The sequence below is a fragment of the Gorilla gorilla genome, chromosome 1 (genome assembly GCF_029281585.2).
Source record: "Gorilla gorilla gorilla isolate KB3781 chromosome 1, NHGRI_mGorGor1-v2.1_pri, whole genome shotgun sequence".
NCBI classification, from domain to species: Eukaryota; Metazoa; Chordata; class Mammalia; order Primates; family Hominidae; genus Gorilla; species Gorilla gorilla.
In genome coordinates, this window is record NC_073224.2 from 208,574,326 (window position 1) to 208,707,591 (window position 133,266).

General features: G+C 43.2%; 3 protein-coding genes across 9 annotated transcripts; 2 read left to right on the top strand and 1 right to left on the bottom strand.

Moving 5' to 3' along the window:
* The first annotated feature begins 1,479 nt into the window (after positions 1–1,479).
* FABP3 (fatty acid binding protein 3) lies at positions 1,480–26,337 on the top strand. 3 transcript variants are annotated; one of them, XM_063700891.1, is made up of 4 exons: positions 1,480–2,411; positions 5,807–5,979; positions 7,870–7,971; positions 26,149–26,337. In XM_063700891.1, the coding sequence occupies exons 1-4, from the start codon at positions 2,339–2,341 to the stop codon at positions 26,320–26,322; spliced, it is 522 nt and encodes a 173-aa protein (XP_063556961.1). In that variant the 5' UTR covers positions 1,480–2,338; the 3' UTR covers positions 26,323–26,337. The 3 variants fall into 3 exon arrangements, with proteins under 3 accessions (XP_063556961.1, XP_055246256.1, XP_004025387.1); XM_055390281.2 differs by lacking the exon at positions 26,149–26,337 and adding an exon at positions 14,516–15,766; XM_004025338.5 differs by lacking the exon at positions 26,149–26,337 and adding an exon at positions 9,414–9,737.
* On the bottom strand, positions 10,422–78,435 carry ZCCHC17 (zinc finger CCHC-type containing 17). 5 transcript variants are annotated; one of them, XM_019014122.4, is made up of 8 exons: positions 78,286–78,435; positions 65,162–65,282; positions 56,160–56,217; positions 38,102–38,202; positions 36,326–36,417; positions 28,593–28,693; positions 26,367–26,512; positions 10,422–11,332 (listed from the first exon to the last, which is right to left on the bottom strand). In XM_019014122.4, the coding sequence occupies exons 2-8, from the start codon at positions 65,225–65,227 to the stop codon at positions 11,171–11,173; spliced, it is 726 nt and encodes a 241-aa protein (XP_018869667.3). In that variant the 5' UTR covers positions 65,228–65,282; positions 78,286–78,435; the 3' UTR covers positions 10,422–11,170. The 5 variants fall into 5 exon arrangements, with proteins under 5 accessions (XP_018869667.3, XP_018869685.3, XP_018869674.3 ...); XM_019014140.4 differs by having other exon boundaries at positions 78,265–78,374; XM_019014129.4 differs by having other exon boundaries at positions 78,148–78,338.
* Positions 78,436–78,544: 109 nt separating this feature from the next.
* On the top strand, positions 78,545–115,764 carry SNRNP40 (small nuclear ribonucleoprotein U5 subunit 40). The gene is made up of 10 exons (XM_019014111.4): positions 78,545–78,750; positions 82,024–82,153; positions 83,365–83,458; positions 85,958–86,123; positions 93,901–94,023; positions 103,927–104,047; positions 106,170–106,252; positions 107,479–107,540; positions 113,782–113,885; positions 115,304–115,764. The coding sequence occupies exons 1-10, from the start codon at positions 78,610–78,612 to the stop codon at positions 115,351–115,353; spliced, it is 1,074 nt and encodes a 357-aa protein (XP_018869656.1). The 5' UTR covers positions 78,545–78,609; the 3' UTR covers positions 115,354–115,764.
* Positions 115,765–133,266: the final 17,502 nt, after the last annotated feature.

The window sequence follows — 133,266 nt, forward strand, 5'->3', positions numbered from 1 at the left end:
AGGAGGTGGAGGTTGCAGTGAGCCAAGATCACACCACTGCACTTCAGCCTGGGCAACGAGACTCCTTCTCCAAAAAAAAAAAAAAAAAAAAAGGAGACTCAGAATGGCTTAAGTGAATTGCCCAAGGCCACACAGCTAGTACCCAACAAAATTCAGATCAGAATGCAGATCTGCCAGCAGCCATTAGCCCAGCCCCAGCTCTCCATCATTGCATTATAAGGGCCACATAAGGAGTCAGTTCTAGTTCCTGGCCACACAGTCCTTGAGAGGAGGCCCTATGTGTGAGGGCTGCGACCTTGAGTCAGAAATCATCTTTTCCCCCTCCTCCTCTCCTGGCACCTGTTCCAACAGTGAGATCACCAAGGCTCCATGCCCAGCCCTGAGGCCTGTCCCTATAACTTTGGCAGAAATGAGCCTCTGAGTCTTCTGGCAACTGGACCATCCAAAGGAATCAAGATCTTAGGGTGGGGAGAGGGCTCTTCCTCCCTGGCCTTGTTCTCAGAACAGTCCAGGGAAGGGAGGCAGGGTTTGCACATGGAGAAACAGAGTCCCAGGAAGGAGGGCCTGCCATACTCTACGCACGTGGCAGGCCTCAGGGCTCCTGTGTTGGCTCCTGCAGGCCCACCCTGGACAGGCTGCTGCTGGCTGAAATTCAGTTCGGCACTACTCCTTAGTGTGCAGGGCCTCCTGCCATCCCTCAGAAACTCATTTATACCTCACTTCCTTTGAGAAGTCTACATTGGGCCCTCAGGTCAGGACAGGACAGGACTCCCTTTAGAGTCACCACGCTAGTTTTGTGTCTGGCTGCCCAGAGGTGAATGTGTGTCTTGTTCCCTGTTGTCTCTCTCCAAAGCAGGGCCTGGCACAAAGTAGGTGCTTTATTAACTGCTGAATTAATGAGTGAGCTCCTCAGAGCTTCAACTTGTCCACCTTTTTAAAAAGAGAAAATAATACAGTAACACCTACTTCACGGATTTTGCTTTAAAAGTTCAATGAGGCCAGGTGTGGTGGCGTGTGCCTATAGTCCCAGCTGCTGGGGAGGCTAAGGTAGGAGGATCCCTTGAGCCCCGGAGTTTGAGGCTGTAGTGACCTATGATGGCGTCACAGTACTCCAGCCTGGGAGACACAGCGAGAGACTTTGTCTCTAAAAAATAATAATAAAATAAAAAGTTCAATGAAACAATACACCTAAAGCCCTCAGCGTGCAATAAATAGCAAGACAAGGCAGGTCTTATTTTTACTGAAAGTGCTTAGTAAACTATACAGTGACAAACCACCGCACAACAGGCTCTCGAAAGGAGGCAGCAAATTACCCAGAAGTGCAGGCGGCTTGCTAGTGTGCACAGGTCAAAGAAAGGGCGGCAGGTGGGGAAGGCAGCCATGGGCCTTGAAGAGCTGACCGAATTGGCAGAATTTCTGAAGGAGGGGAGCTGGGAACGACCTGAGCTAAAGCTCGGAGCTGTGCGAAGAAACCGGAAAAGCCCGGAGCACTTGCAGGGGCGGCTGGGGAGCTAGATGGTGGGGTGGGGTGGGGACGGAGGAGGGCCAGCAGGAGACATTCCGCAGGGAGGGGCAAGCACGTGTGAGGCGGGCGGGGCGCGAAGGGTCAGGCTTTTGCTCAAAACAGGCAGAGGACAAGGTCAGCTCAGCCGCAGACCGAGCCGCTGGTGACTGTCTCCGCCACCAGGCAGTGAGAGTGAAGGGAGAGCGCGAGCTCTGAAGCCCGCTAGACTAAGCTTGCAATCTGAGCTCCATTCACCCCCTCCTATCTCTTGAGACCTTGTCAGTTCCCCTCTGAGCCTCGGACTCCTCACTTGTAAAACGAGGACAGATGCCCGTGCCAGAAGTCAACCAGAGCTTTCCCCGGCGTGGGCACCAGCCCAAGGGCGTTTTGCTTTTCTAGTCTCATCTCTGCTCTGACGCTAAGCTCAAAGAGGGACTGGGGGACGGAAGATATCCACCATGGCATGCGCCCTAGCTCTCGGGCTGGTGTCGGCTGCTTCCTTCTCAGATTCCAGAGTGCCTAGAGGCCAGGAAAGGGAGAAGGTCCTGCCAGCCTGGGGTAGGGACTCGGGGGCCAAGCACTGGCGCTGACGCAGGCTAGCAGGGCGCCACTGGCTGGTCCCCACCCACCTCGGTGGGTTGGGGGATGGGCGGACCAGCCCCTCCTGAGTGAGCCCTAGCCTGGGGCTTCCTATTTCGGGAGCCGGGGGCGTGGGCCACGTCTCCTCATGTGATGCGAGGGCTATTTAAAGCGGCAGCCCGGGCAGGGAGCCGCCGTCGGAGCCCTTGCACGCCTGCTCTCTCGTAGCTTCTCTCAGCCTAGCCCAGCATCACTATGGTGGACGCTTTCCTGGGCACCTGGAAGCTAGTGGACAGCAAGAATTTCGATGACTACATGAAGTCACTCGGTGAGCAAGCCGCGGGGCTCAGGATGCTGGCTTGGGGACTGGCTGGTGGCGTGCCTAGCCCCACGCAGCACTCCTGCCGCATCCCTCCTGGTTAAGACTGGGGAATAGGGGAGCCCAGAGATGGCAGCCTGGCCTAGAGCAGGTGGGGCCTGTTCGGAGGGGGCTTTGGTGGTCCAAATCTGGTTAGAGACCACAGTAGGGAGGTGGTGGAAGGAGGCAGCTGCGTGGGAGGCTCTTTCCAGGAAGAGGGATATGTGATTTGGAGGTAGGAGGAGGGTTTGGATAAAGAACACTGATCACAGGAAGGGGAGTCTAGCCAGGGGAGAAAAAGAACAGGGGCATGGGTAGTTTAGAAATTGGAGGAGACTGAACCCAGAAAGGGAATGGGGCAGCCAGGGAGTGTACTATGACGTAAACAAGTAGGAAATACCTAGAAGGAAAAAGATTAGTGGGGAAAAAACTGTGGATCAGTGAATCAGATATGAGAAGGACGTAAGACAAGAACCTGCAGTAAGCAGCAATCCCCATCTCTCCATGTTGGTTAGGGAAGAGAATTCTTGCTGGAGAATGCCCTTTCTCACCAGCCAGTCTGACCTTGTCCTGCAGTCTATGTATCCAGGCTTTCATCACTGTCTGTGAGCCTCGTGGTAGGGTGGGGCAAGAGGCCCATGATCAGCTGGGCCTTTCCTGCAACCCAAGGCTCACCTATCTGTGCGAGGGGTAGGCAGAGAAAGCCATTGGACTTCTGATGTGCAGTAGAGGGTCCCAAGGCAAGGTCAAGACCTGGGAGGGAGGATCACTGGTTTAGGAGGATATGGAGAACTGCTGTGGTGTTGGGATGGAGAAGAATCAGGATTCAAATAATCTCACAGGTGAGGAACTTGGAGATTCCCATACCATCTAGTTCAACAGGGAAACTGAAACCAGGAGAGTAGAAATGTATTGTAACAATTCCACAGCAGAGCCAATATGAAAACCTAAGGTTTCTAGATCTGTAACCCAGAGCTCTTCCCACTACCCTACAGGCCCTGCGAGTGGGAAGAAAAGTAGAAACTGCTTGGCTAATGATTGACCTCAGCCCTTCTTCTACTGCTTTGGGCTTAGATGGAGAGGTCAAAGCTCTCAACGGCCTCTACCCTATCTTGGGCGCTATGCCCAGTAATTCCAGGTAGGCAGTCATTCTTAGAGGGGCACCCCCCAGCCCCCACGAACACAGTCCAGCAGCTACTGGGAAGTTGGAATGCCCAGATTTAGTTCCTTCTTCCAAAGCTGGGCCAGAGCTGAGTCTTGAACTGAGCTGCAACAACTTTACCATTCTTGTTCCCTTATTCTGCCCCGAGTTGGGTCAGCGGGCTGGTCTCCCTGAAGTCCTGTTATCTTTCAGCAGCTTATGTTAAGGCAGCCAGCATTCTCATCGTAGGAATGGAAAGCCTGGGAAAATACCCTCCTCAGCTCTCAGTAAGTAGTGCTGGCTTCATTTCTAAGTAGAACCCAGATCTCCCTGAGTCTCCTAAATTCTGTCAGCTCAATATTCTTAGTTTCTCTTGGTTCAGACCCTCACTCATCCCGCAGTGGTTTCCTTTTCAAACACTCCATACCTCTGGGTAGATCCTAAGTGAACAGAGCTCCCAGTGCCGTGACAAGGTCCTGCTCTGTGCAGGGGAGTGTGATTGGCCTGACTCATCCTGATACCAAGGGGCAATGCCAGGTTCCTCACTGGCCAAGCAAGGGTGGGCTCACAGCATAACGGCAGAGGCAGCCCCTGCCCCTCCTGCTGTAGACCTAGGGCTCTCAAGGGGCAAAGAGGTCCCGTCTAGTACCAGTGACCACAGGCACAACTGCTGGCCTGGATTGAGTATGTGCTGGACAGAATCGCCCAGTGAAAATAGTCAACAGTTTTGGAGCCAAGGTTCAAATCTATGTCAGTAGTTTATTCTCTTTGAATTTAGACAAGACACTTCGCACTCTTCATTGTAAACTGGGGATAATCTACGCTTCAAGGCTGTTACAAGCATTAAGTAAAACAACCCATGTAGGGCATGTGCAGAGTACCTAGCTTCCAGCAAGCACTATGTAGCCAGGTGCATTTGGAGACTTTACACACACCACCTCACTACACTGGGCTGCCTCCTGCCTCACCTTTGCCTTGGAGGACAGTTCAACGTTAAGCTGCTGGGGGGAGAGGGGGCAGTCATGATTAGTTCTTTGTTCTTTACTTGGTTGCAGGACACTTAGGACTTTGCCCAGTACCCAAGGAAGCCATGCTTGGGTCAGGAAGAGAGTCTCCGTAAAGCCTTAGACTGGGAGTCAGGAGACAGGTTTGAGTCTAACTCATTGTTGCTACCGCTTTAGGCTCCTCCTGAATCTGTACAATAGGACAAATACTTCCTTTGTACCTAACTCCTAGATCATAGATAACAGGCTTTGAAAATGATGGGTTGCCATGTATAAGGGACAAGAGCACTAACACTTCTTAGTTTCAGGGTAAAAACTTCCAAAGTTGGAAAACTCTTATGCCTAAGGCTTTGGAAGGGAAAGTCTACGTTTCTCTTCTTTCCTCAGCCTTATTCCTAAGGCTTTGAGAGCTTTTCAGGTGCCCTGGAAGGAAGCCTTATGCTCCAGCCTTGGGAGGTAGTATAGCTGAGCACTTAAGCAAGCTCTGGACTCAGACAATTCTGGGCTTCAATCTCAGATTTGTGACCCTGGGCTTTACCTCTGTTTTTGCATCTGTAACGTGGAAACTGTCTTCAGAAGAACAGGAAGAACTAAATGAGATAACATGTACAGTTCTTACTACACAAAAAGCTCATAGTACTTAATAGTAGCTTTTTTTTTTTTTTTTTTTTGAGATGGAATCTCACTCTGTTTGCCAGGCTGGAGTGCAGTGGCACAATCTCGACTCACTGCAACCTCCGCCTCCTAGGTTCAAGCAATTCTCAGCCTCAGCCTCCTGAGTAGCTGGGATTACAGGCACATACCACCACATCTGGCTAATTTTTTGTATTTTTAGTAGAGACGGGTTTCACCATATTGGCCAGGCTGGTCTTAAACTCCTGGCCTCATGTGATCCGCCTGCCTTGGCCTCCCAAAGTGTTGTGATTACAGGCGTGAGCCACCACACTCGGCCCAATAGTAGCTTATTCTAATCCCAGCTCTGCCACTGACTTGCTATGGCACTGCTGTTCCTTAAGTATCTCTCATCTAATGGGATCAGTAATCTGTGTTCACCAAACAGAACTAAGCGCAAGACTGAATTTTAAAATTCCCATGCAAAGGCTTTGGAAGATACAGTCCTCCACCTCCCCATACCCAGGCCTGAGAGTTATTCATTGAGTTTCTTGTACACTGCTTCTCTACCCCAGCTCGTATACTCATAACCTTCCCCCTACCCTCAGGTGTGGGTTTTGCTACCAGGCAGGTGGCCAGCATGACCAAGCCTACCACAATCATCGAAAAGAATGGGGACATTCTCACCCTAAAAACACACAGCACCTTCAAGAACACAGAGATCAGCTTTAAGTTGGGGGTGGAGTTCGATGAGACAACAGCAGATGACAGGAAGGTCAAGGTAAGTCAGGGAAACGGGTGGGGAATGGAGAGTGCTGAGACTCTTTTTAAAAGAGAATAGGCTGGTAGTCTTGGCTCCCTGGTATTGCACCCTGAGGGGCAGACTATCATGGGGAATTTAAATGAAACAAGATTCATAAAGCCTGTGTAGTGCTGGAATGCCACTGATGCTAAATACATGTCAGTTCTGTCCTCTTGTTTTCTTCCCTCCCTTCTTGGGATTCATCTATTGTCTGCCTCGGAATGGGCAGCACAGAGCCAGGATGTTCTTCTGACCTCAGTATCTACTCCAGCTCCAGCTGGGTGACCCTGTGCAAGGTATGCAGTAGCTCTAGGTTTCTTTCCCCTTCCATAGATGGCGGAGTTATGTCGCCATGGCTGTGACCTGAAGTGCTTTAGGAATGATGCCCAGAAGTCAGGGCCCTCCACTGAGTGAGGTCATTGTGACCTCCAGCAGCAAAAAAGGCAGCCAGGAACTAGAAGCACCTACTCAGATGCCGCTTCAACTTCTAACTCCCAGACATGGCCAATGACCCTGACAAACTATTTCCAATGTTGCCAGCTGACAGGCAGGAAGAGCTATGTTCCGTGATAGGGCATTCACCTTGTCATGAATGTGTTTGCAGTGTCTTCCCACCAAGCCTTAGCCCCTCCTCCCAAGGTTCTATCACCCTGCAGTGGCTGTCTTGGCAGCTTGCCTCAGCCTTCCAGGCCAGGCATGGGAGCTAGAGAACTTAGGGGCTTTGACCTCTATAGGGTGTCCCTATAGCAGTGTTCTATCATGACATTATCATTCAGCCCCATCAGCTGTTTCCTCTTTCTCATAGCTGTCCTCAGAAAAAACAGGATCACACAGGTGGCTGGCAGCAGAGCTGGGGATGGTGCCCAAAGATGGCAGGCTACCTTGGATAAAGGTGGCTGCCCCACCACCTGCTCATACCTCCTTGGACTTGCCTACTTTCTCAAGGGGCAAGAACCCCAATTAAACACAATAGCCCTGTGGAATGCCTAGGGCAAAAATATCTACTCTGAGTAGGCAAAAAAACTAGGGGAATGAGAACAAGGAGTAAGGTAAGGATAAAAAAGAGCACACTAGGAGACAGGCCTCATACTCCTTATCACCTAAACAATACACAGAACCTTCTCAGATTCTCCTCCTGAACCACCTTGCTCATCAGGATCCCTTAGCCTGGCCTTGTGGCCCCCAAACTCCTAGGAAAGAGACCTGGAAGAGCTGCCAAATGAGAACCAGCTGATGTATGTATGCTGGCAGCACCTATAGCTGAGGAACACTTCAAGGGCATCCAGTCACAGGACTTTGTGGTTGCTGCCCTCTTGTCGGCTAAAGAGGTCACATGATGTGGACCAAGAAAAGGTGTAGGAATACAGGGCAGGAAGTCTAATTATCCAATACTTCCTATCACTAAGCGTCTTTTAGACATTATGTGGACTAACCACAAGGCTGGATAAAGATTCTCAGGACTACTCCTCCTCCTCAGTCAGTCTTTCCCAGGGATAGACTAGTAAATCCCACCTGTATCTGAGGGGACCAGGCTATGGGAATCACCTAGAGTACAGATAAGTGTCTGTCTTGAAGGCTTGTGGTACTTCTCAGAGCCAGGCTCTCTGGCTCCACCATACTGCCTGCCTCTCCCTCCTTGCCTAATATCTGAAGGCCTCTTCCCCAGCAAGGCAGTAGTGGAGCAGAGGCTGGAGGTGAACTAGATGTCCTGCAGGGATAGCTGGGAGGCGGACTGCCTGAGCTCTTGTCCTCACACCACCACTAGTTTGGGTCAAAGGCTGTGTCCTCTGTGGCCCAGTGTCCAGACCCCACCCTGCCCCTCAATTCCTGACTAAGATCACAGCTCAGGCCTCTACCCTCTTTCCACAGTCCATTGTGACACTGGATGGAGGGAAACTTGTTCACCTGCAGAAATGGGACGGGCAAGAGACCACACTTGTGCGGGAGCTAATTGATGGAAAACTCATCCTGGTAAGATGGGCAACTTTGGAGCTATATCTGATTGGTTATTACTACTGCTCTTTCAGCCAAGCCTGTTCTAAAAAGCCAAGTCCTCCCCTGAGAGCCGTAGAAGCGGGGACAAGAGAGTGGTTGTGGGTCAGGGTGGTATCAGGTGGGAATTTTTTGTGTAGTGGCTTTGGACTCACACAGGCCGGAACTCAAATCTTACCTTATAGGCTACATGACTGTGGGCAAATCACCTTCCCCAAGTGCAACTGTAAAACGGGTATTAATAATACCAACCTTGTAGGGCTGCTGGGAAGCCTGTAAGAGACAGTGTATGCACAGCACAAAGCATCACTGATTGAGGAACACAGCAGGTGCTCCATGTCCTTTGTTTGCTCTTCCTGTGTTTCTACCTTGCCTCACCTCAGGAAGAAGTAGAAAACAGGGCCAAATCTGATCCCAGGCCCTCTAGGAGGGGCTCCCATTGCCTATCTCAGCATTCCCTTTCCTCTCCTCCCTAGGACTGCATTGTCACTTGCAGGGACAGGATCGTGACTGGTGGGGACACTGAATGACAGTACAGTCCTTTCTTCCCCATTCTAGTCCTACCCCATTTTCATGCTTTCTATGTCTGGCCTACTGAAACTACTTGACTACTGCTTGGGTAGGAAGTACCACAGCCAGGCTGGCAGATCTGTTCAAGCTTGGGGACTTCACTTGGAGAATCTAGCCTTGACTGAAATCCCCCCAGACCCAGGGAGAGCAGCCAACTGTGGATTCTGCCTAACCACAGGGCCTCAGGTTTTCACCTAGGCATCTTCACTGCACACCTTCTTGGGTCAGCATAACCTGTTAACTGCATTCTTGTACTCATGTGGGACAGGGGTCCCCTTGAAGTTTGGAATGAGGTGCCTAGCTTTGGTGGGGATGTGATATGCAGGACCAAATTCTCAGTGGCAGCTGAACTATGGTGAGGCCATGGGTCTGGCTCTATGATGCCAGACCGGATAGTGGGAGGTACAGGGCTCTGGCCCTGGCACTACCCTAAGTTAGGGAAGGATTGGAGTTAGTAGCCAAACACAGTCCTTTCCTGAGTCTCTGGATATTTTTCCTATTTGTCAACTATATGCCAGGCACCATCTTAGACACTAACGATGAAGGAAGCCAAATGGTATAAGGGAAGGAAAAACACTCAGGATCTTGACCAAATTACTTCCTCTCTAAAGGCTCGTTTTTTCCAAATCTCTAAAATAAGAATTACAATGCCTGTCTTAAGGATTTGCTGTACATATCAGAAAAAAAAAAATTATATATGTACACACACACACACACACACACACACATACATACATATAGCCGGCACATAGTAGGTACTCAAGTGACAATTATCAGGAGGAAGGGAGGGTAGAATGCTCGCAATGGCCTTCCTGGCTCCAACCCCCATCTCACTCTGTCTTTCCTTCCAGACACTCACCCACGGCACTGCAGTTTGCACTCGCACTTATGAGAAAGAGGCATGACCTGACTGCACTGTTGCTGACTACTACTCTGCCAATCGGCTACCCCTCGACTCAGCACCACATTGCCTCATTTCTTCCTCTGCATTTTGTACAAATCCACGAATTCTTCTGGGGTCAGGTGCCACTGACCGGGATCCAGTTCCAGTTCCCATGGTGTATGTGGTTTTTTTTGTTTTTTGTTTTTTTTTTTAACTGCACTCATAGGGTGCTCTGAGGTCAATAAAGCAGAGCCAAGGCCACCCAGTTGCCTTTTTGCCTTTGGTAACATAACTCTGGGAGTCTTGGTTTATCCTGTGTGTCAGAGAGTGGGCAGAAATAACGGCCTGAAGGTTACTGAGGAAGAAGCACTGGATGGGAGACTGAAATGGACAGTCTCGGAGCCTGTTAATCAGCTGATCACCTTACACATTTAATAATAAAACAGCTGTACCTACACGTTGCCTTTACACTGCCCCCCCTCCATGGTCAAATGACCTAGTTCAGTCAGTGATGGGGCTTCCCCAGGTTTGGCTATTGAACTGTCACTTCAGGCCCATCCTACACTGAAAGCTCTTGGGTCTGGCTGTTCTCTGTGAAATGCTGTAGTCTCTCCCTTTCCAGAATTCAGGTTCAGGGCACAGAACCCAGGCTTGTACCATGGTGGTGGGAGAAAATGACCACTGGCCAAGAGGACTGCTGACCTGTGCACCAGGCTAGTACTTATGACTACAAATTCTTACTGCTTCTCTAATCAACTCTGAGGGAAGAGGGCATCTGATCATTACAAAAGGGAGGGCTTATAAGTGATCTCCCAAGAAGGCAGTGATCTGCTAGTGCCTTTGGCTCTGTACCTCTGCTGGGCATCTCTCCAAGGTCTAAGGTAACATATTAAATGTTTTTGTCAGCTAATGCAGGCTCAGTGACTTTAAGTCTGTAAGTTACCCAGGAAGAAGGATTACAGGAAAAATAACTCAGTAAATTTAAAACCAAACACATTTCCATTTAGTGACAGGAATTTAAGCAAGGACCTGAAGTAGAATCAACTGATTCACACAGTAGTAAATACAAAGTAGAACAATGATCTTGGCTTCGCTGTCTGGTTCAGTGGTCTGCTGGAATGCAATACACAAGTTAAGTTACACTGCAGACTGTTTTCTAGCTGTGGCCGCTGGATGCCACTTCTAGCATAGTAGAACTATGTTAGGAGGAATGGGAAAAGTGAGCACCACTTCTCACCACGTTCCCCCCTCCTGCTGCCAGTCTCTCTGCTCCCATGTTGGATGCAGCAGAGATCACCCACCAGTTGGCCCAGGACAGACCAATAGGAAGGGTCCAATCACTCTAACTACAGCCGAACTCACCTCCACAACAGTCTCTGTGGCTCTAGCCTGGACTCCTTTACAGGAATCCAGCTCTGGCAGTGGCAGCTGGAGAGGGTAATAGGACCTCCTGCTGAATGAAGGAAGTTGGGTGAATGAATGGGTGAGCTGCAGGGTTCACTTGCAAAGGGACCAGGAGTGATAAGGAAACAACAACTCATTCAAGCAGCTGCTTTTGACCTCTAACTCCCAAACCTGCCTGTTGCATGAGGGGAAGCCATCTCCCATGGGAGCGAAGTTAATGGGGTGGGAGTCTATATTCTCACTATTGAGTCTTTCCAGGAGTCTCAAGGCACAAGGCTCCTGGTTTCTTACTCTCAACCACCCCCTACACTCTTTATACTCTCACTCCTTGTGCTTCTTCTTGTGCTTCTTCTTCTTTTTCTTCTTCTTTGCTGCCTTGCTGTCTTTTGATGTGTGCCTTGCCCTCTTGCCTGTATCACTCTCAGAGTCTGAGCTGTCAGAGTCAGATGACTTCCTATCTCTATGTTTCTTTTTCTTCTTCTCCTGAAAAGAAAATTTTAAAAATCAACATTGTATGTGTATATTTGCTTTTAACAATCATAGCACATAACTGGCCAGGTGCAGTGGCTCACACCTGTAATCCTAGTACTTTGGGAAGCCGAGGTGGGAGGAATGCTTGAGGCCAGGAGTTCAAGATCAACCTGGCTAACATAGCGAGATCTCATCTCTAAAAAGAGAAAAAAAGAAAAATTATAGCACACGATCAATAGGGGACCACTTAATTTTCTTTTAGACAGTCTCGCTCTGTTGCCCAGGCTAGAGTGCAGTGCAGTGGCACGATCACAGCTCACTGCAACCTCAACCTCTTGGGCTCAAGCAATCCTCCCACCTCAGCCTCCCAAGTAGCTGGGACCACAGGTATGCACCACCACACCCTGCTAATTTTTATGGAGTTGGGTTTCTCCATGTTGCCCAGGCTGGCCTCAAACTCCTAAGCTCAAGCAATCTGCCCACCTTGGCCTCCCGAAGTGCTGTGATTACAGGTGTGAGACACCATGTCCAGCCAACACTTAATAAAGTATAAGACATTGTGGCCAGGCGCAGTGGCTCACACCTGTAATCCCAGCACTTTGGGAGGCCGAGGCAGGTGGATCATGAGGTCAGGAGATCGAGACCATCCTGGCTAACATGGTGAAACCCCGTCTCTACTAAAAATACAAAATATTAGCCAGGCATGGTGGCAGGCGCTTGTAGTCCCAGCTACTCAGGAGGCTGAGACAGGAGAATGGTGTGAACCCAGGAGGCGGAGCTTGCAGTGAGCTAAGATTGTGCCACTGCACTCCAGCCTTGGCGACAGAGCGAGACTCCGTCTCAAAAAAAAAAAAAGGTATAAGACATTGAAAACAATAAAGTAAATCTTTAAGTACCAACAAGAAAAAAATAGCTAAAACATGTTAAGTAAAAGAACCAAGACATAATATGTATTGTAGGTTCCAGTGCGTATAACATATACATGTGTATTTATATATACATGCACATGATATAAAGTGTGTATGTTACACATACTTGTGTATATTTAGTATACACAGAGAACACCGAAAAGGATACATCAAACTGGTAATAAGTGTTACACATTGGGAATGAACTGAATGGGGGAAAGGATATGGGTCTTTCACTTTTTCCTTCAAATACTTATGTCCAATTTGATTTTTTTTAAACAAGTATCTTATTACTTTCATTTTTTAAAGTGCAGGATATTAAAGCTGAAAGGGGCCCCTAAAGACTAGCCAGTCTATCTAGAAACAGTGACTCACATATCCAAGGTCAAAGAATAGGAGTAAAAGATTTAGAACTCCTGACTGCTATTCTGGTTTCTATTAGATCCTGGTGCCAGGGGAAATAACTGCCATCAAATAATAAGCCTGTACTTGCTACCCTTGAATATTCATCATCTCTAACTTTACAGCCACCTCACAAGATTATATTCATAAAGAAAAGAGCTGAGAAAGAACATTCCCAAAACTATACCCACCACACCATGCTACCAAAGTAACAGTACAAACCCATACAAAAGACGAGAGGCAGATTCCCAGGTGTCTAATGGGGCAGTAGGAGCAGATTTTAAGCATGGCATAAATCTCTTCTTTGAATTTCAAATACCTATATTGCCTCTGTAAGGTTTCTAAGAAGAGGGAGAAAGTATGGGGGGAGAAAGAGAGCAGAAAAGGATGCCAGCTTCCAACCAGCACCCTCAGAGCTATAAATCTAGCTGAATGATACACCAGGTCTTAGAAGCTGGCTGTGAAAAATGGTGGAAAGAACACTGAAGCAGGTGTTAGATAGACCTGGACCTGAGTTCTGGCTCTGCCATTTACTATTCTGCATCCGTGGGCAAGTCATCTGAACTCACTGAGGCCTGTTCCCTTCAAATGTAAACTGGAGATAAGAATAACATCTACTGGCTGGGCGCGGTGGCTCATGCCTGTAATCCCAGCACTCTGGGAGGCCAAGGCAGGTGGATCATGAGGTCAGGAGATCGAGACCATCCTGGCCAACATGGCGAAACCCTGTCTCTACTAAAAATACAAAAATTGGCCGGGTGTGGTCACGCGGGCCTGTAGTCCCAGCTACTCAGGAAGCTGAGGTGGGAGGATCGCTTGAGCCCAAGAGCTGGAAGTTGCAGTGAGCCATAATCCTGCCACTGCACTCCAGGCTGGGCAACTGAGCAAGACCCTGTGTCAAAATAAATAAATAAATAAATAAATAAATAATCTCCCCCTCCCCCCCAAAAAACACCTATGGTGACAAGTTAATGAGATAGTATCTAAGGCTTGGACAAGTTGAAAGCCACTTGTCCCAGATCGCATAGGCGCAGTTGGAATCTTCATGTAGATCATATGAATGGAAATCTCCTGAGCTTTCCTATGTAGCACATGGCCCCTCTTTCTGTATAGTAACAGGAGGCCTCATGGTATGGTCATTAGAACAACAAATTTTGGAATAAGATAGAATTAAGTTCAAATTCTAGCTCTGCAACTTAACTCACTATGTGACTTAGAACAAGGGATTTAACTTTTTTGAACCTCAGTTTTCTTTTCAGTAAACTGGAAATAATAAGTACCTATTTCAAAGGATGCTATGAGGTTTAAACAAGATAAGCACTAACTATAGTGCCTGACACATTATAGGCACTTAGTGGGAGCTATATGTATTTTTCTCTCATTAACTCCCAGGATGTTCTGACAGCCTGGCCAAGCATCTACAGGAGACAAGTCAAAGTTTTAAGAGAAGATGAAATAACAATTCTTCCTTGGCATCTCCAATGGAGTACAGAGAAGGCAACAAAGCTTCTCAGACCCACATTACCAAGCTATAACAACCATGGCTGGGAGGAGCTGACAGTTGGCAAATCAATAGTTTAGCTATGTTGCTGAACCTTCCTGGATGGCAAGACCATGGAAGTCCATCACAAGATATTATGGGGTCAGGAGCCTCACTGGGTTCTGCCCCTTACGTAGGTGAATATCCTTTGAAAGTAAAAATGAAAATACAGAGTCTGGCACCAGTTCCCTGCAAACCTGGTCCAGCCTGGATAAAGAAGTGAGGAGAGTAATAATACTGCCTTACACCTAAACAGTGCTTTAGTTTATCAAGCTTTTTGCATCCTTATCTTACAATAATAGTCTGTAGAGTCAAAATTCATGAGTTATTATTTCCATTTTACAGATGGAAAAACTGCAACTCAGAAATGTAAAGTGAGTCGACCAAGGCTAAAGCGGCAAAACCACTATACTTTATAACACAGAGTTTGGCACTATTTCCATTTTGTTCTCTCTCAAAGATGAAGGCTCAGGAGGAGGGAAGATAAAAACAAATCACTAGAGTCCTGGCATGCTGGAACATGGACTCTAGCTAGCAAGAAGGGCTCAAGGAGGTGGCCTTCTCCTAGACCTCAACTTTGATGCAAAAGCTGTTTTGCAGCCTGAACAAAGACAATCCAATCCTCCAGCAAATGGCGTCATTTTCCCTATGTGTCTAGCCTTGAGCTACAGAACAAAAGAACAATCACATCCGAAGTTGTAGTTCGCCCGGTTGCGGTGGCTCATGCCTGTGATCCCAGCACTTTGGGAGGCCAAGGTGGGTGGATCACCTGAGGTCGGGAGGTCGAGACTAGCCTGACCAACATGAAGAAACCCCATCTCTACTAAAAATACAAAATTAGCTGGGCGTGGTGGCACATGCCTGTAATCCCAGCTACTCGGGAGGCTGAGGCAGGAGAATCGCTTGAGCGTGGGAGGCGGAGGTTTTGGTGAGCCAAGATCGCGCCACTGCACTCCAGCCTGGGCAACAAGAGCGAAACTCTGTCTCAAAAACAAAACAAAACAAAACACGCACACACAAAAACAAAATTAGCCGGGCGTGGTGGTGCATGCCTGTAATCCCAGCTACTCGGGAGGCTGAGGCAGGAGAATTGCTTGAACCCGGAGGCAGAGGTTGGGGTGAGCCAAGATTGTGCCATTGCACTCCAGCCTGGGCAACAAGATGAAAACTCCGTCTCAAAAAAAAAAAAAAAAAAAGGTTCTAGTTCAAAAGCAAAGTTGGGAGTTGGGGTGGGGGAAGACTGAGAGCCAGAAGATGAACCAAGCTTCTGCTCTCTCAACTTCATTCAAGTGAGAAGGGAAACAGAAGATAATGGGTTAAAAAAAAAATGACATGGATTCAAGTATCAGATGGAAATAGAAAATTAAAAATAAAAAAGTTTTTAAATGGCATAGGAGTGTGAGCCCATGGCGCAGGTCGAGGGGGCACTGGAAAGAAGCCACTGCTCAAACATCTCAAAGACTGCTCTCTAGGAAAAGCACATATCCCTTGCTAGAGCAGCTAGTCTACCCATTTTCACTATAGTTCTGAAACAGGATAGCAGCAGCCCAGTGTGACAGAAAAACAAAAATAAAAGCAAAAACTGAAAAAAGAGAATATAGCAGTGAACATTTATTGAGTACTTAATTTTCTATTTTATTTATTTACTTATTTTTAGGATGGAGTCTTGCTTTGTCACTCAGGCCGGAGTGCAGTGGTGTGATCTCGGCTCACTGGAGCATCTGGCTCCTGGGTTCAGGCAATTCTCCTTGAATCGCTTGTAGTCCCAAGTAGCTGGGACTACAGATGCATGCCACCACACCCGGCTAAGTTTTGTATTTTTTTTTAACTAGAGTCGGGGTTTCACCATATTAGCCAGGCTGGTCTCAAACTCCTGACCTCAAGTGATCCACCTGCCTCATCCTCCCAAAGTGCTGGGATTACAGGCATGAGCCACCACACTCAGCCAGTACTTAACTTTCTAAAGGCAGGTGGATCTCTTGAGCCTAGGAGTTCAAGACCAGCCTGGAAAACATAGTGAGACCCTGTCTCTACAAAAACAAACAAACAAAATTACCAGTAACCTCCATGTGGCCAAATCTAGTGGTCAATTATTGGGTCTTATTTACTTGGTCAGTCAAGATGGATACAGACCACCTTACCTAGAACACATTCCTCATGTTATTTCTACCATATTCTCTTACTTTTCTACAAACTTCCTTGGCTGTTCCTTTCCTGTCTTCTTTGTTAGTTCATCCTCATCTCCATAACCTCTAAGTGTTGAGCACTCTGGGGCTCAGTCTCTTCCTTATATTTACTCTGCAGGTGATCTCATGAACATAAATACCATCTATATGTAGATGACTTCCAAATTTATATATCTTACCTGGGCCTCTCCCTTGAACTCCAAACTATATATCCACTGTCTACTCTATGGTCTACTTGAATATCTGATAGGCAACTCAATTTCTATGCCCCGCCCCCTCCCAAACCTAGACTCTCCCAGCTATCTTTCCATCTGTGTAGACAGCAACTCAAACTAAACTCCTGACTGCTCCCTACTCCCACACTTACTTCTCCTGCATTTCTTCTCTTAACTCAAATCTTCCAGTTACACAGTCCAAAAATTTTGATGCCATCCTCACCTGCTCTTATATCTTCAAAATATACACACTTCAACTCCTTTCTCATCATTTTTGCCACTGTCATTCTAGTCCAAGCCACCATCATCTGGATTATCTATCAACTCACTGCTTCTACTCTTGCTTTCTGACCATCTAAGTTTCTACATAGCAGCCAGAATAATTCTCTTAAAAGGAAGTCAGATCATGTCATTCCTCTGCTCAAAACCTCTAATAACATCCATCTCACTCAAGTGAAAGATGAAATCCTCCCAATCACCTATAAGGCCCCAGTGATCTGGGTTCCTTCTGATCTAACTTCCTCTCCTACCACTCTCTTTTCATTCATTTCACTGTAGCCACACTGGCGTCCTTAATGTTCTTTAATCATGCCACACTCTTTCCCAACATCAGCTGTTACATTTGCTGAAATGCTCTCTCTCCACTTACCTGAATAGCTTGTGTCCTCACTTCCTTCTGATATCCACTCAAACAACACTTTATGAGAAAGGCCTGGCCTAGGCCAGGCGTGGTGGCTCACGCCTGTAATCCCAGCATTTTGGGAGGCCGAGGTGAGTGGATCACCCAAGGTCGGGAGTTCAAGACCAGCCTGAACAACATGGAGAAACCCGTCTCTACTAAAAATAGAAAATCAGCTGGGCGTGGTGGTGCATGCCTGTAATCCCAGCTACTCGGGAGGCTGAGGCAGAAGAATTGCTTGAACCCAGGAGGCAGAGGTTGCAGCGAGCTGAGATCGCACCATTGCACTCCAGCCTGGGCAACAAGAGTGAAACTCCGTCTCAAAAAAAAAAAAAAAAGGCCAGGCCTTACCATCCTATCTAAAATGAAAGTCACCTGCTCCCCACATCCTCATTCTAGGACTCCCTATCTCCCTTAATCAAATTAATTTTTCTCTATAGCACTTATCACTACTTGATACATTATTTTTACTATTTTGTATTTGTTTACCAGTTTATTATCTGTGTCAATCGACCCCATCCATTAGAATCTAAGTGCCATGAAGATAGGGATTTTACCTGTTTTGTTCACTACTTTACCTGCAATGGCCAGAACAGAGCTTAGCACATAGTAGAAGCTCTATTAATGAATGAAGCTGGAGTATAGTGTGTGGGAAGAGACTGGTGGGAAATGATGCTAGGAAGCTGGGCAGATTGTTAAGAGTCTTAAAGGAACTTAGACTTTATGTCATAGAAGAAAGCGAACCACTGAGGGCTTCTGAGTAGGCAACACTGGGCAACGCTCTCTGCTGTATCTGAATAGGCAGAGAATGTGTCCCTGAGTGGGCTCAGGACTGGCAACCTTTCTCTATATAGGCACCAGAAGAAGTTCTCTGGACAGGAGGACAGAGCCAACACTGCAGCCAAAGAATGACATTCCTATTTCTTGTTCTTCTATATATGGTACAGCAGAAAATCATATGGTAAAATCAAAAGAAAATTATAATCTGAATCAAATATATCTAAAGTTTACTATAATCAGTGGGCAGCTTGGTCCCCAAGGCACTTACTTCTTCATAACATAACACTGATTCAGAAAGACCTACGATGGCATATGATTAATGAAAGAGGCCAGTAAAGCACAGACCACAAGTTCATCAGAAGATTATCCAGGGATTCACTACAAAACCTCCATTCCTATTTTACCAACCACTTCATAGCCCATTTCCAATTGCAACACACAGTTTCCTTTTATTCTAATTATGCCCAACAAAAATTACTTATAACATTCAGTCACTGGGACAAAAATTGTTCATGGTGCCAGATGCACACAACTAAATCAATGCATCCTGGACTTGTGGGAAAAGGCATTCAATACATGTACGTTTTAATGAAAAGAGGTGGGAAGGCTCAAGGTTAGGAAGATCTGTTATTCTTACTCCTGCCCCTGCTCCTTTCATTATCGCCCACTGCCAGCAGCAGGAGTCAATACCTATTACTCTGCAATCTGAGGGCAGGTTTCACTGAGTGAAGACACCCAAGGAATGACAGAGAGCACAGATTATGAAGTCTATCTATTCACAGGTAGTTAGTGCATGTATTCCTATTAAGTACCAGGCATTATTTGTAAAAGGTGACATCCTTTCCTTATCCTGGGCTATTTCTGGTGGTTCCTCAACAGGTCTACCATTTTCTGTCTTAGAGGCTTTGCATTGTCTTCCACTAGACTATAAAAAGTGAGGTAATGAAACAGACTTGTGAAGAAACGGAGATGAGAACCTAATGAGACTTTCCAGTTCTAGTCCTAGGTGGCCTGACTACACTGCATTTCCTGTCCTTGGATGTCCATAAAATCAAATAACCTCCTTGGAATGTGTTTCTATCCTTTACCACCACACATAGCTTGGCTGCTTATCTTTCTCCTTATATGATTAGCCGCTTGAGTGTAGGTACCATATGATCTTTATTTCATGAGTTACTTTTTTAACTGTTAGAAATGCATTAACTGAACTTACATGAGTTACTATCATATATGCCCTTCCACACGCCAGGCATTCCTACTCTCCACTGTCCAACTCAGGGGCACGGACTGCTAAAGGCATGTTCCTTCAAAAATCTACTCAATTCCATATTTGGCTCCCAGAGCTGACTAGTCCTGAAACAAGTGTCCAAATCTGCCACTCACACACCAAAAAGCCATCTCAGACAGAAGATTTTACTGTTAAGGAAAACCAACCTCCTGCTGGAATCCAAGATTTAGAGGGTAAAAGGAGACAGAAGGGCTGGAATCTTGATTTACAGTTGTGAGCAGAAACAAATCAATAGATAACATCACATGATGGCTAACGGTAGCTGGGAACAAAACAAAAACCCACCAAAAACTGACTTGATGAGTCCTGATATGTCAAGTACCTAACACAATGCTAGATACCTATGAAGCAGATAATACATATTTGTTCAGTAAATGAATAATTGAAGAGTTAAATAAATGGTTGAAGTGTGATATACAGAAAAGAATATTGTTAGTAATCTGAAGACATGGGTTATTTTTTCAGCATTATCTCTTATATTTGTGTGACTTGCGGTGAGTTACGTCAATTTCTCTGAAGCTCCATTTTACTCATGTGTAAAATGGTGGGATAATAATTCCTGTTCTGGCTATCTCATAGAATTGTATAATGATAAAAAGAAACAAAAACAGGAATGTATTTTATAAACTGTAAGCACTAAACAAATATGAGGCATAAAAGATAATGACGGGATTAACAACGAGGTGAAAAGACAACGATGCTAAATGCTATCTTGGTAGAAATAGTGGGCATCGAGAGGAAAGTTTTACCCTTCTACACTCCCTAGAAAACTTTTTAATCAAAGAGGACTCATGAGTTAGAAGTTCATATACACAAAGACACTTTTTTTTTTTTTTTTTTAATTGAGATGGAGTCTCACTCTGTCGCCCAGGCTTGAGTGCAGTGGCGCAATCTCAGCTCACTGCACCCTTCGCCTCCTGGGTTCAAGCAATTCTCCTGCCTCAGCCTCCCAAGTAGCTAGGATTACAGGCCCTCTCCACCACGCCTGGCTAATTTCTGTATTTTTAGTAGAGACGGGGTTTTGCCACGTTGGCCAGGCTGGTCTCAAACTCCTGATCTCAAGTGATCCACCCGCCTTGGCCTCCCAAAGTGCTGGGATTACAGGCATGAGCCACTGTGCCCGGCCAAAGATACTTTTAAGAAATAATAATGTATAATGATTATTACTGCCATTGTTCATCAGACCATTCCTCTACTAAGTGAAAGGCAATGGAGGGCTGGGTAGTAGGTTGACTAAGCAGGTCATAAAGAGCTTCATACCTAGCAGATAGAGCCTCAGTAATTGGTTTTGTGAACTGAAATACATATCTCAAAGCAGCTTTAGAAACAAAGGAATAACAAATTATACTCAATATATTCAGCAAAAAGAACTCAACCAAAGACCCACAGAAGTGAGATATCCATATAACCACTTTAGGAATGTAACAAGTACCATTTGCCTCTAAAAGGTTAAAAGAGAAAGAATAATGCTTGGAACATACAAATAGAATCACAGTTAAAAATCTAGATCTGGCTTGAGCCCAGGACGTCAAGGCAGCAGTGAGCCATGATCATGTGACTGTACTCCAGCCTGGGTGATACAGCAAGACTCTGCCTCAAAAGAAAAAAAAAAACTAAATCTGCAAGAAAATTATTTCTGTTTACAGATGGCATGATCTTCTATGTAGAAAACCCTAAAGATTCCACAAAAAAATCCTGTTAGAACGAATAAGTGAATTTAGCAAAGTTGCAGAATACAAAACGAACATGCTAAAATCAGTTGTGTTTCTATACAGTAGCAAGGAGCAATCAGAAAAAAAATTAAGAAAACAATTCACACAGTAGCATCAAAAAGAATAAAATACTTAGGAAGAAACTTAACCAAGGAGATGAAAGACATGTATACAGAAAATTACAAAATGTTGCTGAAATTAAAGAAGATACAAATAGATATCCAATTTTCATGGATTGGAAGATTTAATACAGTTGAACTGTCCATACTATCCAAAGCAATCTACAGATTAAATGCAATCTCTATCAGAATTTGCAAAAATATAAAAATCTATCTTAAAATTCATATGAAATCTTTCAAAGGACCCCAAATAGCCCAAACAATCTTGAAAAAGAACAAAGCTGGAGGATCCACAATTCCCAACTTCAAAGCTTACTAAAAAGCTACAGTAGTCAAAACAGTGTGGTACTGACATAAAGACATATAGACCAGTGATAGAATAAATCCTCACTTATTTGGTCAAATGATTTTCAACAGGGTGCCAAGACCATTCAGTGGGGAAAAGGACAGTCTTTTCAACCTATGGTGTTTTAAAAACTAGAGATCTATATGCAAAGAAATTTTGGACCCTTTCTGTACACCATATACAAAAATAAACTCAAAATGGATCAAAGACCTAAACGTAAGAGCTAAAGCTACAAAACTCTTAGAAAAATATAAGGGAAAAGCTTCATGACATTGGATTTGGCAATGATTTCTTGAGTATGACATTAAAAGCATCGGCAATAAGGGAAAAAAAGGTAAGTTTAACTTAACCAAGATTAGAATTTTTTTGTGCAATGAATACTATCATGAACATACTCAACATTACTGAACTGTACACTTAAAAATAGTTAAGATGGTAAATGTTATATGTTCTTTATCACTATTTTAAAAAGTCTAAATCTGATAGGGAAAAAAGGGACACTATCAACAGAGTAAAAAGACAATCCACAGATTAGAAGAAAATATTTGCAAACCATGTATCTGATGGGATTGATATCCAGAACATATAAAAAATTCCTACGTATCAACAACAACAACAAAATAAACAAGCTTATGCAAAATAGGCAAAGAACTTAAATAGCCATTTCTCCAAAGAAAATATACATATGGCCAATAAGCACATGAAAAGATATTCAATATCACTAATCATTAGGGAAATGCAAATCAAAACCACAATGAGATGTCACTTTACACGCATTAGGATGGCTACTCTCCAAAAAACACAAAACCCAGAAAATAAGTGTTGGCAAGGATGTAGTGACACTGGAACCCTTGTGCATTATTGATGGGAATGTACAATGGGAAACAGAGTGCTTCCTCAAAATATTAAAAACAGAATATATGATCCAGCAATTCTACTACTAGGTATATACCAAAAAGAAAGAAGAGTGGGGTCTCAGAGATATTTATACATCCATGTTCACAGCAGCATTATTTACAATAGCCAGAATATGGAAGCAGCCCAAGTGTTCACCAAAAATAAATGGATAAGCAAAATGTGGTATATACATAAAATGGGGCTGGATGTGGTGGCTCATGCCTGTAATCCCAGCACTTTAGGAGGCCAAGGTGGGAAGACTGCTTGAGGCCAGGAGTTCAAGATCAGCCTGAGCAACATAGCAAGACTCCATCTCTACAAAAACTAAATTAGCTGGGTGTGGTGGCACACTCCTGGATCACTTGAGCCCAGGAGGTTGAGGATGCAGTGAGACATAATTGTGCCACTGCACTCCAGCCTGGGCAACAGCACAAGACCCTGCTTCAAAAAATAAATACATAGAACAGAATATTATTTGGGCTTAAAAAGGAAAAAAGTTCTAACATATGCTATGATGCAGATGAACTTTAAGGACATTATGCTAAGTGAAATAAGCCAGTCACAAAAACAAATACCATATGGTTTTAAGACAGAAAGCAGAACAGTGGTTGCAATTGCAGGGAGGAGGGGTGAATGGGGGGCGTTATTGTTTAATGAGTATAGAGAGTTCTCGAGATCAAAGACAGTGATGGTTGTACAACAATATGAATGTATTTAATGCCAATGAACAGTACACTTCTATAATGGTAAATTTTATGTTATGTGTATTTTACCATAAAAACAAACAAAAAACACTATACAAAAAGGCTGCAGATTTTGGCTTATCAAATGGGTCAATGAGTTCCAATAACTGAGACAGGGCCAAATGTGGAAAGAACAGCTTTGGCTAGGAAAATTAAGTTTTGGAGGTATGTTAAACTTGATGCTAACTAGACAACCAGATGTAGACGTCAAGTAGGCAGTCTGTTAACTAAATTTGGAGTTCCAGAGAAAAAGTCAAGAATAGCAATGCAGATTTGGATAAAATACAGATACAAGCACTTAATTTGGGGGTTATGAGTATAGGGATGATATTTAAAACCATAGGACAGGATGAGATTCCCTTGGAACACTCCAACATTCAGAGTTAAAGCATAGGGTGAGAAATCAACAATGAACAGAAGTGGGCAATGACATAAAGTACGTGGTTTTGTTGTTGTTGTTTTGAGGCAGGGTCTCGCTCTGTTGCCCCGACAGGAGCACAGTGGCATAATCACAGCTCACTGCTGCCTTGACCACTGGGCCCAAGCGATCCTCCCACCTCAGCCTCCTGAATAGCTGAGACCACAGTCCGTGCCCCACCATGCCCAGCTAATTTTCTCTATGTTTTATAGAGACAGCGTCTCCCTATGTTGCTTAGGTTGGTCTCAAACTCCTGGACTTGGGCTATCCTCCAGCCTCAGCTGGGATTACAGGTATGAGCCACCAAGCCCAGCCAAAAAAGGTGCTTTAAAAAAAAAAAAAAAATGCCCAGACCTAGGCCCTGTAAACATGGTACCTAAGAGGTAGAGGGCAAATATGTATTTTTTTAAAACTCCCTAGGCTACAGCGTTCAATAGTCTGACTGTAAGAGAAGTGAGGGGATAAACTGTACAGTAGCAGTGGGAATGGGAATGGGATAAAGAATTTTGAGATATGCACTTAAAAGGCACCACTGCCAGGACTTGGTGACTGACTAGATGTGGGATGGAAAAGGAGAGGAAAATAAATGACATTGGTTTCTTTCTTGGGAGACTGGGAGAGTACTGCTGCCATTAATAGGTAATATATGATAGAAAGGTAGAAACAAGGGTTTTGGTGGTACTGGTGATGGTGGTAGTGTGTGTGTGTATGTTTAGGAAGGAGGACTAAAAAAGATAATTAGGGCTGTCACAACAGCCAACGCTAATTAGGAACTTACTTGTCAGTGCTTTATATCTTATTTTTGGGAGTCAGGCATCCCTCTGCAAGAACATTGTCATCAAAGATCCCAACAATCCCACTTTGAAAATGAAAAAATGGAAGTTTGCCAGGCGCGGAGGCTCAAGCCTGTAATCCCAACACTTTGGGAGGCCAAGGCAGGCGGATCACTTGAGGTCAGGAGTTTGAGACCACCCTGGCCAACATGGTGAAACCCTGTCTCTACTAAAAAAATACAAAAATTAGCCGGGCACGGTGGCTTGCGCCTGTAGTCCCAGCTACTCAGGAGGCTGAGGCAGGAGAATTGCTGGAACCTGGGAGGCGGAAGCTGCAGTGAGCCGAGATCACACCACTGCATTCCAGCTTGGGAGACAGAATGACACTCCATCTCAAAAAACAAAAAGAAAATCAAAAATAAAGCCCCAAATTAACAGCTAGTAAATAGCACAGAAGAGCCTCAAGTCTGGATTTGACTGACTCCAGCCAAAGTTTGAGGTACCCATGGCATCCTAGTTAAGGATGTGGAAGTCAATAATGCAGCTAAAGTCTCAGGAGGGATAGGATCACCGAGAAAGAGAATATATAGATTGGGAAATTATTATTCATATACTTGGCTAATTTTTGTAATGGTATAGAGAAATTTTCCTCACCCAGAAAATTAAGATAATACTTAATCTATAGATAATAACCACTGAGGGCAAGGACCTCATCACAGTTTTTGTATTCCTACAGTTACAATGCCTGGTACAAAATGACCCCTCAAAAAAAGTTTGCCAAAGATTTAAAAATGAAACAAAAGTCAATATACTGGCCATAGTTAGAAAAATCCTACACAATAGAAGAAATATTTCCTGATCAACCTACAGAATAGTTTTTATTGTCTGTGTAGCATGCTACAAATGCACTGTTTCTTTCTGGACCACAATAACATCTGTTTTATGAATTGCTGTGCCATAAGTAGTAGATATAGGAGATGGAATTCAGTGAGACAGGTGCTCTGATACACTGCTAGGGACAGATAAGTATTTTCTGGAAGGCAATTTGATAAAATGTATCAAGAGCGTTAAAGCCCTAACTCAGTAATCTTACTTAGGAATTTATCCAAGAAAACAATAAGAGATGTGGCCAAAAATTTAGGTTGGAAGTAATAAAAAATATCCAGTAATACGAAAATAATTAAATATATCATCATACAGCCATAGGGTAGAATATTATGTTGCTCTTAAATCAAGCTTTTGAACACTTAAGGATACTAGGAAATGCTTTTGATAAGTGAAATGAAAAAAGGTATAAACTATACCTAGTATGACCACAATTTTGTATTTACATGTATGTGTAGCTATAGATATCTGTATTTATTATTACCTAGAAAAAAGTGGACGGGTGTCGTGGCTCATGCCTGTAATCCCAGCACTTTCAGAGGCTGAGGTGGGTAGATCACCTGAGGCCAGGAGTTTGAGATCAGCCTGGCCCACAAGGCAAAACCCCCATCTCTACTAAAAATACAAAAATTAGCCAGGCATGGTGGCGCATGCCTGTAGTTCCAGCTACTCAGGTGGCTGAGGCATGAGAATCGCTTGAACCTGGGAGGCAGAGGTTACAGTGAGCCAAGATCATACCACTACAAGAGACCCTGTCTCGAAAAAAGAAAAAAGATTAGAATATACCACAAAATGCTAATAAGAGTCTCTTTGGGTAGAAAGGTTACAGAAGATCTTGGTTTGCTTCATTATGTTTTTCAGTATTTCTAAAATTTCTGCAAAAAGCACATTTTCATTTTTCTTTTTTTTTTTAACCAAAAAAAATTTCTTTTTACAGATTGGGTCTCACTATGTTGTTCAGAGTGGAATGCAGTGGCTATTCACAGGCATAATCATAGCGCACCGCAGCCTTAAACTTCTGGCCTCGAGCAATCCTCCCACCTTACCCTCCCAAGTAGCTGGGACTACAGGTGTGTACTGCTGCATGAGGCTTTTCAGATTTTCATCTTAAAACTTGAAAAAGACATGATAAAATAAAAGCAAAGTAGCATTCACCTTCTTTCTTTTTCTAGAAGGATTCCTTGTAGGGTCAGGCTTCTCAAACTCTGCTGACTTTGCCTCTTCCTTTTCCTCTTCCTCATCAGGTATCAGAGAGTATTTGGTCCCACCTGGTTGCATGAAACAATCTTTTGCAAAGTGGCCTGCAGAAGAAAAGTAGAAAAGGTATAGAAAAAGGAAGTAGTCTCTCTTCTCAGCAAGTGAATCTTTCCCCAAGTCTCCTGAAATGGGTTAGCTGGCTCAGGAAATATTGTTGAGTTCATTCAAAGCAGCTGTTTGATTCAGGGTAGATTTTCTACCACCTCAACATGACACTGCTCACTCAACCACAGCCAGACTAGCAGCTGGTCTCAGGGCTGTGGGGAACACTGGTACTGTTCTCGAAATGGCAAAGGATATGAGGATGCAGGTTTTTACTGCCCTCCATTAGCAATGGGGCTTATTAATTTTTTAAGATCTATTTTGGAACATATTCCTGACAATCAAAGACTGCTCCAGAGAGCAGGATGTTTAGCAGAAGGAGCTGAGTGGCAGGCCAAGCCCTAAAGGAAGATAGCTTGTAGGTAGCTGGTAGCAAGTGGGCACTCACATCTAAGCTAACACACAGAGAAATAGGCACAGTCACCTAGGGGCACTGAACATTTACAGACTGTCAGGTCTGGCAAGCACCTTAGAGATCATTAAATCCATCCTACATTTGTAGAAAATGAAAGCCCAGATTTGAGAAGTAGCTCAAGGTCATATAGACAGAAGCAGAGTTCAAACTTATCCTGGGTCTCATGCCTCCCTGCCCTGTGCTTTCTGCTGCACCAAAACCAACTACCTTTGACCTGACCTTTACTAACTGGGACAAATTCCACCTCTCATTATTCTTCTCTTCTTTATGTAATGCCTGTTGGACACGGTTAAGGTTAAAAGACCCCCACCTTCACTGAGCCTATAGTGGTATTGAGGGGCCCTTTAACAGATGCTATGTTCTACACTGCTAGTTGTGTCTGAGTTTGTGGCAGATCCTGTCTTAGGGGCACAGAGGAATTGTATGAGATAATCAAAAAGCTATGTGTGGGCTGGGCACAGTGGCTTATGCCTGTAATCTCAGTACTTTGGGAGGCTGAGGCAGGAGGATCACTGGAGCCCAGGGAGACCAGCCTGGGCAACACAGGGAAACCCCGTCTCTACAAAAAAATTTTTAAAATTAGCTGGACATGGTGGTACACACCTGTGGTCCCAGCTACTCAGGAGGCTGAGGTAGGATTGCTTGAGCCCAGGAGGTCAAAGATGCAGTGAGCCATGATCATACCACTACACTCCAGCCTGGGTGACCCTATCTTAAAAACAACAAGAAAAGCTATCTGTAAAGTACTCTGTACCTCTGGGTCCAACAGCTGGGTGGCACCTGGCAGGGAAATATAGCAGAGTTTTCCAAATACCTGGAATGTTCCCACAGTTTTCCTGAGGAGGTATTCTTTCTCTCAATTTTATTTTTTCCTTCTCCCCTCTATGCTAATGATAAATAGGGGCTTAAAACCCCACAACTTCAACCAGGGCGCAAATCTGCTACCAGTTATTGTAGAAAAATCACACAGTAGGGTACATGGAAGACTAGGGAGAAGGGGTGACAATTGAGGTCACCCTGAAAATGAGAAGCTGGCAATCTCTCATTATAGCTCCAACTAGGGATCAGGCTGAAAGACCTTTAATATTTGAGTAAGAGTAGAGGAAACCTGAGGAAATAGAGCTAAAAAGAAGTGACTATCCTGTATTCTTTATTCAATATCCTGTAAAAGGATATTGTATTCAGAACTCTGACATTAAAGAGATAAAGATGAGAGTCTGACTTGGATCTTTAAGTTATATATGTCTAAGTTGCTTAATTTTTGCAGAATCATCATCCTTGGAGATAAAATTAGAGTGTTAATCATAATCCAACACTCTTACTCCTCCTGGCATAGTTCATGGGGGTCTTGCCCAGACAAGGCATATGCTGTGGGTGGGGTGGGAGGAGTGGTGGTAGTGGTATAGTATCTGGTAGGGCCAGCACTCAGAAAACAGAAAATGTATCACCCCATGAACTCTGATGTGAGTCTGGTGGAAAAAACAGCAAAGGCCAGCACTTGGCTAAAAAACAGGGTAAACTAAACTCACACTGGGCTGCCTCCTTCTTCCAGAAAAGGGTCCATCCACAAGGAGAGAAACGTGGAAAGGGCAGAGGCTTCACCCTACCTTTACAGCCACACTTCTTGCAGGTAGTGTTCAAGACAGCCTCAAGGGTGATCTTCTGCCCAGTGTAATCCTGGAAGGATCGCCTCCGCCTCTCTTCTTGCCTATAATGAAAAAGATACCGACTGCCGGCCCCCTTAAGAGATACGGCCAGAGATACTACAAGGTAAGGTTTTATGTTGGTTTTTTGTTTTTGGCAGGGAAAGGGGAGAAAGAAAGAAAGTTTTTGGCAGAATGAGACAGGCAGTAAATGCAATGATGTGAAATAGCCCTAAATTAACAATTACAAATGAGACTAACCTTCATCTCGCTAATGCACAGAGGATGAAAATATATAATTACTCAACATGCTAAACACCCTACAACCCTTACCAGGTCACTCAAAGGTTTAAAAGACCTTCAAAGGCTTTCTAGAAAATCAGCTCCAAATTCTTTACCTTGGCATTCAAGGTCTTTCACAGTCTGTCTCTAAACTACTTTTCCAGCCTCATCTTTACTCACACAATATGCTCTGGCCAAAGAAGTCTATTTTCTCTTATCCATGTGGCTCAGTGCTTTTGCTCAGGCAGTTCTCCCCCTCTCTGAAATGCTCTGTTTCCCCACTTGACTCTCACCTCACCACTTCACTATACCTAGACATTTCATGGCTCAGTTCAGTTACTAGCTCTCCTTCTATCAAGTCTTTTCCTCTGAGCCCCTCAGACAGAATTAATCTCTTTGTTGCATTTCTCATAGCCTTTTAAAAAATTTTTAAACTTCTTACCAAAATATAATATATATGTTGATATGATTTGGCTCTGTGTTCCCCCACACACAAAAATCTCATGTTACATTGTAATTCCCAGTGTTGGGGGAGGGACCTTGTGGGAGGTGATTGGATAATGGGGTCGGATTTCCCCCATGTGATAGTGAGGGAGTTCTCATGAGATCTGATGGTTTAAAAGTGTGTGGCACTTTCCCCTTTGCTCTCTCTCTCTTTCTCTCCTGCCGCCATATGAAGATATGCTTGCTTCCCCTTCACCCTTCAGCCATGACTGTAAGTTTCCTGAGGCCTCCCCAGCCATGCCTCCTATACAGGCAGTGGAACTATAAGTCAATTAAACCTCTTTTCTTTATAAATTACCCAGTCTCAGGTAGTTCTTTTAGCAGTGTGAGAACAAACTAATATAACAAACTAATATATATATATATATATATATATATATATATATATATATATATATATAAACATCTATCATAAGTATACAGCTCACTTGATTTTTCATAATTTGAACATACCAAAGTAACCAGTACTCAGATCAAAAAACAGAACATTAAGGCCGGGTGTGGTGGCTTATGCCTGTAATCCCAGCACTTTGGGAGGCCAAGGCGGGTGGATCATGAGGTCAGGAGATCGAGACCATCCTGGCTAACACGGTGAAACCCTGTCTCTACTAAAAATACAAAAAATTAGCCGGGTGTGGTGGCGGGCGCCTGTAGTCCCAGCTACTCGGGAGGCTGAGGCAGGAGAATGGCATGAACCTGGGAAGCAGAGCTTGCAGTGAGCCGAGACTGCGCCACTGCACTCCAGCCTGGGCGACAGAGCGAGACTCTGTCTCAAAACAAACAAACAAACAAACAAACAAACAAACAGAACATTGCCAGTATCTCAGAAGCCCATCTCATGCTCCCTTCTAGTCACCTGCCTCCCCCAAGGGTAATCACAATTCTAATTTCTAACAGTACAGATTCCTTTCACTTAAAAAAAAAAAAAAAAAAAAAAAAAGCCAGGCATGGTGGCTTGTGTTTGTAGTCCCAGCAACTCGAGAGGCTGAGGCAGGAGGATCACTTAAGCCTGCAAGATTGAGGTTGCAGTGAGCGGACTGCACCACTGTACTCCAGCCTGGGTGACAGAGCAAGACCCTGTCTCCAAAACAAACAAACAAACAAACAACAACAACAAAAACCCATAACAAAGGCAGAAACTTGAGGACATAACTCAAGGAACTCACAAACATGGTTTTTGCTTTCACCTATCTATTTGTAGAGATGAGTTTCAAGTGGCTGTGAGTTGCAGCTTAAGCAACCCCCATGACAATCAATTCCAATACTCTGTGGCTTCTAACAGACTACAAACCAAATCATACTTCCCACTTAACACTCAATTCAACAAATGTGTCAGTCACCCACGTCTCTCTTTTTGTCCTCATTGCCATCATTCTAGTTTAGGCTCCCATCATGTTTCATCTAGAGTAATAACTCCCTCACTGGTCTCCCTGCCTCCAGTTTTCTTCCTCCAATCCATCCCAGCACAGATTCTGAGATTAATCTCATTTTTTCAGTACAGCTAGTAAGTGGATAACGCCAGTGCTAATACTGGTGATGGTAATAATTATGTATACCAAAACGAACAAAACATGATTCTTTTCTGGAATGAACTAATAGTCTGGCAATAGAGGGAGACATACAAATGAAAAATTTTAACACAGTTAAGTCATATGTGCTTTTTCTAAAGACTACCCTATGGACCAGGAGTTGTGGCTCACACCTATAATCTCTCAGCACTTTGGAAGGCCAAGGTGGGAGTATCACTTGAGACCAGGAGTTCAAGATCAGCCTGGGCAACACAGCAAGACGTATCTCTACAAAAAATTTAAAAATTAGGCCAGGCATGGTGGCTCACGTCTGTAATCCTAGCACTTTGGGAGGCCGAGACAGGAAGATCACCCGAAGTTAGGAGTTCAAGACCAACCTGACCAACATGGAGAAACCCCGTTTCTACTAAAAAAACAAAAATTAGCCGAGCATAGTGGTACATGCCTGTAATCCCAGCTACTCGGGAGGCTGAGGCAGGAGAATTGCTTGAACCCAGGAGGTGGAGGCTGCAGTGAGCCGAGATCGTGCCACTGCCTCCAGCCTGGGCAACAAGAGTGAAACTCTTGTCTCAAAAAAAAAAAAAAAAAAATTAGTGGGGCATGCTGGCATGGACCTATAGTCTTGGCTACTTGGGAGGCTGAGGGAGGAGGATCACTTGAGCCCAGGAATTTGAGGTTGCAGTGAGCTATGATCACTACACTCCAGCCTGGGAGACAAAGACCCTGTCTCAAAAAAAAAAAAAAATTATATACTACACTCAATTCTGATCTTGATCATAATAAAAAAGAAAAAGACTGTACTTTGCGGGCTACGCCTAATTGGAAACTGCTTTTAGCCCCTTTCCATTTACAGAGTCACTTATTAGATTATCTCATTAACACTTTGGGACCTGAGGGGATGAAAATAAGAGTTAGATTTTTATGGAAAATGAAAGGTGGCTGACAAACTATGGATGGCTGAAGACAGGATGAGAATACTGAGCATAACAGGGCAAGGCCAGACAATGGGATTCCTGGGGAGGTTAATCTGACGAGAAGCCTCTCTGTCCAAAGGCTTTTTAAAAAAAATTCATGGGCTGGGTGCGATGGCTCACGCCTGTAATCCCAGCACTTTGGGAGGCCAAGGCAGGCGGATTACTTGAGGCCAGGAGTTCAAGACCAGCCTGGCCAACATGGTGAAACCCCGTCTCTACTAAAAATACAAAAATTAGCCGGGCGCAGTGGTGGGCACCTGTAATCCCAGCTACTCAGGAGGCTGAGGCAGGAGAATTGCTTGAACCTGGGAGGCAGAGATCATGCCACTGTACTCCAGCCTGGGTAACAGAGCAAGAGTCCATCTCAAAAAATAAATAAATAAAAATTCATATTCTTTAACTGATATTCATGGCTCTCCACAATCTGACCCTAAATTATCTTTCAAGCCTTCCATTCTAGTACTTGACCATATCCTCTTCTTTCCTTAAACAATGTTCCCAAATGTACTATGTGCTTTCCTGCCTCATTCCTTTCCTCAAACCATTTCTTTTGCCTGAAATACCATTCCTTCCCCTGCTGTCTGACAAGATCTTATCTGTTCTTCAAAACCTAACTCAAATACCACCTATTCTCTCACCATCAAGGCCTGAAGTAAACTATTCCTCCTCAAGTGAATTCCTAGAACCCTTTCTTTAAACAGGGAGTCCCTAACCCCCAGGCCACAGACTGCTACTGGTCCACGGCCTGTTAGGAACCAAGCTGCATAGCAGGAGGTGAGCAGCAGGTGAAGGAGCATTACCACCTGAGCTCTGCCTCCTATCAGATCAGCAGCAGCATTAGATTCTCATAGGAGTGCAAACCCTATTGTGACCTGCACATGTGAGGGATCTAGGTTGTGCACCCCCTATGAGAATTTAATGCCTGATGATCTAAGGTGGAACAGTTTCATCCCAAAACCATTCCAGCCCCCTATCCATGGAAAAATTGGTCTTCCACAAAAGTAGTCCTTGGTGACAAAAAGGTCGGGGACCACTGCTTTAAACTACTCTTTTAGTATTTATTACAAGTTGCCTTATATTTGTTGAACAAATGAGTAAATGAAAGTACTAACTAGGGCCGAGCGGTAGTGGCTTATGCCTGTAATCCCAGCACTTTGGGAGGCTGAGGCAGGGGGATCACTTGAGGTCAGGAGTTTGACACCTGCCTGGTCAACATGGTGAAACCCCATCTCTACTAAAAATACAAAAATTAGCCAGGCATGGTGGCCTATGCCTGTAATCCCAGCTACTTGGGAGGCTGAGGAATGAGAATTGCTTGAACCCAGGAGGCAGAGTTGCAGTGAGCCACGATTGTACCACTACACTCCAGCCTGGGTAACAGAGTGAGACTCCATCTCAAAAAAACTAAATGAATACTATGGATGCTATACATCAGGCACAATGGCAGACAAGTCATGGTCTCTGTTTTTGTGGGTCTTACACACACATTCTTTCAAAAGCAAAGGTGTGGTTCCGTACACCATAGTATGAGGAAAAAAGAAAAGGTGCTATAATCTCAGATATTAAGAGAAAAAAACAAAGCGGCATTTAAAACAATAACTACAAGTAGCTACATATATGTCTACCATAGACTAGACATGAAGCTGGCTCCTTACAAATAAGATTTTACTTAAATCACTCAAGCATTCCTTAGATATATGTTACTGTCTCCTTTTTATAGTAAAGAAGCTAAGATTCAGATAGACTAATTAATCTGCTCAAAGTCATATATTAGTTTGGAGCAGAACCAGTACTCTTTCTGATTCAAGTCTAGCTCTAAATCCTCTAATCATTCCATTATGCCATGCTTCCTTCCTGGATGCAGCTATAGACATAATTTACAACAAAAGTTACTGTTTCAGCCACTTGATTATTACTAAAAATAGTTCTACACAGAGACAGCCCAAACCAGGGAGCCCTTTCCCTTCCCTACCCATTTTCTGAGAAACAGGGTTAGCTCTTTTATCTTACATGTTTTATATTTTATCACTGTAAGGGTGGCTTTGGGAAATTTCACTACTTTTTAATTAGTCCATATAGCATCGGATTTTTTGGAGCAGAAGCAATTTATTACAATGCAATCATCAGAATTTTTTCTTTTTTCTTTTCCAAACACTAATTGAACCACAGCCAGATTTAAACACTTCTGCACTCTGAGTTATAAAAGATTCCTACTATTACTGACAGTATTTTGTCAATAATCAGCCTTACAAACATGTTAATATTTAGAGACTAAACTACAGAAATATGAAAAGTTCTGCAAGTCACATGCAAGAGTGAGAAGCATTATGTGGTGAAAAGGGCATTAGCTTTAAGGTCAGAGAGACGGAGTTTTGAGTCCCTGATAATTTGCTATGTAACCACAGGTAAGTTACTTATCACCAGGCACCAAGCTATAAAGTAGGAATATAAGGTAAAATGGAGATAACGTCCACTTTGCAGGTTGTTATGTACCCAAGAATGTACATAAAATGCCTGGCACTGCAGTATGTATTCAATATCATTTCCCTTACTTCCAGATAAAATTCCTTCAAATTCAAAGTGATTTTGCTCAGAACTATAAACATAAGGCTTTCCAAACTTTTCACCAATAAGATCCCACTCAAATAACATTCTATCATTTTTCTTGTCTTTTAAATTCATCGACATAATTGTCATTGAGTGTACCTAATTAACATAAGACAAACAATGTGATATTTTATCATCAAAAGCAACAAAATAACAGCATGGTTAACCTGAGGACACACATAGAATTTTGGATGGCTTTCTAAAACACTAAAAACAGTTAATAAACCCTCCAAGGGCCGGGCGCGGTGGCTCACGCCTATAATCCCAGCACTCTGGGAGGCCGAGACGGGCAGATCACCTGAGGTCGGGAGTTCAAGACCAGCCCGACCAACATAGAGAAACCCCATCTCTACTAAAAATACAAAATTAGCCGGGCATGGTGGCACATGCCTGTAATCCCAGCTACTGTGGAGGCTGAGGCAGGAGAATCACTTGAACCTGGGAGGCGGAGGTTGCGGTGAGCCGAGATTGTGCCATTGCACTCCGGCCTGGGCAATAAGAGCGAAACTTGTCTCAAAAAAAAAAAAAAAAAACCCTCCAAGATCCCCCTTTAAGAGACTTTAGGGATCCAAGAACCTCCGATGAGAAATTTAAGAAAGAAGCCTGGGCATGGTGGCTAACAATTGTAATCCCAGCACTTTGGAGACCAAGGTGGGAGGATCGCTTGAGCCTAGGTGTCCAAGAACAACCTGAGCAACATAGGGAGACCCTGTCTCTACAAAATAAAAATTAGATGTGGTGGCGCATGCCTGTAGTCCCAGCTACTCAGTAGGCTGAGATGGGAGGATAGCTTGGGCTTGGGAGGTCAAGACTGCAGTAAGCCGTGATTATGGCACTGCACTCCAACCTGGGCGACCCCATCTCAAAAAAAAAGAAAAAAAAAAAGAAATCCAAGAAAGACTTGAGACAGACAGAACATTCCTTGTATTGCCAGACATTGTCCTACATAGATAATTTCCCATTCCTAAATGAAAGGTCAGAAGAGCCAACGAAAGTAAGATGTTGTTTTCAGAGCACAGTGTATCCCAAGATGTGGGAGTCTAAACCCCGCTGGAGGTGTTCCTGGATTACTCTACCCTTCCACGTGGTCTCTGTGTGGAAGAGACCCAACCCACGTAACCCCACTGCAGAAATCACTGGGAGAGAGGTAAAGAATAGTTCTTCATGAATGCTTATTAGCTAACTCGTTAAAGGGCAGAAACAGAAAGAGATTAAAGGAAAGGAAACAAAACCATTGATGGAGCACTCCAATGCCAGGAGCTTGGTATGTTAACATTTCATCTTAGAACTCTATGCAGCAAGGTATTAACTATTTTTATTTTATTACTTTATTTTATTTTTTGAGACCGAGTCTCACTCTGTCATCCAGGCTGGAGTGCAGTGGCATGATCTCAGCTCACTGCAACCTCTGCCTCCTGGATTCAAGAGATTCTAGTGCATGACTCAGTCTCCCGAGTAGCTGGGACTAGAGGCACGCACTACCACATCCAGCAAATTTCTAGTTTTGTATTTTTAGTAGAGACGGTGTTTCACCATGTTGGCCAGGCTGTTCTCAAACTCCTGACCTCTTAGGTGATCCGCCCACCTCGGCTTCCCAAAGTGTTGGGATTACAGGCGTGAGCCACCATGCCTGGTCTAACTTCATTTTACATTTCTAAAAACCAAAGATTGCAAAGGTTACGTAACTCATCAATATCACAAAGTCCATAAATGGTAGAGTTACCAGTTCAGTCTGATTTACTAAACCATTTTATGCTTTGGGAGGCAGAAGAATTTTCACCTTTCCAAACCTTTTACTTACTCAATGATAACGTTGTTGGGATCAAGGTCTTTCCCAGTCCCTTGATTGACAACCTTCATGGAGAGGGATACTTTTATTCTATCATTTTTCATCTGAAAGAGACCAAAAAAGGTCACCAAAAACTTTAAATACATCATTTAGATGGCCAGTCTAAAATTAAGAGTCAACGTTTTCATCATAACATTGAGCTTCTTTAATGGACCAGGTACTGTGCTAGGAACATTGCGGATACAAATAAGCATAACAGGTAGACCCTGTGGCAGAAGAATTTTAGGAAACAGTCTTAATCTCATTCTTGTCCCTCTGAGGGAAAGACAAAAATGGTAGCTCAAAAAATCCACGGCTTGTGGAAGTAACCAGGCAGAAAATAAAAGTTTTTCTTCCAGGTAAGTTCAGCATAGTGATTTGTTCAGATATCCCTAAGTCCAGAATAGGTTTTTGAACACTTCAGGAGACTAGATCTCCTTCTGGACTTGGTCTAGAGCTTCTTTAAGCATGAAGACATTTGTCACATTGGTCTTCTTTTGCTTCCCGCAGCACATGAAGCATTTCTTCACTTCAGGGTCTTTGCATCAGTTATTCTCTCTGCCTGGAATGTTCCTATCCCAAGTCTTCCATGACTAGTTCCTTTTCTTTAAGGTCTCAGCTCATATACTATCTCCTCAAAGAGTCCTTTCCTGACAACTAGAAATCTTCTTCCAATAGTGTTTGAACCCAATATAGCACTTAATATAACCTGCAATTATTTTATGTATATTTGTCTTGGTCAGGCATGGAAATTCATGCCTGTAATTCCAGCACTTGGGGAGGCAAAGGCAGGAGGATCACTTGAGCCCAGGAGTTTGAACCAGCCTGGGTAGTAACACAGTGAGACCCCGTCTTGACAAAAAAATTAAAAAAAAAAAAAAAAAAAAGGCCAGGTTTAGTGGTGCGTGCCTGTAGTCCCAGATACTCAGGAGGCTGAGGTGGCAAGATCAGTTGAGCCCAGGAGGCTGAAGTTGCAGTGAGCCGTGATGGCACCACTGTACTCCAGCCTGGGTGACAAAGAGAGACCCTGTCTCAAAAAAGAAAGAAAAATTGTCTCTACTTATATTCTATATTAACTCCATAATAGCTGGGATCATTTTTGTCTGGTTTGCTCTTATATCTCCCAAACCTAGCACATATTAAGCACTTAAATATTGTTGAATAATAGTTCTTTCATGCCTATCTCCCATGCTGTCTCTGGTAGAAGAACAGGACTCAGTGTACGCTCTTATTTCTCCTGTGGTCGGCCCACACCCACAGCCCTCATACCCTCAAGTGAGTAACAGGGTCCTTCAGATTTTTTTCACTTTCTGCACATTGCATGGTGCCAGATATTAGGGAAAATGACTGTAAACTATCTGTGTTCTTTTTGTTTTGTCCCAAATTGAAGTGTATCTGGCAGGTATTCTTTGAAGTCTATGATAAACACTTGTCCCATAGGTCAACTTTCCTTCTCTCTTTTTGGTTCTTTTTTTTCTTCTCCGGCCCACCCTATGGGTAAACTTCAGGGAGGGAAGTTTTACAAATGTGCACTTATTACACCACACTTTTACAGCTCATATCATTCCTTCTGAGTTTGCAGGGCAGTCTACCAGAAGGTTTGAATTCAGAATAGATTCTAATGGCAGGATTTAAAAATAAGATTATCAGCACAATTAACAAAATTTACACACTCACTATCATAAAATATCAAAAATCCCAGCTCTTCCTAATCCTTTCTAACCACAAGGGAGCCGCACAGAACTTTACCTCTCGGCCAATAAGCTTCACCCATACTTTATCTCCGACATCTACTATCTCAGAGGGCTTATCCACCCGACAGGATGACATATGAGTTCGATGGACCAGACCTGGGCACAAGAAGAAGAAATAACGTAAAGCAGAGGGCATATCTGGTATTTATACTCTAAACTGGATAAGAAGGTAAGAGTTGGGGAATGCAAGGGAAAAATGAAAATTTTTACTGAAAAGCGTGAAACTTAAAACTGCAAATTGAGACTGCTTTTTATACCCAATCAACCAACAAACATTCTTAAAATAATGCTCAAAGTGGCCGGGCACAGTGGCTCATGCCTGTAATCCCAGAACTTTGGAAGGCTGAGGCGGGCAGATTGCCTGAGCTCAGGAGTTCAAGACCAGCCTGGGAAACATGCCAAAACCCAGTCTCTACAAAAAATACACAAAGAAAAACCTGGCCAGGCACGGTGGCACATGTCTGTAGCTCTAGCTACTTAGGAGGCTGAGATGGGAGGATCGCATGAGCCCAGGAGGCTGAAACTGCAGTGAGCTGCAACTGCACCACTGCACTCCAGCCCAGGTGACAGAGTGAGAACTTGGTTCAAAATAATAAGTAAATAAAATAGGCCAGGCACAGTGGCTCACGCCTGTAATCCCAACAGTTTGCAAGGCCAAGATGGGAGAATACCTTGAGGCAAGGAGTTTGAGACCAGCCTGGTCAACATAACGAGACCCCATCTCTATTTTTTAAATATTGTAAATATTATTTTAAAAGAAAAAAAATTTAAAAAATGTAATGCTCCATATTAGTAAAGATGTGATAAAATATCTGTAGTTACACAATACTGATAGAAATATAAGTTGGTAAAATTATTTGAAAGCAAAAAGATAAAGATGTTTATCTTTGATGCAAGAATATCATCAATAGAATTTTTTCAAAGGAAAAACTCAAAAGAGCCAAAAAACTTACAGAGCTGAAATAACTTGCAGTCTAGCCTGGGCAACATGATAAAACCCCATCTCTACCAAAAATACAAAAATTACCTGGGCATGGTGGTGCAAACCTGTGATCCCAGCTACTCAAGAGGCTGAGGTGGGAGCACTGCTTGAGCCCAGGAGGCAGAGGTTGGAGTGAGCTGAGATTACGCCACTGCACTCCAGCCTGGGTGACAGAGCAAGACCCCCGTCTCACAAATAAATAAATACATACATACATACATAAATACATAAATAACTTGCAGTATTATTACCTACAGAGGTTAAAAAATATATAAGAACCACAAAACAACCCTAATGAACAATAACTGGAAAACAGCATGGCAAACAGTAAATCTGTGGAATTAAAAAAGGAAACAGCCATTTAAATTAATTACAAAAAATATTTATGATAGACGTTAAGTTAAAAAAGGAAATATAAACAAGCTACTATTTTTTAATCCATTAAATTATAGCAAAGTATTTAGAAAATATTCAATGTGGTGAAAGGATAGTAAAATAAGAACTATTACTAAGGCTAGAATAAACTTTTGGAAGTCACTATCAATGGCTATCAAGAATGATAAAATACTAATAAACTATTACACATTTAATAAAAATAATTTAAAATGAAATAATTGCTGGGCATGGAAGCTCAGGCCTGTAATCCCAGCACTTTGGGAGGACTGCTTGAGCCCAGGTATTCAAGACTAGCCTGGGCAATACAGTGAGACCCCATCTCTAGAAAAATTACAGAAAAATTAATAGGATGTGGTGGTGCATGCTTGTAGTCCTAGATATTCAGGAGGCTGAGGTGGGAGGATGGCTTGAGCCCAGGAAGTCAAGGCTACAGTAAGCTGTGATGGCACCACCGCACTCCAGCCTAGGTGACAGAGCGAGACTTTGTCTCAAAAATAAATCAAATCAAATAATAATTTAATAACATTTAATAAAACACTTACAGCAGACATCCTTTTCCTGTCTGTGCAAAATCCTTTCCTTGGGAGAACCACCTTGCTTATTACATTTTACATATACAAATCAGGATTGTAAACTACAAAAAATTGCCAATGCCAATCTTTACCACCAGATGGCAAGAGTCTGCCAGAGAAAAGCAAAGAAGAGCACTGGTAAACAAGAAACAAAGCCCTGGGAGTATAAACTGAGCACCCAATATAGCAAAGGCTGAAGTCCCAGCAATAGAAGAAAGAGACAAGGGGCAGAAACGTAACTGAGAAACATAACTGAGAGTTATCCTGGAAGCCCCTGACAAGATTGGCCAAAATGTTTCCCAATTAAGTTTCTGCCCCTTGCAACCAAGAGTTCTAATACTTTATTTGACCCCTAATTGCTTCTGGGAACCTGTCCTAAGAAAATAACTTTATACATAGGAAAAACTATATGCTTCAGGAAAAGTGATCTACATCAAAATATTCAATGTATTTTTAAGACAGGAAAATTTAGAAACAACAAAGGGTAACAATTAGGTCAATTATGGTATAGTCGCTTGATGGTCCATTCAAAAGATTTTTAAACAAGTCAATAATTCCTTCTTTAGTAAATAGTTATTGAGTGCCTATTATGTATCAAGTACTGTAGGTATCTAGCATTTTCCCATACTAAATAACAAAAGCATAATGCAAAATTATACAGTATGATTACAAATGCTTTAAAAACATTTTAAAAATTAGAAAGAAATGACTTGAAATGCCAACAGTGGTTATAGTATTACAAGTTAACCTTTTCATTTATTTTCGATAATAAATAATAATAGAGGATTACTTCGATTCTGGAGAAAATGAACATAAATAATTACTCTTAATGAATAAAAATCAGTCATCCTGTCTAAAATAACTGCCCTCCCTAAAGTTGCTTGGGAAATTTATCCACCTCTATTCTCATTCTCCCACTCTCTCTTTCACACACCCACACACACCCACACACACACACACACACACAGAGAGAGAGAGAGAGATGCACATGGATGCCTGCACGTGCCTGAAACTCAAAGTACCTGCCCTTTCTGTTTAGAGCTCCTACTGGGAGCCACTACTTTCTCTATGCATCATCACTACATCCCTCATACCTACATAAGCTGATTCCGGAGGTTGATAGCCTACCTATCTAAACAACTCTGGGGCCTCTAAAATGTTTTATATACATTATGTTTTTAATTTTAGATCAACACATAATCTCCAAATTTGGTGAAATTCATGCAAATGGGGTTTTATTTTTTTCCCCTATGATGTAATGAGCCAACTAGCCTAATTTTAAAGTTTGAAGAGGAAATTCAGATCCCATAAAGGGGAAACCCTTCATCTTGACTTGTTTTTGGCTGCAACTGTCCTCTACTGGTTAAAATTCATCTCTTTCCTCTATTGCTAATGAAAGTTATGAAGGAAATTAATGTTGTTGAACCTAATATACTTGAGGGAACACTATTCTTCTTCCCTAAAACAGAAAGTCTATTTACTGGAGTACCACATAGAAATAATGGCATCAAAACTTGTCCTTCTCTCACCTGATTCCATATAACCAGTGAAAAAATGACAAAAGATTTCAAATGAACTTTTTTTGTCTTTAAGTAGCTTAAGCAAGTTAATTTGAAATATTTTGCCCTTTTATGCTATAAATGTATTTATTGTATGCTACAACTGAATTTCCATGGGTGTTCAGAGTATATGTAAGAGTTAGTGAGAGTAAACTATATATATACACACACATACACACACACCATATGTATTTTATTTTATTTTTTATTTTTTTGAGATGGAGTCTCACTCTGTCACCCAGGCTGGAGTGCAGTGGCACAATCTCTGCTCACTGCAACCTCCACCTCCTGGGTTCAAGTGATTCTCCTGCCTCAGCCTCCCGAGTAGCTGCGATTACAGGTGCCTGCCACCACGCCCGCCTAATTTTTTGTATTTTTAGTAGAGACAGGGTTTCACTATGTTGGCCAGGCTGATCTTGAACTCCTGATCTCGTGATCCACCCGCCCTGGCCTCCCAAAGTGCTGGGATTACAGGTGTGAGCCACTGCACCCGGCATTTTTTTTATTCTATTTTATTATTTTATTGTACTTATTTTATTTTTGGTACAGGTAGCTCTCTCCTGGATAAACATGACCAGTCTAGAAGTGTTAGCAGTGAAAAACTGGAAACAACTTAAAATGATTATGTGGTACATCTGAATGACAGAATAAAGCCATTAAATGTTTATAGAAAATATTTTTTAATGGGGAAATGTTTAAGGTCCATTATGTGCAAAAAACTACAAATTTTAAATATACAGTATAATCTTAATCTCAACATATTAAATTGTGTACACATATGTGAATATACAGAAATACACCAAAATGTTGGCCAAGCGCGGTGGCTCATGCTTGTGATCCCAGCACCTTCGGAGGCTGAGCCGGGCGGATCACTTGAGGTCAGGAGTTCAAGACCAGCCTGGCCAACATGGTGAAACTCCATCTCTACTAAAAATACAAAAATTAGCCAGGTGTGGTGGCAGGCACCTGTAGTCTCAGCTACTTGGGAGGCTAAGGCAGGAGAATCGCCTGAACCCAGGATCGTGCCACTACACTCCAGCCTGGTGACAAAGCAAGACTCCATCTCAAAAAAAAAAGAAATACACCAAAATGTTAACAGTGCCTATCTCTGTATGGTAGTAATAGCACATAATGATCATTTTCTGTTGTGTGTTTTTCCCTCTATTTTTCTATGATGAGCATGCATTATTTCCAATCATAAAAATTTATATATTCTTATAATTAAATAATATATACACTATGAAATAATGTGAAACTATGTCTCATATGGACATAGACCAAAAGGAAACATAAAAATAGTTATAACAGGGTACAGGATTATTAAAGTTGAGATATTAATGGCTTATTACCAAAAGGCCTTAGCTTATGCAGTGAATTAAACAAAAGACACGGTCTAGCCCTCGCCCTCGATCTTGAATGCAAATGTCAGGTAGGCAGTTGCATATCCAAGTCTGTAGCTCAGGGGAAGGGTATGAACTGTGGATATAAGTGCAGGAGTCTTTAGCATGCAGATGCTTATATACTAAAATACATTAACCAGATTGTCAGTTTAGTGACTGGTTCAGAGAGAGACACACACCAGTTTATTAATTTACAATACAAGATATACTTTCCTTATACCTGGAAAGTTCTCAGTCCTCATCTAGGTAAACTAGCTGCTGCCTTCAGATTAAATACCTGAACAATTACATTAGTGATCAGAAATTGCTTCCATATGGAATCAGAACAAAAGGGAGACAACTATTTTGAGATACTTTTTTTGTCCATGAAGGTTTAGTGTACTATCACTTCCTCATAAAAAAATCCATCTCGGCCGGGCGTGGTGGCTTACGCTTGTAATCCCAGCACTTTGGGAGGCTGAGGCAGGCGGATCAGGAGGTCAAGAGATCGAGAGCATCCTGCCCAACATGGTGAAACCCCATCTCTACTAAAAACACAAAAATTAGTTGGGCATGGTGGCGCACACCTGTAGTCCCAGCTATTCGGGAGGCTAAGGCAGGAGAATTGCCTGAACCCAGGAGGCAGAGGTTGCAGTGACCCGAGATCGAGCCATTGCATTCCAGCCTGGCAACAGAGCGAGACTCCGTCTCAAAGAAAAAAAAAAATCCATCTCTACAGTTCCTATCATTAGATTCATTTCTGCCCTAAATAAGGCAAGATAAACTCTGCCAACTTCAAGCACTCAGCCTGTCTTTTACTATGTTTACCATGTTTTAAGCTGACAACCCCCTGCTTGTTCCCATAATCTCTCCCTCAGTAGAATATTATGATACAGGACGGGCACGGTGGCTCACGCCTGTAATCCCAGCACTTTGGGAGGCTGAGGTGGGCGGATCACTTGAAGTCAGGAGTTCTAGACCAGCCTGACCAACATGGTGAAACCCCATCTCTACTAAAAAAAAAATACAAAAATTAGCCAGGCATGGTGGCACTTGCCTGTAGTCCCAACTACTAGGGAGGCTGAGGCACAAGAATCACTTGAACCGGAGACGGAGGTTGCAGCGAGCTGATAATCGTGCAATTGCACTCCAGCCAGGGCAACAGAGCAAGACTCCGTCTCAAGAGAAAAAAAAAAAAAGAATATTATGATACAATCAACTAGATTTCAGTCTCCTAAATTACAATTTCATTCCAATCCCTTTTCCCTGGAATTACACCCAGATTATCTTGTTTGCATCTTGAGTGCTCCCATCTCTTCAGTCTGTTTTATAGGCAATTACCTGGTTTATTTCTACCTATGGCTGAAACTATACTCTGTATGGGAGGGATTCATGACTAGATTCATTCTCAGAAAGCAGTCTGAATTCTTGGGAGAGACTTCATTGTTAACATGGACACACCACCAAAAGTCAGATGACGTGTATGCAGCAGAGGACACCACATAAAATATTTGAGGCCCCTTCCCTTTGTGCTGAGTACCTCACTATATATACTACATCCATCCATTCATTTAATCCTCTTTGACAAAGGTTCATAGGAAAAAATCATCTAGAAATCATATAAATTATCCAGGATCACAAGGCTGATAAATAACAGAAGTGCAATTCAAATATGAGTTTATCAGGTCTCCTGCATCATACCAATATTTTCCCCATTTTTATTATTAATCTATATTATCCTTACAATTAAAAAAAGGAGAAAGATGAACTTACCTACAAATAGAGGAAAGTACATCTAATTCTGTTCTAGCATATGCTCCAAAATCAAACAGAAACAAACAAAAATGCTTTGCTTGCCACGCCACACCAAAGGGAGCTCTTCAGAGCAATCTGTGCATGGATTTCTGACATCAAGCCATAAATAAATGCCCAAGAGGCATATCAAGTCCATCATCAAGTTCAATAAACCCAACATGACACTTAAACAGAATTAGTCCCATCTGAGTGTCTGCTGGTAAAAACAGGAAAAAAACCAAACCTGACAACTTGGAAAGGGCTAGCTCCTCAATCACCACATGAGAGTAACAGAGTGAGCCCATTATAGTCCCCTTAAAACCGTTACCCCAACTGCGTTAGGTTCAACATTAATTTCTTCCACAACTTCCACTGACAATAAAGGAAAGAAGTGAAAATCTCAAATCATTAGAGGACAGCTGCAGCCAAAAAAATGTCAAAACAAAAGGTCACTGTTACCTTTGGGTAATCTTAACTCCCTCTCCACACTTTAAGTCAATTCATCTCCCTATCAATGGTATATGACAATAATATAAGCACATTCGTGAAAGTGTTTTAACACCCTTTATTCTTGTTGGGATTAAGGATTCACTAAAACATTTACTAAACGCTTAAACTATATTATAGGCAAAAATATATCCAAGCGTTAATGAAACATGGTCCTCCCAGTCAAAAAACTCAAGACCCTAAAATATGCACATCATTCCCATTTCAGGGATAAGGAAATTAAGGCTCAAAGACTAGGCGACTTGCCAAGAAGCCAGTTAATGGTAGAACTGAGGCTATAATTCATTCATTCATTCAGTGAGATTTACTGAACACCCACCCACTATACCTCAGGTATTGTACTATGCCCTGACTCATCCAAACAGCCTAACCGTTCCACAATTCCATGGACTAAGTGCAACAACACTCATTTTTATTACACGCCACTCTAATTTGTTTACATCACTAGACTGTAAGCAATCTGAGGGCAGCAAGGGATTATGTTTCTCTTACCTCTGTGTTCCCCCCAAAAAAGCTAATCAGAAAATAGAACTCAATAATTATTTGCTAAACTGAATCCACTGCTAAATATATTTGAGCTTCTATCATAAGCAAGAAACTCTGAAAGTATAATGTTGAAAAATCTGTTCTCAAAATTTCATAGTTTAGTGCTGGACGGCAGAAGACAGTAGGAAAAAAAAAAGAACTTTATAATTGTACAGGGTTGCACTGCCTAATAAGATAGTCACTAGTCATGTAGCTGTTTTAAGTTTCAATTTCAATTAGTTGAAATAAATAAAATGAAAAAGTCATGTATCAGCATAGATGTAGTATAATACAAAAATACATTTGTCCATTTTCCTGTCAAAGAACTTCTAAAACTCCTGGGATTTACTAAGTGATAGGAGTGTATTCTGTTATTCATAGTAAGCCCCTTTTGATTATACCTGAGTTTATGTTAATGAGGTGACAGAGTGGGATCCCTAGATAGCCTCAGGATGGACTAGTCACCAGAAAGACCAAGCGATCAGAGGGCTGGAACTTTTTCTGTTTTGAGACTGGATCTTGCCATATTGCCCAGGCTGGACTCAAACTCCTGGAGGGCTCAACTGATCCCCCTGTCTCAGTCTCCCAAGTAGCTGGAACTACAGGTGCTCACCCCCATGCTGGCTTAGAGGACTGGAATTTTCAATCCCACCCACCAATCTCCTACTTCTAGGAAGAAAGAGGAGGGTTGGGAGCTAGAGACTGAGCTCTATAAAAACTCCCATACATGAGATTTGTAGAGTTTCTGGGTTGGCAAACACATCCTAGTGCTGGGAGGGTGGCATACCAGAGAGCATGAAAGCTCCCCACCACACCTTAGCCGATCCCACTCCACTCCAGCCATACCCTACCGTATGTATCTCTTCAATTATTTGGCTGTTCCTAAGTTGTATCCTTTATAATAAACTGGCAAAGAATAGTACCGAATCCTACACATACTATGTTTTTCCTATACATACACACCTAAGATAAAGTTTAATTTTTATTTATTTATTTATTTATTTATTTTTTTGAGACAGGGTCTTGTTCTGTCACCCAGGCTGGAGTGCAGTGGCATGATCTCGGCTCACTGCAACCTCTGCTTCCCAGGCTCAAACAACCCCCTCAGCCCCCTCAAGTAGCTTGGACTACAGGCACACACCACCATGACCAGTAAATTTTTGTATTTTTGTAGAGATGGGGTTTCACCATGTTACCCAGGCTGGTCTCGAACTCCTGAGCTCAAGCGATCCACCCACCTCGCCTCCCAAAGTGCTAAAATTACATGCGTGAGCCACCATGCCTGGCTATGAAGCTTAATTTATAAATTAAGCACAGAAATAGATTAACAATAATAATATAACAACATACTGTAAGAACAGTTATCACACACTGTTGCTGTAACTTTTGCAGTTAGAAATTCGACAGCAAAACTAGTATGAATTTTTCCTTCTTCACAATTTCATACACAGAAGATTCATTCTTAGGGTAGATCTTAGCAACCACAGGATAGGATTACGTTTTCTTTCCTTAATTTTTTTTTAATCTTTATTTTAGATTCCGGGGGTACATATGTTCAAGTTTGTTATCTGTGTACACTGCATGATGCTGAGGTTTGGGATATTAATCATCCCGTTACAGAAGTACTGAGCATAGTACTCAAAGTTAAATTTTTCAACCATTCTCCCCCTTCCTCAGTCCCCCCTCTAGGGGTCCCTGTTTTTCCCTTATTAAGTCGAGAACTTTTACCTTTTGACTTAAAGGAAGCACTTTATGGCTTCTCTCTGGCATATCAAAATTGCCAGCATCAGTATTACACTTTGGGGCCATTAAGTAAAATAAGGGTTACTTGGAACACAAGCACTGCAATAGCAGTCGATCTGATCACTGAGAAGGCTACTAAGGGACTAATGGGTGGGTAGCGTACACAGTGTGGATGGACCAAGGGATGATTCACGTCCCAGATGGAATGCGGCAAGACAGCACAAGATTTCATCGCACTGCAACTGCAACTTAAAGCTTATGAATTGTTTCTAGAATTTTCCCTTTAATATTTTCAAACCTCAGTTGACCTAGGGTAACTGAAACCGTGGAAAGTAAAGGCACAGATGAGTGGGGACTACTGTAAAGTGTTTTCCTGACTTCAGTAAGCCATTCTGGCAAAGTCTCAAACCTAAGTAGGTGGTCATGGAACCCCTGTTTACAGCTGATTGGTCAGAAGTACAAGTGGCCCAGGACTTGCAGCAGGCATCTGAAATGGGGGAAATTTTGTGGGACTGAGTCCCTTAAATTTGTGAGATCTAACACAAGCTCCAGATAAATAATGTCAGAATTGAACTGAGTCATTGGACACCCAGTTGGTGTCCAGAGAATTGGGGAGTTGGTTGGTGTCAGGAAACAAATCAGAGAACATAAGGAATATTTTCATCATCACAGAAAGTTATATTGGATAATACTATGAGAGGAGAAAGAAAATCTAGCTTAGGTTTGAATAGTAGGAAGGGGTCTTCAACTCAGTGGTGGCTGAAGTATTCTGAGAACATGACATCTGGGAAACCAGCTCAAATTAGAATCTACCTACCTGAGCCAAAGATGTTAAGACCTGATCAGACCAGAGTTATTTTCTAACTCAGTCCTTTCAGGCTGAGACTTAATAATCTTCCCTCTTTATGGGCAGAGAAACTAAGATACACTGTAAGGAAGTCAATTGCTCAAGTTATCCAATAAACCTATGGATCTCAGGATTAAAACTCAGAGTTTCCACCTAATTATTTGGCTCCCTGAGCTTTCCCTCTGAGGCTTGCCTCAGCCCAGCTGTCAGACTGACAGATTCACTTGTAAGCTGTCAGCCACAATCAGAGGCATCACCTGACAGGGTATGGATAAAATGAGTTGAAGATTGACTGCTGGAAGGTCACAGGCCTTTAATCCCACACAGTCCCCAAAGTGTCATATATGCCCAAATTAGAATGGGACTTTCAGGCACTGGCAGCTATGGCAAGTATACTAACAAGAAAACCTGTGCTCAGACAGAAAGAGATGAATGTCCTGTGGGGTGGGGAAGAGTTCGATGTCATTAAATCCCAGACAACATAAAATGAGAAACTTAATTACAGACTGCTGACTGCCAGCTTGAAAACTGCTGGTAAACCATTTCTAAAGCAAAGATGCAATTTGCAGAATAGTAGTCTACAAGGTTAGAGGCATGGATTTATTATCCAAAGATCACCTCTTGGATTTTTTTTTAACAGAAAAAACTTTAAAAAAATTTCCAGAAGTCAAAGTCCCTCTTCCATGTACATCCCTTCCTTAGCAAAACCAACTCCCCAGAAGTGACCATTGTTAATCTGTTGAATATTCCTCCAGCCTTTCTTCTAAACATAGGCAGTAATTTAAACTATATAAAGAAAAAAGATATATAAAGGCATATGCACACTTGCTTTAAAAGGGGAAGAGAGATGTTATACAAAGTCTTCTGCAACATGTTTTTAAATTTTATTATCTTAGACTTCTTTCCATGTCAGTTTTTTTCTTTTTTTTTTTTTTTTTAAGGGACAGGGTCTCACTCTTACCCAGGCTGGGGTGCGGTGGCACAATCATAGCTCACTGCAGCCTCTAACTTCTGGGCACAAGTGATCCTCCTGCCACCACACCCAGCTAACTTTGTTGTAAAGATGGTGTCACAAGATTCTTCAGGTGTCACTTTTCCAGCCAGAAGCTGCTGTGGCCAGCAGCACCTTTGCCCGAGTTTTGCTTGGACCTGCTTGGCTCGTTCTGCCCACTTGGCCTGGCAGGCTGCACTCAGCTTTGCTTGGGGCCACTAGGCCTGTTCCATCCACTTGGTCTAATGGGCTGCGCTTGGCTCATGCTGCCGTCCCAGATCCCACACCTGCCAAGGGCGAGCCAGGCTCGGAGTGGCGAGGGGTGCATGAGTGAGTGAGCATGGGGTCCAGCCACTGTGTGCACAGCCAGGCACACCGGCTGCTGTGGCTGGGCAGGCAGCTCCAGGTGCTGGCACAGGCACCAGCTCCATGTGAGGCTGTGGATGGACCAGGCATACCACAAGCGGCTTCCACTGTGGACTCTGGGGAACATGGTGGTGCCCAGAAGCTTGGAGATGCCAGGAACCGTAAAGCCCCAAAGAGGTGTCACAGCTCTGGTTCAGGGAGCCCTTGGATCTGTTACAGCTCTTTCAGTCCCGCCATTCAACGGGTCCCAAGTTCTTGTCTTGCATCCAGGAAGAATGAGGTACGCAGACAACTGGAGGGTAAGCAAGGCAAAGAGTTGCTTTATTGAGTGATGGTACAGCTCTCAGGAGACCCAAAGTAGGTAGCTCCTTTCCACAGGCAGGTCAACTTGTTGAGTGCAGCTCTTAGCAGAGAGGAGACCCAGAATGGGCAGCTCTTATCTGCAGGCAGGTCATCCCAACATCTGCAGCCCTCGACGGAGAGGAGACCCAGTGTGGGTAACCCATTTCCACAGGCAAGTCCTCCCAGTGTCTGCCCAAGTCTGGCTGAGTCCAGGGTTTTTACAGTCTTCAGAAGTGTGTGCTGACTGGTCCATGGGCAGGCCCAGGAAAAGCACCTTAAGTTCTCACTCTGGGCCACAGACTCCACCTGGAACTGACAGCCTGGCCCCTATGCTTCAGGCCATCCCTGGCTTGAAGGTGGGGCTTCACCGAGACCTGCCCCTTTCCACCCAGGAGTCTGTCTGCCTCTTGTCACCATCAATCATGTTGTCCATGACGCCCAGTTGTTCTGTGCCCAGGGGCACCTGCAGGGCCATGCTGAGCCACCCTCAGCACCCCTTTGGCCTCTCTCCTGTGCTCACTGGCACCCAAAGTCCAGAGGGGGCCAAGGTGGTAGGAAGCTGGCATGTCAGCACCACCCCAAGGCATGCAAACCCAGCCAGGTTGCAATAGTGCCCAGGCTCAGCTTCGACTTTGCTCCAAAATCAGAGCAGGAGCCGGGAGCTGGGAGAGTCCAGGCAGTGGGAGCAGGCACTTCTGAGACTGTGGGGGAAAGGGGTCTTCCCGGACCTCCAAGAGTGCAGGGATGCCTGGGTCTGCAGCCAGGGCTGGGTGGCGGCAGCTGCACCCGTGAGGGTGGGCTCCCACCCCACTAACTCATAAGGGGGCAGGGCTCCTGCCAGCTCCATGGAACATGCAGCCCTGGCCGCAGAGCCCCCACTATGGCTGGCATCTTTGCAGCAGCCACTCTAGACAGGCCTCCATTGCCATCAGTGGGGTCTTGCTATGTTGCCCAGCCTGACCTCGAACTCTTGGCCTCAAGTGATCTTACTACTTCAGCCTCCCAAGTAGCTGGAATTACAGGTGCATGCCACCACTCCTGGCTCATGTCAGTAAACTGACATTTATTGTGTTTCATTGATTCTAAGATGCACTTTCTTTTCCTCTCACTTTAATATCTCTGAAATTGGAGTGCTTCTCATAATCAATGATGTTTTACAACTGTTATCAGTCAGGTAGCAGTGTGATGGAATTGTATGAAAACCTTCCATGGCATCCTTCTGGTAAGATGAGGCATAATTATGTCTTAGAAATACAGTCATTCTTTTAATCATCTGCGTAGTCTACAAAACAGATGCACATAATTTATGTAATTCTCTACTTACACTAAATTCTCCAAAGAATTTCTGGATTAAAGGGTAATAAGCACATTAAAGATGTTAATAGGCATTGCCAAAGTCTGTGAAATTATGCTCCTGATAGAGAGTAAAAGTATCCATTTCTAACACTGGGTATTAACAGCAATCTTTTAAAATACTTGTTAATCTCAAAGATTTTAGGAGTGTTTTAAATCATTTTTTAAAAATATTTGATAACTTTGCTGCCCTATGTGAAAAAAAAATTTTTGAGATAATTGTACATTCATCTGCACTCAAAAGAAATAATACAGAGGTCTAGGCCGGGCTCGGTGGCTCACTCCTGGAATCCCAGCACTTTGGGAGGCCGAGGCAGGCAGATCTTGAGGTCAGGAGATCGAGACCATCCTGGCTAACAGGGTGAAACCCTGTCTCTACTAAAAATACAAAAAATCAGCCAGGCATGGTGGCGGGTGCCTGTAGTCCCAGCTACTTGGGAGGCTGAGACAGGAGAATGGCGTGAACCCAGGAGGCGGAGCTTGCAGTGAGCCGAGATTGTGCCACTGCACTCCAGCCTGGGCAACAGAGCGAGACTCCGTCTCAAAAAAAAAAAAAAAGAAAGAAAGAAAGAATACAGAGGTTTTATGTACACTTTATCCAGTTTTCTCCAATGGTGACATTTTGGAAAACTATAGTACACTAACACAACCAGGATGCTGGCATTGATACTGTGGTATAAGAAATACATATTCGATCTTTGTCCCTAGTTCCTGGCAGAGTTCCTAAAACCCTTGGACTATTCTGAGTGATAGAAGTGTCTTTTGTTATTCATTAAGTCCCTTAATGAGGTGACTACTGTGGGTCCCTAGATAGCTTCAGAAACAGAGAAATCAACGATGTGATTAGATAGGGTTAGAAATTTCAGCCTGGGCTGGGCATGGTGGCTCACGCCTGTAATCCCAGCATTTTGGGAGGCCAAGACGGGCAGGTCACAAGGAAAGGAGTTTGAGACCATCCTGGCCAACATAGTGAAACCCCGTCTCTACCAAAAATACAAAAATTAGCCAGGCATGGTGGTGCACACCTGTAGTCCCAGCTACTCGGGAGGCTGAGGCAGGAGAAACGCTTGAACCCGGAAGGCAGAGGTTGCGGTGAGCTGATATCGCACCACTGCACTCCAGCCTGGGCAACAGAGCTAGATTCCCTCTCAAAAAAAAAAAAGAAATTTCAGCCCTACCCTCTGACTTCCGGGAAGGGGAGAGGGGCTGGAGACTGAGCTCTATCACTGAAGGCCAATAATTTAATCAACCATGTCTATGTAACAGATCCTCCATATAAACCCCTAAGCAATGGAGTTTGGAGAGTTGGTGAACACATCCATGTGCCAAGAGGGTGACACACCCCAACTCCATGGGGACAGAGGCTTTGTACTCGGAACCCTCTGGGTCTCACCCTGTGTACTTCATCTGACTGCTCATTTTTATCATTTAAAATAAACTAATAGTAACTATAGCATTTTTCTGAGTTCTGTGAGTCACTCTAGCAAATTATCAACTTTGGGGGGAAGTGTTGGGAATCCCAAAAATTGTAGGCAAGTGAGACAAAAGTGTAGGTAATCTGAGGATTCAATATTAGGGCTGGCATCTGAAGTGAGGGTAGTCATGTGGGACTGAGCCCTTAAGTATGTGGAATCTGACACTAATTCCCAGGCAGTTAGTGTCAGAATTGAATTGAATTGTTGGGACATCCAGTTGATGTTAGAGAATCAGAGAACTGGAGAATTGGTTGGTGTAGGGAAAAACATCTCAGATAAAATCGACTGGCTCTTGTTCAGATTTCCCGTTTTACCTGTACTCATTTGTGTTTCTGTATGTGTATGTATTTAGTTCCATGTGATTTTACCACATGTGTAGATTCATGTATACACTGCCACAGTTAAGATACAGAACAGGTCCCTCACCACAAGGATCCTTCATATTGCTACTTCCTTCCCCTTCTTAATCCTTGTGAACCATTAAATAATTTGTTCTCCATTTAAATAACTTTGTCATTTCAAGCATGTTACATAAAAATCTTTGCAAATCATATATTTGATATGGGACTAGTATCCAGAATATATGAGAAACACCTAACTCAACAATAAAAACAAAAATAACCCTATTTTTTAAAGGGAAAAGGCAGGTGTGGTGGCTCACACCTTTAATCCCAGCACTCTGGGAGGCTGAGGAGGGCAGATTACTGGAGGACAGGAGTTCAAGACCAGTCTGGCCAACACGGCAAAACCCTGCCTCTACTAAAAATTAGCCGGGTGTGGTGGCACATGCCTGTAATCCCAGCTACTCAGCAAGCTGAGGCATGAAAATCACTTGAACTCAGGAGGCAGAGGTTGCAGTGAGCCAAGATTGCACCATTGCACTCTAGCCTGGGCAATAGAGCAAGATTCGGTCTCAAAAAAAAAAAAGGATTTTGTATTAGTCTGTTCTTACACTGCTAATAAAGACATACAAGACTGGGTAATTTACCAAGGAAAGAGATTTAACTGACTCACAGTTCAGCATGGCTGGGGAAGCCTCAAGAAACTTAACAACCATGGGGAAAAGGGAAGCAAACACATCCTTCTTCACAGGGCAGCAGGAAGGAGAATAAGTGCCCAGCGAATGATGGTTTTATAAGGGAAGGCTTGTGTTACTATGATGAGAACAGGATGGGGCAAACCACCCCCATGATTCAATTATCTCCACGTGGTCCCTACCACAACACATGGGGATTATGAGAACTACAATTCAAGATGAGATTTGGGTGAGGACACAGCCAAAATATATCAGATTTGAATAGACATTTCCCCAAAAAAGATATACAAATGGCCAATAATACCAAGAAAAGAGACTTAACATCATTAGCTATTAGGGAAATTCAAACCACAATGAGATGTCCGTGCACATCCATTAGGATGGCCATACCCAGAAAGATAATAACAAGTGTTAACAAAGATGTAAAGAAAATAGAACCCTCATACATTGCTGGTAGGAATGTAAAATGGCGTGGTCACTTTGGAAAAACAGTTTGGCAGTTTCTCAAAAAGTTGAACATAGAGTTACCATATGACCCAGTATTTCCACTCATAGGTATATACCCAATGAAAGCAAATATCCACACAAAAAGTTGTACACAAATATTTATAGCAACATTATTCATAATACTAAAGAAGTGGAAACAACCCAAATATCCATCAACTGATGGAATTGCAATAAATTTGTAATGGCAATAAAAAAGAATTAAGTACATATTATAAAACAGATGAACCTTGAAAACGTGCTAAGTGAAAGAAGTCAGTCACAAAAGACTATATACTGCATTATTCCATTTACAAGAAATGTACAAAATAAGCAAATATACAGAGACAAAGTAGAATAATGATTGCCTAAAGCTAGGGGCATAGAGAGAATCTGGAGTGATGGCTAATAGGTACAGGGTTTCTTTTTGGGGTGACAACAATGTTCTCAAAGTAGATCGTGGTGATGGTCACAAAACTCTGAATATACCAAAGAAACCACTGAATTGTACACTTTAAGCAGGTGAAATGTGTGGTATGTGAATCATATCTCAAGTAAAACATAAGAATGTTATATAAATGGAATCATAAAGTGTATAACCTTTTGAGATTAGCTTTTTTCACTCAGTATAATTTCTGGAGAGGGATGATCCAGGTTGTTGCATGTATGAATATTTTATTCTCATTCCTTTGTATTGTTGAGTAATATCCCATTATATGAATCTACCAGTCTAAGTTACTTTTTAGTCATATGGAGAATGAGTATCTTTTACTATAGTACCAAATAATATTTTTTTATCCTGTGAGTTGTTTTTTCATATCCTTGGCACCTTTTCATAATACCCCCTTTGTATTAGCTCTTTATCATATGTACTACAAATTCTTTTTCCCAACTTAACTCTGATTACAATGATTTTTGCAGTTAAGTTTTTAATTTTTATGTAGTGAAATATTCTTCTAGATTTTCTTCTAGTACTCTTATGGTTGCCTTTTTTTAAAATGTTAAAATCTTTAATTAAACCTTATTTTAGCATAAGAAGTTAGCAAGTTGAATCTTTGGATCCACCAGCAGTGTGATATAGTAGAAAGATCCAGGGGCTAGGAATCAGAAGGATTGGGTTCTAGTCTTGGCTATGCCACTACCTAGCCAAATCACTCTGGACAGACAACCAGTCTGTGGAACCTGCCTTTTCGGCTTAACATAGTTTTGGTAAATAAATAAGATTATAGACTTATAACAGGATTCTCAAAAAAATGTTCAACAGATGCCTCTTTATGAAAAAAACTTAAAACATTATATATATTATATATGTTTGTATCACTTGCAATACTATTCCCATTTCATGCGCTATCTACTAGAAAACTCACACTGTCAGCCTCAGACAGAGGTAGCTTGCCCTCCTGCAAATCCTGTGTCTAAAGAAGTCAAGTGATTTGCCTAGGGTCACAGGTGAAGTCTAAGGAGGAGCTGGTTTCAGAAGTAAACCCAATTAGCTATACCCCAGTCTTCCCCCTGAGTCAGAGACCACAATTCTCTGCCCGCTAAAAATGAACTGTCATCTTGTATTCATATCTATACATTAAAAAGAAAACAAACGAATGAAAAACTACTGTCTGAAAAATGTACTGCCTATAATTAGGAGGTGGTGGGGTGTTAGCAGAGAGTAGAATCAGAGGGCTGAATTTCAAGTTATAAACTCCTACCTTGCTTCCGACAGCCTGGGATTTTGATAAAGGCCCCATAGTCTGTCACCATAGCAACCTATAAAGATGGGGGAAAAAAAACAATGTCACATACATGAGAATCTTTCTTCTGTAGCATTTAACCTAGTCTCCCCAAATTTGTACTTCATATTGACTGCCTCTGTATGCTACAAAACTGCCTAAAAATGATGCTCTGTCAAACATTCTTTCTGGGTTTTTTTGAAATTTAGACTGACAGGTATGTGTGTACACATTAAAAACACTGGGAGATTAGAGTGTTATCACACGGTGTGATGATACTGAGGAATACCCAAATCCTATACCTAGTAAAATCACCAACAGAGTTTCATGAACAAAGGGAACATAATGATATTACCAGAGGAGTTTCATGAACAAAAGGAACAAAAAGCAAAAAACCAGGTAATAAAGTTACACTTTATATTAGCTAGGATTGAGGCCTCCAAACCCAATACAGAGAACTTTAATAAATTTGGGATGGATCATGCAGGGCATTCCTCCCCTCATACCTGAACTTCAAATCAAACCAGAGCATACAGCCTGTTACATTTAACTCCAAGTCTGAGTCTTGGGTTTCATCAAGACAACTAGATAAAAAGCCAATACATGCACATCTGACAGAACCTGAAAAGATCTAATCAGAGAGAAAGAGTTGTCCCCTCAGTCTTCTGCAGAGTTGTCTAAGATGAAGTTAGAGGCTTGATGGGTCTATGTAATAGGCAACCAATAAATGTTAGTGATGAAAGGCCCAGAACCCTTGCCAGATAAATCATTAACCTAGGCTCTAGCTCTCTCTTCCCCCTGTAGCCTACCCCATCCCCCAACCTGTGGATCGAGGGGAATGTTGTCACTATATACTGAATTTAACACTAAATGATTATTTGTAAAATATTCAATATAATCTTACATACATAAACTTTATTCTTTTCAGTGTCTTCAATTAGCTGCTTCATCTTGAGCACTGTTTCAGCTTCACCATAACTAAAACAAGGGGAGTAAATAAAACAATCCTGACTGCACTGCTATTTACTAATATATACTGAATACTCACTATATGCAAAATAATATTCAAAATGCTTTGCATAATCCTTATGTCACTGTATGGAGTTGGTACTATTATTCCCATCCAATAGATGACAAAAAGATGCATGAAGAGATTAAGTAACTTATCGGAGGTCCAAAGCTAAATAAGTAGCAGAGCTGAGATTTGAATCCGGAGTCTTAATTACACTAGAGCTGCTCATAGGTCCCCTCTAACTATAAAATTCTAATGGCCAAAAGCAATGTGGTATCTGATATCCTATCTATTCCTAGCAACAATCCTAGAAAGCATATACAGTAGATCCTTATGTTGCAAATGAAGTGGAATAGTATAGGTGTATCTGGGTGCTGTGCCACGTGCCTGTAGTCCTAGCTACTCCAGAGGCTGAGGCTGGAGGGTGGCCTGAGGCCAGGAGTTGAATCCAGCCTGGATAACATAGCAAGACCCCATCTCTAAAAAAGCTTTAAAAAAAAAAAAAAAAAACAGTATAGGTATAGAAAGTGAACATGCTTTGGAGTGAAAGATGTGGCTTCTAATCCTAGCTCTGCCATTTCCCACCTGTAGGATCTTGCACACAACTTGCCTTTCAGGGCCTAAGTTCCCATTTGTTCTCACTTTGCTGCTGCAGATAACAAATGATGTACATAAAGTGACTGACATAGGTATGTGGCACATAATGGACATTCAACAAAGTGTAACTTTTCAATAATTTACAGTCTAAGACACTGAAGCACAAAAAGATTAGTGACTGGTAGGAAGGCACACAACTACTTGAGAGTTAGGGAGGCCAGGCACGGAGGCTCATGCCTGTAATCCTAGCACTTTGAAAGGGCGAGGCAGGTGGATCACCTGAGGTCAGGAGTTCGAGACCAGCCTGGCCAACATGGTGAAACCCCATCTCTAATAAAAATACAAAAATTAGCTGGGTCTGGTGGTGGGCGTCTGCAATCCCAGCTACTCGGGAGGCTGAGACAGAAAAATCACTTGAACCTGGGAAGCAGAGGTTGCAGTGAGCCAAGATGGCGCCATTGTACTCCAGCCTGGGCAACAAGAACGATACTTCGTCTCAAAAAAAAAAAAAAAGAAAAAAAGTTAGGGATAGAACCTCAGTCCCTTGACTCCCTAGTCCAGTGCCTTATACTTAACCAAATATCATCATTACTCACTTCAATGTTAGGATGGAAATAGATAAAAACTTTCATTCTCATTTTTTAATGGAGACATCGGACGGAGCACATGAATTAACTCTCCAAGACAAAACATGAAGAATGGGTTATGAACCAAAAGTTCTAAACTCATGTTTTATACTAATGAACATGTTATGCTGGGTTAGGAACCAGAGAGTCCCAAAGAAACAGTACAATCACACAGATGCTTAAAATTAAGGCAAGGTAGAGCCAACGAAATGACTTTAGAGATTAGCTGGTCCAGTTCTACCATGTTTCAAATGAGGATCGTAGAGATCAGAGATACAAAGTGCTTACCTGAGTTTACAAAGCAATTTGTTCTTTGTAAAAGAGGGCCACATAATAAAGATAAGTCTCCCAATTTTTAATTGAAATAAAAGCAAATCGCTTCTTTCTGGACCAACTGAAGGCACTTTGGCTTTTGTTCCACAGTTCTAGAAAGAGGGCTGAAAAGTCTCATACTGTGTAACAACATTATTAAAGAGCATAATCATCCAACAAACTTAAAAGTAGCATCTGGGTCAGGCGCAGTGGCTCACACCTATAATCCCAGCACTTTGGGAGGCCGAGGCAGGTGGATCACTTGAGGCCAGGAGTTCGAGACCAGCCTGGCCAACATGGTGAAACCCCATCTCTACTAAAAATACAAAATTTAGCTGGGCATGGCGGCACATGCCTGTAATCCCAGCTACTTGGGTAGCTGAGGCATGAGAATCGTTTGAACACAGGAGGTCACGGTTGCAGTGAGCCAAGATCATGCTACTGCACTCCAGCCTGGGTGACAGAGCAAGATTCTGTCAATAAATAAATAAATAAGTGAATAAATAAATAAATAAATCTGGAAGTTAGAGCCAAATTCACCTCACTGCTATAAATTAAGACAATCTCACTTTTCAATCCTGAAGCTCCAGTGTCACATTATGGTCTTTAGAGGTAATATAATAGACCTTAATTTGGCCTCTCCCAAAAGGAAAGGTTAATATGCTCCAGACTGGATGCACTCAACTGTTTAGGCATTGTTTCAGATTTCTAGCACCAGGTGTTTTCATCACTGTGTCTCCTAGGGTGCAATCACACCTGCCATAGATGATCACGCAGTCTGCCTGGTGTCCCAAGAATAATTAGTCAAATAGCTCAGGGGAAAAAATTCAGTAACTATCTCAACTGAATTCATTAGAGCTTGGGTAAAGTAAATTTCCCATCTTCAGATTATAGGTGGCAAATGGCCTTGAAACTTGTTATCACCATAATGTAAATGAAGAATTTGAGGCTCAGGGGCATAAGTTACTCGTCAAAAGTCACAAAGTTAGATAGTAGCACAGCCAAGTACAACACAGACTTTTTTTTTTACTTCTAGTCCAATGCTATTTCGACCTTACCAACATCAATCTCCCCTCAGCATTTCTTGGGCTATGACAAGCCTAAGCCAAATCCCAAGTATCATTGCTATGCTCGTACCCCCTACCATGTATTAATATAATGCACTCTGCTACCAACATGCTTCTCAGAGGATGACAGGATGAATATTGGCTTCGAAGCTATTTAATTACTAGGTCCCAAATCCCCGCTGAGTTCACCAAGAGAAGAGCTGGGACATGGGCTGAAACACCACCTTCTTCAAGGACAACCAGTCCTGTGAGGCTTGGGCTCCATTTTAAGCACCTATCTACTATGTACAAGATACCATGTCAGGTACTGTGAAATAAAGACAACTTTAAAAAAGGGATGCCCAGTCATTTTAAATAAATTTGAAGTAGTTACCAAGACATATGAGACAATCATGGCCTCTGCTCTACAGTAACTCACGATCCAGTAGTGGAGAGAGACACATACAAGTAATAATAATACAAGACAGACCAGGACAAATGCTGTAACAGAGTTGTACCGACAAATGACTGTAGAACCACCAAATTTATCTATATTCCTCCTATAACGCAATTCAGTCAAAAGAATTCTCTTGGCTGGGTGCGGTGGCTCACATCTATAATCCCAGCACTTTGGGAGGCCAAGGCAGATGGATCACTTGAGGTCAGGAGTTCAAGACCAGCCTGGTCAACATGGTGAAAACCCATCTCTACTAAAAATACAAAAATTAGCCAGGTGTGGTGGCATGCGCCTGTAATCCCAGCTATTCAGGAGGTTGAGGCATGAGAATCGCTTGAACCCACTGCACTCCAGCCTGAGCGACAGAGGAAGACTCCATCTTAAAAAAAAAAGAATTCTCATGGGTCTTCTGGTTCCTCCACCCATTTATGTACAATTGCACAACCCCAGCTGCAGTTTAGCAGAAAGTAAACTTGGAAAGAGGACCTGATTTAGAATCCTAGCTTTGCCATTTATTAATCCCTGGGCGATTACTTAACTTCTGAGAAGAGTCTCCTTATCTATCAAATAGAGTTAACAATTTCTTTGGAGAGATTCAATAAGACAGAATGTGTGAAAGTGCTAGCATAGATTAGGCTTATAACTTTTTTTTTTTCAATTTTAATGTAACTCCTCTTCTTTGTAAATATTGGGTACTCATTAAATGTTTATTGGATGAATATTCTGAAAAGTTTCTTCTTTCCAATTTATCATATTTCTCTTTCCCTAACTCCAAGTCACTTCTAAACCATCCCTTTTCAAAATGTGCTACTAAAATAGTAAGTTAGAACTATAAAGTTCTCTCTGAACATTCCTAAAGACCATCCATCCTTGATAGTAATATATAAAACCTACACTAATTCAAGTTCCATCTCATATAAGAAAGCTGTAGGTGGCCAGGCACAGTGGCTCATGCCTGTAATCCCAGCACTTTGGGAGGCCGAGGTGGGCGGATCACCTGAGGTCAGGAGTTTGAAGTCAGCCTGGCCAACATGGCGAAACTCTGTCTCTACTAAAAATACAAAAAATTAGCTGGGCGTGGTGGCTGACGCCTGTAGTCCCTGCTACTCTGGAGGCTTAGGCAGGAGAATCACTTGAACCTGGGAGGCGGAGGTTGCAGTGAGCCGAGATTGCACCACTGCACTCCAGCCTGGGTGACAGAGCGAGACTCTGTCCAAAAAAAAAAAAGAGAAAGAAAAGAAGAGAAGAGAAGAGAAAAGAAAAGAGCGAGCTGTAGGTTAGGATCCACTTTAGAAATCCGAGTTATTCTGTGGAGGGTAGAGTGTTCTTCCCTTTCTTTTGGGCAGCACCTGATGAGTGAGGGCTTCATGATCAGAAAAATCAGTTTCACCTCCAGTGTTACACTTCCTTCTTCTGAGCTCCGGTACCTTACTAACCTTTGGGGATACCATGAGCCATAAAGAAAAAGGACAGAGGCTTTAAAGAGCAGAGCTGTTTGCTATGTGTTAAAATGGTATTATACTTTGTATCTTGACTGTTGATATTACAAGTTGGGATCAACTTAACAGAAGTCAAGAGCCACAATTATCTATAACTGACTGATAGTCACAAAGTCTGCCCTCCAAGACCTCACATTATTAGGAGGTAAAACTTTTGTCAACCATATAAAGCAAGTATGAATGCCAAGTATGAATATCAAGTATAAATGATACCATTAAAATACTATAGGCTCAGGCCAGGTGCGATGGTTCATGCCTGATCCCAGCACTTTGGGAGGCTGAGGTGGGCAGATCACTTGAGCTCAGGAGTTCAAAAGACCAGCCTGGGCAACATAGTGAGACCTTGTCTCTACAGAAAAATTAGCCAGGTGTTGTGGTATGTGCCTGTAGTCCCAGCTACCTTGGGGGCTGAGTGGGAGGATCACTTAAAACCCAGGAGGTGGAAGTTGCAGTTAGCCAAATCACACCATTGCAGTCCAGCCTGGGCAACAGAGTGAGATCTTGTCTCAAAAAAAAGAAAAAAAAAAAAGAGGCCCAGTGTGGTGGCTCACACCTGTAATCCCAGCACTTTGGGAGGCCGAGGCGGGTGGATCACCTGAGGTCAGGAGACTAGCCTGGCCAACATGGTGAAACCTTGTCTCTACTAAAAGTACAAAATTTAGCTGGGTGTGGTGGTGGGCGCCTGTAATCCCAGCTACTTAGGAGGCTGAGGCAGGAGAATTGCTTGAACCTGGGAGGTGGAGGTTGCAGTGAGCAGTTGCAGTGAGCTGAGATCACACCATTGCACTCCAACCTGGGCAACAAGAGCAAAACTCCATCTCAAACAAACAAACAAACAAACTACATGCTCTTGTAAGACACTGAAAACAATTTTTTGGCTTTACTTTCACTTCAAGAGGAGGGAGCCAACATTAATTAATTCCTACTATGTCTCAGGCATTGTATTCTTATAGATGATAGCTTATTTAACCATCACAGTAATTCTATGGAAGAGAATTACTGTGAATAAATGGAACCTCCATTTAACAAACAAGAAAACTGAGGTTCAAACAGATTAAGTAACACCCTAAAGGCTCACATAGCAAGCAAAAGAGCTGGGACTAGAATCCCGATTTTGTCTGGTTTCAAAGCCTCTGCTCTTGAAACAAATATGCCTTCTCTACCAAAGGTTGATAATTCATTTGGTCATCAAAAATGTATCAAGCACTTACTATTTTCTACCCATCCACCTAAGACTGAGATATACAACAAAACAGACAGAACTCAGCCCTCATGGAGCTTAGTGTCTTGTGAGGAAGATAGACATTAAACAAGTATATAATTAAAGACAGTGTGAACCTATTTATTTATGATGGGTAAAAAAAATTCTGAGGAGACATTAGGGCTGAGACCTAAAGGATGAATACAAGATGATGGGAAAGTGGGTAGTTAAAAGGAAGAGTGTCTTAGTCTGTTTGTGCTGCTATAACAAAATACCGTAGAAATTTATTTCTCACAGTTCTGGAGGCTGGGAAGTTCAAGATCAAGGTGCCAGCAGATTCTGTGTTTGATAAGGGCTCACTGTCTGCTTCCAAGATGGCACCTTATTCCTGTGTCCTTTGGAGGTGACAAATGCTGTGTCTTCACACAGCAGAAGGAATGGAGGGGCCAGGCAGCTCTCTGTAGCCTCTTCTATAAGGGCATTAATCACATTTACAAGAGCAGAGCCTTCATGACTTAACCACTTCCCAAGTGATTAATACTTCTTAATACCACCTCTTAATACCCCCACATGGGGGACTAAAGTTCAACATGAACTTTGGTATTTCTCCAATATTCACTTTGAAGCCTAATCCCCAATTCAATGGTATCAAGAGGTGGGGCCTTTAGGCCCCTCATGAATGGATGAGTGCCTCATAAAAGGGCTCGAAAGGGTGAGTTCGCTCCTTCTGTCCCTTCCGTCATGTGAGGACACAGCATTTCTTCCCTCCAGAGGATGCAGCAGGAAGGTGCCATCTTGGAAACAGAGTAGTCTTCACTAGACACCAAATCTGCTGACAACTTGATCTTAGATTTCCCAGCCTCCAGAACTGTGAGAAATAAATTTCTGTTCTTTATAAATTACCCAATCTCAGGTATTTTGTTATAGCAGCACAGACTAAAAAGAAAACAGCATGTGCAAAAATCCTAAAGAGAGAGCAAGAACTCAGACTGTTCAAAGCTATTAAGGAGGCCAGTGTGTCTTGACTACGAGCAGGGTAGAACAAACAACATTGTGAGAGCACCCAGCGGCAAGCTGTGGAAGGTCCACGTCTGTATTCAATTGTAATGAGAAGCTTCTGAAGAGCCGTGAGAAAGCAACATGTCCAACCTACTTTAAAAATCTTATTCTAGGCCAAGCACAGTGGCTCATGCCTGTAACCCCAGGACTTTGGGAGGCTGAAGTGGGAGTATCACTTAAGCCCAGGAGTTTGAGACCAGCCTGGGCAACATAGTGAGACCCCAGCTCAATTTTAAAAAAAGAATTAAAAAACAAAAACAAAAACAAAAATCTTATGCTAGCTACAATGTGAAGAACAGACTGGAGAGGAGCTACGATGAAGCAGGGATCCCAGTAAAGACCAGGCAAGAGATGGAGAGTTTTAACTAATAGGGTGCCAAGGGGATAAAGAAGTACATAGACCAGAGATATAATTAGGACTTGCAAATAGACTGGAGTGGGAGGCAAAATCAAAATCAAATCAAGAAGAGAAATCAAGGATGATGGCCAGATGTGTAGTCTGGGAACCTGCAGGATAGTGGTTCTATTTGTTGAGGTGAAAACATCTAGAAGAGAAATAATTTTTTGAGTGTCTCAGTATGTTCTGTGTTACTTTAACAGAATACCAGAGGCTGGATAATTTATAAAGAAATGAAATTTATTTGGCTCATAGTTCTGGAGGTTGGAAAGTCCAAGAGCAAGGTGCCAGCATCTGGCAAGAATCTTCTTGTTGTGTCATCCCATGGTGGAAGGTAAGAGGTTAAGGAGGAGAGAAAGAGATCAAACTCACAGCCTCAAGCCTTTCAATAATTGGCATTAATCCATTCAGGAGGGTGGAGCCCTCATGAACTAAATACCTCCTACTAGGCCCTACCTCCCAAAGTTGATGCACTGGAGATTAAGTTTCCAAAACATGCTTTTTAGGGGACACATTCAAACCACAGCAGTGAAAAAATAAATTCATTTTAAAACATAAATTACACATGCTGGTATTCCAATGACGATGTCAACTACGCACTTAAATATCTGGAGCTTAGAGAAGGCACATGTGATTGCCAGATGTTCCGCTGGCCCTTCCCATTTAAGCTGTAATGCTCAAGACAGACTTAAGTGGACAGGAACATCAAACCCAGTTGTCACCCTTAATCTATTTTAACATAAATGGTGGGTTTTCAAAGCACAAAAGAATATACCTCTCCTTGGAAAATAGTGTAGAGAGCAGGCAAGTTTTCCATGGTCTCAGGCCTTCCTGAATTCATCCTTAATATTCTATGGCTCCTCCATTTCTCTTCTATTAAAGCTAATACAAGTGTCCTGTCATAAAGAAATCAGACACCAATTAGAGAGATATCTGCGTTAAAGAAATGAATATGCAGACAATCCACAACTATTCTCTACAGAATAATACCACTAGATTTAACACCATACACTTTTATCCAAATCTCTTTTGTTTATTCTAATTGTGGGGAGTTTTAGAAAGCTTGATCCTATTTCTCAACAATTTGTTACTTACCCAAGGCCATTAGGCTACTAATTTTGTTGTGTTTGGTTTTTTTAAATTGCTATTTTTGCTATTTTTTTGCCGGGGAAGAATTTTGGGGGAGGGTGGGAAAAGATGTTAAGTATGTTTGACCGGATCTCAAAAAAATGGAATAACAGAAATAAAAACATTAATGCAGTACTTACTATGTCCAGGCACTGTGCTAAGCACTAGACATGCAATCTCATTTAACTCTCAAAACTCAGGCTGGGTATGGTGGCTCACACCTGTAATCCCAGCACTGTGGGAGCTGAGGTCAGACGATCTCAGGATCAGGAGTTCCAGACCAGCCTGGCCAACATGGCGAAATCCCGTCTCTACTAAAAATACAAAAATTAGCCAGGCATAGTGGCAGGAGCCTGTAGTCCCAGCTACTTGGGAGGCTGAGGGAGGAGAATCACTTGAACCTGGGAGGCAGAGGCTGCAGTGAGAGATCACACCACTGCACCCCAGACTAAGGAACAGAGCGAACTCCATCTCAAAAACAAAACAAAACAATTCTCAAAAGTCTTAAAATGTAAGTTCTATTACTATTATATTATACAGATGAGAGAACAAAGGCTTCCAGAAGTCAAATTACTAAGCATGTCAAAAAGCCAGGAAATGGGGAGTCAAACTGGCTGACTCCAGAGTCCATTCTCTTAACTACTATGCTAGGTATTAAATCTGAAGTGACTTCAAAGAGAAAAGGGCTTACTTTTTTTTTCTTGATAAAATTAAAACACATACACACTGTGAAAGTTCAGATAATAAAAAAATTCAGATAATACATTAATAATAAAGAAAATGAAATCATCTGTAACTCAATTTGATCTATATTCTTACAGTTTTTTTATATGTAGAAGTGGTTTTTTAATGGAATCATGAAATCATTTTCTTATTACAGCAATTCATACGCATACACAACTTTTTGTTAACATGTACCTAATAATCCATTGTTGGATGTACCAAATTCATTTAACTATTTCTGAATTATGTGAAAATGCAGATTGCAGTTCAGTAGGTCTGAGGTGTTACCTGAGATAATGCATTTTCAACCAGCTACTAGGTGACACTAATGCTGCCTAAGTAGCAAAACTTACAGCTTTGGATACTTACCTTAGAGATAATCTTGCTCAGCCTCCTGATCTTAAACAGAGGGGAAACCAGCAATCTAGTGGCTCTTAAACATGCCTCTTTACTCTGTTGGATAAATCACTGCCAAGATAAATCTAATGGTACTATCCTCAGTTCTCTTTCCTCCCAATTACATTTGACACCAGTAAGACCTGAAATTATTTTTCTTGTGTTTTCACAGGCAAATACTTTCTTCTCTCCTCAACCCCCACTGCTTCCTTTCACTTTCAGAGGATGACTTGATGTCCTGATTTTGGTAAGTATTTCTGATTTACAATGACCATCCATTAAATTGACAGCTTCACTTGAAACAGAAATGAAAGAAAATCCTTTCAGGACATCCAAACCCTTGTTCTAGTATTATCCCACAGCTCAGGAACATCCCTGTCCTCAAGCTCCCTAAGATAATCTTATATCCTTATAATAAACTTGCCCTTTTCTGCTTAGGTCAGCCAAAGTGTCTTTTTATTACTGTACTAAAAGTACACAGAGCTAATACAGGCAGATTTGTCAGTTCTTGAGAAATAGCTCATAAACAGGTTAATTCCAAGTTTTACATTCTGGTTAAATCCTGCCTCTTCCATTTCATAGCAATACAATCTCATCTCTAGCCTGTCCTTTCCCTCTGTCCAGTATCCCTCACCTCACATGCTAGAACAGGAGTTACTAATCTATCAGGTTCTATCAGGAGACTTTTATTATCCCTTCAACACTTGAAACGTATTAGTGAGGTACAGAATCCATAGGGGCACCAGCAGCTGAAACATCTAAATTAACTTCAAACATCTTAATCTATCATCTGTTACTCTACACACAAAGGTCATAGGCCAGGTGCAGTGGCTCACGCCTGTAATCCCAGCACTTTGGGAGGCCAAGGCGGGTGGATCATCTGAGGTCAGGAGTTCAAGACCAGCCTGGCCAACACGGTGAAACCCCATCTCTACTAAAATACAAAAAATGAGCCGGGCATGGTGGTGCACACCTGTGGTCCCAACTACTTGGGAGGCTGAGGCAGGGGAATTGCTTGAATCCAGGAGGCAGAGGTTGCAGTGAGCTGAGATTGCGCCACTGCACTCCAGCCTGATGACACAGTGAGACTCCATCTCCAAAAAAAAAAAAAACAACAACAAAAATCAGCCAGGCGTGATGGCAGGCGCCTGTAATCCCAGCTACTCTGGAGGCAGGAGAATCGCTTGAACCGGTGAGGTGGAGGCTGTAGTGGGCCGAGATTGGGCCACTGCACTCCAGCCTGGGCAACAGAGCAAGATTCCATCTCAAAAAAAAAAAAAAAAAAGGTCTAAAGCAGAAATGAACTTACATTGTTGCTTACAGACTTCTGCTGTGATAAGCGTATAAAAAGCTAGGTTTAATGCTCCCAGATTTATACCTCCTGTAGAACAGTGGCCTAAGAAACCCCATGCAATTCTTCAAGAAGGAAACTGGGGCCAGGTGCAGTGGCTCACGACTGTAATCGTGGGAAGCTAAGGCAGGAGGATCACTTGAGGCCAGGAGTTCAAGACCAGCCTGGACAACACAGTGAGACTCTATCTCTACTTAAAAAAAAAAAAAAAATCAGCCAGGCACGGTGGCTCACGCCTGTAATCCCAGCGCTTTGGGAGACCGAGGCAGGCGGATCACAAGGTCAAGAGTTCGAGACCATCCCGGCCAACATAGTGAAACCCCGTCTCTACTAAAAATACAAAAATTAGCTAGGCATGGTGGTGCGCACCTGTAGTCCCAGCTACTTGGGAGGCTGAGGCAGGAGAATTGCTTGAACCCGGGAGGCGGAGACTGCAGTGAGCCGAGATCGCCCCACTACAGTCTAGCCTGGTGACAGAGCGAGACTCCGTCTCAAAAAAAAAAAAAGAAAAAAAGAAAAAAAGAAAAAAATCAGCCAGGTGTGGTGACACCAGCCTATAATCCCAGCTACTTGGGAGGCTGAAGCAAGAGGATCACTTGAGCCAAGGAGATCAAGGCTGCAGTGAGGTACGATCATGCCAATGCAATCCAGCCTGGGCGACACAGTGAGACTTTATCTCAAAAAAAAACTGGCATGCATTTTTCAGGGAAAGCCTGAAATATAACAGTACAGTAGTCCTCCCATCCACAGCTGTACTTTCCACAGTGGCAGTTACTCACAGTCTACCACGGTCCAAAACACCAAATGAAAAATTCCAGAAATAAACAATTCATAAGCTTAAAACTGTTATGTTGTTCTTATTAGTGTGATGAAATCTTGTGCCATCCCACTCTGTTCCATCTGGGATATGAATCATCCCCTTTGTCCAGAGTATCCATGCTGCATACACTAGTCACTCAGTGTATATTAAGTGCCCATTAGTCACATAGTAGTCATATTGGTTATCAGACTGACTGTTGAAGTATCTCTGCTTGTGTTCAAATAATCCTTTCTTTACTTAATAATGGCCACAAAGCAGAGTAGTAATGCTGGCAATTTTGGTATGCCAAAGAGAAGCTGTAAACTCCTTCCTTTAAGTGAAAGGGTGAAAGTTCTCAAGGGGAAAAAAAAATTGTATGCTAAGTTTGCTAAGATCTATAGTAAGAATGAATCTTCGATGTCTGAAATTGTGAGGAAGAAAAAAACATTCATGTTAGTTTTGCTGTTGCACCTCAAACTGCTAAAGTTATAGCCACAGTGTATGATAAGTGCTTAGTTAAGATGGAGAAGGCATTAAATTTGTGGGTAGAAAATACAAACAGAAACGTCTTCCAATTGATAGCTACTGGGTTCAGCAGTGCCCACAATTTCAGGGATCCAATGGGGGTCTTGGAATGTATCCCCCATGAACAAGGGGGTATGACTATAACAGGTTTACAATTTCAGGAAAGTAAATGGTTGTCATTTTTTAAACATGGAATATAAAACTTTTTTTCAAATTCTGTAGAAACCGAGGGTTCTATTGCGGTTACTCAGAGGCTCCTTAGTTAATCCAAATTTATTTTTAAAAAGTCAACTTCCAGGCCAGGTACAGTAGCTCACACCTGTAATTCCAGCACTTTGGAAGGCCGAGGTGGAAGGAATGCTTGAGCCCAGAAGTTCGAGGCCAGCCTGGGCAACACTGCGACACCCCATCTCCACAAAATATTTAAAAAAAAAAAAAGAAAAGAAAATTATGGCCGGGCATGGTGGCTCACGCCTGTATCCCAGCATTTTGGAAGGCCAAGGTGGGTGGATCGCTTGAGGTCAGGAGTTCAAGACCAGCCTGGACAACACGGTAAAACCCTATCTCTACTAAAAATACAAAAAATAAAATAAATTAGCTCGGCATAGTGGCACCTGCCTATTGTCCCAGCTACTCAGGAGGCTGAGGCAGGAGGATCACTTGAGCCCAAGAGATGGAGAGTGCACTGAGCCGTGATCATACCACTGCACTCCAGCCTAGAAGACAAAATGAAACCCTGTCTCAAAAAAAAGAAATTTAAAAAAAAAGTCAACTCTGAAATATCTAGGTCACCACAAGGTCCCAGACCAGTGAGGCTGCCTCTAAGTCAACCAACCAGAGGTGAGCCTCCATACCAAAGGCTGAGGGAGTAGAACCCCCAAAGAAACTAGAGCTGGGAGAAGTCCCACTCAGAGCAGTTGGGTAGAAGCCTCTCCTCAGTAATTAGGCAAAGGTCAATTATTACTGATACACAGTTAATCTCCCAACCTTATGGTGGGCCACAGTGAAAGGGGGAGTGAGTGAGAATTACTGCAAGGGTGCCTACTGTAACAACGTATTCTGCTTTGATCCAGTTTACATATTAAAATTCTGTGTAAGATTTCACTTGGAAAAAAAAAGAGTTCTGCTACTTTTAAAGAGTATACAGCCGTGCGCGGTGGCTCACGCCTGTAATCCCAGCACTTTTGGAGGCTGAAGCAGGTGGATCACGAGGTCAGGAGATTGAGACCATCCTGGCTAACACAGTGAAACTCCATCTCTACTAAAAATACAAATAATTAGCTGGGCGTGGGAGCGGGCACCTGTAATCCCAGCTACTCGGCAGGCTGAGGCAGGAGAATGGCGTGAACCTGGGAGGTGGAGCTTGCAGTGAACCAAGATCGTACCATTGTACTCCAGCCTGGGCGACAGAGCGAGAGTCCGTCTAAAAAAAAAATAAGAGTATATAACATTGAGCCAGGCACGGTGGCTCACACCTGTTAATACCAGCACTTTAGGAGGCCATGGCGGGTGGATCACTAGAGCCCAGGAGTTTGAGAACAGCCTGGGCAACACGATGAAACCCCATCTCTAATAAAATACAAAAATTAGCTGGGCATTGTGGTGGGCACCTGTAATCCCAGCTACTCGGGAGACTGAGACAGGAGAACCACTTGAACATGGGAGGTGGAGGTTGCAGCGAGCCGAGATCATGCCACTGCACTCCACCCTGGGCAACTCCACCCTGGGCAACAGAGACTCTGTCTCAGAAAGAAAAAAAAAAAGAGTATATAACATTAAGATAGATATAGTCCGTCAGACAGGACCACATTCATACACTTAAAAGAGCCAGTAAGTTGACAAGGATTGAGGTACACCATTTGGAGTTGCCTTGCAATAGCTCTGAACGCAGAACAAAGCATTTTGCTTGCATGTTTTAAACAACTGTGTTATATAGGGAAGCAACAGGGGACCAATTACTAGCCACTCTCTTTCCAAAACAAGGGACAGAGAAAGGAAAGTATGGGATGGAAGTAAAGGACACAGGAGAAGAAATGGTGGCCCAGAGTGAGGTCAGAGTCTATGCTGGGTGAGGAGGAAATCTACAAAGAGAACTGCAATATAGGGAAGAGTAGGGTGATGAAGGCACACACTGGAGCAGCCCAGAATGGGTAGTCAGAGCTCGAGCATCGAGAGGTGGGGCCTGAGGATCAAAGAAGTAATGCAATGTTAATTTCATAATGTTGGTAATTACACTGTGGCTATAGAGGAGAATGTCCTTGTTTGTAGGAAAAAAAGTTTTCAGGGCTGTTGGGGTATTGGGTCAGCAATTTAACTCAAATAATTCAGAAAAATGTTATCTGTACATGCTTCCATAATTTTGTGATAGTTTCAAAAAAAAAATTTTAAAGTACACATGCAACTGGGAAAAAAACCCTACACATCCTGTCCTCCTATCCCCCAAGCAATGAAAAGTTTAAAGAACAATATTAAATTGGCCAGACATTTTATAGCCTTTTTGGAACTTCATTTAATGTGTCACCTTACTGATCTGGTCAAGATTTTTGTTGTTATCATTTTCCAGCTTGTTTGGATTTAGATTTTTTTGTTACTTAAGAGTACTAATTGACTAGAACCCTAAGAATTTAAAGGAATTTTAGTTTATCTTTAAGCTGTGCTGGAATTGTGAGCAAAGTAAGCTAACTAAAACTAGTAGGATATGAACAGAGACAGAATAATGACTCCAGAGCCTGCACTGTTTGCTTTGTTTTTTGTTTTGAGGCAGGGTCTCACTCTGTTGTCCAGGCCGGAGTGCAATGGTCCAAACATGGCTCCCTGCAGCCTTGACCTCCTGGGCTCAAGCTATCCTCCCGCCTCAGCCTCCCAAGTAGCTGGGACAGAAACACACCAACGAGCTTGGCTAATTTTTTTTTTGTGGGGGGGGGGTAGAGACTGGATCTCATTATGTTGCCCAGTCTGGTCTTGAACTCCTGGCTCAAGCAATCCTCCTACCTCAGCCTCCCAAAGTGCTGAGATTACAGGCATGAGCCACGGCACCCAGCCAAGAGCCTGCATTCTTAAGCACTATACCTCAAAAAGAATTCACAATCGAATATGGTTTGGCTTTGTGTCCTCACCCAAATTTCATCTTGAATTGTAATCCCCACATGTTGGGGGAAGGACCTAGTGGGAGGTGACTGGATCATGGCGGTTTCCCACAGTCTGTTCTCATGATAGTGAGGGAGTTTTCACGAGATCTGATGGTTTAAATGTGGCAGTTTCTCTTGCTCTCTCTCTCTCTCCTCTGACACCACTTAAAACGTGCCTTGCTTCCCCTTCACCTTCTGCCATGAGTTATAAGTTTCCTGAGGACTCCCCAGCAATTCAGAACTGTGAGTCAATTAAACCTTTCTCCTTTATAATTACCCAGTCTCAGGGAGTTCTTTAGAGCAGTGTGAAAATGGGCTAATAAACGGTCTAAATCTAAATTTTGTAGAGTATAGCTCTAACACTAACTAGGTCCCAACATTAGAGGAATCAATGTGGATATCATTCATGGAAGAGCTAGGATGAGCAAGGTCTGGATCCATTCATTCAAACATGAAACCAAGGACCATTTCTTATTTGATTTTGTGTTCCTGGGGTGTGGTATACTACAAGTACTCAGTTTTTTTTAAATGAGTGAACTGAGCCTCACTATATGCCAAGCACAGGTAGAGAAAGAGGGGGGAACACATTCTGGTCTAAAAGATATAGAAGAAGAAGGAGCTAGGTCCCATTTAATATGTTGGACAGATCAACAGATGGAACACTTTCTTTTTTACTTTTTATTTTTTTTTAAGACGGAGTCTCGCTCTGTTGCCCAGGCTGGAGTGCAGTGGTGCGATCTCGACTCACTGCAACCTCCGCTTCCTGGGTTCAAGTGATTCTCTCACCTCTGCCTCCCAAGTAGCTGGGACTACAGGCATGCAACATCATGCCCAGCTAATTTGTGTACTTTTAGTAGAGACATGGTTTCACCATGTTGGCCAGGTTGGTCTCAAACTCCTGACCTCAAGTGATCTGCTCGCCTCAGCCTCCCAAAGTGTTAGGATTACAGGTGTGAACCACCGCACCTGGCCGGGACACTTTCAAATGTCAAACTGGTGGTCCAGCTTTCCTCCCTCCCACCAAATTCTAGAGTGACCATGTAAGATAGATGCTTCTTGCTTTCAAATTCCAGTCATGGACCTGTTGAGAAAATAGCCAAAAGCAGGAAAGAGGAATGGTAAAATGCCAGGAAAAACACAAAAGGTAAACTCAGAAAATGTAAAAACTTAAAGGAATTATGGAAATAATTAAACCTATTACTCTTATGCCACTGAAAATGAAGCCAAGTGATTTGACAAAGGCTGCTCACAGTTAGCAACATTGGTACAAGACCCCAGGATCAGCACTTATTCTACCACTCGACACTACACTTTCAGTCAATTATTCCTAAGATCCCTTCAAAGTCTTATAATAGCTAATATTTGAGTGCTTCATATCTGCCATGTATTAATCTAAGAGCTTTACTTCTCTTAACTGATTTTTCTTTTTAAAATTTTATCTTCATGACATTCAATAATTCTCTTCTTGACTATCCCATAAAACAGGCAATTATCATTGCCATTTTAAAAATGAGGACACAAGAGAAGCTAAGTAAACTCGCTCAAGATTGCAAAATATGAACGATGGAGATGGGATTCAAATCATTTTTAGGGACATTTTTTTCCTCCCTTTGTAGAATGTGGAATTCTTGTAAGCATGCCTTTGTCTTGCACATCATCATATCCTTCCTCCCCAAATCTCCAGTGCCTAGCACAGTGTAACACACATGGAAATTGTCTACTAAAACAGTGAAGTATTTAATTTTACCCCATTTAAATTGTTAATTCATCAATTCCGTATGCTATTGATTGATGTTTGTATATAAGGTACTTTATAAACCTGCTTTCAATCCTTAAAACTCCTCTACAAAGCAAGTAATCCTATTTTACAGGAATGAAATAACTTGTCCAAAACCACATAGCAAGAAAGAGACAAATCTTAGGCCATTCCAAGGGCCACACACACTTGCCACTAAACCACCCTTTTTTTCTTTTTTTTTTTTTGAGACAGTTTCGTTCTTGTCACCCAGGCTAGAGTGCAATGGCGCGATCTTAGCTCACTGCAACCTCCTCCCAGGTTCAAGCGATTCTCCTGCCTCAGCCTCCCGAGTAGCTGGGATTACAGGCACACACCACCATGCCCAGTTAATTTTTGTATTTTTAGTAGAGACAGGGTTTCACCGTGTTGGTCACGATGGTCTCGAACTCCTGATCTCAGGTGATCCACCTGCCTCGGCCTCCCAAAGTGCTGGGATTATAGGAGTGAGCCACAGCACCCGGCCTGAACCACCCTTTTCAACACAGTCCCTGTTCTCAAAGACCTCCTAATCTGATAGGGATATCAGATATCATCATTCCAACAACACTCTAAACTCCCTTTAACTCTGTCTTTATATTTAACTATCTGGCAGTACGTCTAACCTAGCCCGGGACAGTTGCAGACAACAGAACCCACTTAAGCAGAAAGGGATGTATTGCAATAACAGACTTTGGCGGAACTTCCAGGAACAACACCTAACCCACAAAATAACACCAATTACACTGCAATGTGATAAGTGCTAAAGCAGAAGCTTGGGGGCCAGGCATGGTGGCTTATGCCTATAATCGTAGCACTTTGGGAGACCAAGGCAGCAAGATCGCTTGAGGCCAGGAGTTTGAGACCAGCCTGGACAATATGGCAAGACCTTATCTCTATAAAAAATACAACAATTAGCCAGTCATGGTGGCACATACCTGTGGTCCCACCTACTGGAGAGGCTGAGGTGGGAGGATCACTGGAGCCCGGGAGGTCGAGGCTACAGTGAGCCATAATCATGCCACTGCAATCAGCCTGGGCAACAGAGTAAGACTCTGTCTCAAAACAAACGAACAAAAGTAGTAGCTAGGAAGAGAAAGAGGGTCTGGGGGAAGCAGAGAAGTTAAACAGATAACTGAGTAAGACTTTTAGGATAAACAGAAATCCTCTAGCAGAGAATACTGTTCTTTGACCTCATTAGAACCCTGATTTATTGGCCTCTATTTTCTTCCAATCTATCAGCCCTCCCCTTTTTCTTCAGTTTTCTTCCAATCCAGCTTAGATTCCATAGCCCATCATTCCAACAATACCCTAAACTCCCTTTAACTCTGTCTTTATATTTAACTCTCTGGCAGTACCTCTAACCTGGTCAGGGACAGTTGCAGACAACAGAACCCACTTAAGCAGTAAGGGATGTATTGCAATAAAAGACTTTGGCAGAACTTCCAGGAACAACACCTAACCCACAAAATAATACCACCTTTGCCACAATCCAGGAAAGTTATGGCTATCACTGCAGCAAGCCACCAAACCAGGGAGCTATTGACTGGAGAAATTTACTGCCATGACTGGCAGCAAAACTGGATGACTCACACCCTCCTTCTTTCCACATTTAACTCAGTTCCAAATTCAATTTTCACCTTAGGTGCAACGGAGTCAAGAAAATGGTTTTTAGTTTTCCAGATTTTTCAGTAAGAGAAGACATATTAGAGGTTAGAATGTGTCTTGAGCAAGCGATGTCCTTGCCATACCCAGAAAGGTTTTCTCCATGCATGCACTAAACCGCTGGATATGCTGGAAAAAAAATTTTTTTTTCCTTGCATCCTACATTTCTCTAGTAACCTCATTCTCCCACACTCCACAGTGACTTTCAAATCTTCTACAATAGTCTCAAATTTCTCACAACTGGATCCTGGATAATCCCTTATCCCCATCGGTTAGCACATCCTCTCCTCCTCTTTACAATCATATCTATGAAAAATACTGTGTAGGTTCACTACCTACATTTTCTTGTCCAAATCCTTGCCTCATATCTGGCTTTTGGCCCAATCACACCAACAAAATAACTCTTGCTAAGGTTACTGTGACCTCCATGATGATAAAAGCCAAAATATGTTTTTCAATCTTCATGTTATTTAAATTCTAGAAATTTCTATCACAAATCATTCTTTTGCTTCTGAGACATTCTTCCAGTCCTCCTTCCTTCCTTCTGTATCTCCTGTAGGTTAATTCACCTGTTCTTCACCATTAAATGTTGGAACTAGTCAAGGTTCTGACTTAGCTGACTTTACCCACACCTATGGCTCAATTCATGTATATACAAATTATGCCCAATTTTATATTCCCAACACAAATCTCTCTTCTGAGCACAAAGCTGTAGTTCAAACTGCCTCTTGGATGTCATGAATGACCCCACACAATCAATCAATCAATAAATAAAAACTGGTCTCAGCTGGGAGCAGTGGCTCAGGCCTGTAATCCCAGAATTTTGGGAGGCTGAGGCAGGTGGATCACTTGAGGCCAGGAGTTGGAGACCAGCCTGGCCAATATGGTGGAACCCCATCTCCACCAAAAATACAAAAATTGGCCGGGCACAGTGGAGGCGCCTGTAATCCCAGCTACTGGGGAGGCTAAGGCAGGAGAATTGCTTGAACCTGGGAGGTGGAGGTTGCAGCGAGCCAAGATTGCACCACCACACTCCAGCCTGGGCGACAGAGCAAGAACCTGTCTCAAAAAAACACAAAAAAACAAACAAAAAAAAAAACAAAAAAAACTGGTCTCTAATCACCTTCTAGTGTTCCCTATCCAGCTTGAGGGATTCCGTGATAGTGAGTGAATGGTACCACCATCTATTCAACTACATAAGCCAGAAACCTAGGAGTTACCTTTGATTCCTCTCTTCACTCCCTAAAATCAACCCATCACCAAGTCCCACCCATTTTACCTCCTATATACCTCTAGAATCTGTCCAATTCTCTGCAGTTCCACCCATATCTCAGTCCTCACTGACATCTCTGACCAGGATTACTGCATATCCCTAGTGGTCCACATACATCGACTAGGGCTTCCCCAACCCCAGTCTGTTCACACCACTGAGCCTGAGGGATCAAGCCCCCTCCTCCACCACACCCCACTGGGGGAAGACGGCTCAGTGGTATCTCATCCGTTTTAAAATAAAAGCTACAAATTCCTGCAAGGTCTGACCGCTATCATGTACAGCTTCATCTTGTACCATACTCCCTTCATTCTCTTTGTACCAGCCACACTGGCTCTTTGTGCTTTTAGTCATTTTCCTCCCAAGTGCCTCAGGGCTCTGAACAAGTAGTTCTCTATGGAAGGTTCTCCCTTCACCTCTTCACCTAATTAATTACAATACTTCCTGCAGCTACCAGCGCAGGCATCTTTTCCTCTGAAAAACCTTCCTGCTTATTTCAGGCACTCATAGCATCAGGCAGCAGTAGGAGGCATTTCCATGTATTAGTGAGGTCATTGTTTAACGTTTTCCCCACCAGAGTTAAACGCCCTGAGAGTAGGGACCGTGCCCGGTTCACAACATACCCCCAACGCGCTGCTAAATAAATATCAGCAGGACGACTGAGGCAATGACCACGTTCATGGGCATGAGTCTCAAATTTCTCAACAAGACTGTGCTCTGGAGAAGGAGTCGGACATTTCCTTCATCACTGTCTCTCTCAGGGGGGCATACAGTAGGCCCTGATCAAAAACTGCAAAATCAGTGGCAGAAACAAGTCAGCCTCCTCGGCCAAATGGGGCACCGGAAGAGGCTGGGACGCAGCCCTTTCTCCCTGGGAATGCCCGGCACAGGACTGGCCACGATGGGCGCTCTTGAAGAAGGGAGCCGCAGGGGCTGGGTCTTGCCGCCAGAGACCCCAAGGCTCCGCTCCTGCCCCGAAAGGGAGCCCAGGCTACTACTTACCACAGCTGGGGACTCGGGGCCCGCCTCCCACCCCTTGCTATCAGCACCCTCAGCTGAGAAGGGCAGGTTCAGACGGCACAACCGAGGCGTCGCCTCCAGACTCAGGCAGCCACCCACCCCGTTCTTCCTCATACGTACTAGGCGTCAGCTCCAGGTCCCCGAGTCGCGGCGCTGAACTAAACGCCGACCCCAGTCAGCCAGCGCGTTTCCACCCACAAGACCCAGCGCGCCTAGGGAGGTCTCCAGCTCCGTCCACCAATCCTGGTATCGCACTCTCATGACGTCAGAAAGATATGCCCAATAACAAGAGACTATCCGAGGGCGGTGCAAATGGGAATATTGAAAGCCGATTGGTTCTTCCAAGCTGGAAGTTGTGGAGGAAGGACTAAGTTGGAACCAATTGCGTGGCGCCTGAGAGCGGCAGCGCGGTCAGTGGCGGCGTTGAAGAGACCGGTTGCCGCCATGATAGAACAGCAGAAGCGTAAGGGCCCAGAGTTGCCGCTGGTTCCAGTCAAGCGGCAGCGGCATGAGTTGCTGTTGGGAGCGGGGTCTGGCCCAGGAGCTGGGCAGCAGCAGGCGACGCCGGGAACTTTGCTGCAAGCGGTAAGTGAAGAAGCAGGCGGCCTTTGGCCCTCAGCTCATCTTCCTCCCCTCAGAGCGCTGTATCTGGTGATCCCCGACCCTTTCCCGCATTGCGGGGGCAGAACGAGAGTCTCTACGCAGAGTTAAAACACATAAACACTGTAAAAGCTCCCCATAGCCTGCGAATGCTGCGTACGTGTTCCCCCGTTTGGCGCCCGTTTTCAGCCTCTCGACTGCCCTGAGATAGCATTAGAATTAGAGTTGAGGACCTTGGGCTCAAAACCCTGACCCGGGTTTAAGCATCCTGACTCTAACATGGATCTGGCATGGAACAAAAATTCCGAAGAGTTTGTGGAATGAATGAATGAGGGAGGGAAGAAAAAAGGGAAATGATTTGTGTTGGCTCGTTTTGGGACTTTGGGCAAGTTGCTTTTCCCTTTATTTCTCTGCACTAGTATTATTAACAACTAAATAGCAGCTAACATTCATTGACTCTTGTACTAAAGTGTTTCGTATATGAAATTTCCATTGATCTTGGTAGCAGCCTGTTAGGAACGTTATTAACCCATTTTGCAGATGGAAAAACAGACTTACCAAGTACGTGATAGAAGCAGATTTCGAACTGAGAAACCATGCTCCTAACTACATTTTTTGTGAGATAGAAATAGTGATCATACTTCTAATGTCCTGTTTAGGCTCAGACGAGGAAATACGAGTGTCCTCACATCTCCTCAATAAATCCTGCTGGCACCGTCCTCAAAATAGGTCTAGAATTGCTACTTCTACCATCTCCGTCATTGCCTCATGGCCTAAGCCATTATTATCTCATCTGGCATTTTTGTAGTGGGACCCTAACTGGTCTTCCACTTTCTGCCTTTGTATCAGTACCTGTTACCAAGCCAATAACCAGAGGAATCCTTCTAAACATCAGATCACATTACACTGTGCAGAAAACTTTCTGGTGGCTTTGTACTTCATCCAGAGTAAAAACCAAAATTCTTGTAATTATTTGCCCTCTTTCCCTTTACCTCTCTGACCAATTTCTTATTGCTCACCTGGCTTCAGTTACACTCTCTTCCAAGCCTCTGCCTCAGGACCTTTGCATTTGCCGTCCTCTCTGTGGGATTGCTCTTCACAAATGTTTACATGGTTTACTATTCAGCTCCTGCGAATATTTGCCCAAATGTAATTTTTTCGGTGAGGATTTTCCTGACTACCCTATTTTAAATTGTAGTACCACATACTGTGGAACCCACATTGCTTCCCTGTCTCTCTTTTTTTGTTTTTTTGTTTTTAGACAATCTCTCTGTGTTGACCACTGGCTCAGTGCAGCCTCCACCACCTGGGCTCAAGTGATCCTCCTGCCTCAGCCTCCTGAGTAGCTGGGACCACAGACACACAACCACCACATCTAACTAATTGTATTTTTTTGTAGAGACAGGATTTCACTCCTGAGCTCAAGCAGTCCGCACACCTTGGCCTCCCAAAATGCTGAGATTACAGGCATGAGCCACCGTGCCCATCCCTTCTTTTGCTCTATAGCACATGACACCACATATATAGTTTGCTTGTTTTCTCTCACCTTCCCTTCTCCCTTCCCCCTTTCCCACTGGAACAGCGAGCTCCGTTGTTTATTTTGTTCATTGCTGTTTGCCCAGTGCCTAGCATGTAACTTCTTTTTTTTTTTTTTTTTAAGATGGAATTTTGCTCTTGTCGCCCAGGCTGGAGTGGAGTGGCGCAATCTCGGTGCACCACAACCTCCGCCTCCCGGGTTCAAGTGATTCTCCTGCCTCAGCCTCCTGAGTGGCTGGAATTACAGGCGCCTGCCACCATGCCTGGCTAATTTTTGTATATTTTTAGTAGAGACGGAGTTTCACTATGTTGGTCAGGCTGGTCTCAAACTCTTGACCTCAAGTGATCCACCCACCTCAGCCTCCCAAAGTGCTGGGATTACAGGTGGGAGCCACCACGCCCAGCCTGCACATAACATTTTTTAAAACTAAATGAATATGGCCGGGCTTGGTGGTGGGTGCCTGTAATCCCAGCCACTCGGTAGGCTGATGCAGGAGAATCGCTTGAACCCAGGAGGCGGAGTTTGCGATGAGACGAGATCATGCCATTGTACTCCAGCCTGGGCAACAGAGCAAGACTCCTTCGCAAAAAATAAATAAATAAATAAATAAATAAATATATATGAAAATGCTGGAAAGTACTGAAGAGATTTGGGGATTATGGGTAGTATACTTCTCCCATTTGACAAGTGAGCATATCAGCCCATGTTTAGATGAATTGCCCAAGTGTCATCTTGGTGTCCAAGACCATAATCAAAACTACTTCACCCATGCTGAGGATCCCTTTGCTGTGAAAAAATAAGAAATAAAAATAGGCCAGGTGCAGTGGCTCATGCCTATAATCCCAGCACTCTGGGAGGCCAAGGCAGGCAGATCACATGAGGCCAGGAGTTTGAGACCAGCCTGGCCAACATGGTGAAACCCCATCTCTACTAAAAATACAAAAATTAGCTGGGCGTGGTTGTGCATGCCTGTAATCTTGGCTGCTCGGGAGGCTGAGGCACCAGATCCCTTGAACCCAGAAAGCATAGGTTGCAGTGAGCCGAGATCACACCACTGCACTCCAGCCTGGGTGACAGAGCAAAACTCTGTCTCAAAACACACACAAAAAATTAAAAATAAAACAAAACTATTTCACCCAGTACTCCATACCAAGCAGAGTTGTTGGGAAAGTCAGTTCCATCATTTGTTAAATGAGCCAGGCCAAATGTGGTGGCTCATTCCTATAATCTTAGTGCTTTGGGAGGCCAAGGAGGGAGGCCAGGAGTTTGAGACCAGCCTAGGCAACGTAGCAAGACCTCATCTCCACAAAAACTAAAAAAATTAGCACGGCATGCTAGTTCATGCCTGTAGTCCTGGCTAGTCAGAAGGCTGAGGCAGGAGGATCACTTGAGCCAAGGAGTTTGAAGCTGCAGTGAACCATGATCACACTACTGCAGTCCAGCCTAGGTGACACAGTGAGGCCCTATCTCCAAAAAAAAGTTAGTCGTACAACAAGAGCTGAGAGAGTGAACAAGAGAGTCATTATAACAGGTAGATAATGGAAAGTTTCAGAGAGTATCAAGTTGGAGGCATTCATGGGAGAAGAGCTGCCATTCTGTAAGTCAGATGAAACCCACTTAATCATTGTTTTCTTGGTCTTTTCCCTCCACTCCCCACCCCCTAATTTTGTAGCCTCCTTTGCCTGTATGCAGTAGTTACCTTGTGCTTCTCTTTTGTTTAGGGACCTCCAAGGTGTTCCTCCCTTCAAGCCCCAATCATGCTGCTCTCTGGACATGAAGGGGAAGTATACTGCTGCAAGTTCCACCCCAACGGATCCACCTTAGCATCTGCAGGATTTGACCGACTGATATGTGAGGCATAGTTTTTGAATCTGGAATAATTTTTCCTGCCAGATAGTGATTTTTTTTTAAAATCTTGGGTGCCACAGAAGGTATCACTCTATGTTGGCAACATAACAGGCTGCATGGCTAATATGCTAAAATTGGGGCATGAACGTGCTGAATGATCTTGGGTGTAGAACTTGGAGTCCATGGGGTAAATACAGAAGCCATTATTTTACTAGTTGGAAAGTGAGTTGTTCTGGTTTGAGAATGTCTTCCTCATAGAGGCAAATCTCCAGCTAATTTACCAAGGCACTTAGCAATCTAGACATAACAGGTTAATGGCAGTAATGAGGAGAGAAATAACTTTTATTTTCCCAAAGGTATAAGGTCCTCTTAATTCACACCCAGAATCCTAGCTAGCATATGGGAAGGAAGGAATCCTAAAGTGGTAACTCCCTTAAATAATCTACCTGTACATCATTAGGATCTACTACCAGATTTCCATTTTTGAGAAATAAGAATTTCTCATACCCATTTTTGAGAAGTAAGTAGAAAAAGTCATTTTATTTATACTCCAGCAAATGAAGCCAGAAGGAAAAAAAATCAGATGCTTCTGTTGCTACTCTCTTGCCAGATTATGAGATGAAATGAGTTATTTGGCTCTTTTCTGTTAACTCTTTTCCTCGGTGCCGGGTGGATGATACCCATCTTCGCTGCCCATTTTGATTTGGATGTTCCGGCTCTATGATTCTTAAGCTTACTAGTGGCCAAACGTCTGGATTGCTTAGGGATCTTTGCAGAACATATATGAATTATTGATAGGCTTAATTTCATCAGACAAACTACATAGTTTTTTTTGTTTGGTTGGTCGGTTGGTTTTTTAGAGACGGAGTCTCACTCTGTCACCCAGGTTGGAGTGCGGTGGCGCGATCTCGGCTCACTGCATCCTCCGTCTCCTGGGTTCAAGTGATTCTCCTGCCTCAGTCTCCCAAGAGCTGGGATTGTAGGCGTCTGCCACTACACCCGGCTGATTTTTTTATTTTTAGTAGAGATGGGGTTTCGCCGTATCAGCCACGCTGGTCTCGAACTCCTGACCTCAAGTGATCCACCCGCCTCGGCCTCCCAAAGTGCTGGGATTACAGGTGTGAGCCACCATGCCTGGCCTGAGAACTGTTGTTCTGATAAATTTATAAGTACCCTTTGCCTAGTAATGCTCACAGAACCCGTCTCCCTAACAGTACTGTGGAATGTCTATGGTGACTGTGATAACTATGCCACACTGAAGGGACACAGCGGAGCAGTGATGGAATTGCATTACAACACAGATGGCAGGTGAGTATTCTGCATAATGGAATGACAGCTTCTCATACTAATTCTTCTTGGCGTCCTTTCACCTTTCATCCTTTCTCAGGAGACCCTGCTATCAAAAACTACTAATTTTGGGTAGTTACTTTAGTATCCGATTTATCACTGTCACCCCAAGTGAGGTGTTTATAGTCTGTGTATGCAAATATAAAGATGTTATATCTGTCATTTCAACAACCCAGACAAATTTTTCTTTTTTTAAGACATAAAATAAATGTGATTTTTATATGTAGGCTGGGGTGCAGTGACACAAACATGGCTCACTGCAGCCTCAACCTCCTGCTCGAGGGATCCTCCCACTTCAGCCTCCCGAATAGCTGGGGCCACAAGCCCATGCCTCCATGCCCAGCTAATTTTTAAAAATCATTTGTGGAGACATGGTCTTGCTATATTGCTCCTGAGCTCAAGCAGTCCACCTGCCTCAGCCTCCCAAAAATGCTGTGATTACAATAATTAACCACCATGCCTGGCCTGAAATCAGCTATTTCTATTATAAAAATCATTTCTTTTGAGAAACCAAGAAAAGCAGAAAGATGAAAAAATAGTCTATATTTCTACCACTCCAAAGATAATCAGTGTTAATTTTTTTCTTTTTTTTTTTTGAGACGGAATTTCACTCTTGTTGCCCAGGCTGTAGTGCAATGGCACGATCTCGGCTCACTGCAACCTCCGCCTCCCACGTTCACGTGATTCTCTTGCCTCAGCCTCCAGAGTAGCTGGGATTACAGGGATGCATCACCATGCCTGGTTAATTTTGTATTTTTTGTAGAGACTGGGTTTCTCCATGTTGGTCAGGCTGGTCTTGAACTCCCAACCTCAGGTGATCCGCCCACCTCAGCCTCCCAAAGTGCTGGGATTACAGGCATGAGCCACCGCGCCTGGCCAATCACTGTTAATTTTATACATTTTTCTAATGCCTTTTTTTCTACTCAGAACTGTTTAGTTTTTGCATATTTGTTAGAACTATGTGTACAATATTTTTTATTTATTTATTTATTATTTTTTTTTTTTTGAGACGGAGTCTTGCTCTGTCGCCCAGGCTGGAGTGCAGTGGTGCGATCTCGGCTCACTGCAAGCTCCGTCTCCCGGGTTCACACCATTCTCCTGCCTCAGCCTCCTGAGTAGCTGGGATTACAGGTGCCCGCCACCACGCCCAGCTAATTTTTTTGTATTTTTAATAGAGACGGGGTTTCACCGTGTTAGCCAGGATGGTCTCGATCTCCTGACCTTGTGATCCGCCCGCCTTGGCCTCCCAAAATGCTGGGATTACAAGCGTGAGCCACCGCACCTGGCCAGAACTGTGTGTACAATCTTATTTGCTGCTTTTTTCTCTTAACATTGCTCAGCCAACATCTGATGTCATAAACGTTATTTTAATGACTATATTATTTTAGAATATATTATAGATAATATAGAAATCTGGCTATACAAAAGTAATTACATTGTTAGGTAGTCTGGTAAACATTGTTTTACATTTCTGACCTCTAAAATCTTAGGGTGCTCCATCAATTGATACATAGCATTGTATACATTTTAAATAAAGCATTAGAAAGCTGGGCCCGGTGGCATGTGCTTATAATCCCAGCTATTTGGGAGGCTGAGGCAGGAGGATTCCTGGAGCCCAAGAGTTCAAAACCAGCCTGGGCAACACAGTGAGACTCCATCTCAAAAAAATGAAAAAAGAAAGCATTACAAGATCAGTTATAACTTAGAAATCATCCTCAGAGGCTGGGCGTGGTTGCTTACGCCTGTAACCCTAGCACTGTAGGAGGCTGAGGCAGGAAGATTGCTTGAGCCCAGTTCAAGACCAGCCTGGGCAACACAGTGAGACCTTGCCTCTACAAATGATTTTTAAAAATTAACTGAGCATGGTGGCACAGACCTGTGGTCCCAGCTACTCAGGAGGCTGAGGTGAGAGGATCACTTGAGCCCAGGAGGTCGAGGCTGCAGTGAGCCATGATTCCAACCCGGGTGACAGAGCAAGATCTCATCTCAAAAAAAAAAATGAAAGAAAGAAATTGTCCTCAGAGACAAAAGAAAAACTTTGGTAAAGAAAAAAGATTGGAGTCACTCAGCTGTCAGGTCGGTACCACAGTCTGTCTGATCTCTGCAGCACCAGGGAGTTATTAAACATTTCCAAGTGAGAGGGTGTATTATGTTTAAAATGTTACCTATCACAAAAGAGGAAAAGATAGAGCAAAGTGCTACATTAAATGTATGTCATGGGGACTCAAAGAAGGGGAATTTTTTAAACTTCACAGGGGTATATCTTTTATCTGGGCCATCTGGGCCTAGAGCACAAATAGGATTTTGGTAGGGTGATGCATTCCAGCATCATGGGCAAACTGGCGTAGGACAACAGGTCAGTGATCTTGAAAAATTTGGCACCTTTCGGCAAGTAGGAAAGATAGATTGTTACTGTTTATCTTCACTTATTTCTTTTTTATTCTTTCTCTTACTTTCTAGTATGCTTTTCTCAGCATCCACAGATAAAACCGTGGCTGTGTGGGATAGTGAAACAGGTGAGAGGGTTAAAAGGCTAAAGGGACATACTTCCTTTGTGAATTCCTGTTATCCAGCCAGGAGAGGCCCTCAGCTTGTCTGCACTGGCAGTGACGATGGCACAGTTAAGGTGGGTATCGTCTCTCCGTGTTCCAGTTTCTGAGGTGATGTGATGTGAACCTTATCTTGCCTTGCCACTAGTACTCTAGCTTCCTGTGCAAAAGTTAATTTTAGCAGTCATTTCCCATAACACACTTGAAATTTTTCCCCATTTAAAATAAAACATTTAATACATGTTTTAATTACCCTACAGAATAATAATAGAACCATAGAATAAATTGTTACTTGAAATAGGCCGGGCGCTGTGGCTCACACCTGTAATCCTAGCACTTTGGGAGGCCGAGGCGGGTGGATCACGAGGTCAGGAGATCAAGACCATCCTGGCTAACACGGTGAAACCCCGTCTCTACTAAAAATACAAAAATTAAGCCGGGCGTGATGGCGGGCACCTGTAGTTCCAGTTGCTCGGGAGGCTGAGGCAGGAGAATGGTGTGAACCTGGGAGGCGGAGCTTGCAGAGATTGCACCACTGCACTCCAGCCTGGGCGACAGAGTGAGACTCCGTCTCAAAAAAAAAAAATGAACTGCCAGTAATATACGTGTCTTTCAAGGCTGTTATGAGTATCCCCACCAACAGGGAGGCAGCAAAAAAAAAAAAAAAAAAACGCTGTTCTGAGATTATAGACAATATATAAAAAGTTCAGTGAATAGTTTTAGTATGGCACAAGATGGGAACTTAAACATCGTTTAGTCAGATGGTTGCCAGCCTATCTTTATATCATCGTCACCTGAAGAACCTGTTAAAAATACCCGAAGAATCTGGTTCAGTGGATCTGCAATGGGAATCAGATATTTTAAAGTGTCCTTCAGGTGATTCAGTGTAGCCAGTCTCACATTCTGGGAGCCACTGATCTCACTGAGCATCCTCATTTTATAAATAAGGAAACTGAGGCCTAGAAATAATAATTTATCTCAGAGGCACACAAGGACACAGTACATCATAGTACCAACCATTTGATTCTCTCTTTGACACGAATTTTGGACTCTGGTTTATATTTTAATTGTTAAACAGTGAGGGACTTCAAAAGAGTACATCTGGAAAACTACACCCCCATACTTCTTATTGCTTTTTAAATGAATTAATGAATTTGCTTTTTTTTTTTTTCTTTGAGACAGGGTCTTGCTCTATCGCCCAGGCTGGAGTGCAGTGGCACAATCTTGACTCACTGTAGCCTCCACCTCCCGGGTTCAAGTGATTCCCCAGCCTCAGCCTCTTGAGTAGCTGGGATTACAGGTGCGCACCACCATACCTGCCTAATTTTTGTATTTTTGGTAGAGATGGGGTTTCACCATGTTGCCCAGGCTGGAGTGCAGTGGTGCAATCTCAGCTCACTGCAACCTCCACCTCCTGGGTTCAAGCAGTTCCCCTGCCTCAGCCTCCCTAGTAGCTGGGACTACAGGGACCCATACCACGCCCAGCTAGTTTTTGTATTTTCAGTAGAGGCAGGGGTTCATCATATTGGCCAGGCTGGTCTCAAACTCCTGACCTTGTGATCCGCCCCCCTCGGCCTCCCAAAGTGCTGGGATTACAGCCGTGAGCCACCATACTTGGCTGAGACGTTTTTCTGCTGAGTGGTTTTCTTATACCTAATCACTTGGGGCCCCTTGATGGTTGGATGGGAGGAGAGTCTGTGGTTTAAGATTGGTTTCTAAACCAGAGCTCTGACATAGATGTCACTGTAGTTGGAGAGTCTTAACAGTAGCTGATTTACTAATTGTCATTTCAGAAGATAGTAAGAGGTGGAAATGCCCCAGTGAATTTTGTTAACATTATTATTGAGGGCCTGCTGTAATAAACATCTAGGAACTATTTAGGTAGTAGAAAAAGAGTATATGTCCTTTCTGTCTTCCTTCTTTTGGTTTTTTGTTTCTCTTCTGCCTTAATTAAACATGATTTGGAATAGTTATTTTTACCTTATTACTCAAGTTAATACCTTTTTTAATGAGCAGTATGTCACATCACCTAAAGATGACTACTTTTTAACTAGCTCCTATTTTTAATGTCAGTATATTTATATTTAAGGCATCATTAAACAGCTTTTTGCAATGTACTTTTCAGTTACTTGTGAAGTTGGAATGCTTTGTGTTATTGTATTTTTGTTACTAGGTTGCAAGTACAGGAATTGAATAACTTCAGTTTAAGAGGAAAAAAAGTCATGTTGCTTTTTACATTTCAGAGTTCTTAACAGAAAGCAAAGGTTTCCAACAGCACTTGCATTTTTAGTCTAAAAGTAGCATTCTGGGCATTATTTATACAGATCGTTTTCAAACTTTTTATCAAGTGCATTCTTCTAATAAAATTAAGTGAAATACTGCCTGTATGTGTGTATGTACTCATATATATATAAATTTCCCTTTCATGAGCAGTTCAGTCCTAAAGCCAGTTATATAGGCCAAAGCAGGGAAGGTGCTCTAGTTAGAGATGGGCCAAGGTGGCCCAGAGTAGGGTGTCAGCACAAGTGTGGTAAGGAGAGCATCCACACTGGGCAGGGCAGTACATTGTAGGGAGTAGTCAGAGAGTGAGGAAGGCATCCATACAACACAGGGTAGGTAACCAGTGTGGGGAGTTTGAGGATGAGGGAGGGGCAGCAGCCCAACAGTGCCCTAATGGGGTGAAAGGGTCGCCTGTACATGAATCAGTACGGGGAGAATGTGGATGTCAAAGCCTGAACTGAGGGCATCCACACAGGGTAGAAATGATTTGGTGTAGGGAGTCTGAGACTGAGCAAGATGATGACAGCATGCTTGGAGAAGTGCAGACTGGAAAAGAGCCGTAGCAGAGTGATGAGGGTGTTCACACAGAGGAATGACCCAAGTTGGTTAAGGAAGAGTCACACATGGCTTCAACCAAGAATGGGAATCACAATTCAAGTAGGGAAAGGAGGAAAATTATCCAGGGGAAGGGTGGAAGAGAATATGGGAAACTGGTTGCATGCAGGAAGCGTAATCAAATAAGTGAATATACTGAATTTAATGGGAGGCTGATTTCTCTGTCCAAGAACAGAGTTACCAGTACAAAAGAGAAGACTAAAATGAATCTTGTGTGAGGTATAAGTGTGAACTCACAATATTCAATATAGAAACATACAGAAAAAAATAGACATAAATGTATGAGTGTGTGTGTGTACCTAAATGTACATATATTGCCTGACTGTCCACTGAAAAGGTTTAGGAGCAACAAGACCCCAATAGCAATAGCACCCCTTACTGCACAGGTACTGTTTTCCATTAAAAGGAACCAGGGCTCCTTTTTCAGCCCGGGGGCAGTGAAAGTACAAGATAAGCCTTGTACTTGTCAAGGCTTATTTTGTCAAAAGAACATCCTAACTCAATTATCAAATCGACCTAATTAGTAATGGGACAAGACAAAATCATGAGCCATTTGCTAGGATACAACAAAGATGCAGCATCATTTCTGTGATATTCCTACCAAAGATGTATAACTTAAATCTAATCAAGAGGAAACATAAGACAAACCTAAATTGGGGATGATGACTGTCCTGTAACTTTCAGAAGTGTTGAGTTCATAAAACTGAAGAAAAGTTTGAGAAAGTCTTGCAGGCTGGAGTCTAAATTTAACATATGATTCCAGACTGAATCCTTGTGCAATAAGACATTTGGGATAACTGGTAAAACTTGAGTGGGATTTGAGGATAAAATGGTGATAGTGTATCTGTATTTCTTGATTTTGATGGTTATGTTGAGATGATGTAGGAGAACATCTTTGTAGGACAGACACTATTTAGGAGTGATAAGGGGCCAGGTGCAGTGGCTTATGCCTGTAATCCTAGCACTTTGGGAGGCCTAGGCAGGTGGATCACTTGAGGTCAGGAGTTCGAAACCAGCCTGGCCAACTTGAAGAAACCCTGTCTCTACTAAAAATACAAAAAAGCCGTGCATGGTGGCAGATGCCTGTAATACCAGCTACTCAGGAGGCTGAGGCAGAATTGCTTGAACCCGGGAGATGGAGGTTGCAGTGAGCAGAGATCATGCCACTGCACTCCAGCATGGGCAACAGAGTGAGACTCCCATCTCAAAAAAAAAAAAAAAAAAAAAAGGTGATAAGGCATTGGGTAAGCAACTTACTCTCAAATGATTTAGACCAAAAAAAGTGTTCTTTTTACTTCCAAGTTTTCTATAAATTTATGATTGCTTCAAAGTATAATAATTATTAAAAGTGGTAGTTATCTGGAACTAAAATTCTAAATTATTTTAAACAAACTTTGACTACCATGACTTTTAGGAGAAAGACAAAGATAGATTTGACCTGAGTGAAGTATCTATTGAGGCAAAGATTATAGTACAGTTTATAAAATATATAGGATCTAAATTATTAAGGCCTTGAATTCCAGGTTAAGAAGTTTGGACTTGATTCTGTAACCACAGGAGTTGGGGGAGTGGGAGATGTTGGGCATGTAGGAGAGGAGTGAAGCGTTCTTTTTGGACCATTTATCTGAGTAATGAACTAATTTTTAGTTCGTATTTACATGAACGAAGAAGAAACTACTTTTCATCCTAAACCATGAGAATTGGGAGGAAGAGGCATCTTGGCACAGATCCTACTCAGACTCTCCTTGTTGACTACAGGATTGAAGTTAAGCCTATGACCTTCCCTAAAGTTCCATGGCTGATTCCTTTCTTTTTGATGCCAGCCCTTTAAAACTTGGAACAGTCACCCCAAAGTCTCTCTTCTGAATGAAACGACCCATACTCTTAAAACATTTACTTGTGGTTCATCTTCTCAAGTGTGTCATTCATTTATTGAAACATCTCTGAGCCCTCTCTGTGTTATCCACGCTTTAAAAATGTAGAGCTATAAGGGTTTGTTTGTTTAAGAGATGGGGTCTTGGCCGGGTGCAGTGGCTCACGCCTGTAATCCCACCACTTTGGGAGGCCGAGGTGGGTGGATCACCTGAGGTCAGGAGTTCGAGACCAGCCTGGCCAACATGGTGAAACCCCCGTGTCTACTAAAAATACAAAAATTAGCTGGGCGTGGTGGCTCATGCCTGTAATCCCAGCTATCCAGGAGGCTGAAGCAGGAGAATTGCTGGAACACGGAAGCAGAGGTTGCAGTGAGCCGAGATGCCGCCACTCTCACCCAGGCTGGAGTAGAGATCCGCAATCACGGCTCACTGCAGCCTCAACCTCTCTGGCCCAAGCGATCCTCCCATCTCAGCCTCCCAAGTAGCTGGGACTATAGGCATATACCACCACACCCAACTTTGTTTTTATTTTGTAGAGATGAGGAATCACCATGTTGCTCAGGCTGGTCGCTAACTCTGGGCTAAAGCCATCCTCCTGGCCTCGGCCTCCGAAAGTGCTGGGGTTACAGGCATGAGCCACCACACCTGGCCCTCTAAGAATTTTATAGTTTTAGCTCTTACATTTAGGTCCTTGATCCATGTTGAATTAATTTTTGTGTATCATGTTAGGCAGGGGCTTACCTTCATTCTTTGGCATGTGGTTAGCCAGTTGTCTTAGCACAATTTGTTGAGAAGACTACTTTTTCCTTCTATATGGACCATAGTTACTTGCTTCTTTGCATGCCTTATATTTTGTTGAAAACTAGGCATTTAAATATTATAGCGTGGTGACTCTGGAAATTAGGTCCCCAGAGCTGCTTATTGTAGTTGTTTGTTTAGTGACTTTCTGTGGGTTGGGGTAAGGTGAGGGTGGTTGGTTGGTTGGTTTTTGAGACGAAGTCTCGCTCTGTAGCCCAGGCTGGAGTGCAGTAGCGCGATCTTGGCTCACTGCAACCTCCACCCCCCGGGTTCAAGTGATTCTTGCACCTCAGCTTCCTGAGTAGCTGGGGTTACAGGGGCACACCACCATGACCAGCTAATTTTTGTATTTTTAGTAGAAACAAGGTTTTACCATGTTAGCCACGCTGGTCTTGAACTCCTGACCTCAAGTGATCCATCCACCTCGGCCTCCCAAAATGCTGGGATTACAGGCGTGAGCCACCATGCCCGGCCTGTTTAGTGAATTTTTGAACTAATTTTGTAAAGTTTGTATTCTTTGTCCTGTGTGACCACTGAATTCTTTTTTTCATTAGCTTAGTGGTCAGCTAGTGAATGACAGAAGTTTCCTAAATTACCTACAACAAGAACAAAAATTCTCCCACTCTTTGCAGATTGTCTTTTTGTATGTTGGAGCCTGCCTTCAACTCCTTGCCATGCAGTTTACGTCTCTCCTTAGCTTTCACTTCCTGCTGCGCAGAGCCTGAAGGTCAACCAGACAGCTTACGGCCTTCTCAGATCTTTTCTAAGTATGTGCCCAGCCCTGGACATGCAAGTGGTCTAGATTGCCAGGGATGGGCCAGGCGTGGTGGCTCATGCCTGTAATCTTAGCACTTTGGGAGGGCGAGGCAGACAGATCACTTGAGGCCAGGAGTTTGAGACCAGCCTGGTCAACATGGCGAAACACTGTCTCTACTAAAAATACAAAAATTAGCTGGGCATAGTGGCACACGCCTGTAATCCCACCTACTCGGGAGGCTGAGACATGAGAATTGCTTGAGCCCGTGAGGTGGAGGTTGCAGTGAGACAAGATCGCACCACCGCACTCCGGCCTGGGTGACAGGGAGAGTCTGTCCCTAGATAGACAGAGAGAGAGAGAGAGAGAGAGAGAGAGAGAGATTAGATAGATAGATAGATAGATAGATAGATAGATAGATAGATAGATAGATAGATGATAGAAAGATAGATTAGATAGATAGATAGATAGATAGCCTAGGTGACAGAGGGAGAGTCTGTCCCCAGATTAGATAGATAGATAGATAGATAGATAGATAGATAGATAGATAGATAGATAGATAGCCAGGAATATGTCAGTGCTTTTCGAAGCTCTTATTCCCCAAATTGTCTCCTTCCCCAGCCCTTCCTCCCAAGGTTTTTGGTTTGTATTTTTGCCCCAACTGTTTTTCATTGCCCCCAGGAACCAGAGGCTAATAATGTCCTTTCCTTTAAATGTTTTCAAGGGAAGTTCCAAGTTAGGCAAAATAAATGTCAGTCCTTTGGGCTCATCCTTCAGGGAGCCACCAGACAGGTAAAAATAAACAATTTTTATTGTTTATTCTTTGACAATAAGAAATAGGCCCCGTTTGCTTCCTCAGTACTAGGAAACCATACTGGGAATATGGGTTATCTTCAAAGCTGTTGCTGAGCAGGAGACAGAGCCAGCACAAGTTAAAACACTACAAAGCCCTTTTACTGGGACTCAGGGAGTTTTTTGTTTCCTTTTTCCTCATTAAGGGTTTGCCGGGTTACTATAAACTTTTGATTAGTTTTGAGGGTTCCAACAGTTGATTCTGACAGATTTTGCTGGTTAATTTGCTGCTTTCGTGGAGGGACAAGCTTTTGTCATTGTTTATTATACTATTTTCACTGACATACCCTCTATTTTTTTAAATGTGGGTTGCAGCCTACTAATGAATTAGTCTCTGCAGTTTGAAAAAATTGTCTGATATCCTTGTTGTTCTAAAAAATATATGAACTAAGTAGTTAGGGGAATTCCATTCTAAGAGTATGTTGATTTAACTCTGTTCACTTTAACAAAGAAGTCTGAAAATATAACCGAAGTTTTGTTTCACCAGCCTTCAAATGTCTTGGCAAAATTGAGGACACTGCTTACCATGTGTGTTATTAGAATATCCAGGAGTTAGTGATATAGGATCCCAATTATAGATGTGTTCATGTCCACAAAGTCCTCGTACTTAAGGGATATTTGTACTGTGCAATTGCTTCTTAGAATGATGTTGCTGATAGACTGTCTTGTCCTTTGCTTCAGCTTTGGGACATCCGGAAGAAAGCAGCCATCCAGACATTTCAGAACACGTACCAGGTGTTAGCTGTGACCTTCAATGACACAAGTGATCAGATTATTTCTGGTGGAATAGACAATGATATCAAGGTATGTTTGATGTTTATATTTCCATTTCATCTATCTGCACTTAGAAACGAATTTTTTCAAACTTCTGAGATTGTGGTAGCTTTGCACTTAATACCAACTGAAAGGAAAATAGTAACTTGGAACTTATTTTCTTCTTCTCCTGTCTTCATTGACTTCCTAAATTAAAGGTTGCATTGCAGATCTTATAAATGCTGTCAGGGACCAGGCACTTAATGTGAAGTGTGAAGTCTCTGTAGGGGGACTTTGTAAAAAATAAAGAGTGCATTTCCTTTTAAAGACATTCAAAATCTTTTTTTAACCATCTTGGTTTAAAGAGAGCAGTGAATCAGTTTGTGATTCTGTATCCTCATCTCTCACTGTGTTTTTCTTTTTGACACTATGGAAAGAGAGTTTTCTAAGTTTCTCTAAGAATGAGAGAAGGTAATGATATTAAAGAGGCAATAGACCATATGGCAGTACAGTGTAGCTCAAACTTTCAAGTAATTGACTTGGGTTCTAATCCCAGTTTCACCATTTTCTAGTTTTGTGACTTCAAGCACCTTCTTTAAGCCTCTTTTTCTTGTGTGAATGGTGAGGGGGTAATGATAAAAAAAAAACAGTAGCATCTACCACATACCATTGTGGGGATTAAATGAGCCTGATTCATTAGAGCACTTAGCAGAATTCCTGGACATAACAAGTGCCAGGAAATGTATTATTTTGGGCCTGCACAGCTTCTGTCTTCCTCTCCTCTTGGCTTCCTTGGGGATCTTAAACGACTTTGACCTTACCTTCTGCTTTATAGTAAGAAGAGTAACTGTCAGATAAATACTCAACTTTCTGTGTTGTCCTTACCTAGAAGTTGTACTGTATTTCCGTCCCTCGTTGTTTCCTTTGCTGTTACTTTGGATGAAATATCCTTGCTTTTGGCCAGGTGTGGTGGCTCACACCTGTAATTCCTGCACTTTGGGAGGCCGAGGCGGGTGGATCACAAGGTCAGGAGACCGAGACCATCCTGGCCAATGTGGTGAAACCTCGTCTCTACTGAAAATACAAAAATTAGCTGGGTGTCGTGGTGGTGTGCCTGTAATCCCAGCTACTCAGGAGGCTAAGGCAGGAGATTACTTGAACCTGGGAGTCAGAAGTTGCGGTGAGGCGAGATCACGCCACTGCACTCCAGCCTGGCCATGGAGCAAGACTCCATCTTCAAAAAAAAAGAAAGGAATATCCTTGCTTTTGTCTAAAGGTAGTCTTTTTTTTTTTTTTTTTTTTTTTTTTGAGTCAGAGTCTTGCTCTGTAGCACAGGCTGGAGTGCAGTGGTGCTATCTCAGCTCACTGCAACCTCTGCCTCCTGGGTCCCAGTTCAAGCAATTCTCCTGCCTCAGCCTCCTGAGTAGCTGGGATTACAGGCACGTGCCACCATGCCCATCTAATTTTTGTATTTTTTAGTAGAGACAGGGTTTCACCATGTTGGGCAGGCTTATCTCGAACTCCTGACCTTGTGATCCACCTGCCTCGGCCTCCCAAAGTGCTGGGATTACAGGTGTGAGCCACCATGCCCGGCCTAAAGGTAGTCCTTTAAATGTGAGGGTTTCAATCCTTCGTCACTTCTTTCAACCTCTTCTTTTCTACTTTTCTTTTTTTTGAGACAGAATCTCACTCTGTCGCCCAGACTTGAATGCAGTGGTGTGATCTTGGCTCACTGCAACTTCTGCCTCCTGGGTTCAAGCAATTCTCTTGCCTCAGCGTCCTGAGTAGCTGGGACTACAGGCGTGTGCCACCGTGCCTGGCTAATTTTGTATTTTTGGTAGAGACAGGGTTTCTCCATGTTGGTCAGGCTGGTCTCGAACTCCTGACCTCGGGTGATCCACCCGCCTTGGCCTCCCAAAGTGGGATTACAGGCATGAGCCACCATGCCTGGCGCAAAACTTCTTAAAAAGGATGATGATGGTGGTGGTGATAATATTGTTATCATCATTATCTAACACATAGTGCTTACTTTCTGCCAGTTGTTGTTCTCAGAGCTTTACATCATTAATTCATTTAAGCTTTGCTATTGACCTCCTCACGGATCTTAAAGACTTTGACCTTACAACCTCATGAAATAAATCCTACTGATGCGATTGTACAGATGAGGAAACTGAGCTAAAAGAGGCACAACAGCTTAAACCCAGGTTACACAGCTAATACGTGATGGAACCTCAGTTCAAATCCCAGAGTTTCATTCTAGAGTTATACTCTTAATACTTAGAGGAATCCCCTGGAGATTTTTCTGCACTCACTGTCTTCAGTTCCTCACATACCATTCATTCTTCATTCCTAATAGTCTGGTATTTTTTTTGTTTTTTGTATGTGTTTTTGTTTTTTAACATAATTGCTCTGTACCATAGACCTCGTCTTCTCTCTTACCTGAGTTCTGTGACAACAAACTGTCCTATCCATCTGGTAGTTTCTTCTCCTTCTCTACATACCATTATGAGCTACTCTGTCTGTGGAGTCTTTAAACATCATTATTCGCCAAGGGCCTTTGCTTTTCTCACTGTGTACATTCCCCAAGACAGATCTCGTCTACTTCCACAACTCCGTCATCCCTCTGCCGAAGACAGTTTTCCCACCCCAGATCTTAAGCATCAGGTCCTTGTGTACAACTAGCTGTACAGTATCCCCCATTTGAATGTCTCATAGGTACCTAAGAATTCAGGTTTTCCAAAATTGAACTTCCCATCCCTTTTCCATCATATAAATACTTGGAGAATGAAGAATCAGAACATGGAAACTTAGATCAACTTTAATAGCTATGCACAATATTTCCCAGAATGGAGTTGGGAGCTCACTGGCGTCAGAATCACTAGAAGCCTTCTTGTACACATGAAAATAGATTAATGTCATCAAGCTATGATAACTTTTATACTTTTCAAGACATGTAAATTTACATACAGTGAAATAAACATTTTTGGTGTACAGTTATAAGAATTTTAATGTTTGCATAGATTCACTACCACCAACAGAGTACCAAATTTGATTGATGCCCTCGTCTCCTCTGTGGGGATACACTAACCTAACAATAATACTCTTGTGCTAGTAAAGTCTTCTTACTACCAATAGTATGGCTTACTTTGGGCTCTTTATCTGGACTGTTCCTGGGCCTTCTAAAGACAATAGTGCTATATAGCACAAATTCTCACAGCTTAAATAAAAGAAGCTAGCCTCAAAAGGTTTTATGTATATATATAGGATTCCTTATATTCTCAAAAAAAATTATAGGGCAAAGAAGAGATCAATAATCAGCAAGTGTTAGGGATGAAGAGGTTTGACACAAAGGAGAAAAATTAGGAAATTTTTGGGGTGATGAAAATTGTTCAGTACTCTGTTGGTGATAGTAAACTAAAAAGTGTTTGCTGGGCGTGCTGGCTCACGCCTGTAATCCCAACACTTTGAGAGGCCAAAGCAGGCGGATCACTTAAGGTCAGGAGTTCTAGACCAGCCTGGCCAACATGGCGAAACCCCGTCTCTACTAAAAATACAAAAATTAACCAGGCATGGTGGCATGCGCCTGTAATCCCAGCTACTCAAGAGGCTGAGGCACGAGACCGGCTTGAACCAGGGTGGCGGGGGTTGTGGTGAGCCAAGATCGTGCCACTGCACTCCAGCCTAGGCGACAGAGAGAGACCCTGTCTCAAAGCATTAAAAAAAAGCTAAAAAGCGTTTAATCCATCCACAGACATTCAAATTTTTCTGCCAATGCTTCATTTTCGGGGAATTTTTTAAATTAGAAGTGCACCCAGCACTGAGACAGTCCCCTTGTTTGTGTACTGTATATATTGTATTCTCTTTTCTAAACAAAACATCAGTATAGACTTTTCCTAATTTGTTTACTTATTTACCTTAAATGTTTTATGCAGATATAAAATTTGCATTCAAATATATGTTTAACAAATCAACTTTATTGGGAATAACATTATTAACAATTAATTACAATTAAAATAGATTTAGTAATAAAAGTGATGCTTTGTATATTAAAGTGCAGAAAATGTAAAAGAATTATAAAAATAGATGTCACTGTAGTTTCATCATCCGAATTCAGTCACTCTTACTATTTCACAGTGTACTTCCTTCAAGTCTTTTCTGTACTACAATGTTTTGTATGTAAACATTATAATATTCATTCTTTAGATAATGCTTTTTTTTTTTTTTTTCAAGAGAGTCTCGCTCTGCCGAGGCTGGAGTGCAGTGGTGCAATCATGGCTCACTGCTGCCATGACCTTCTGGGCTCAAGCAATTCTCTCACCTCAGCCTCCCAAGTAGCTGGGACTATAGGTACATGCCACTATGCCCAGCTAAATTTTTTTTTTTTGAGACGGAGTTTCATTCTTGTTGCCCAGGCTGGAGCGCAATGGCATGATCTCAGCTCACTGCAACCTCCACCTCCCGGACTCAAGTGATTCTCCTGCCTCAGCCTCCCGAGTAGCTGGGATTACAGGCACCCGCCACCACGTCCCGCTAATATTTTGTATTTTTAGTAGAGACATGGTTTCACCATGTTGACCAGACTGTTCTAGAACTCCTGACCTCAGGTGATCCACCCACCTCAGCCTCCCAAAGTGCTGGGATTACAGGCGTGAGCCACCATGCCTGGCCAGTTTGGTTCGTTTTCGTTTTTGTTTTTTTAGAAATGGGTTCTCAACACGTTGCCCAGGCTGGTCTTGAACTCCTGGCCTCAAGCAGTCCTCCCTCCTTGGCCTCCCAAAGTGTTGGGATTACAGGCATGAGCCACTGTGCCCAGCCATGATCTCTTTTCACTTATTATCACATGGCTGCTCCTTTGTCAGGAATCCCCCACCCCCACCTTTGATGCATTGCTGTGACTTGCCTCTTATCTTCAGATCACAGCATAGATATCTCTTCTGGAAAGTATACCCTAAACTAAGCCCACCTCTAGTTGCTGTCTATCAAATCATTCTTATTTTCTTAGAATTGTAGTTAGAATCATTTTCCTTTCCATTTTTTTGCTTTATTTTGAGGTCTCACTCGTGTTGCCCAGGCTGCAATGTGGTGGTGGAATCATAGCTCACTGTAACCTTGAATTCCTGTGCTTAAGCGAAGTTGGGATCATTTTGCAATTTGCCACTTAATTGCTAGCTTTGTGATCTTAAGAAAGTTGTTTTAACCTCATCGTCTCCATTTCTTATGTCTAAATGGGAATTGTCAGCTCACCTCATATAATTGTTACATTAATTAAATGAAGTAAGGATATAATATTCCTAGCACCGTGGCAGGGACACAGTGTGTTCAATATATGTCAGCTGCCATTATCATCATCATTTTTTTATTATTACAGTATTAAATAATTTAGTGACAACCATGTCATTGGACATTTAGGCTGTTTCATGTGAATCATTATCACAGATTATGCTGCTATGGACATATTTGTGCATGAAACTTTTTCTGTATTTGTTTTCTTAGAATAGATTTCCAGATGAAAATTAATGTGTTTTAATAAGTATAAGGATGTTTCATATTTGGGATACAGGCTGCCATATTGTTTTCTGGCAGGAGCAGTTAATACAATGTTTGAAACCAGGTTGCTAGAATTATTTCTTTATTTTTGCTCTTGTATAACAGAGTTGGACTGGAGAGAGTTGTATATGTGTTAGAATTTAGTTAGAAGGTAGTCTTTTCCCTATTAAAAATACCCCGCTGATGGCCAGGCACGGTGGCTCATGCCTGTAATCCTAGTACTTTGGGAGGCCAAGGCGGGCAGATCACTTGAGGCCAGGAGTTCCAGACCAGCCTGGCCAATGTGGCAAAACCCTGTCACTACTAAAAATACAAAAATTAGCTGCGCATGGTGGCACACACCTGTAGTCCCAGCTACTTGGGAGCCTGAAGCACGAGAATCGCTTGAACCCGGGAGGTGGAGGTTGCAGCTAGCCAAGATTGCACCACTGCACTCCAGCCTGGATGACAGAGTGAGACTCTGTCCTGATTAGAAAAAAAAAAAAAAAATACCCTGTTGTTACATGCAGAGGGGAGAGTAATTGCTCTCTCAAACTCAGGAAGACTCTTAGTTGTCCTAAAAGACCTCATAAATTTCTTTAAACATGCAAAAGAGAGGCTCCTTTTCAATCAGAAAGACTCAGGAAATGTCGAACCTGAAAAGAACCTTAGACATCACCTCCATCCCTCACTTTAGAGGTGACTGAAGTGAGGCCCTAAGAGGTTAAGTGATCTGGCCAAGATCAAATAGTCATCACTCAGTCAGTGGTAGAGACAGGACCAGAGCTCTATCTCTAGAGGGCTAATAGTCTTGCCACTCTGTCTTGTTACCTCTAGTCAATTAACAAGCACCTTTTAAGCACCTAGAGGCTTACCAGTCTTGAGCCCTTGTGTGACAAATCACCATACTGCCTCACTATATTAGGAGATGCTCCTCAGAGAGCCTGGTTTTTGTTTGTTTCTCAGTCTATCTTAGGTAGCACTGCCTGTTCTAAGAAAGAGAAACAAATAAGGAGTGGGAACCCTTTTTAAAATCTGAGGTAAACAAATTCTGTGTATATTTGTGAGCAGATAATGCTGTTCCCACCAATCTCTTGGAACTTCCTACCTGGTAATAGGATTGGGGAGTCAGAGGAAAATGAAGAAAGAAGAAAATGTGTCACTTGAGAGCCTGATGGTCTGGCTGGCAATCTGGCATTTCTTGTAATCCTGAACTCTAGTTAGGATGGGAGTTCAGTTTGGTTTGTTTTTTTTTTTTTTAATGTAATGGTTAAAAGGATAGATTAGGCCAGGTGTAGTGGCTCATGTTTGTAATCCCTGCACTTTAGGAGGTCTCATCCCTTCAGTTATTAAATATATGGGCCAGGCCAGGCGCGGTGACTCACGCATGTAATCCCAGCACTTCGGGAGGCTGAGGTGGGCGGATCACAAGGTCAAGAGATCGAGACCATCCTGGCCATGGCCAACATGGTCAAACCCCGTCTCTGCTGAAAATACAAAAATTAGCTGGGTGTGGTGGTGCGCGCCTGTAGTCCCAGCTACTCTGGAGGCTGAGGGAGGAGAATCACTTGAACCCGGGAGGCAGAGGTTGCAGTGAGCCGAGATTGCACCACTGCATTCCAGCCTGGCAACAGAGGGAGACTCGGTCTCAATCAGTCAGTTAATCAATGGGTCAGAAGGATCTTTCCAGAATATACAACTGAATGTCTCATTTTTCTGTTTTGAACCCTTCTTTGACTCCCCCGTGAAGGAAATAAAGTGCAGGCCAGGCATTCAAAACCTTTCATGAGCTGGCCTCTGCCTGTCTACCTCATCATCTGCTGCCTCTGGGTGCCTAATCTCCTACAATCCAGCAGTGTTTTTCATGCCCCTATACTTCCATAAATTATCTTGTCCTAGTAAATACCCTTCCACTTTGTCTAAGTTAAAAAAACAACAACAACAACAAAAAAAAAAAACAACTTCCTTCTTCCAGACCCTGCTCAGGTGCTTCATTTTCTGTGAAAGCTTCCCTTTCTCACTCTCATCTCTGTTCCACCAGAGCTAAACCCTCTGACCCGTATGCAACTGTACCTTGCATAGGCCTGTCATTACTTGTTTAAACGTCTTAAGTTTTCCTTGTTATACTGAACACTCCTTGTGAGCAGGGCCATGTCTTTTTTTAATCTCCAGCAGTACCTGCCACTAATCAGATGCCCAGATTTTCATTGAACAGCTGAATAGGATACTTGCAAAATATTTTGCTTAAATTCCTGCTGTAGATTTTTTTTTTTGAGACAGAGTTTTGTTCTTGTTGCCCAGGCTGGAATGCAGTTGTGTGATCTCGGCTCACTGCAGCCTCCGCCTCCCAGGTTCAAGTGATTCTTCTGCCTCAGCCTCCCGAGTAGCTGGGATTACAGGTGTGCACCACCATGCCTGGCTAATTTTTTTTATTTTTAGTAGAGACGGGGTTTCACCATGGCCAGGCTGGTCTTGAACTCCTGACCTCAGGTGATCCAACCACCTTGGCCTCCCAAAGTGCTGGGATTACAGGAGTGAGCCACCCCTGCTGTAGATTTTTTTTGTGCCAAATCCTGGATACTTTTTGGCCCTGCACAAACAAGGTGTACAGGCCTCAAGGGGGAAGTTTGGAAACAACACACAAGTTCTGTGAGGGGTTGGCAAAATGCATTCTCTCCTGGTTGTTACAAAGCTAGATTTCAACAGTGCCTTCTCAGAAGAGAAGGAACAACAGCTTGAGCAAAATGTCAGATATTTCAGGCTTTCCTGATTACTGAAGCAGCAAACATCTTGATATAAAAAAATGATCGTATAGAAAATGTTTTGGGCTCCACACATGAGTGAGTTACTGATGGAGAAAGTGGAGTTGTCTGCCCTATGTATTGCTCTGCTGTGTAACACCTAACTCATTTCTAGATAAGGAAAAGTGTCTTGATTTAAGGAACAGCAAAAGTTTTATTCACTTAGAAAAAAACTACATTGCAATATGAAATAAAATTGGGGGAAAATTTGTATTTTATGTAATACCAGTGACCTTAACAAAATTACTGTTCTTTTTGCCATGTGACTTTCCAGACTATTTCTGTTAGCTTGAAAATATTTATTTTACATAGCTGTAGTCTGTGTAAAGATAAATACTGTTTTGTATTTTCCTTTTTTGCTTAATAGCTTATTATGTAAATATTTTTACATTTGGTCTTCTGAGTTATTTTTAGGAACTTCTTAACAATAGCTACACATTATTGAGGACCTGTCTTGTGCCTGGCATTTGCTAAGCATTCTTATAATCCTTACAACAGCCGTAAGAAGTAGCTATTGTTACCCCTAATCTTACAGACCAGGAAACAGGCCCAGAAAGAATTAGTGACCCAATGACACATAACTCTAAGTGGCAAGGAACAGTTTATTCTTACCCTAAGTCACCACTCTTTCTACTCTGTCATGCTATCTCCTGTATGAGAATTCAGTTTTGCAATGTGCTTATGAACCATAATTTAATAAACCACCTATTTTTCCTGCTTGACATTTAGGTTATTTTCTGTATCTTACCTTTCCTGTACAAGCAATAGTGAACCTGTAATTTATTTTTATTTTAATAAATGTGCTTTTCCAAAGTGTATGTGCATGTACATATCCATACATGTACATATATATACATTTATTGTCACATATTGTTACATTATATGAAAAATTTTAAGCATCTGTGTTTTTCATATTGTTACACAAACATGTAATCATAATGCCTTTTTTAAATGACATGTTCGTTTTATGTATTTATAATAATTTTTAATGGCTAAGAATCATAGTTTAAGCATTTTAAGCACTCTTTAGTTTTTTTCTATAATAGTTTTTCTTTGCTATGATTTGAAAATAACCTTTCTGAATTCTATTTTTTTGTGTGTAAAACTTTATCTTAACATTTGATATGCATTCATTTATATTTATCTAGTCAAACGTGGTAACCTGAGCTACCTTTTTAGAAAGACAGAGATTGGCCAGGCATAGTGGCTCATGCCTGTTAATCCAAATACTGAGAGGATGAGGTGGGAGGATCGCTTGAGCCCGGGAGTTCAAGACTAGCCTGGGCAACATGGTGAAACCTGTCTCTTCAGAAAAATTAGCTGGGTATAGTAGCATGCTCCTGTAGTCCCAGCTACTGGGGAGGCTTAGATGGGAGAATCACCTGAGCCCGGGAAGTCAAGGCTACAGCGAGCCATGATAATGCCACTGCACTGGGCAACAGAGTGAGACCCTGTCTCAAAAAAAAAATTAAAATTAAAAAAAGGTGTTTTTCTCTTTGACAGAAATCCTGTGTTTTATAGTAGAGTAATATCAGTGTCTCTGGGCAATTGACTCTTGTCTCTTGTGTCATTCTCTTTCTCTGCTTTTATTAATTTGATTTCTGGGGGCACCTTTCTGTTTTTGCAGGTCTGGGACCTGCGCCAGAACAAGCTAACCTACACCATGAGAGGCCATGCAGATTCAGTGACTGGCCTGAGTTTAAGTTCTGAAGGCTCTTATCTTTTGTCCAATGCAATGGACAATACAGGTAACTTTGGAAAGGAAATCTCTCCCAGGATCCAAGGAAAAAGTCAAAGATTGCTCACAGATTCCATCAGATGATTAGAATGTGTTGTAATGGGGAAAGCTTTAGGTGAGATAGTCAAGAATCTAGGACTGTAGTCTCAGATCTCTGTCTTGTCCCTGAACAACTTTGCACACAGCATTTCTTCTCTCTAGGCATCAGTTTCTACATTGATAGGAAGACTGGACTTTACCTTTAAGACCCATCTCAGCTCTAGTATGCTGTGTATCCAACAGGATATTAGAAACTCTAGGTGATGAGTTTAATGAAAAAGATGTGAATCTAGAAGTCTATTCAAGGCAGTTCTTGTGCGTTTTCAGAGAGCACCAAGCTTGGATGATCTCTTCTGCTCTTTCCTGCCAGTCTGTCTTCCCTCCCCACTCTGAAAGCATTGGTGTGGGAAGAGGTCTTCATTAAAACATTCTGGATTTACACGAACACACTCTTGCCCTTTCTCTTTGCTTGTTTTTGAGTTGTAGGGTGGGAGGATGGGTTATTGCAGAAAAAAAGTAAGGTGACTTGCTGGATTATATGCTTAATGTTGAGGGAGTTTGGAAATGGCCCTGGTATACAAAATTATAGGCTTGTCAGGAACTAAAATATATTCCCTGACAATACCTGACATTCATTGGGTACTTAATAAATATTTGTTGAATTAATGGACATCTTTACCTTTTAACTATATTCTCAATGGCAAACTTTCATGCATAGCTTTGCCTTTTTATGCCTGTCTGACTCCAAGGATTGATAATACTTTTTTCATACTCAAATAAAATGACATCACTGAAATTCCACTATAGGTATAGCTTCAGTTACATCGGCTATAGCTACTGCTTACAATAGATGTTTATACACATTTAATCTAGCATTAAAAAAATATTTTTTCTGTAATTTTTTTGATAAGACAGGATCTTGCTGTGTTGCCCAGGCTGGTCTCAAACTCCTGGGCCCATGCAAGCCTCCCAAGTACCATGCCTAGCTAATTCTAGCATTCTTTATGAGGAACAATGAAGTTTCCTAGATTGATACTAAAATAAGGAAAAAATAATAGAATAATTTCTTGTGGCTGCATAATACAATTACAAATTCTTTATTTTTGTTTGTTGCCTACAAATTTTAGAACCTTTGCACATATATCATCTCATTGGATCTTTAAAATAGTGTTATTGGCTGGGCAGGGTAGATCACCTGAGGTCAGGAGTTTGAGACCAGCCTGGCCAATGTGGTGAAACCCCATCTCTACTAAAAATACAAAAATTAGCCAGGTGTGGTGGTGGGCACCTGTAATCCCAGCTACTTCGGAGGCTGAGGCAGGAGAATCACTTGAATCTGTGAGGCGGAGGTTGCGGTGAGCCGAGATCTCGCCACTGCACTCCAGGCTGAGCAACAAGAGCGAAACTCCATCTCAGTCATATCAGTCAATAATATTATTTTAAAAAGAAGACAGATAATTTTCTCTTCATTTTACAGAACAGGAAAACCAAGACACAAACAATCTCACTGTTTACCTGACATCACCCAAATATGTAACAGAGATAGAATCAATGTTTACTTTTTCTGATTTTTGGTATGGTACAGTGCTCTTTTGATTTATTTGACCTTTTATATATTTTATATATATCTGACCTTGTTCAGTCTTAGACTATCAGGTGCCCATATGAGGGAAATTAGGAAAGGGCGATGTAAGTTTGGCTTTTATAAGTTCATCGTCACAGTAGTTCCTGGTATTTAGTTTGTCACATTGAAGCTTTGCTGGATGTGACTAAGCTGGCAGAGAAATCTTGCAAAATATCTTTTTGAAATTAGTATCACACCCAACTGCATTCTGTTGCAAATTACCAACATTGCGTGTGACATTTTTCCTTCCTGCCCCCTCAGCTAGCCCCAGTTATTGGGATTTAGATGTATTTTCCTGCTTGAAAAAGAAAAGAGCCTTAACAGGTAGCAGTATGTCATGTTGGACTTTGCCCACCGAGGAAACAGCATCTGACATTGATTGACATGATACTAATTTCAGCTGGGTGCCCAGGAGGCCTCTGGCCGATAGTTGTTTTGGTTGGTTTGTTTATTTGGATTTGTTTTGCAGTTCGTGTCTGGGATGTCCGGCCATTTGCCCCCAAAGAGAGGTGTGTAAAGATATTTCAAGGAAATGTGCACAACTTTGAAAAGGTGAGTTCTGCATGGCAGAGGAGTTTTACTGTTCATTTACTTCAGAGAAACATTTAAGGTGGTACTAAGGATAGAGAGCAGTAGCTCTGCTAAGAATGGACTTCATTCCAATAACACTGCTCTTAATTAAAACTTGTTGCCAAAAATAAAACTGATAGAAATAATAGTGACTGGGGAGAAGCCAGTCACATAGCCCAAAAGGAATGGAGCCAGCCCTCAAACTGAGGGCATCTGACTTGACACCACCCTCAACAAGAGACTCCTGGCCTTTTAATTACTTGGGAATTTTACCCTCCTAAATCAGTTTTCCATATGGAACCCAAGCTCCCATAGCTGTAACCTGGATGGTCTCCCTACCTGCCTCCGCATCCCGTGACCATGTGTGTTAGAACCCTAAGAATACATCTCTTCCCTCAGTAACTACCACGGCCCAAGTTCTGAGAGAGAAAATTTTTTTCAAAGCCTCAAATTTCAAGGTCAGCTCTATTGAAAGAAGCTTTTCCCCTCAGAGAATTTGTTAATAGAGATTTTTTTTTTTTTTGAGAGCTCATTGAGATTCAGTTTCACTGTATAAATCAAATTTTGTTTTTTAGACCTGGCATGGTGGCTCACAGCTATAATCCCAACACTTTGGGAAGCCAAGGTGGGAGGCCAGGAGTTAGAGACCAGCCAGGGCAACATAGTAAGACCCTGTCTCTACAAAAGATAAAAAATCTGGGTGTGGTGGCATGTGCCTGCAGTCTCAGCTGCTTGGGAGGCTGAAGTGGGAGGATCACTTGGGCCCAGGAGGTCAAAACTACAGTGAACTATGATTGTGCCACTGTACTCCAGCTTGGACAAGAGAGTGAAACCCTGTCTCAAAAAAAAAAAAACCCAAAATTTATTATTTGTTGGGTTTGCTTGTATTTTTCTTCAAGATAAATAGGAAAAAAAATGAGTATCAAGATAAATGGAGCAAAGGGAGCCTCCATTTATAAACAGAACAAAATTTTGTTGCCAGGTTCAATCTAATTAACTGTAAGTTAAGTATTTTCTACAGTTTTTATATGGTGTAAAATAACAAAGTATGCTGTTTTGGGCCATAGAATATAAGATAACTACAGACCATCTTCCTGAGAAGAGTAATTAAAACTCTAGTTAGGAAATTTAAAGCCTCTTAGTGATTCGGTAGCCTTGCAAAGAGGAGTTTGGTATATTACTATTCAGTGGATTCTTGTTTATCATAGAACCTTCTGAGATGTTCTTGGTCACCTGATGGAAGCAAAATAGCAGCTGGCTCAGCCGACAGGTAAGGATTAGTGGGTGCAAAGTAAAGAATGATGTAGCTGGCTGGATGCGGTGGCTCGTGCCTGCAATCCCAGCACTTTGGGAGGCCGAGGCGGGCAGATCACCTGAGGTCAGTTCGAGACCAGCCTGACCAACATGGAGAAACCCCATCTCTACTAAAAATACAAAATTAGCCGGGCGTGGTGGCACATGCCTGTAATCCCAGCTACTCAGGAGGCTTAGGCAAGAGAATCACTTGAACCTGGGAGGCGGAGGTTGCGGTGAGCCGAGATCACGCCGTTGCACTGCTCCAGCCCAGGCAGCAAGAGCGAGACTCCATCTCCAAAAACAAAGAATGATATAGCTATGCAGGATGTCTTCTTGTGTTTTATACATAAAGCGTGGATATGGAGCTAGAGCAGACATAGAGTTATGACTGTGCTTGAAGATGAAGCTCTGTGCAGTATGAAGGGTTTCAAAACCGTGTTCGACAAACAGATCATTTCTACCCACTTTGGAGACATTTTAGACCTAGAGGATCAACAATTTGTTTGATTCTGTTGGGTTCCCTTTGCCATCAGAATAAAATTCAGTCTCATAATCTCTCTAGTTTCCGTCACGACATTTCTTATTCCATGCTTCAGTTCATTTGAATACATATTAAATACCCACCTCCCCCACCATCACCACAATGCTGCTCACATGGAATTTTCATATTCTAACCTCCTTTTGCATTCTCACCTCTAGGTTCTCTCTCACATTCCCTCTTCATTATCTAAACTCCTGTATCTCTCTAGTAACCACCTCTATGTTACATCCATAAACTGTCCCTGGTCCCCTCTGTTACCTCTTGGAGATAACTAATTGTTCTTTGTGCTGTAATCCCATTTCATACATCTAAACTTTGGTAGCATTTATTACATCTTACAATCAGACAGACAAAGTGAGGTACCTCCACTAAGTTATTTTCTCCTAGAGATTAGGGAATGAATCTTAGTCATTTCTGTGAACCCATGGCACTGTTGTCAGTGCTTGAGCTTTTCTAACCAATTAGTTTACATTACATGAATGAATTCCTAGCTGAAGAATGGCAGTCCAATTTTACCCTGCATAGCAGCTCAGCTATTGGTAATGCCTGCCTGTGTTGGAGATGATTCAGAGCTGTGTCTGGGTTAGTGGGAAGTGCAATGATTGCTAGGTGCAGGGTGTAACAAAATGTGAACTAGGTATTTTCCACCCCATGCTGAATTAATCGGCTAAGGCTTTATGAAATATGAATCTAAACTGGCTCAGGCATTATGTGCTGAATGAGAAACAGAAGGGAGAGAATTCTTCTGTCAGATGCTGTTGTATTTGGCATGTCTGTGGTAACCTGTGCTTGGGGGAGAATCAGAGGTTGAATAGGGATGTCCAGGTGTCGAGTCTGATGGGCTGCAAATGAGGCCTGGTAAAGAACGATAAGACCCTCTGACAGCAAATCCTGTGTTTAGCTCTCATTGGGCAGTGTCTTGACCCTTTTTAGCTTAATCCTATCCTCCCCTTTAGAGTTTCTCTTTCAATCCTACTGAAACAAGCACCATCCTATAAATAGGAAGCCTTTCTTGGGCTAGCCAGGGCTTTCAGCATATTCCAGGGTTTTCCCCTATTTGGGGCCCTAACGCTGCCACACAGAAGCTGCACTGTGGTCTGTCCCATACCTTTCTATTAATGAATAATACTGAACATATTTAAATTCCAGAGTCTACTTTTTTTTTTCCTGACAAGTTTAATGCCAAGAAAAATGGACAAGTATTCAGGTATTTTCTGGAGGAAAAAGAAAGGGTCCAGGTGAAAGTGTCACATTGATCATTTGAGTGCAAGTGGTTTAGAGAGCTGCCTAGAAGAGGGAAATCTAAAGAATTTTAAGTTGTCAAGTTGCTAGAGAAAGAAACAGACTAAGGTGTCTCATTCGGATATAGTAAGAACTATCCTAAGTATTTTAACATAATTTTCAGCAGAAAGAGTGTATCTTTTGTAATTAAATTTTTTTGTTTGTTTTTGAGATGTAGTCTCACTCTGTCGCCCAGGCTGGAGTGCAGTGGTGCAATCTCTGCTCACTACAAGCTCCACCTCCTGGGTTTACACCATTCTCCTGCCTCAGACTCCCCAGTAGCTGGGACTACAGGTGCCCGCTACCACGCCTGGCTAGTTTTTTGTATTTTTAGTAGAGATGGAGTTTCACCGTGTTAGCCAGAATGATCTCAATCTCCTGACCTCATGATCCGCCTGCCTCGGCCTCCCAAAGTGCTGGGATTACAGTCATGAACCACCGCACCCAGCTGTAATTAAATTTTTTAATTATATTTACATACTTTTTTTTTCTGATGAGCAGTTTGTTTCTGGCATTGGCCCTTTCTGAATTGCAATGTCCTTTTTTTCTCTTTCCCTCTCCACTGTTCCTTTAAACTTTACATGTGGTCGATGGTGCACACCTTTAATCCCAACACTCTGAGAGGCCAAGGTGGAAGGATGGCTTGAACCCAAGAGTTCAAGACCAGCCTGGGCAAGATGGCAGGACCCTGTCTCTATAAAAAAAATATTTAAAAAATTAGCCAGGCATAGTAGTGCGCACCTGTAGTCCCAGCTACTTGGTAGGCTGAGGCAGAAGGATCCCTTGAGCCCGGGAGTTTGAGGATATAGTGAGCTGCAATCATGCCACTGCTCTCCAGCCTGGGCAACAGAGCAAGACCCCATCTCTTTAAAAAAAAAAAAAAAATCACATGTGAAAGCGTGGTATGAGGAAAGCCTATCCCTCTCTACCTGCTGGGGGTTGGCAAGATTTGACAGGCCACCTCACCAGTTGGCCCCAAGTCAAGAAGCAGCTCTGTTACATAAGGCTCCTGGTTCCTGCCAAATGTTGCCATGCCAAAGTAAGGAGAGGGCAAGGAACCCCTCCAAATTTAGCATCTAATTGGCAGCCATCAAGAGTAAGACCTTGAAGTGTAAACCCCTGGAGATCTGGGATTCTGTCTTTATGTGCCTGGGAAATGTATCCTCAGAAAACTGCTTTTCAGCTTGGCCTGGATTTGGCAAATTTCTCCTTTCTACTAACTAATAACTTACCGATCACCTCCTCATATTCAAACTTGAAACTCTAAATAGTCCTATAGACTACGGGAAGGCTGACCAGTCTCTCGGCCAAGAGTGATTTATTCAGCCCATTGACTTCATGAGATTCTGTTTTGATGATGAGTGTACTTATAATAACAATAGCTATAATTAATTCTGTGTGCCAGGCACTTTGCATGTATTACCTCATTATTTTTCTCAACCAAGTTATGAGATCAATATTTTCTCCATCATTGTAACTAAGAAGCTTAGAGAAGTTAAATGATCTGCAATTATTTAACTTCTCTGAGCTAAGCTTACTTAGCTAGTAAATAGCTGCACTGAGACTTGAACCCCAGTCTTTCTGACTCCAGAGCTCATACTCTTTCACTATGCCATACTGCCCTTTATTGAATTAATGAGGACCAGCTTTTTGTGCATGACAAGAAAGAAGACAGTAGGAAGGGCATGAGTATCAGAGCCATGGAGTCTAGACAGATGGAGTTCCTGCTTCTCTTCCATCTTGTTCAGAACTTACTTTCTATGGAGCCTAGCTGATGACGGCTAAATAGTATAATTAAGAAGCTCTTGTTTATTTGCATTTTTGACCAAAAGTGTAAGTTGGATTAGAACTAGGCATTTTATAATCCAGTACTGGTGAATGTACCATTTTTATGATCAAGTACTGGTGAGTTGTTGATTGCACAAAACAAAATATGTAAATAATTTTAAATACCTGCTTCAAAACTACCAGCTCTTTATATTTACCAACAGATGAATTTTACATCATCAGATTAAGATAATAGCTCTATACTTTACCCTTTAATGACTTAAGCAAGGTTGAGGGTCAAAGGAACTTTTTTTTTAGCCAGTATATTTATGGAGGGTAAGTGAAAGTAAAATACGAGAGTATATTAAGAGCTCCAGAGTCTTGGGTTCAGCTCTGTAGTTTCTGTGGCTACTGAAGAGGTGGTCAGGAACATAGGAACCCCCTGCTGGGCTCCTGGTCACTTCTGTCTGCTCCATGGCAGGAAACCTTCAGCACAGGACATCAAGGCAAGCTTGAATAAGAAAAACAATTTCTTCTTCCTAAGCCATATCATATCAGTTATACCGAAGTACTACTTTGGGAAACAGTCTTCAGGAGAGCCTAGATGAGCTCATAAAATCTCAGCAGTTTACTCAACTTGCCCTTCAAGTTTTACTTCAGTTTGATAAGGCTATAAAGTCATCGTTGGCTCAGAGGATTAGGAACAGAGTTGATTTCAGGAGCTCTCTAAATACATACAGATTCTGCCATATGCCATGCATGGTGGCTCATGCCCGTCATCCCAGCACTTTGGGAGGTGAAGGCAGGAGGATCGCTTGACGCGAGGAGTTCAAGACCAGCCTCAACAACATAGGAAGACACTGTCTCTACAAAAAAAAAAAAAAAAATTAATTTAGAAAAACAAAAAGATTCTGTGATAATATGTAGACTTTTGTATTCAATGATATTGAATTCCAAAAGGTGATAGAACTTATTAAAGTGGATGAAGTGAAAATTATGGCCTGTGATGATAAAAATACTGGCTCTAATACTATAGAATAAGAAAAAAATCACATTTTTATGACATCTTCTGTTATTATTCATCACTTTTGAAGAGAAATGTAGAAGTTTTTTTTTTATTCTAGCATTGCAGAAAGTACATTGTGTTATTTCAGTATTTCAGTAGTATTCAGAGTGTTTCAGTAGAAAGAAGCTTAAAACTCTATAGCCTCTTACATTACCTTTATTATACAGCATGAAAAAAACATAATTTTTTTATTCTTGAGACAGGATCTCACTCCGTCACCCAGGCTGGGGTGCAGTGGTGCCATCTCAGCTCACTGCAGCCTCTACGTGCTGGACTCAATCAGTCCTCCCACCTTGGCCTCCCAAGTAGCTGGGACCACAGGCATGCACCACTACACCTGGCTAATTTTTTTGTAGAGATGGGGTTTTACCATGTTGTTCGAGCTGGTCTCAAGCTCCTGAGCTCAAGCCTTGGCCCCCCAAAGTGCTAGGATTACAGATGTGAGCCACCATGCCCAGCCTCATAATTTTTTTTAATGACAAAAATTTTGTCTTCCTAAGAACATTCTCTAATAAGCTCTTTTTTTTTTAAGAGTTCTAATTTTAGTTATGCCGTTGATGAACTGTATTGCCTTGGAAACGTCACTGTGCCCCAGTTTTCTTATCTCTAAAATAAGGAGTTTAGAGAAGCTGATTTCTTTTTTCTCCTCTTTTTTTTTTTTTTTTTTTTTGGAGATGGAGTCTCACTCTGTCACCCAGGCTAGAGGGCAGTGCCACAGTCTCAGCTCACTGCAACCTCCACCTCCCAGGTTCAGGCAATTCTCCTGCCTCAGCCTCCCGAGTAGTTGGGATTACAGGCACACGCTACCACTCCTGGCTAATTTTTTGTATTTTTAGTAGAGACTGGGTTTCACCTTGTTGGCCAAGCTGGTCTCAAACTCCAGACCTAAGACGATCCACGCACCTCGGCCTCCCAAAGTGTTGGGAGTACAGGCATGAGCCACCACTCCCAGCCTAGACAAGCTGATTTCTCTTGGCCCCTTCCCATTCTAGAATTCAGTATTCCTTCTGCCTGTTAATTCAATGGAAAAATTGGCTCAAGTGAGTATTAGGTTAGCAAACACTATAAATATTTTGTATACCAGACACTTCCTGTCCCTTCTCAGGGCTCTGTTTGAATACAGTACTAAAAAGTTCATCTGGATCAGCCAGCCTAGGCTCCCACCCTGCCATGAGTTGGGTTACCTTTTAGATTTCCTGGATGAGTATGAAGTTAACTGTAGCCTAATTATACTAGACACTCTGAAAAAGGTTTTTGTGTGATGTCTGCAGGAAAAACTTTCTTTTCTTCCCTGTGGTGTTTCCCATTTCAGAAGCTTGTATTCAAACATGCCAGTCATGCTTATATTTTTAGTTATTCTTATTTCTCCACCCCATTGCTCAAGAGGTGAGTCCATGTCTTATTCAAACTCTGTATTCCTAGTTTCTAAAAGCCAGAACACGGTTCAGTAAATGTAAGGTAAGTAAATAATTGTTGCTTCCATTTCCTTTAAAAAGCCATGCCTCTGTCCTACCCCCAGCTTTAAGAGGCTTTACCCTTGCTTTTCATGATACCTTACAGGTTTGTTTATGTGTGGGATACCACAAGCAGGAGAATATTGTATAAGCTGCCCGGCCATGCTGGCTCCATCAATGAAGTGGCTTTCCACCCTGATGAGCCCATCAGTAAGTCTGTCCCAACGAGGGGGAAAGGGAAACTGGAAATCTCCCCGTAGGGATCCTGGGAATACAGAGTCAAAAGCGGGTATCTGTTTTATGCGAATTTCCATGCAAACAGCCTTTGGGTGTTTTTGTTGTTGTTGTTGTTGGTTTTTTTGTTGTTGGGTTTTGTTTTGTTTTTGAGACAGTGTCTCGCTGTTTTGCCCAGGTTGGAGCAATGGTGCAATCTTGGCTCACTGCAACCTCTGCCTCCTGGGTTCAAGCAGTTCTCCTGCCTCAGCCTCCCAAGCAGCTGGGATTACAGGCACCCACCACCATGCCCGGCTAATTTTTTTTTTTTTTTGTATTTTTAGTAGAGACGGGGTTTCACCGTATTGGTCAGGGTGGTCACGAACTCCTGACCTCCAGTAATCCACCCGCCTCAGCCTCCCAAAGTGCTGGGATTACAGGCGTGAGCCACTGTGCCCAGCTGCAAACAGTCTTTATGTGGGTATCAATGACAGTCTCACCATTGCTCATAAGTGGTGAGAGTAAGAACAATGCTCCATTTTCTTCTTGATCTCAAAGGGAAGTTGGTAAGTCTAATTTTTTTTTAAATTTACTTCCATCAAGTCTGTTTCAATGATGTATTTGATTAAAAGAATGATACTTTTTTTTTTTTTTTTTTTTTTTTTTTTGAGACAGAGTCTCGCTCTTGTCGCCCAGGCTGGAGTGCAGTGGCACGATCTCGGCTCACTGCAACCTCTGCCTTCCCAGGTTCAAGCGATTCTCCTGCCTCATCCTCCCAAGTAGCTGGGACTACAGGCACCCACCACCACACCTGCCTAATATTTGTGTTTTTAATAGAGATGAGGTTTCACCATGTTGGCCAGGCTGGTCTCAAACTCCTGACCTCTGGTAATCCACCCGCCTCAGCTTCCCAAAGTGCTGGGATTACAGATGTGAGACACTGAGCCCAGCCAAGAATGATACTTTTTAATATTTAGATATAAATTTCAGCTTAAAATTTTTTGGCTGGCCAAACCAATTAATTTAAGCCTTGAATTAAAGGAGAAACTGTAACTTTCTCCAGGGCTAAGTATAACAAGCAGAAGCATATTTACAAAATGACTGGCACAGCCATAGATTCCTCTCTTCTAGAATGATTGGGAAAGTCTTTTTCTTGGGGTTTGACTGACAAGGGATGTCAGTATTTAGTGTCTGATAATGTATTTCCCATAGTACAGTCATCCTCATGATATTAGAGGACTTGGATTGAAAAGCCAGGCTACAATTTCCTGTGGATGGTGTTTAGGAGGGGAATTTAAGCTAAGTCCAATTGCTCTTTTATACCAAAATTGGCTCTTGACACAAGAGCCCTTGAGCACCAAGTCTCCTTGAGCCTTCATTATTTCTAGTTATCTTATCTGTTCTTTTTACCTCAGTCATCTCAGCATCGAGTGACAAGAGACTGTATATGGGAGAGATTCAGTGAAGATATGGACTGGAAGACTCCAAGGCCACTTGTCTTTGAGACCTCAGACTGCATAAGTGACGCCAAATGTTGGATGTCCAGGCTAGCACCCTCCCTTCAGATGACCATTGCTAGCAAGAAACAGGAGGCGGTGGCCATATGCCAAAAACCACTTCTGTCCCATTTCACCAGGATGACTAAGGCAAGCTCCCTGTGGCCTCTAAAAACCACCTGCCAGATTTCAGGGACTGTTTTATTTTTTTCTTTTTCTTTTTTCCTGTTTTCTAATGCAGGCCCAATGTGACAAATTTGTTGGTTGGGATTTTTTTTTTTTTTTTTTTTTTTTTTTTGGTAACTGGCTTGTATGATATTTTCTTTCTGTATTTCTCTAAATCATTTTGTATTAAAAGCCAAATAGATGCCTTTTTACAAGAGCCGTGTGGATTGGATTTATTGCTGTCTTTTTTTTGAGGCTTGATTGCTATAAATCAGAATAGAGCATGATGTGGCCACAGAATACAATTCATTTAACCTTCCAAGAAGCCGCTCACTTGTTTTTTTTTCCCCCTTTTCTGTGTTTTTAGGTTTACTTACTTCCATGAAAATTACAAAGAATAATTATCAGTAACAATACTTTTTTCCTACTAGAAGGATAGCAGCCAGGAGGTGATAAATAAGTTCTAAAAGAACGTGGTTTTGCCAGACGCAGTGGCTCATGCCTGTAATCCCAGCACTTTGGGAGGCCAAGGCGGGTGGATCACCTGAGGTCGGGAGTTCAAGACCAGCCTGGCCAACATGATGAAACCCCATCTCTACTAAAAATACAAAAATTAGCTCGGTGTGGTGATGCACATCTGTAATCCCAGCTACTCGGGAGGCTGAGGCAAGAGACTCGCTTGAACCTGGGAGGTGGAGGTTGCAGTGAGCTGAGATTGTGCCACTGTACTCCAGCCTGGGCGACAGAGCAAGACTCTGTCTAAAAAAAAGAACCTGGTTTTGTGTACTTGCACCTGATCTTTAATGAACAGAGCCTGTGTTTACTCTGCCTCCTGCCAAAAGAACTTTTCTGAGCAGCATTCTCTATTCTCAGGCTCCTGAAAGTGGGCAGATTTGGGGCAGTCTTAGCTGGTAGAAATGACATTGCCCAGAATGCTGCATCAAACTCAACTCAAATGGAATGTGAGAATGTTTGGGTGCAACTTAACCGTGACATTATCTGAGACATCTTTATGATTCTGTTTACTTGTCTGGCTTTGCATAAACAGACAGGGACATTAAGAAATGCTATTACTTTCCTTCTACCACTAAGACAGGTTACTGTCTCCCTGGATCACTGGGTGACAACACCCAGCACACAGATAGACACTAGTGAATCTCATCTGGCACTGGGGAGTAGAATGTGTTTTTTCTGTATCTCTTATCTCAGAACAAAGAGATCTTCACAGTTCTAACCTGTTCTGAGCATGTTTGGTTGTATACTTTTGGCTCACAAACCTGAATCATCTATTTATCTTAAGTTAGAGAGAGGATATCTACCCTGGGTTTGGGGCATCATCATTCAACAAACACATCAACCCCTATTATGTGGCAGGCATGACCATTGTTGCTGAAGACAGATACATAAGGTACTGTCCTTGCCATCTTGAGAAGTGCACACACCAGTAGAAAAAACCATCTCAAATTCATTACTTTTTTAAGTGAGCACATGCCAAAGATTTATACAACTCATCAATGAAGGAACCAGCAGGATGGTAAAGCTCTCAAACCAATTACTTTTAATACAGTGAATAACGTTTGAATAAAGTGCACTGGAAACACAGGAGTAAACAATTTATTTTGCCTTGGAGCATTTAGGAAGTTTCACAGATTATGTGATTATGCTTAGATTGGGACTTGGAGGATGAGTAGGGCTTGCCAGGTGGACAAAGAACATGTGCCTTTCAGGAAACAGCAGGCACAAGCTTGAAAGTGTGGCACATTTTATAAACCAGAAGAACTTGAGGATGATTAGAGTTGGGGAGCAGCAAACAGTGACGTTACAGAACTAAAAGCCAAATCTGAGGAAGCTTGTACTTCATGTACGTGATCCATAGGTTGAGGTTTCCCAAAGTGCATTGCACAGAACACTGTTTTTCAGATAGTTTGTTAGATATTTTGGGGCATAAAGATCCCATGCTCAAGACCAGGTTAAATAAAGTGAAGCCAGTTTATTTACTGCAGGACTGTTTAGAGCCTTTAATATACATAGTATGGTAGAATCTCCACAGGGAATAGTGACTTTCAGATTTCTGGTCTGAGTAATATATATATATGGTTGTGCCTTTAACCAGGAGAAATTTGGACAAAGATAGTATGCAGGCTGCTTTTCACACCTCCAGCAGTATCACTGAACACTCCCTAATAATCCTTTTTAAGCACCAGGTCCACATACAGGTAGAACATCTGTCTTGCTCCATTTTGCATTGCTACAAAGAAACATCTGAGGCTGAGTAATTTAGAAGTTTATTGAGCTCAGTTCTGCAGGCTGTACAAAAAGGGTGGCACTAGCATCTGTTTCTGGTGAGGACCTCAGGAAGTTCCCAGTCATAGTGGAAGGCAGAGGGGGAGCAGGTGTATCACATGGCAAGAGAAGGAGCAAGAGAGGAGGAGATGTGCCATGCACTTATAAATAACCCAAGAAAACTCTACCACAAGGAGGGCACCAAGCCATTCATGAGGAATACACCCCCTTGACCCAAATTCCTCCACCTAGGCCCTGCCTCCAACATCGGGCATCAAATTTCAGCATGAGATTTGGAGGGAACAACTATCCAAACTGTATCAGCATCCCTAATCCAAAATCCTAAATGCTCCAGAATTTAAACTTTGAGGGCCCATATGATGCCACAAGTGGAAGATCCCACACAATCTCATGTGACAGGTCGCAGTCAAAACTTTGTTTCAGCTGGACACTGGCTCACACCTGTAATCCCAACACTTTGGAAGGTTGAGGTGGGAGGTTCACTTGAGCCCAGGAGTTCGAGACCAGCCTGGGCAATATAGCAAGACCTCATCTCTACAAATAATTTAAAAGTTAGCCAGGTGTGGTGGCACACACCTGTGGTCCCAGCTACTTGGAAGATTGAGGTGAGAATCGCTTGACCCCAGGGGATCAAGGCTGCAGTGAGCTATGACCATGCCGCTGCACTCCAGCATGGGTGACAGAGTGAGACCCCATCTCCAAAAAAAAAATAATATTAACTTGGTTTCATGCACAAACTATTTAAAATATTTTACAAAATTATCAGGCTATGTGTATATGAAACAAATGAATTTTGTGTTTAGACTTGGGTCCCAAGATATCTCATTATATATATGCAAGTATTCAGAAACTGGGTGCAATGAGTCATGCCTGTAATCCCAGCACTTTGGGACGCCAAGGCGAGAAGATTGCTTGAGCCCAGGATTGCTTGAGATCAGCCTGGACAACATGGCAAAACCCTGTCTTTACAAAAAATACAAAAATTATCCAGGTGTGGTGGCATGCACCTATAGTCTCAGCTACCTGGGAGGCTGAGGTGGAAAGATGGCTTGAGCACAGTGGGTGGAGGCTGCAGTGACCCAAGATCCTGCCATTGCACTCCAGCCTGGGTGAGAGTGAGATCCTGTCTCAAAAAAAATAGTAAAATCCAAAATCTATAACACTTATGGTCTCAAGTATTTTGGATAAAGGATATTCAACCTGTACTTGAAAACCGGTCCAGTCCCTTCCACCCACCCTCATCTTTTCTTGGGTTGGAATAAAACAGGGTTTCAACCTTGACACTGCCCTTTTAAAAGCCTACCAATCCCTTGAGAAGTTGGCAGTGATTGGGAAGAGCCAAGACCCTGGAGACTGTGAGGGCTTTCCTCTAACCTCAGCTTCTTCAGTCCCCCCTCAGGTGCCTTCTTCAAGAGGCTGGGTAGAAGCCATTAGCAGGAAATAGCAGCACCATTTAGAATTTGAAGAAAATAGAAGCCCCAGCCTGGGGAATAAAGATTTGCGTATAAAAGATCCCCAGAGGGTGCAGATTGTATTCTCACTTTGGGAGAGATAGATTGCTCCCGAATGAGTAATGGCATCTCTGATTTTCAGTTAATTTCCCTTTATGACTTCCACAATCTCTAGCACTTAATACTGTTGGCACTTAAAGAGCCAAATTTCTTTTTTGCTGTGTGGCTGAATTTTGTGGGTTGAATTTTCAGGGAGGCAGATTTTCAGGTTATTTTTCCTTTTTTTTTTTTTTTTTTTGGCCTCCCTGATATAATAACTACTTTTTCTCCTAGTCAGTAGCCCTAATCCCATTCAGTCCCAACCCCCTAAATAGTTTATTTACAGGCCAGCCCATCAGAACAAAGATTGGTACTGTCTTCCCTCACCTACTTCCCCTGGTTGTTCAGGGATGGTCGATCCCTTTTCAGGTTAGAGAAGCTAATCCCTGAAGACCTTCATGGGCATAGTGAAGTTATGCAAGGATGAGTCCTGTAGGGAAGCAGATCCAAGCCTCCAGACGTTGTCTTCTATTTCAAGTAAATAGGTAATAGGCAGAGTTGCTGGTTTCAAAGACAAGAACAATCTTTTTCAGGGATTGGATCTAGTTAGCTAGAAAGAACAGGTAAAGGCTTATCAGAGTTGCTTCTTCACAACAAAACTAGAGTATTTGCTTCTTACTAATAGACTAGAGTCTGCCACTTACTAACATCTCAAAGTAGAAGAATGGGAAACTGAGGTAAAAGAGAGCTCTGAGCAATTTGGATCCGTAGGCAGTTGAGCCTTAAAGAAAGGTTGTCAGGCCATTTGGGTTAGGACAGGATTGCTTTTTCCAAGAGTCTTTGGGGCTTGACAGCTGATGTCCCAGGAAAGAGGGAGGGGCCTGACTTAAAATGGACAGCCCTGTTCCTGTGGAACCAAATGATGCCAGGTCTGAGCTCTTAGCCTGCCCTTTGATCAATTGTCTGTGAACCCCAGACACATAATGATGCTCCTCTGAAAGAAGCCTGCATGGATGGCCATCCTCCGCATCAAGCCCGGGGATGTTCCAAACTCTTTCTTCTAGGCTTCAACTTCTTTTCTTCAATTGACACTGCAACCCACCTAGACTCTTGCATTCTTTTTTAACTTAGATCTTCTAGAGCAGTGCTTCTCAATCTTAGGCAATTTTGCCTCCCAGGGAACAATTTGACAATGTCTGGAGCTATCTAGAGGGGTGCTACAGACATGTAAGTGGGTAGAGGCCAGAGATGCTCAAAGAATTAACTGCTTTAGAATGTCATGAGTGATGCTTTTGAGAAATCCTGCTCTAGAGCAGTGATTCTCAAAGTGGGGTCCTGGACCAACAGCATCCACAACTTGAGAACTTCCTGGAAGTACAGTTTCTAGTGCCCCACCAAGGCCTGCCAATTAAATCAGAATCTCTGGCCAGGCGCGGTGGCTCACGCCTGTAATCCCAGCACTTTGAGAGGCCAAGACGGGAGGATCACGAGGTCAGGAGATCAAGACCATCCTGGCTAAGGCTGGGCGCGGTGGCTCACGCCTGTAATCCCAGCACTTTGGGAGGCTGAGGCGGGCGGATCACGAGGTCAGGAGATCGAGACCATCCTGGCTAACACGGTGAAACCCCGTCTCTATTAAAAAATACAAAAAATTAGCCGGGTGTGGTGGTGGGTGCCTGTAGTCCCAGCTACTCGGGAGGCTGAGGCAGGAGAATGGCATGAACCTGGGAGGCGGAGCTTGCAGTGAGCCGAGATTGCGCCACTGCACTCCAGCCTGGGTGACACAGCAAGACTCTGTCTCAAAAAAAAAAAAAAAACCATCCTGGCTAACACAGTGAAACCCTGTCTCTACTAAAAATACAAAAAAATTAGCCGGGCGCGATGGCAGGCGCCTGTAGTCCCAGCTACTCGGGAGGCTGAGGCAGGAGAATGGCATGAACCTGGGAGTGGGGCTTGTAGTGAGCCAAGATCGTGCCACTGCACTCCAGCCTGGGCAACAGAGCCAGACTGCGTCTCAAAAAAAAAAAAAAAGTTAATTAAAATAAATAAATAAAATAAATCAGAATATCTGAGGTGGACATCAGATTTTAAAGCCTCCTTAGGTGATTCCAGTGTGCAGTCAAGGCTGAGAACACTGGTGCTGGCCATGGCTAGAACTATAGTCAGGAGGGCAGCATAAAGCCAAGTTAACTTCTCCTTCAAGAAATTTTGAGGGAGTAAAGTGTTCAGTAGTCTGTGTTTTAGCAAGCCATCTGGGAGATTCTGGTGCAAGTTTGAGAACCACTGTTCTACAGGCTCGGAAAGTTTTAATCTTTCCTAGGAGAGTGCTAGAGCCTTGTCCTGTTTACTTATTAATAGTTGTCCTTGGCCAGGCACGGTGGTTCACCCCTGTAATCCCCGCACTTTGGGAGGCTGAGGCGGGCAGATCACCTGAGGTCGGGAGTTTGAGACCACCCTGACCAACATGGAGAAACCCCATCTCTACTAAAAATACAGAATTAGCCAGGCATGGTGGCAGATGCCTGTAATACCGCTACTCGAGAGGCTGAGGCAGGAGAGTTGCTTGAACCGGGAGGCAAAGGTTGCAGTGAGCCGAGATCGCGCCCTTGCACTCCAGCCTGGGCAACAAGAGCGAAACTCTGTCTCAAAAAAAAAAAAAAGACAAAAAAAAAGTTGTCCTTGGCCAGGCCCCAGTGGCTCACACCTGTAATCTTAGCACTTTGCAAGGCCAAAGTGGGAGGATCGCTTGAGCCGAGGAGTTCAAGACCAGCCTGGGCAACAAAGCAAGACCCCCATCTCTACAAAAAAATTTAAAAAAATTAGCTGAACGTGGTGGCATGCACCTGTAGCTCCAGCTGCTTGGGAGCTGAGGTGGAAGAATCACCTGAGCCCAGGAGGTTGAGGTTGCAGTGACCCGTGTTTGCGCTACTACACTCCAGCCTGGATGATAGAACGAGATAGTCTCAAAAAAAATTATTTGTAATTTTTAATTTTTTTAAAAAGAAATTTTACCTTGAATCTCTGATCCTCCAACTTTTCACTTTAAAAATTTTCAAATACAGGCCAGGCGCAGTGGCTCACGCCTGTAATCCCAGCACTTTGGGAGGCTGAGGCAGGCAGATCACAAGGTCAGGAGATCGAGACCATGGTGAAACCCTGTCTCTACTAAAAATACAAAAATTAGCCAGGCACGGTGGCGGGCACCTGTAGTCCCAGCTACTCGGGAGGCTGAGGCAGGAGAATGGCGTGAACCCAGCAGGCGGAGCTTGCAGTGAGCTGAGATTGCGCCACTGTACTCCAGCCTGTGTGACAGAGCGAGACTCCTTCTCAAGAAAAAAAAAAAAAATTCAAACATAAAAATTGAGAGATTAATGTACTGAACATCTGTATGACACCTAGATTCAGTAATTCAAAATCTTTTCACTGTCACACACATGTATGTACACACATACATATTTGACTTTCACTGGCCATTGAAAGTAAGATGCAGACGTACTCCATAATAATTTTCTTTTCTTTTCTTTTTTTTTTTTTTTTTGAGACAGAGTTTCACTCTTGTTGCCCAGGCTGGAGTGCAGTGCTGCAATCTTGGCTCATTGCAACCTCCGCCTCCCATGTTCAAGCCATTCCCCCGCCTCAGCCTCCCGAGTAGATGGGACTACAGGCAAGTGCCACCACGCCCAGCTGATTTTTTGTATTTTAGTAGAGATGGGGTTTCACCATGTTGGCCAGGATGGTGTTGATCTCCTGATATTGTGATCCACCCACCTCAGCCTCCCAAAGTGCTGGGATTACAGGTGTAAGCCACTGCGCCCGACCCTAATTTTCTTTTTTTTTAAGATGGGGTCTTGCTTTGTTGCCCAGACTGGACTTGAACTCTTGGGATCAAGCAAGTCTCCCATCTCAACCTCCTTAGTACCTGAGGCTACAGGTGAACACCACCACACTGAGCTCAAACATCATAATTCTTTACTCCCAAATATTCTTAAATTAATATATATAATATATTATATATATGTTATATATATATTGTGTGTATATATATATATATATATATATTCCAGTAAGCATCTCCTAGGAATGTTCTCTATTACCATACCTCAGAAGATTAAAAACAATTTCCTAATAGCATCTAATGATCATACCAGCACCAAAAATGTCTTATAGCTATTTTTCAATCAAAAATCTATCATGTTTTATATTTTGGCTATTCTTTCTAGTGTCTCAATCTGGAACAGTCTCCTGACCTTTTTTCCCAGTGAAATTGACTATTTAAAGGTATGTGGACCAGGCGCGGTGGCTCACGCCTGTAATCTTAGCACTTTGGGAGGCCAAGGCAGGTGGATCATTTGAGGTCAGGAGTTCGTGACCAGCCTGGCCAACATGGTGAAACCCCATCTCTACTAAAAATACAAAAATTAGACAGGCGTGGTGGCATGCACCTGTAATCCCAGCTACTCTGGAGACTGAGGCAGGAGAATCGCTTGAGCCTGGAAGGCGGAGGTTGCCGTGAGCCAAGATCATGCCACTGCACTCTGGTGGGTGAGAGAGTGAGACTCTGTCTCAAAAAATAAATAAATAGGCCGGGTGCGGTGGCTCACGCCTGTAATCCCAGCACTTTGGAAGGCCGAGGCGGGCGGATCACGAGGTCAGGAAATCGAGACCATCCTGGCTAATACGATGAAACCCCGTCTCTACTAAAAAATACAAAAATTGAGCCAGGCATGGTGGCAGGCACCTGTAGTCCCAGCTACTCGGGAGGCTGAAGCAGGAGAATGGTGTGCACCCGGGAGGCGGAGCTTGCGGTGAGCAGAGATCGCGCCACTGCACTCCAGCCTGGGTGACAGAGCGAGACTCCATCTCAAAAAATAATAAAAATAATAATAGTAAATAAATGAAATTTAAAAGGTACGTGGTTTTGTATGTTGCTTCATAATATTGTTGTGCTTGTTTTATGTTGATAAGACTCTGAAACAGAGTCTTGTTCTGTTGCCCAGGCTGGAGTACAGTGGTGGGATCGTGGCTCACTGCAGCCTCTACATCTTGGGCTCAAGTGAGCCTCCCACCTCAGCCTCCCAAGTAGCTAGGACTACAGGCACGTGCCACGACACCTGGCCAATTTTTCATTTATTTTTTGTAGTAACAGGGTCTCCCGATGTTGCCCAGGCAGGCCTCAAACCCCAGGGCTCAAGCAATCCACCCACCCCAGCCTCCCAAAGTGCTGGGATTACAGGCATGAGCCACTGTGCCCAGCCAGTAAATGTTTTAAATGACTTAGCACCAACTAAAATGGACACTCCAGGAAGATTTACTAACTACATTTACCCTATGCTTTGTGTCTTCTCACTTACTTGTTTTAGACCAGTTATCAATTCAAATACAATCTAATAAAAAAAAATACCATCTAATACACGTTGTCAAAGGCATACCTACAAAGAAGGCAATGCATAGGGAGGAGTTAGGAAAAGTTTTACTGAGGGAATAACACAGGGTGAATCTTTGTTGTTGTTGTTCTTTTTTTTTTTAGCTGGAGTCTTGCTTTGTCGACCAGGCTGAAGTGCAGTGGCCTGATCTCGGCTCACTACAATCTCTGTCTCCCGGACTCAAGCAATCCTCCTGCCTCAGCCTCCTGAGCAGCTGGGACTACAGGTGTGCACCACCACACTCAGCTAATTTTTGTATTTTTAGTAAAAACAGAGTTTTGCCATGTTGCCTGGGCTGGTCTCAAACTCCTGACCTCAAATGATCTGCCCACCTCGGCCTCCCAAAGTGCTGGGATTACAGGCGTGAGCCACTGCATCCAGCCTAGGTGAATCTTAAAGGAGGATCAGAAACTGTGGAGAAGGGAGGGAGCTGGGAGTGTGGGTAGGGGCCATCTAGATAGATAGTGGAATAAACATGGACAACAACACAGATTGCCAAATCTGGTGTGTTCAAAAATAACACACAGCGTATGTGGTGACAGCATGTTGGGGGAGTAACAGATGAGTAGGAGCCTTGGAAAGTGATGGAGCCAAATTATGAAAGGCCTGGAAAGCCAAGTTGGCAGCTTTGGCTTCGTCCTATGGAAAGGGAGCCACCAGAGGGTTCTTGGTACTCTGCACAAGAGGTCAACCACACCTGAGGATGCCTTTGGTTCTGGGTGCCCTCTTGGGAAGTCATTGTGGGGAACAGCTGTAGGAACTAGGGAAGAAGACAGGTAAGATCACTGCCTTAAACAGCAAAAAGCTGCCTTGGAAAAGAGAGGGAACACTCTTATTCTGGGATGCCTCAAAGTGCAGAGCCAAGACAAAGTGAACCATAAGAAGGCAAATTTATACTGAACAAAGAAAGAGCAACAGGCCGGGCATGGTGGCTCATGCCTGTAATCCCAACACTTTGAGAGGCCTAGGCAGGCAGATCACCTGAGGTCAGGAGTTCAAGACCAGCCTGGCCAACATGGTGAAACCCCATCTCTACTAAAAATACAAAAATTAGCCGGGCATGGTGGCACATGCCTGTAATCCCAGCTACTCGAGAGGCTGAGGCAGGAAAATCGCTTGAACCCAGGAGGTGGAGGTTGCAGTGAGCCGAGATCAGGCCACTGCACTTCAGCGTGGGTGATAGAATGAGACTCTGTCTCAAAAATAACAACCAAAAAAAAGAAAGAGCAACCATCAGAGCTGTTTCCAGAATGGTAGGGAGTTCCTCATCTCTGGAGGTATGCAAGCAGAAGCTGGGTGACCATTAGACAGGAATTCCTGTCGGATCGATTCAGAGGATTAGAGCTACTCATCAGAATCCCTGGGGAGTATATTAAAAACACCCATATCCAGGTCCCACCTCCACAGATTTTGTTTGAGTTGGGCTGGTGTGGAGCCCTGATTCAGATGCAGGTGGTCTGTACACTAACATTTGGGAACTGCTCCATTTAGAAGTCCTTCCAGTTTAGCCAGGCACGGTGGCTCACACCTGTAATCCCAGCACTTTGGGAGACTGAGGCAGGCAGATCACTTGAAGCCAGAAGTTCGTGACCAGCCTGGCCAACATGACAAAACCCCATCTCCACTAAAAGTTCAAAAAGAACTTAGTCGGGTGTGATGGTACGTGCCTGTAATCCTAGCTACTCAGGGGGCTGAAGCACAAGAATCACTCAAACCCAGGAGGCAGAGGTTGCGGTGAGAGGAGATCATGCCACTGCACACTGCACTCCAGCCTGGGCAACAGAGTGAGACCCTGTCTCAAAAAAAAAAAAAAAGTCCTTCCAGCTCTACTGTTCTGTGATTTTAAGATGACAGTTTTCCTCAGACTCAAAGATGGTAATTTTAGGATCCTAAGAACTGTTGGCTGAGAAGAGACACCTGGATGAGGCCCTGTGGAAAATGACAAGGAGCGGGGAGCAGCAGGGAGTTGAGAATCTCATCAGGGCATTTGGGATGTGCTAGAGGGGCCAGGCTTGAGCTGACTCCATCTGTCTTCCTATCCTAGTTGGTCCCTAGACAACCCCAGTGCAGCATAATGACTCAACACAGTAAGGGGCCAATCGGCAAGAAGGCCTCTAGCCATCTCTCCTTATCCCCAGCTCAACTTGCCTGAGGGCAGACTTGAACTGAAAACCCACATGGTTTCCAAAGGCTGGTGGAAAGGGAGATTTGTCTTGGCTGTCAACAGATTCTGTGCTAAAGACTGGGCCCCACAGTCCAGACAAGAAGAGTAAATTTTCACCAGGCATGGTAGCTCATGCCTGTAATCCCAGCACTTTGGGAGGCCGAGGCAGCCACATCACCTGAGGTCAGGCGTTCGAGACCAGCCTGACCAACATAGAGAAACCCTGCCTCTACTAAAAATACAAAAATTAGGCTGGGTACGGTGGCTCACATCTGTAATCCCAGCGCTTTGGAGGCCTAGGCGGGCGGATCACAAGGTCAGGAGTTCGAGACCAGCCTGGACAACACGGTGAAACCCTGTCTCTACTAAAAATACAAAAAATTAGCTAGGCATGGTGGCGCTCACCTGTAGTCCCAGCTATTCGGGAGGCTGAGACAGGAGAATCGCTTGAACCCAGGAGGCGGAGGTTGCGGTGAGCCGAGATCACTCCACTGTACTCCAGCCTGGGCGACAGTGCGAGACTCCATCTCAAAAAATATGTATACAAAAATTAGCTGGGAGTGGTGCCTCATGCCTGTAATCCCAGTTACTCGGGAGGCTGAGGCAGGAGAATCGCTTGAACCTGGGAGGTGGAGGTTGCAGTGAGCCAGGATCGCGCCATGGCACTCCAGCCTGGGCAACAAGAGTGAAACTCCATCTCAAAAAAAGCAAAAAAAGGAGTAAATTTTCTACCAGCTTTACTGCCATCAGAACTGTTTAGGATTTCCTGCCCTAGATCCCTAGACGCTGCCATTCATAAACACCCTGTCCTAACCCCTAACCTCTTCCCTTTTTCTTGACCATTCTTTCTGATCAGAGATTTTGTTTCTCTCCTTTTTTTTTTTTTTTTTTTTTTGAGACAGAGTCTCACTCTGTCGCCCAGGCTGGAGTGCAGTGGTGCTATCTCATCTCACCACAACTCCGCCTCCTGGATTCAAGTGATTCTCCTGCTGTAGCCTCCCAAGTAGCTGGGATTACAGGCATGCGCCACCACGCCCAGCTAATTTTTGTATTTTTTAGTAGAGACGGGGTTTTACCATATTGGACAGGCTGGTCTTGAACTCCTGACCTTGTGATCCGCCTGCCTCGGCCTCCCAAAGTGCTGGGATTACAGGCGTAAGCCTCTGTGCCTGGCCTGTTTCTCCTTTTAATATTTGCTCTGGAGGTGAGATTTGGAAGATAGTTAGTTAAAGGAAGTAACTTACAGTAATGGCAGTAAGGAGGCAAGAAGAAGTAAAAAGTGTGGGTGGAAGTTAAAGAAAAGAGGGGTCATAGTTCCTGAAAAAGTATGGGCAGAAGTTAGACACTTCTGCCATGCAAGTTATCTCACATCTGTAATCCCAGCACTTTGAGAGGCCAATGCAGGTGGATGGCTTGAGCCCAAGAGTTCTGAGACCAGCCTGGGCAACATGGTAAGACCCCATATCTATTTAAAAAAAAAAAAAAAGAGGGAGAAGAAGAAGGAGAAGGAGGAGGAGGAGGAGGAGGAGGAGGAGAAGGAGAAGAAGTTAGACACTTGTGTGTCTGCACATCTTTTCTTGTGTGGAAACCTATATTTCAGGCATCATCTTTTCTCTGAAATTTTTCATTACTGCCTAATCCCAAGCAAAGTTAATTATTTCTTCCACTATTCTGTTTATGTACCTCATAGATGCTATTGCCAATCTATGTATTGCTTATAACTCTGTTTATATGTTTTGCCTCTCCAACAGGCCTAAGAGTCACAAACTTAGATGCCAGTAGAGGCCAGAGAGGAAAAACAACTGGTGAAGCTGCTGAGTTTAAGACAGTGATCGGTGGACAATGCCACACTGTTGGCCACTGTACTAACCTCAGGTCTTTATCCCAGGGTTTTCTTGGGCACACCTGTGCCATTCATGTTTGCTTCCGAAGCTCCTAACACAATACCTGGCAGAGTAACCAAACCGAAGTGACCCAGAAGTGTTGAGATCCAACTCTGCCCCTAAGGTGCTATGTAAATGTAAAGAACTCAGTCAGCGTCTCTGCCCTTCAGGTTCTCCCTTTCTTTCTCTCTCCCCTCTTCAAAAAAAGGCACCTTGAAGATCATCTAGGCCAATGGGTTTTCTACTTTGTTCGTTAGAGGCCTTGGACTGAGGAGCTGATTTTGGAGGCCTTCACAGAAGGCAAGGGCACATTGAGAGAGCAGGCTGCTAGTCCTCTTTCCCTATACAATCAGACAAGTTCTACTTTTTTTTGTTTTAGAAATGTATGCTTTCTTTTGAAGAAAAGGGTCTACTGTTAGAAAAGTTTGAAAACATAACAAATGGTATAGGCAAAATTGTTCTGCCTGGGATCAAATCCTATTCTATGACTTCCTTGTTATATGACCCTGGGCAAGTGATCTAACCTCAGTTTCCTTATCTAGAAAATGGAGATGATGATAATAGCACCTACCTCAAAGGATTGTAGTGAGGTTTAATGAGTAAATACATAGAAATTGTGCCTGGCACATCGTTTTGTTTTTTTTTGGGTTTTTTTTTTTTTTAGGCAGGGTCTTGCTCTGTCAGCCAGGCTGGAGTATAATGGCACAATCATGACTCACTGCAGCCTCAAACCCCTGGGCTCAAGTGATCCTCCCGCCTTAGCCTCCCAAGTAGCTATAAGTACAGGCTTGCACCACCACACCTGACTAGTTTTTTAACAATATTTTTGTAGAGACAGGGTCTCACTACATTGCCCAGGCTGATCTCAAACTCTTCAGCTCAAGCAATCCTCCCACCTAAGCCTCCCAAAGTGCTGAGATTACAGGCATGAGCCACCACACCTGGCCTGGCACATAGTTCTTGATAAGTGTTGGCTACAGTGGTATAATACAAAAACATATTTGGTCTTTGTCCCTGGATCTTGGGAATTCCCTGAGCAATAGGAGTGTTTTTTCTTATTCATAAGCCCCTTCTATCACACTTGAGTTTACCCTAATGAGGTGACTTAAGTAGAGCCCCTAGATCTAGGGATGGGACTAGTCACCAGAAAGACCAAGTGATGAGAAGGTTGGAAATTTCAGTCCCACCCACTGACCTCTGAGAATGGGGGGTGGTGCTGAAGATTGAGCTATATGAAAACTCTTGAACAATGAGATTCAGAGAGCTGGGTTGGTGAATGCATCCACAGGCCAGGAAGGTGGTGCTCCCTGACTCTTCAGGGACAGAAACTCCTGCACTTGGGACTCTTCTGGACCTCACCCTGTATACTTCTTCATCTGGCTCCTCATTAGTATCCTTTAAAATAAACAGACAAACAAGTAAAATGCCTTCCTGGATCCTGTGAGCCATTCTAGCAAACTATTAGAACTGAGGAGGGGATCGCAGGAACCCCCAAATTATAGCCAGTTTATCAGCAGTATAGCTGGGTGGCCAGAGACTTGTGACTGGCCTGAAGTAGGGGCAGTCTTGAAGAACTGAGTCCTTAACCTGTGGGGTCTACACTAACCCCTAATAGCTAGGGTCAGAATTGAACTGGATTGCTGGCCACCCAGTTGGTGTGAAGAATTTGGCTGATGTCAGAAAATATCCCAGAGGCTGTAATTAGTGAGCATGTTCAGTCCACTAACTTGAAAGCAGGGAAATTATTATGTTTAACAACTCAGCTATCTTATAAGTGAACTTTCTCAGAAGCCTTTAGTGTTTTAACCCACAGAGAGACTAACGGTGGAAGACTGAAACACTGACAAGCCTTGGTTCAGGGCAGGGGAGAAACTTCTTAACCCTCTAGAAATCTCATCACCTCAGCAGAACCTACCATGCTTCTCTCCGGGCTGACCATGCCTCTGTCTTCTCGCTCAGGAAGTGTGGATATATTCTGAATCATCTCTCTCCTTTATTTCCAAACCCTGCTTCATTCTCCCCACAGCATTTCTTTGGCCCAAGGGTTAGTCATCCTTCAAGGTGAATATTGATGTCATCCCCAGCGCCTAGCCCCTCCAACTTCTTGCCAAAGATGTTTCTATCTGTTCCTACAGTTAGGCTGCCTTCCTCCGTAGAACCCTGACTTCCAGGTGGTAAAGAGGGCACAAGATATGCTGGGCACGGAAGCAGGAATGACAGGAGTGCTGGGTGTGCAATCATTCATTTGCTACACATTTGCTGATTCCTGCCCTGATCCTAGCCCTGTAGGATGTAGAGATAATTTATGACGTAGTTGCTTAAGACTGGAAGTATGAGAGGGCATTCTGTGTGCGTGAATTCGTCAGGGCAGCACTTGCGGGAATGAGCCAGGGGCAGAGGTTAATTCTACTGAGGTCAGACAGGCCATCCCCACTCCCACAGGACAGACTTATGAGTGAGTCAGCCAGGCCTTGGAATAGAGGTTACAGGCATGACATGATATAGTCAAGAGCCGGCAGGGGTGGTCAGAGCCCCAGTGGGAATCCACTGTTACTATAGGAATTAAATGAGATAATGTATGTAGAAGCTTGTCTCAGAGTAAACACTCAATAAATGGTAGCTATTATTGTCTTTTTGTTATTGAGTTGCATTGTTAGCCTCACAGAGGTAACTGGCAGATTATATCTGGAAGAGGCCCAGCAGAGGATCTGGTAGAGAACGTTACATCTGGGCTGAGCCTTTGTGGAGGTGGTTCTATTCTTTTGTGGGAAATGGACTCTTTGGAGAACCTGACGAAAGCTGTGCCTCTCCCCAGAAAAAGGTACAGCTGCTCACATGATGCTTTGCATATTATTTCAGGGACTTCACAGACTCCTGGAAGCCTGTCTAGTCACGGAACCTGGTTGGACACAGCTGTTATTTGCCAAGCATGGCTGAGAAAATTTCCTGCTGTTCTGCCAGGCACTGTGGCTCACACCTATAATCCCGGCACTTTTGGAGGCCGAGGCCAGTGGATCGCTTGAGCCCAGGAGTTTGAGACCAGCCTGGGCAACATGGCAAAACTCTGTCTCTACAAAAAACACAAAAATTAGCCAGGCATGGTGGTACACGCCTGTAGTCCCAGCTACTCGTGAGGCTGAGGTGGGAAGATCAAATGAGCCTGGGAGGTCAAGGCTGCACTGAGTTGTGATCACTCCATTGCACTCCAGCCTGGGTGACAGAGTGAGACCCTGTCTCAAAATAAGAAAAAGAAAAGAAAAGTTCCCACTGTTAGCTTATTAACCCAAGTGAAAACCTCAGCACACATAGGATATTCAACGGTGGGGATATTCTCTGTCTTTTAAAATACAAAGTGGTATCCTGCAGAATGGGTGGAAGAGGGAGACCTGTGAAGAGACCCATCTTTTTTTTTTTTTTTTTTTGAGGCGGAGTTTTGCTCTTGTCACCCAGGCTGGAATGCAGTGGCACGATCTTGGCTCAGTGCAACCTCCGCCTCCCGTGTTCAAGTGATTTCTCCTGCCTCAGCCTCCTGAGTAGCTGGGACTACAGGCGCCCGCCACCACATCCAGCTAATTTTTTGTATTTTTAGTAGAGACAGGGTTTCATCATGTTGGCTAGCCTGGTCTCAAACTCCGATCTCAGGTGATACACCCGACTCAGCCTCTCAAAGTGCAGGGATTACAGGTGTGAGCCACCACGCCCGGCCAAAGAGACCCACCTTAAAGTCCAGGGAGAAGACACAACTGGCTTCATGGGCATGTGACCTCTGCAGTCACACAGGACCCTGCATGTTTTGTTTTCTGTTCTTTGTTTTTTTGAGACACTGTTTCACTCTGTCACCCAGGCTGGAGTGCAGTGGCACAATCTCAGCTCACTGCAACCTCCACCTCCTGGGTTCAAGCAATTCTCATGCCTCAACCTCCCAAGTAGCTGGGATTGCAGGCACATGCCATCATGCCCAGCTAATTTTTGTATTTTTTTTAATTTTAATTTTTTGAGATGGAGTCTCGCTCTGTCACTAGGCTGGAATACAGTGGCGTGACCTTGGATCACTGCAATCTCTGTCTCCTGGGTTCAGGTGATTCCCCTGCCCCAACCTCCCTAGTAGCTGGGATTACAGGCATGCACCACCACGCCTGGATAATTTTTTGTATTTTAGTAGAGATGGGGTTCCACCATGTTGGACAGGATGGTCTCGATCTCCTGATTATCTGCCTGCCTTGGCCTCCCAAAGTGCTGGGATTACAGGTATAAGCCACCACACCTGGCCTAATTATTGTATTTTTAGTAGAGATGGGGTTTTGCCATGTTGGCTAGGTTGATCTTGAACTCCTGACCTTAAGTGTTCCGCCTGCCTTGGCCTCCCAGAGTCCTGGGATTATAGTGTAAGCCACAGCGCCTGGCCCCCTGCATGTTCTTGACTTCAAGCTTTGTTGTGTTGCCATCTTGAAAT

Bases quoted from the DNA above. Each gene is read 5' to 3' on its own strand.
- ZCCHC17 (XM_019014122.4), bottom strand. From the start codon at position 65,227: ATGAATTCAGGAAGGCCTGAGACCATGGAAAACTTGCCTGCTCTCTAC. The intron at 56,218-65,161 runs GTATATTCTTTT...CCATCTTTATAG, and splicing joins ACACTATTTTCCAAGGAGAG to GTTGCTATGGTGACAGACTA. The intron at 11,333-26,366 runs GTGAATGCTACT...TTTTCTTTTCAG, and splicing joins CTTCTAGAAAAAGAAAGAAG to GAGAAGAAGAAAAAGAAACA.
- SNRNP40 (XM_019014111.4), top strand. From the start codon at position 78,610: ATGATAGAACAGCAGAAGCGTAAGGGCCCAGAGTTGCCGCTGGTTCCA. The intron at 82,154-83,364 runs GTGAGGCATAGT...TCTCCCTAACAG, and splicing joins AGGATTTGACCGACTGATAT to TACTGTGGAATGTCTATGGT. The intron at 86,124-93,900 runs GTGGGTATCGTC...CCTTTGCTTCAG, and splicing joins GTGACGATGGCACAGTTAAG to CTTTGGGACATCCGGAAGAA.
- FABP3 (XM_063700891.1), top strand. From the start codon at position 2,339: ATGGTGGACGCTTTCCTGGGCACCTGGAAGCTAGTGGACAGCAAGAAT. The intron at 2,412-5,806 runs GTGAGCAAGCCG...CCCTACCCTCAG, and splicing joins TGACTACATGAAGTCACTCG to GTGTGGGTTTTGCTACCAGG. The intron at 5,980-7,869 runs GTAAGTCAGGGA...CTCTTTCCACAG, and splicing joins CAGATGACAGGAAGGTCAAG to TCCATTGTGACACTGGATGG.